Source organism: Pan troglodytes, chromosome 8, assembly GCF_028858775.2.
Source record: "Pan troglodytes isolate AG18354 chromosome 8, NHGRI_mPanTro3-v2.0_pri, whole genome shotgun sequence".
NCBI classification, from domain to species: Eukaryota; Metazoa; Chordata; class Mammalia; order Primates; family Hominidae; genus Pan; species Pan troglodytes.
In genome coordinates, this window is record NC_072406.2 from 125,918,172 (window position 1) to 126,044,089 (window position 125,918).

General features: G+C 37.1%; 2 protein-coding genes and 1 non-coding gene across 5 annotated transcripts; 2 read left to right on the top strand and 1 right to left on the bottom strand.

Moving 5' to 3' along the window:
* The first annotated feature begins 24,366 nt into the window (after positions 1-24,366).
* Positions 24,367-24,498, top strand: LOC112204680 (small nucleolar RNA SNORA17). Its single transcript, XR_002938349.1, has one exon. It is a non-coding gene; the product is annotated as a small nucleolar RNA SNORA17 (small nucleolar RNA).
* Positions 24,499-38,659: 14,161 nt separating this feature from the next.
* On the bottom strand, positions 38,660-59,004 carry DCLRE1A (DNA cross-link repair 1A). 2 transcript variants are annotated; one of them, XM_009459273.5, is made up of 10 exons: positions 58,320-59,004; positions 56,684-57,813; positions 52,944-54,608; positions 51,161-51,294; positions 49,641-49,759; positions 48,056-48,196; positions 46,262-46,407; positions 45,324-45,478; positions 40,990-41,131; positions 38,660-39,247 (listed from the first exon to the last, which is right to left on the bottom strand). In XM_009459273.5, exons 2-10 carry the CDS (start codon positions 57,141-57,143, stop codon positions 39,087-39,089), a joined length of 3,123 nt encoding a protein of 1,040 aa, XP_009457548.4. In that variant the 5' UTR covers positions 57,144-57,813; positions 58,320-59,004; the 3' UTR covers positions 38,660-39,086. The 2 variants fall into 2 exon arrangements, with proteins under 2 accessions (XP_009457548.4, XP_054515887.2); XM_054659912.2 differs by having other exon boundaries at positions 58,120-58,323.
* NHLRC2 (NHL repeat containing 2) lies at positions 58,576-121,087 on the top strand. 2 transcript variants are annotated; one of them, XM_063782113.1, is made up of 12 exons: positions 58,879-59,017; positions 62,483-62,635; positions 63,696-63,956; positions 80,478-80,933; positions 83,517-83,638; positions 88,205-88,334; positions 102,052-102,151; positions 105,611-105,842; positions 106,416-106,538; positions 107,409-107,618; positions 108,695-108,914; positions 112,162-116,382. In XM_063782113.1, exons 3-12 carry the CDS (start codon positions 63,917-63,919, stop codon positions 112,416-112,418), a joined length of 1,890 nt encoding a protein of 629 aa, XP_063638183.1. In that variant the 5' UTR covers positions 58,879-59,017; positions 62,483-62,635; positions 63,696-63,916; the 3' UTR covers positions 112,419-116,382. The 2 variants fall into 2 exon arrangements, with proteins under 2 accessions (XP_508046.4, XP_063638183.1); XM_508046.9 differs by lacking the exon at positions 63,696-63,956 and having other exon boundaries at positions 58,576-59,017; positions 112,162-121,087.
* Positions 121,088-125,918: the final 4,831 nt, after the last annotated feature.

The window sequence follows — 125,918 nt, forward strand, 5'->3', positions numbered from 1 at the left end:
CACATGGCTGCAAATACAGGGGCTGAAGATTTGGTAAAAACAAAATCAACGTCAAAACCAAATTCCCTTCCTTAATCCCAAATTGATGAAACCTGAAAATAGGAATAAGCTGTAAGTACTAAGTGCTCTTTAGCTTTGGTAAGTTGTCCACATTTTTAGTTTTGTCTACTTGCTAGCCAATTTGTATCAGTTTAAGAAAAGCCGTTCACTCAACAAATATTTCTAGGACCAATTACATTCCAAGTACTAATCAAGGCACCAGAACTATAAGAGTTCGAGACCATCCTGGCCAACATGGTGAAACCCCATCTCTACTAAAAATACAAAAATTAGCCAGGCGTGGTGGCGCGTGCCTGTAGTCCCAGGTACACAGGAGGCTGAGGCAGGAGAATCGCTTGAACCCGGGAGGTAGAGGCTGCAGTGAGCCGAGATCACACCGCTGCACTCTGGCCTGGCGACAGAGCAAGACTCCATCTAAAAAACAAACAAACAACAACAAAACAGACCAAAGAAGTAAAAAAATTGCTGATCTCATGGAGCTTACATTTTGGTAAAATCATCAATTCCAGCATAAAAATTATAATAATAGATCTGTTTTCCACACAAAGTTCTTAGAAGCTATATATTTCCTGCCAATTATTTTAGGGACTTTTTAATGACTGACATCTGAATTGAAAGTTAATAGTGAGGCCGCGTGCAGTGGCTCACGCCTATAATCCCAGCACTTTGGGAGGCCGAGGCAGGTGGATCACTTGAGCTTGAGACCAGCCTGGCCAACATGGCAAAACATCACCTCTACAAAAAATACAAAAATTAGCCAGGTGCGGTGGCATGCACCTATAGTCCTAGCTACCCTGGAGGCTGAGGCAGGAGACTTGCTTGAGCCCGGGAGGTGGAGGTTGCAATAAGCCAAGATTGTGCCATTGCACTCCAGCCTGAGCAATGGGAGGGAAACACTGTCTCAAAAAAAGAAGAAAGAAAGAAAGAAAAAGAAGAAAGAAAAGGAAGGGAGGGAGGGAGGGAAGAAGGAAGGAAGGAAAGAAAATTAATAGTGTACTTATGCTAAAATTAAGTATAATTATGCTATGGACTAAATACACATATTTTAAATTAATCATCTAAAAATTTTCAATAGATTTAACACACTGATAACATCGAAACCCTTTTGTGAATTTGCTGTTACTCCTAAAATCTTGGGTCTTGCTAGATTGCGTTTCTGCTGCCAGCATAATCTTGCCTTTCTCCTTTTTTGTCTGACAAATGTAATCTTTTGAATAACTTGTCTTTGTCCTGAGAAATAGCAGTCCCACGTAAGTACCCTTGTAAAGCCTCCAAATATTTTTTTGCTTCATAATTTTGCTGCATTTCTGCAAGGCGGTTGGAATGGATCAGACATTTCCTAGTGACATCTTTTGGAATAAAGAGCTCTGGAATTTAACAGTTGGAAAAAGGCAAGAAATTGGTTTAAAATCTGCAGAGGTTTGCATTTATCAAGAGAACTAAAATGAGAGTATTGTCACTAATGAGTTCAACAGCGGGGTTCCCAAGGCAATGGAATATTGGTGACCATCAAAACATCTGAATTTAGTCCCACCCTCCCCATTTACTCACTGTACAACGTTGAATATGTTTTAAGTTCTCTATGTCTCACCTTGATTTTAAACCTGTCTGCCCTCCAGATAACGAAACTTCCCTTCCAAACAATTTGGTGATGTTTAAATCCAGTAAACTGGATTTCCGTGAGTAATCCTGTTTAGTTTAAAATAGTTTAAATAGGTATGACAATTCATTTTAGTGATAATATTTTGGTTGAGATTGACACTAATCTCAGGAATTTAAAACTAGCTGTTTATATTTCAGTATCAAAGGGCGCTGAAATGGTTTCCTTCCATGTACAAAATAATTTTAACAGAAATTTTAAAAATCACATTATACCCCTAGGTCTATTGTAAATAATCAGAATTAGAATCTTAATCTAATCAAGTTTGGCTAAAAATACTCACCAAAGACATAGCCATTGTTCTAAGCCTCTAATTTTAATTAATATTGAGAAATTCACCAGGACAATCATTTAATCTTCTAGATAAAATAAGGGTGAGAGATTGGGCTAGTGGGTTGTTTTCAAATTATTTCAAGATCACATCTCTCTAGTTTTGTAACTCATTTCTTCAGCCATGGAAATAATTACACGATATTTTTAGAACTTAAGCCAAGTTGAAATCAGGCAATAAAATGGAAAACAACTGAATTTACTCTGCCTTTCTTTCATGTTGCCTTAATTTTTGTAAGGTTAGTATTTACTGGAAATCTTTTAAGTTCAGTGAAAATTTCAGATCCATCTTGTTCAAGAATTGCTTCTGTTCTATTATATTATTTCCCCAAAAAGTTACCATTGGGGCTAACAGTGACAAGTCTCTCTCATCAGACTGAAAAATCACTCCTTAACAAGATTGTGAATTTTGTGTGGTGTTCCTAAAAGTTTTAAAGCTCAAAGTCTAAAAGCCAAAAGCTACTAAGTGGGTTTTTTGTTGTTGTTTGGTTGGTTTGTTGGTTAGTTGGTTTTGAGTTTGGTTCTGTTTTTCCAGAAAGCTCACATAGTTAAGGAGAAAATGCCACAGCTTCGGTGTCCCTAGTTCCAGGTGGCTCAGCAAGTCAGAGGTACGGGCAATGATAAAAAAAAAAACTGACATTCTCTACTGACAACATGGAAAGCATTCCAACAATTATGAGAATCTATTAGAATATGCACATCACATTTCCATTTGGGCTACTTGAGACTGGGGTTAGCTGGGGTCTAGGGGTGCTTCCTGACCCTCAGACCTACAGAATATCTCCTGGGAAAACAGGACTGATGCTTGCTTATTTTATTAGATATTCTTTGGATCATTTGTTAAATTCACTTCCAAGAATAGCAAACCCTTATTCCCACTCATTTGAAATATGTAAAAATACATAGGATCTGTACATAATGTATTGTGTGTATATAAAGCTTATATTATTTTCTTCTGCAAATTTTCAGTTTTCCTCATGATTAGACAGAAATTCAATCTCAAATAAATTGCCTTTTCAATCTATCTGCTTACAAAGTAATCAAGCTTCTGATTTTTTAGCCTAACTTCAATGTGGAAAAGGGATGCAACATTTATAGGAACATTAATATAAAATACAAGCCTACTTCTTCCTGAATTATACCTTTTTCAGAACTCATTTTATTTTTAGTACTTGTTTATATCATAGCTTATAATATGAAATGTGGAAAAAATAATAAAGCTGATTTACTTTAGGCTGTATTCCTGTTTAATCATGAGGAAAATCCTGAAAGACTGCAAATAATTGATTTCAATTTTTTAATCCATAAAAAGCACATAGAGTTGAAGTGAGTTATATTAACAGTATAAAATGAGTTGGAGAACTCGTCTAGATATGACCAAATTGAATGCAGATTTTCCTTGGTTACATTAACTTTCCCATTATCTGTACTAGTTAGACTTGATTGTTTAGGCCAGTGGGTCTCACTGGCTACGTATTACGTATTAGCTCTCTGGTGAACTTTTCAGAAAATACTGGTGATCGTTTCCAAATTAAATGAATCTGAATCTCTAGGGGTGGGACTTGGGCATTAATACTTTTGAAAATGTCCCATATGATTCTAATATGCAGCTGGAATTGAGAATCACTTAAGTCTTACAGAGAGTCTGACCCAAGGAACACGAATGATCTTGTGGCTTATGTTCTGGAAGATGCCACTGCAGATGTACTACCAGCAGATGGCAGAAGAGGGAAATTAAAAACAGGCCGGACGCTAGCCCTGATTAAGAAGCACACCGGACACCAAAAGGAATCTTTAAGGACTGAAGAATTTCTTAAAATTATTCTCAAGGATTGGTGTGGAGTTTTCTGGCTTTTCCTGAAATTCATACTTGGGTCTGATATTTGGGAAGTTCAATGCATGCAACCAAGGCAAGGTATGTGAAAGCCTGGAAAAGTATGGGGAAGAAAAATGTCACTGAATAAAGGATTTCTTCTTTCTTGAGGACTTTTTTGTTTTGAGATGTAATTTTCACTCTTGTCACCCAGGCTGGAGTGCAGTGGCATGATCTCAGCTCACTGCAACCTCTGCCTCCTGGGTTCAAGTGATTCTCCTGTCTCAGCCTCCCAAGCAGCTGGGATTACAGGCACCTGCCATCACTCCCAGCTAATTTTTGTATTTTTAGTAGAGACGGGGTTTCACCATGTTGGCCAGGCTGGTCTTGAACTCCTGACCTCAGGTGATCCACCCATCTCAGCCTCCCAAAGTGCTGGGATTACAGGTGTAAGCCACTGTGCCCAGCCCTCTCGAGGACTTCTTTACCTCCAAAGAATGCAAAGTTATTAGGAGAAATATATCTATTTATCTGTTCTTATAGTATGCATAAAATATAGATATTTATATAGATATAGATATGGTGATATATATAGATATATATGATGTTTATGTAGAGATATATGGAGATTTTTTGATATATGTATATATTATAGAATTATTAAATCAAATAATTGATGTATCCATCACCTCACATACCTAGCATTTTTGTGATGAGAACATTTAAAGTCTACTCTCGTAGCAGTTTTCAAGTATACTATCTATATATTATTATTGATTATAGTCACCATGCTGTATAATGGATTTTCAGAACTTATTCCTCCTAACTGAAGCTTTGTACTCCTTAACCAGCATCTCTATCTGTGTTTATGTCTGCATTTATCTGTGTTTAAAATCATCAGCACTTTGGAAAGAATCACGGAATTTTAAGTTAAAGGTAGAGGACTCTTGATGCCATGAAAATGTCATCTTGAGCAGGTTAATCTCCATAAATCTCAGTTTTTTCCTTTGTAAACTAGGGTTTAGATGAGAAAATAATGGAAATGCAAACGACTTTTATAATGTTCAAGTGCACCAGTGTTAATTATTTTTTCTTTTTTCCTTTTTTTTTTTTTTTTTTGAGATGGAGTCTTGCTCTGTTGCCCAGGCTAGAGTGCAGTGGCGAGATCTCGGCTCACTACAACCTCCACCTCCTGGGTTCAGGTTCTGCCTTAGCCTCCCAAGTAGCTGGGATTATAGGCACCCGCCACCATGCCCGGCTAATTTTTGTATTTTTAGTAAAGACAGGGTTTCACCATTTTGGGCAGGCTGGTCTTGAACTCCTGACCTCATGATCCACCCGCCTTGGCCTCCCAAAGTGCTAAGATTACAGGCGAGAGCCACTGCGCCTGGCCTATTTTCTTTAATTCAAGTTGGCTTTCAGTTACACTGGAATTTCAGGGGAAATCCCCTAACAATAATTTTTTGAGGGTCTTCCATGTGGAGAGGCCTAAACTAAGGGCTGTTATTTAATGGGAACCCTGGTGCATTATCAAGTGTGGCTAAGAACACTCACCCAAAACGTAGCTATTGTTCCAAATACCTGTGCATGCCCTGACTTTTTCTTGGTGTTTCAAGAACTAGCTAATAGGAGTTAAGGTTCAATTAAAGTTACTTAACTGTGACTAAAATAGGACATTAACTTTTCAGCAACTGGAAAGAAGACTGCTGCATCTCCGAGTGCTGGCTTCTGGAGAGCAGCCGAGTTTTAAAATGTTTATATCCCCATGTCCGCCTGCCCCAAAGCCTTAATAAAGATTCTGGTTGGAATTAAATTTACAATATGGTGACTGGACATTTCATTCCAATAAAATCCCCTTAGAGTGTTGTATTTCATCCATGTAAATATCTACAATTTGCAAACATCTGTCCCTATGCTAACAAATTGCAAAAGACTTGATGATATTTGGCCTCCCAAGAGCTCACAGACTTGTTTACGAATTGCATTCAGTATTATTTTCCAGTGCTGCAGTCAAAATTGTGAGTCTCAGCCATCAACGGCCTGGGCATTCCATGACACATAGCCTCATACTGATAACACTGTGTGGTGCCTTCACTCCCCAACTGCACTCTAGTTACTGAGGAGCAGGTACCAAGACTCTGTCTCATTCATAACAGGCACTCAAAGCTTCTCTATAATACATGGCGTGCTGGGATTGGACGGAGTATGGGAGGCCATCCAATCTAACGTTCTCATCTACAGAATGAGGTTTAAGGACCCCAGGAAGTTGAAAGACTTGCCCAAGTTGACTCAGTTAGTAGCAAAATAAGAACTTGAACCTAGGACTCCTAACTTCTAGATCTGTTGTTTGAATCAACAGGGAGCACTGAGAAGCTCGAAGATGATCTGGTGATTTCAAAGGCTGCTGTTGAAAAGGAGTAAAGGATGTGGAGTCCTTCTTCTTCCCCTCCTGGTTCTCTGCAGGCCCCCTATGATGGAAGAACACTAAGCTACACGTCTGAGTAGAACAAACAAAAGCAGAGTAGCAGCATTTGGGAAGAGATAAGGATATGGGGAGAAAGTGGGAGAATTCTTCTAACCCAGCCTGCTTCTGGGAACTTTCTTAGCTGGTCCAAACCTGGTTCTGGAAAGAAAAGAACAAACTGGTTTACCAAAGCTCTGAGTAAGGGCTATCAGGACAGCTGCACAGGTTGGTCTGGGTTTGGCTAAGTGAGATGACTGGGGCAAGGCTTTGTAAGTAATAAAGCAGTAGATGAGCAAGAGGGAGATTAATGTCAGTCATTTATTTTAATCCAAAAAAGGCTTGGCTTTCATTGTACTGTTGGAATTTGGAGTCAGAACAGAACAGTACCAAGAATGTTACAGAATCCAATCAATCTTGGCTTTTAAAATGCAGAATGGCTTCACTGCTATTTTTCTTTTTCTCTTTCTCTGTCTCTCTTTCTCTTTCTTTTCTCTTTCTTTCTTTCTTTGAGACAGGGTCCCACTCTGTCATGAAGGCTGGAATGGAGTGGTGTGATCACAGCTCACCGCAGCCTTGATCTTCCCAGCTCAAGAGATCCTCCTGCCTTAGCTTCCCCAGTAGCTGGGACTACAGGCACATGCCACCACGCCCAGCTAATTTTTGTATTTTTTTTTTTTAGAAATGGGATCTTACTATGTTGCCCAGTTGGTCTCAAACTCCTGGGTTCAAGCAATCCTTCCACCTTGGCCTCCCAAAGTGTTAGGATTATAGGCATGAGCCACCACATGTGGCCTACACTGTTATTTCCATCACGAGAGACCCAGCTTGCTATCAGTGAAGTTCCCTTGCTACTTCCTCATTCCACGGTACATAGGAAGTATGTATCTCTTATTGGATTCACGTCCACACATGGTTAATCCTTCAAAGGCTGACAAAACACACAAACAAAAGAACAGCTTTGCAAGTAGTTCTTGTTTAATGTAATCATTTGGGGCATTCTGGCACTGGGAAGTTTACAAAGTTAAATATCAATTTCAGTTCTGTTGCTTGGTTCATGACAAGAAATCTCTGAGGTAGTAAAGACAGGAAAACAACACTGGGGCTGTAATTCATGTCTCCCTAGCACAAGACCTAGCGTGGATATGCTGGCACAACGCCTGGCAGAAAGACAATTCGAGGAACAGCTAACCTGAGTGTGTCACTGAGGGTCTAAACTGAAGGCTGTGCTTATCCCCAGTCATGGGGCTCAGGAGCCAGAATGTAATCATGCAAAAAGCCAAATATCAGATATGGATAGAGTGACCACGTCAAGTTAAAATGCAAGTTAGCTCAGGCACATGGATTTAGTGCCTAAAACAAAATAAATCCAGGCCTGAAGAACTGAGAACTCAGCCAAAGACTGGGGAAAGATGGATGATTCTTCTTTGAGTAGAAAAACTGCAAATACTAATGACCTCCCCCAGGCATTTGTGCTAGAATTAGTCTTAAATTTCTATAAGTAATTCAGAATTGAGAGCTCCAAGTTTGCACATCACGATACGTTTTCTAGAAGCAGAATGTCAAGCTACTAAGAATAAATGGCAAAACAGCTCACTAAGTTCTGAGAGCGGCCAGAATAGAAGTAGAAAATTTCAAGGTAAGCAAGAGAACAAGGAAATCACACTTAAATAATTATGGGATTCAGCAATCCCTGTGAGTTCTCCTTATGGAGTTTCCTGTGAGCTCAAAGTACTGGAACTAAAAACAAACGCCAACTAAATGTAAAGCATCCTCAGAAAGGGATATGCAAGCTAAACTCTCTGTAAATTACAGTGTATCTAGAATCTTTGAAACAATTTCAATTGCCACATTCCAAGGCTCATTGGAGAGGAGTCAGAATGCCTCTGAAGGGTCTGAATGGAATTGGGAGCGCGGGCTGCCATATCAAGATTCCACAGGATGAAAGCTTGGAGGGGCCTTCAACATGACATTCTGTAAAGTGAGAGCATGACTAGGGAAGGTCAGAGCAAACATTCCAGGGTGCTGATTGCACCTGCTCTGTGCTAAACACCTAGCACACATGAATCTTCTCACTTATAATGTAGTGGCTCCATGGAGTGAGGACTAATTAGTAGCTTATTTTATAGAAGGAACTAAGGTGTAGAGGAGTTAAATAACCTACTAAGGGGCAAGAATTCCAACCAAGGCTGTTTGACTCCCAAGCCACTGATGACACTAAACTGCTTTTCTTTAGTGTTCTTATAAAATGTTGATTTCCTTTCTCCCAGGAGTCCAAACCAGCCATTAGTAATCAGTGGCTCCTTTTTGATTTGTGCTTGGGTAATTGCACTCCTTCTGCATCCCCTCCTCCCATCCTCAACAATTTCTCTTCAAAAGGTACAAAAGGGGTTGCTCTCCCTTCTTCTTGCAATGCTCCCGAGAAAGAGAAGACACTGAGACACTGAGATTGGGTAGAGACACAGTAGAGCACTAGTGATATTTTGAAAGTGTAATTTGAAAGAAGTGAATTTAGGATAAACAAATTTCTGAATTTCTAAAAAAAAAAAAAAAATCGAGAAACTCCTCATCCCATGGGGAGGTGCAGGTTGAAAACATAGATGAGTTTAAGAAAGTTTTAAATAAGTTTTTGAGTCAATGATATATCCAAATGGCTTATTTGAGGACATGGGGAATGTCAGTGGGACATCTCTAATCCTTTGGAAATGTATAGTGTTGAAATTGAAATCACATCCCTCAGTGTTACCATCAAAGGTCATTTTTACACTGCACGAATTTAGAGGCTAGCCTAGTTGGAAAATTTTTACTTAGCTTTCTTTAGGATCCTGAGCATCAACAATTTTGGGCAGAGAGTATATTAAAAAAAAAAAATGTAGTTAACCACTCCGAAATTCTGTAGCTATTTTATGACAACATTTTCCGTTGTTTCCATTCATTGGAGTCATATTTTCCTCCTCATGCAATTCTTTTGATAATGTTTTACAGACATTGCTGATTGACATTTATTATCTGAATGTCTCCTTCCCAGACTGAAGTATGATCTTCGTTAGCCATAAGCAGTCAGCAAGCATCTCCTATGACTTGGGGTCCTGGGCTAGTTGCTGGCTACCTTTTCAGTTATTCCCAAAGTGTGGTCATTGCTTTAAGAATTCATTTATTTCAAAATAATACAAGGTCTACTCAATTAGTAGCAACAAAGAGTCAACCAACCCTAAAAATCAAGATAACAACAAAATAGGGACTATTACATTTTCCTCTTATTCTTTTTATTTTATTTTGAGACAGGGTCTTGCTCTGTCACCCAGGCTGGAGTGTGATGGCACAACCTAAGCTCACCGCAACCTCTGCCTCCCAGGTTCAAGCAATTCTCCCACCTCAACCTCCTGAGTAGCTGGGATTACAGGCATGTGCCACCATGCCCAGTTAATTTTTACATTTTTATAGAAACAGGTTTTCACCATGTTGGCCAGGCTGGACTTGAACTCCTGGGCTCAAGTGATCCACACATCTCGGCCTCCCAAAGTGCTGGGATTACAGGCGTGAGCCACTGCACTGGCCTTATTCTATTTTTCTTTATTGCAAATTTTGAGAAACAAGTTTGTATCTGGAATATGTGGATCAGGTTACTCCCAGTGTGTTCTGTTAGCACTCTATCACCCTTAGCATAAAACTCAACTTCTTTGCTATAGTCAGCCAGGTCCTGTACAATAACATCACTTCCAGCATCGTCACTGTCTCCAGAGCGCCCACACTCCACACATACTGGTTTCCGTTTGTACCTCAAATGCTTCAAGCTTTTCTCCCCACAGCAAGCTGTTTGTACATGCTGTTCCCTCTTCCTTTCCAGCTTTTTCTTCCTCTGCCTTTGCCAGCTAGATCTTTCTCGTTTACTGCCTCTTTAGAAAAACCAAAATGCAAAACAAAAATACATGTATGGGGCCAAGAGGGGAGCACGATTTCCCAAAACTTATTAGGATTGAGTAATAATGGAAAACAGTTTAGCAACATAAACCTTTATCAATAAAAAGCAGAGAGCTGTCTTAAATTTTTAATCATTCATCTCAATTATTTATTTAAAACAGCTTATTTTTGATAAACTGCAGTTTGGTTTAAGTTTAAATAAATACAAGTCTTCTACTCCCACCCATGAAAAATGAAGTCTAACAGGTGATTAAGGAGTGTAAAATAGGCTGGGTGCTGTAGCTCATGCCTGTCATCCCAGCACTTTGGGAAGCTGAAGCAGAAAGATCACTTGAGCTCAGAAGTTTGAGACAAGCCTGGGCAACATAGCAAGACCCCCATCTCTACAAAAAATACAAAAATTAGCTGAGCGTGGGGGTGCATGCCTGTGGTTCCAGCTACTCAAGAGGCTGAAGCAGGAAGACGGCTTGAGCCCATGAACTGGGGGCTGCAGTGAGCCATCATCGCACCACTGAACTTTAGCCTGGGCAACAGAGCAAGACCCCCAACCCATACCAAACAAAAAGGAATATAAAACAGAAAACACAGGAGCTTTTTTGTTTGTTTCTTTTTTGCCTTGGGTTATTCTCAGATGCCAGGTTTTCAGGTGTGTTTGGTGATATTTTATCTTTCACCACATTGTTAGCTGGGTGGTCCTCTCCCCTGATGCTTCCTTCCCTCCCCTCCCCTGTGTGGGTCATTTATGATCATCTTCTAGGAGCTCCTGCATATTAAGCCACAGGAGAGAAAACCCAGCAGCATGGGTTCCATGATGAGGCTATGCCAGCCACCTGGCTGGGCACTAAATCTCAATGTCTTTCCACCTCATAATACTATTAATACTATTAAAAGTTGGCTGTGGCCGGACACAGTGGCTCAGGCCTGTAATCCCAGCACTTTGGGAGGCAGAAGCGGGCAGATCACTTAAAGTCAGGAGTTCAAGACCAGCCTGGCCAACATGGTGAAACCTCATTTCTACTAAAAACACAAAAATTAGCTGGGCATGGTAGTGCGTGCCTGTAGTCCCAGCTACTCAGGAGGCTGAGGCACAAGAATCGCTTGACCTGGGAGGATGAGGTTGCAGTAAGCCGAGATCACGCCACTGCACTCCGATCTAGGTGGCAGAGCGAGACTTCATCTTAAAAATAAATAAATAGGCCAGGTGCGGTGGCTCACGCCTATAATGCCAGCACTTTGGGAGGCCAAGGCGGGTGGATCACAAGGTCAAGAGATTGAGACCATCCTGGTCAACATGGTGAAACCCCGTTTCTACTAAAAATACAAAAATTAGCTGGGTATGGTGGTGTGCACCTGTAGTCCCAGCTACTCGGGAGGCTGATGCAGGAGAATCACTTGAACCCAGGAGGCAGAGGTTACAGTGAGCCGAGATCGCACCACTGCACTCCAGTTTTAATTCCTTATTAAAACTTTGTTTCAGGTATATTATCTTATTTATACATGTTTATATTCTTAAGCTCCCAGCAGATGAGGCTCCCAAATCTTATTCTTTAGAGACCTGTTATGCTGGTATCTTTTATGCTGTCTGTGGCGTAGCAATGCAGAAGCTTTTTCCTCTTTCGGTATTTGCACATACATATTTCTTTAATATTTCAGGAGGCTTAGAGCTAAGCAACACCCACATTTCTTGCCTGATGATTCAAGTGCTAAAAAAAAAAACTGCTAAATTTTCTGTGTTTTTTTCTTTTTCTTTTCTTTTCTTTTTCTTTTTTTTTTTTTTTTAAGTCTTGCCGAATTAAGCAGAACTAAATTTTATCTTTTACAGGGAGAAAAACAGAGTTCTGGGACCTATGGATTAAAGCAGATTCTCGAATTTTTGTTGACATCAAGAACCATCTGAAGGCCTTGTCTCTTTCAAACAAAAGCAAAAAAGCCCTGCAGATCACAAATTCCCAGGTCCCACTCCTAGAGATGCTGATTTAGGCTCAGGAATTTGTCTATTTTTTTTTTAAAGCTAGGGCCCTAGGTAATTCTGAGAAAGACTCACAGACTATGCTCTGAGAAACCTTAGAATGAAGATGAGTGGTTTCAGGTATTCTCACCTAATTGTCCAGCTGCCATCAAGGGTAATTTCGGTCTGAGCTCAGAAAGAAACCCACACAAGTCCTTCTGTGAGTGAACTGAATATTCTACAATAAGTGGTTTTAGATGCCTTGGGAAGAGAGAAAGGCAAATGTTTTGTTTCAGAAAAGTAGCCTTATTTCACGCTCTACCGTCTTGTTCTTCTTGTCCTCTTCTTCTTCCTTTTCTTTTGCCTTCTCTTCCTCGTCTCCTTTATCCCCCTCTTCTTCCTCTTCTTCCCTTTCTTCTTCCTTTCTTCCTGCTTCTCCTCTTTTGGTTCATTTGGGCAAATGTTATTTTCTCCTCTCCTTTTCCAATCTCCTTTTTCAGAGGCTGAAGTGAAGTCTGCCACAAAACTCTTAAGAAGATGAGGTAGGTACGTCTCTACTGCTAGCAGAACTTAAAGGTAGGACTCAGAACTTAAGAGACCACTCTCTCCAGAGTCCTGGAATTGGCTGGGAATAAATCACCTTTCTTATTTTTCAAGATGAATTCTGATAGGCATGATGTAAAATAGTGGAGAAATTCAGGAATGCACCATTGCTTGGATCCTAGCAAAGGAGCATTGCTCCCTATTCCACTCCATACACCATAACAGGAACAGGCAAACAGGTGGCAGTCCGTGGAGTGCCACTACATTCAAACAAGTTCAAAGCCATCACACACAGGAGCTAAGGAAGAGGCTGCCACAAGATTCTCAGGCAGCCCCAGTAGTATCCTCCAGGAACTGATTATCAGGATTAGCACCCAGAGTATAACTCATAGCCTAGGAAGGGAGCAGTGCTTTTTAAGGAGCCACTGGGGAATGGGAGGGTAGCAAGACTAATTTAAGAGATTGTGCGCTGGGCACGGTGGCTCATGCCCGTAATCCCAGCACTTTGGGAGGCTGAGGCGGGTGGCTTGAGGTCAGGAGTTCGAGACCAGCCTGGCCAACATGGTGAAACCCTGTCTCTACTAAAAATTCAAAAAACTCTGGGAGTGGTGGTGGGTGCCTGTAATCCCAGCTACTCATGAAGCTGAGGCAGGAGAATCGTTTGAACCCGGGAGGTGGAGGTTGCAGTGAGCCAAGATGGTGCCACCGCACTCTAGCCTAGGCGACAAGAGGGAAACTCCATCTCAAAAAAAAAAAAAAAAGAGAGAGATTGTGAACACAGACAAAACTATTTACAAACAAGGTCCTTCATTCTTTTGTCGGTGAAGCAAATCTGCTGCCTGTTAGTCTTGACGCTGTCATCTGAGCGGACGGTTAGCAACATCTCTCTCACTGAACCAGGAAAGGGTGACAAAGTATCTCCATGGACCCCTTGAGGGATAAATGGGTGGGTTGAGGGAAGGAGTGCTCATTGTCTTTTGAACATTTAGCTGTTGGAAAGGGAAGAAAGGAGTTGCAAAAAATGGGTGAACAATGAACAGTGGGGTTTGAATCCCGGCAGTGTCTGTACTCACCTCCTTGCAGTCAGAGGTGCTGTCCTGGGAGAGAAAAGAGAACTTTTAACAACTACTCTTTTTTTTTTTTTTTCGAGAAGTGGAATAGCTCTGTCCTCTGTGCCCTGGATGGACTTGCCAGATAGGGAATTAACCCATTTTCCATCTGGGAACCTGGCTCTCCTACGACTAAAGAGGGTATCTGGAGTACATGGCAGGGAATGGCATGAAAGAGCGCTCTCCTGTGAGTAGGAGATGAGCAGTTCTTACTCAGGGTCACTCAGCTTCTATAGGTTTCAACTTCCGATTCTCCCTAAAGCCACACGAAACCTTCAAATGTATCCTTTCTGTTCATGTCTCTTGGGCCATCAATTTATTCTACGTGCAGGGGAGGAGCAGATACTGCAGTGTGTTTATTGTCCAACAGGAATCACCAAAGACATTCCATAGGCTGCTAAAAGGCTGTTCATGTGTTGCACCACTAACTCGAATCTGGAAACTGCAGTTCTGAACTGTAAGCCATTGTTTGGCAACTGATGTGAGATACATAGGTTTCACCAAGTATTTGTATCAACACATTGCTAGTCAGAATGAATAATCTGTATTGATGGATGTGCTCAGTGCCTGTGTGCTCACCCTGGGAGTGCTGAAGAGTTAGTGTGCTGTGCTCTCTAAACTCTTTCACTCACTTACTACTGGGCTGCTCTGTTGCTGTCAGCTCACTGCCTCATTTTATGGTTAATACAACCATTTTACACTTTACACCACCATGAGGGATTGATTCTTCCACTGTTGTACCTCCAGGCCCCAAACCCCAGCTGGAGGAAGTTCTGCTGTTTTATTTTTTATCTTTTTATTTTTGAGACAGAGTCTTGCTCTGTTGCCCAGGCTGGAGTGCAAAGGCGTGATTTCAGCTCACTGCAACCTCCGCCTCCCGGTTCAAGTGATCCTCCTGCCTCAGCCTCCCGAGTAGCTGGGACTACAGGTGTGCACCACCACGCCCAGCTAATTTGTGTATTTTTAGTAGAGACAGGGTTTCACCATGTTGGTCAGGCTTGTCTTGAACTCATAGCCACTACACCCAGCCAGTTCTGCAGTTTATATATCAAAAAGCATTAGATAAATACATAATAAGTAAAATAAACATATTAGCTCAAAACATTTTCTCACCTGACATATCTTAATATTATAGCATACATCCATTGTGATAATTAGCTTGAAAAATATGATCATGTCCAAGCCCTGGCAAACCATGCAATACTTTGAAAAAAAAATAAATAGCAATGAAGCTAACAGACTCATAGAATCTTCCAGGCAGGAACTAAGATCAATTACTTCTCATTCTAGTGGAGGAAACTGAGATGCAGGATAGTGAACTAAGTTGCCCAATGTCACAAAGTTAGTGGCAGAACCAGGCCTACCTAAATTATAGTCTCTGAACACTAAGTCAACAGCTTTCATTACTATACTGGCTGATTAAACAATCTCTTTTCAAAGAATCCTAAATAATTAGAAGTTGTGTGATCATATCTATGGCCCGGGGACGGGGCCAAGATGGCTGACTAGAAGCAGCAGCATTTGCAGGCTCCCATTGGGAAAAAACATAATAAGCGTGTGAATCCTTCACTGACAACCAAGATATCCAGGTTCTCTCATCAAAATTGACTAGAAGCTGGTGTGACCCACGGAGGGAAGGAAGAGCAGTGTGGTACAGCAGCCCACCTGAGAGCCACACAGGGAAGGGGAACCCCCTCCCCCCAGCCAAGGGAGGCAGTGAGTGAGCGTGCTACCCAGCAGGGAAAACTGTGCTTTTCTCACGGAACTGTGCAACCCACAGATCAGAAGAGCCCACTTGTGAACCCACACCACCGGATATTCAGGACTTTAACTCGGCTCTGGATCAAGTGGACCTAGTAGACATCTACAGAACTCTCTACCCCCAATCAACAGAATATACATTCTTCTAAGTGCCACATAGCACTTATTCTAAAACCAACCACATAATTGCAAGTAAAACACTCCTCAGCAAATGCAAAAGAACTGAAATCATAACAAACAGTCTCTCAGACCACAGTACAATCAAATTAGAACTCAAGATTAAGAAACTCACTCAAAACCACACAATTTCATGGAAATTGAACAACCGGCTCCTGAATGAATCCTGGGTAAATAATGAAATTAAGGCAGAAATCAAGAAGTTATTTGAAACCAATGAGAACAAAGAGACAACGTACCAGAATCTACGGGACACAGTTAAAGCAGTGTTAAGAGGGAAATTTATAGCACTAAATACCCACATCAGAAAGCTAGAAATATCTTAAATGGACACCCAACATCACAATTAAAAGACCTAGAAAGGCAAGAGCAAACTAATCCAAATGCTAGCAGAAGACAAGAAATAACTAAGATCAGAGAAGAATTGAAGGAGATAGAGACATGAAAATCCCTCCAAAAAATCAAATGAATCTAGGAGCTGTCTTTTGAAAAAATTAACAAAATAGATAGACCACCAGTAGACTAATAAAGAAGAGAGAGAAGAATCAGATAGACACAATGAAAAGTGATAAAGAGGATATCACTACTGACCCCACAGAAATACAAACTACCACCAGAGAAATAATGCAAATAAACTAGAAAATCTAGAAGAAATGGATAAATTCCTGTATATATACACCCTACCAAGACTAAACCAGGAAGAAGTCAAATCTCTGAATAGAGCAATAAGAAGCTCTGAAATTGAGGCAGCAATTAATAGCCTATCAACCAAAAAAGTCCAGGGCCAGACAGATTCACAGCTGAATTCTACCAGAAATACAAAGTGGAGCTGGTACCATTCCTTCTGAAACTATTTCAAACAATGAGAAAGAAAAGACTCCTCCCTAACTCATTTTATGAAGCCAGCATCATCCTGATACCAAAACCGGGAAGAGACACAACAAAGAAAGAAAACTTCAGGCCAATATCCCTGATGAACATCGAAGCGAAAATCCTCAATAAAATACTGGCAAACTGAATCCGGCAGCACATCAAAAAACGTATCCACCACAATCAAGTTGGCTTCATCCCTCGGATGCAAGTCTGGTTCAACATACACAAATCAATAAATGTAATCCATCACATGAACAGAACCAAAGACAAAAACTATATGATTATCTCAACAGATGCAGAAAAAGCCTTTGAAAAAATTCAACATCCCTTCATGTTAAAAACTCCCAATGAACTAGGTATTGATGGAACATATCTCAAAATCATAAGTTATTTATGACAAACCCACAACGAATATCATATTGAATGGGCGAAAGATGGAAGCATTCCCTTTGAAAAATGGTAAAGACAAGGATGACCTCTCTCACCACTCCTATTCAACATAGTATTGGAAGTTCTGGCCAAGGCAATCAGGCAAGAGAAAGAAATAAAGGTAATTGAATAGGAAGAGAGGAAGTCAAGTTGTCTCTGTTTGCAGACGACATAATTTTATATTTAGAAAACTCCATCGTCTCAGCGCCAAAACTTCTTGGAACTTATAAGCAACTTCAGCAAAGTCTCAGGATACAAAATCAATGTGCAAAAATCACAAGCATTCCTATACACCAATAATAGACAAACAGAAAGTCAAATCATGAATGAACTCCCATTCACAAATCTACAAAGAGAATAAAATACCTAGGAATACAGCTAACAAGGGATTTGAAGGACCTCTTCAAGGAGAACTGCAAACTACTGCTCAAGGAAATAAGAGAGGACACAAATGGAAAAACATTCCATCCTTATGGAATAGGAAAAATCAATATTGTGAAAATGGCCATGCTGTCCGAAAGTAATTTATAGATTCAATGCTGTTCCCATCAAACTACTATTGACATTCTTCGCAGAATTAGTAAAAACTACTTTACATTTCATTTGGAATCAAAGAAGAGCTCATATAGCCAAGACAATCCTCAGCAAAAAGAACAAAGCTGGAAGCATCACACTACCTGACTTCAAACTATACTACAAGGCTACAGTAACCAAAATAGCAAGGTACTGATAATAAAATAGACATATAGACCAATGGAGCGGAACAGAGACCTCAGAAATAACACCACACATCTACAACCATCTGATCTTCGACAAACCTGACAAAAACAAGCAATGGGGAAAGGATCTTATATTCAGTAAATGGTGCTGGGAAAACAAGCTAGCCATATGCAGAAAACTGACACTGGACCCCTTCCTTATACCTCATACAAAAACTAACTCAAGATGGATTAAAGATTTAAATGTAAAACCCAAACCCATAAAACCCCTAGAAGAAAACCTAGGCAATACCATTCTGGACATAGGCATGGGCAAAGACTTCATGACAAAAATGCCAAAAGCAATTGCAACAAAAGCCAGAATTGATACATGGGATCTATTTAAAGAACTTCTGCACAGCAAAATAAACTATCATCAGAGTGAACAGGCAACCTACAGAATGGGGGAAAATTTTTGCAATCTACCCATCTGACAAAGGTCTAATATCCAAAATTTACAAGGAACTTAAACATATTTACAAGAAAAAAAAACCATCAAAAAGTGAACAAAACATCAGAACAGACACTGCTCAAAAGAAGATATTTATGTGGCTAACAAACATATGAAAAAAAGCTCAACATCACTTATCAGAGAAATGCAAATCAAAACCACAATGAGATACCATCTCACACCAGTCAGAATGGCAATTATTAAAACGTCAGGAAACAATAGATGCTGGCGTGGCTGTGGAGAAATAGGAACACTTTTACACTGTTGATGGGAATGTAAATTAGTTCAACCATTGTGGAAGACAGTATGACAATTCCTCAAGGATCTAGAACCAGAAATACCATTTGATCCAGCAATCCCATTACTGGGTATATACCCAAAGGAATATAAATCATTCCATTATAAAGACACATGCACACGTATGTTTATTGCACCACTATTTACAATAGCAAAGACATGGAACCAACCCAAATGCCCATCAATGATAGGCTGGATAAAGAAAAAGTGGTACATATAGACCATGGAATACTATGCAGCCATAAAAAGGAATGAGATCATGTCCTTTGCAGGGACACAGATGAAGTTGGAAGCCATCAACCTCAGCAAACTAACACAGGAAGAGAAAACCAAACACCACATGTTCTCACTCATAAGTGGGAGATGAACATTGAGAACGCATGGACACAAAGAGGGGAACAACACACACCAGGGCCTGTTGGGGGAGTGGGGGTTGAGGGGAGGGAACTTAGAGGACGGGGCAATAGGTGCAGCAAACCACCATGGCACATGTATACCTATGGAACAAACCGGCATGTTCTGCACATGTACCCTTTTTTTGTTTGTTTGTTTTGTTGTTTTTTAGAATAAAGAAAAAATAAAAATAATAAAAAATAGAAAATAAATCATACTGATGGCCTTTTTGCAGAGCTAACCCCTGAACCCTCTGATCATCATGAAATGGTGCTAACATCCTGTTATGATTTGAATTTTTTAACTCCTCAAAACTTCATGTTGAAATGTAATCTCCAATGCAATAGTGTTAAGAAGTGGGGTCTTGAGGAGGTGATTCGGTCATGGGAGCTCCTTCCTAGTCAGTGGGATTAAGGCCCTAGGAAAGTGGCTTCTCACAGTATTTGGCTTTTTTGCCTTTCTATCCCTTCCACCATTTGAGGACACAGCCTTCCAGGTGCCATTGTGGACAAAAAGACAGGAACCTCATCAGACTCTGAACCTGCTGGCACCTTTATCCTGGACTTTCCAGCCTCCAGAACTGGAATTTCTATTATTTATAAATTTCTACTATTTCTATAAATTTCTATTACTTATAAATTACCCAGTCTCAGGTATTTTGTTATAGCAGCACAAACAGACTAAAGATATGTCCTCGGCTCATTTGGCTAATTTCACCTTGTTTAATTGGAGCCGGCAAAATCTTCCTCCTCTTTTGGTTGGTGGCCTTTTCAACCAAAAGTGTTTAGTCATCTAAAGAGCCAGGCAGGGCAGTGGGGGTGCTTTACCCATTCATGGACATCTTTAAAAGGTCCCCAGGACCTGCCATCTACCACTTTGTCTGCCCCTGTCTGAGTGTGTCTATTGGCAGAGACCACCATGTCCTTGAGGAAAGCTGTCATGGCTTTATCTCCAGGGCTTTCCAAGGGTGAGGGTCTAACCTCATCTCTTCCTCTCCCCCAAAACCTTCTGATGGTAATCATGGCTGCCTGAGGCTTCTCATTTATCACAGACTAATCAAACAGCTACTAGGTGCAAGGTACTGAGCTGAGACCTGTATCTGCTATTGATATCTACAGTACGTGCAGGGTACTTACTCACCACCCAGGTGGTGTCAATAAATCTACAGAATGTACAGGGTACTTACCACCCAGGTGGTGTCAATAAATCTACAGAATGTACAGGGTACTTACCACCCAGGTGGTGTCAATAAATCTACAGTACGTACAGGGTACTTACCACCCGGGTGGTGTCAATAAAGTGTTTTCGAATAAATTTCTGACAAAACAGGTAGTATACAATTAAAAACATTTTGTTTGAACATAGTACACTCTACCACAAAACAATCAAGCTCTTAATATTCCTATGCAATTTGCTAAATAATTTATTGCTTCCAAGAGTTATTTACAAAGGGGCCAGGCACCGTGGCTCACACCTGTAATCTCAGCAGTTTGGGAGGCCGAGGCAGGCAGATCACTTGAGGCCAGAAGTTTGAGACCAGCTGGCCAATATGGTGAAGCCCTGTTTCTACTAAAAATACAAAAATTAGCCAGGCATGGTGGTGCACACATGTAATCCCAGCTACTTGAGAGGCTGAGGCTTGAACCTGGGAGACAGAGGTTGCAGTGAGCTGAGATCACGCCACTGCACTCCAGCCGGGGCAACAGAGTGAGACTCTGCCCACCCCCACCAAAAAGAAGTTATTTACAAAGAAAAAATCATGAAACACAAGAGGGAAAGATGACAGACAGAATTCATGCTATTCAAGTGGAAGCAAGAAACAGGCTGGTTAATTGTAAGGGAAACAGCCCTGTTCTGGGGTGGTGATAAGAATAGAAATAATATATTGAAGGAAGAAAGAAGAGGGGAATAAAAGCTGTATTCAGGAAATAACTACGTGCTGAGAATATTCTTGGCCAAGAAAATTTGGAAAAATACACAATCCAAATGTCAATCAATAATCAAGAATATAATGGCAGCATAATTTTTCATGCCATAATTTTTCATGTCAGTCCTTTTCTGGAGTGTGTGTGTGTGTATCTTTGTTCTAGGAAAGATGAAAAAGATACACACGAACTGTAAATGCAGTCATAAAGCAAGAAAGCCAAGTATTTGGAGGCCTGGTTTTGTGGGACCCACGTTCTGAACCAGCACAAACAAGTCTCTGTCAGCTTACTGATAGTGACCTGATTAAAAATGTGACCAAGTGGAAAAACTTCCCTGCTGCCAAACTAGTCACTGGAACTTTGATAAGAAGGTGACAATCTAGTGGTGGGTATAAGTCCAGAGACTCATTAAAATTAAAGGAGAAAAAGTTAAAAAGGAGGAAAAAGTGGCAGATTAGTCATTCAGCCTTCTTAACAAAATGGTTCCCAGTCTCTAATTTTTTATATATATTCCAAAGCACCTCAAGTGATCATCACTAACAACTTATTTGTTCTAAATACAACGGACGATGTTTAGAGCCCACCTTCATGCTGTATCGGCAGCATTTCTTACTGCTGATCGTCCCTTCTTCTGTGACAGCAGATTGTCCCTCCTGCCTCTCTGCTGCTCCTTTGTCTTCTCCTCCATAGGCCCCTGTCCTTTAATTTTGGAATTGCTTGGAGGTTCTGTCCTATCGTCTCTCGTCTCTCAATGCTATATACTGTTTTTGTTTTGTTTTTTGAGACACAGTCTCACTCTGTCACCCAGGCTGGAGTGCAGTGGCACAATCTCAGCTCACTTGCAACCTCCACTTCATGGGCTCAAGCAATTCTCTTGCCTCAGCCTCCCAAGTGGCTGGGATTACAGTTGCCTGCCACCACACCTGGCTAATTTTTGTATTTTCAGTAGAGACAGGGTTTCGCCATGTTGGCCAAGCTGGTCTCGAACTCCTGGCCTCAAGTAATCCACCCACCTCAGCCTCTCAAAATGCTGGGATTACAGGCGTGAGCCACCATGCCTGGCCTATAGTGGCCTATTACTCTTCTAATAAAGTATTATTCACCCTCTGCCTAAAGGTACCATCTGTATGCTGAGGACCCTTAAGCCTATCCCTTGCCAAGATCTTCTAGACTTGGACAGCCAACTGCTCACTGATTACCTTCCCTGGAATGAACACCAGGCATCTACAACCCAGCAGGTCCAGAGTATCTCCTTCTACCCACACTGGTCCTCCTGTCATGCTCAGTGAACAACCTGTGGTTCACCAGGCAACCTGGCCAGACTTCCAAGCCGCATCCTTCATCATTTTTTCTTCTTAAGATCACAAATATTTCCTGAGTGTCAATATGCACCCGCATTGTGCTAGGCAGGCCCAGGACAGAGTACTAAACAAGGTCAAAGTGGTCCTTGCCCTCATGGAGCTTATAGCCTTGGAGCCTTCTTCACTTTCGCCAAGACTGCCAACCCTCTGCGCTGTTCTGCAGACAGTCCTCTTCTCTCTGACCTGACTGCTGCTTTCCTGTTTTAAGCATCCATCATTTCTTGCCTTGATTGACTTAAGAGCTTCCTAATTATTTTTCTGATTCCAAGCTCGCTTTTTAAAGCCATTTTCACACATCTGCCTAAAAACAATCTTATACCACTGCTGCTAAACATACTTCACTGGCTCCTTACTGTTCTTAGGATAAGGGCAAAACTCCTCACTAAGTGGCTAAAAAGAAGGATTGGACAAAGGCCCGTAGGAGTTCTGGGAAGGAAGACACTGTGTTGTCCCTTGAAACCTGAAGTCTTTTAGTATTCATTCAACATTGTTAACCAGGAAACACTGGTTCTATTAATAAAAATAGCATATTCATTTATATCTAAAGTTAGGCATTTGCTGTGTGCATGAACTATAAAAGCATCTTTTTAAAGCTGTGTGCTTCATACATGTATAAAAATTGAGTCTTGCTCTACATATGATATATTGTCATATTATAGATGTCGTTCCATGTCATTAAGCATTCTTCTACCATATCATTTTAATGACTACAGAGTATTTATTTATTATTTAGAGATGGAGTCTCACTCTGTCGCCCAGGCTGGAGTGCAACGGCACAATCTCAGCTCACTGCAACCACCGCGTCCCAGGTTCAAGCGATTCTTTGCCTCAGCCTCCCGAGTAGCTGGCATTAAAGGTATGCACCACCGTGCCTGGCTAATTTTTGTATTTTTAGTAGAGATGGGGTTTTGCCATGCTGGCCAGGCTGGTCTGGAATTCCTGACCTCAAGGGATGCGCCTGCCTTGGCCTCCCAAAGTGCTGGCATTACAGGCATGAAGCCACCGTGTGTGGCCTCTTAATTATTTCTTAAATTTGGTCTTTTCCAAAATAATATATGCACAAGTTTAAAAATCTAATAGTATCAAAAAGTTTAAAAAAAAAAAAAGCAGTCTGTCTCACCTGTTCTCACTTCAGCCCTGATCCCCAGAAGCAACCACTTAAGAATATTTTAGCTCTTGCTTTTCCTAATGTATGTCTGTATGTCCGAACAGGGTGCGTATGGCACTTTTTACTGATTTATTTACTTTATCTACTGACCTCCCATCTACTGAATTCCCATTTGATGCAGTCAATCGCGCAGCAAATATATATTGTGCACCCACTATGTGCCAGGCACTGTTCCACGCATTAGGAATCCAGCAATGAGCAAGACAACAAGGTTACTGCATTCATGAAACTTATAATCTAGGAGAAAGACAAGTAAAAAGCAAACAACGAAATAAAACGATTCCATATACTGCTATGTGCTATCAAGAAAATAAAAGAGTGACAGAGATTTAACCGCCTGACTTTCAGTAGAGTGGTCAGAAACATTTCTCTAAGGCGATGTCAGAGTTGAGCCCCTAAATGATAAGCAGGGCCTGCCATGTGAAGCTCTATGGGAAGTACCGTGATAGGCATCAGCACATGTAACAGAGACCCTCTTTAACAATGGCATAAGCAAGTAAGTCTATTGTTTGCCTCATGTAGTAGCCTGAGGATAGGCCATCCAGGGACCCAGGCTCCTTCAGTCCTTCATCTGTAAGGTCCCAGGTGGCTCCACCACCTCTGTGTTCCAAACAGCAAGACAGAGGAAGAAGGAGAAGGGCAGTTCTCTATAAGGACACAACTCAGCAATTTCCCATCTCTTCTGCTCACATCTTTTTGGCCAGACCTTAGTCACATAAGCACACCTAGCTGCAAGAGAAACTTGAAATGTAATTTCTATTCTGGGCAGCTACATGCTAAGCGAAAATTCTCTTACTGTGGAAGAGGAGGAGAACACTATCCGGAACCAACTGATTTTCTGCCAAAAGAACATTTTACACAGAGTTTCCGAAAGGCTGAAGGCAAAGGCCCCGAGGAAGGAAAGTACTTGACTTGTTAAAGAGAAAAAACTGCCCCTGGAGGCGTTGCAGATGTGGCTGCTGTGTCACATTTGTGTCATTAGGTGGCAGCGATTAGAGAGGCTATGTCTATGCTCAGCGTTCTGCCCCGTGAACGTTTGAATGTTTAATAGTCTGACGCTCCTGTTTTGTGGACTTGGCATCTGTTGTCCTTCACTGGTATCTGGGAGAGTGGGTGGGCCTTGTGAGTGGGCTTTCTGACCCTCACACTGGGCTGGGCTGGCCACTAGGGGTCTGAAGGGACAGTGGGAAGGTAGAGGGTGCCTTCACCAGGAGCAGCCTTCATTAGTGAGTTTTAAGAGCCTGTGAGAGGATGGATCAGGTCTGGCGTGTGCTGGTTCATGCTGCACACCGTGTCAGGATCACGAAGGAAAGGACTGGGGAAGGGTTTGCTGGTGTCTCAGTTAATAGCAATAACGGCAGCCACTTTATTGTGTTCTTGATTCTGTGCCAAGGATTCTTGTTATTTAAAAAAAGAGAGAGAGAGAAGTCCAGGTCACTGAACAGAGGTTAAAGAAGGGGAGAGTGGGAGGATCTTAAATCAGGTAGCAGATAGGACTGAACAATGTAGAGATTTTAAAACCAGGCTAAGGAATTTCCATGACAGAGTTTTCAGCGGCTAACTGATTCGACCATTCTCTCTCATATCTACCTCTTTCCCATTCCTTAATAGCATTACAGCCTTAATTTTGACTAAATTATTAATCACTATTTACATGGTGGATCCAGAACATCTGAGACAGGTCTCAGCTAATTCAGAAAGTTTTTTTTTTTTTTTTTTGCCACGATTGAGGACATGGGCCCATGACACAGCCTCAAGAAGTGCTGACGACGTGTGCCCAAGGTGGTCAGGGCACAGCTTGGTTTTACACATTTTAGGGAAGCAGGAGACATCAATCAATATACGTAAGAAGTACATTGGTTCAGTCTGGAAAGGCACGACAACTTGAAGCAAAGGCAGGAAGACTCAAAGCAGGGAGGGGCCTTCTAGGTCACAGATAGGTAGAGACAAATGATTGCATTCTTTTGAGTTTCTGATGAGCCTTTCCAAAGGAGGCAATCAGATATGCATCTATCTCAGTGAGCAGAGGAATGACTTTGAATAGAATGGGAGGCAGGTGTGCCCTAAGCAGTTCCCAGCTTGAGTTTTTCCTTTAGCTTAGTGATTTTGGGGGCCCAAGATATTTTCCTTTCACGACCTCATCATTAGTATATAAATATTGTTCACTGCAGAAAAAAGTAGCATGCTGAGATTACATTTCTTTTTCTACACAACTCTTAGCTTGCCTCAAGTTAATAATATCCTTTGTTTCTCACACACAGACAAAACTACAGAATAAGTGGCTTGATAGGTGATATGGTGGGGAATCGGGAATGAATTGAAGCTGTGATTTGTGTGCATATCAGCTTCAACTCACTCCAGATTGTCCATTATGTCACCTACCAAATAGCTTATTCTGTAGTTTTTTCTGTTTTCCAAAATCTAGTTGAAATCTCTCATCGATTGATGCCTCCTCTACTATCTTATCCTTGTGAACGTATTCCTTTTTAATATCTTCCCTGCCATGTTAATGAATCTTGGCATGAAGAGGAGGAAAATAAGCATTATCTATGTACCAATTTAATTGAAATTCTATTAACGTTTTAGCTTAAGAATTCTCCTATTTAACAGTGACTGTTAACCTTGTAATATACCTTATGAGACTCCCTTTTGACATTTTTTGAGGCTACAGAAAAGATTTAAATGGCTTTCCACATGTCTTTGTGAAATGGTGGTTTCTTTGAATATGACTGAATGACAGGAGGAGATGATGAGGTGGCTTGGTTTCAATGGGGCTGTCCTTCTCCTTATCATTCAACTCCCAGCTTTGACATCACCTCTGCCCACACCATTCTCCCTCCGCAGCAATGAATTATGATCTGCTCACTTCTTTGTATAGTCCACTAGCCCTTTAAAAGCTAGCATCTCTGTCTTTTTGGTTGTTTTTCTTTTTGAGATGGAGTCTCACTCTGTGGCCCAGGCTGGAGTACAGTGGCGCGATCTCGGCTCGCTGCAACCTCCACCTTCTGGGTTCAAGCAATTCTCCCGCCTCAGCCTCCTGAGTAGCTGGGACTGCAGACTGGTGCCACCACACCTGGCTAATTTTTGTATTTTTAGTAGAGACAGGGTTTCACCATGTTGACCAGGCTGGTCTCAAACTCCTGACCTCATGATCCGCCCATCTCAGCCTCCCAAAGTGCTGGGATTACAGGTGTTAGCCAACGCGCCTGGTCTTTTTGGTTGTTTTTCAGCTGCTCACCTTATTGTCCGAACTATTTCAGTGAACACTTAAATATTTCTTGCAAGTATGGATGCTGTCCAACTCTTCCCTGAGATGAAGGTTTTACTCACAACCATCTTTGATTTTTTTTTAAAGATATAATTGCCATTCTTAGCTTTTATCGCCCCTGTGAGTATCCCAGTTGTGCTTATGTTTAAAATTCCACCTCAGGGCTGGGCACGGTGGCTCATGCCTGTAATACCAGCACTTTGGAAGGCCAAGGCAGGTGGATCGCTTGAGGTCAGGAGTTCGAGACCAGCCTGGCCAACATGGTGAAACCTCATCTCCAGTAAAAATACAAAATTAGCCAGGCACGGTGGCGCATCTGCAGTCCTAGCCACTCGGGAGGCTGAGGCAGGAGAACTGCCTGAACCCCCCGGGAGGTGGAGGTTGCAGTGAGCAGAGATAGTGCCACTGTGCTCCAGCCTGGGCCACAGAGTCAGACTCCATCTCGAAAAATATATAAATAAATAAATAATAAAATAAAATTGCACCTCAAATGCTACCTTGTCCCTGAAGATTTCCCAAAGGAATGAATCTAAGTTCCCTGTCCTCTGTCCATCACAGTGTCTTACACATAACTACCATTCAGCAAATGTTTCCTGAATAAACTAAGTCACCTGATGAGGGTTCAAATAAACTTTGTTTTTTATGTTATATATTTTAAAACATTTTCAAGCTTCTATCACTAAATTAGATGAAAAGGCTACCACTGTTAACATCAAACACCAAGCTGATATGTAGCAAAAGGATATTTAATGTTTTCCCCAACTGTTTATTTGGCACAGCAACGATAATGTAACCAAATCCATCTGTTTCCTTTCGTCCAGGGATTTCAAACGCTGACCAAAAACACTTTGTGCTGAACTTCTAATGACTCCTGACTTATCTTACCTGTTCTTTGTCAAAAACTTGTTAAAAATTTTAATACATATGAATAAAGTACTAGGATACAACCTGGAATAAGAATAGAGTTCTTATATAAAAGTCAAGACCTTGGAAACAAAAAGATAAGTTTCTTGGCTGCTTATCTATTCTCATGACATGTGAATAGCTGGATTGTTTAAAACTCTATGCTTTTACTATGTATGTTTTAAAAAACTTGATCTTAACCAGGAATTATATAATTATAGACTCTGAGCTAAAAGTAACTCAAATAATTTATCAATTTCATTATCCAACTTTCAGAGAAGATCTATAAGAGCCTGCTGCAATTTTAAAGTTTAAAAACTAAAGATTTACATTTTATATATTCACATCAACACTTTTTAAAAATGACATTGCTTATTCGAGGTCAGCTGATGTTATCTACCTTGATATTTAAAACTCCCCTATCTCAAGTTTTCCATTCCAACTGACAATTATGAATTCATTTTCATTACTTTCTGCAATCTGGAGCAGTAACTGTCCTACCTGCACTGCATATAACCACTTCATGACACCTGCAATGCTGCTGTGCCTTTTAACTTTACCCTATTATTAATTCAAATAATTCTCATTGAAACAAAATTGTAGGCTTCCCATGATTAAACATCATAATCATATAGCAATTCAAGGCCAAAGTCTATAAAACTATTTTGCTTGGGTTTAAATAATACATTTTAGAACATCCATTTAATTGAGTTTTCTATACATTGTTCCCTTTCAAAACAGTTAGTGAAGAGATACTCAACATCAGTGGTCATTAGGGAAACGCAGATCAAAACTACAATGAGATACCACTTCACACTCACCAAGATGTCTACAAGCAAAAACAATAACAAGTGTTGGTGAGGATGTGGAGAAAATGGAACTCTCATACATTGCTGGTGGGAATGTAAAGTGATGCAACACTTTGAAAAACAATTTGGCAGTCCCACAAAAAGTTTAAAGTTACCATATGACCCAGCAATCCTACTCCTAGGTATATATCCAAGAGAAATGAAATGTATATCCACACAAAACCTTATACACCAATGTTCATAGCAGCATTATTCATAATAGCCAAAAAGTGGAAACAACCCACATATCCACCAACAGATGAACGGATAAACAAAATGTGGCATTTTCAAGCAATGGAATATAATTTGGCCATAAAAAAGAATGAAGTACTGACACATGCTACAACATGGACGAAACTTGAAAATATGCTAAGTGAAAAAAGCCATGTGTTATATAATTATATTTATAAGAAATGTCTGGAACAGTTAAATCCATACAGGCAGAAAATTAGTTGTTGCCTAGGACCAAAGAAGGCAGGTGGTAGGGAATTGGGGCATGACTGCTAATGGGTCCAGGGATTCTTCTTCTTTTTTTTTGAGATGGAGTCTTGCTCTGTCACCCAGGCTGGAGTGCAATGGCGTGATCTCGGCTCACTGCAACCTCCACCTCCCAGGTTCAAGCGATTCTCCTGCCTCGGCCTCCCAAGTAGCTGGGACTACAGGGGTGCAACACCACACCCAGCTAATTTTTGTATTTTTAGTAGAGACGGGGTCTCACCATGTTGGCCAGGATGGTATCAATCTCCTGACTTCGTGATCCACCCGCCTCGGCCTCCCAAAGTGCTGGGATTACAGGCATGAGCCACCGTGCCCAGTCTAGGGATTCTTTTTGGATGATAAAAGTGTTCTAAAACTGATTGTGGTGATGGTTGCTCAACTCTGTAAATATAATAACAACCAATGAGTCATACAGGTTAAATGTGTGAATCATATGGTATATGAATCATTTCTCAATAAAACTGTTTTAAAAAATTTTTTAAATAGAGTTTGGGGGCCGGGCACACGCCTGTAATCCCAGCACTTTGGGAGGCCGAGGTGGGCGGATCACCTTCGGGAGTTCAAGACCAGCCTGGCCAACATGGTGAAACCCCGTTTCTACTAAAAATACAAAAGTTAGCCAGGCATGGTGACGTGCGCCTGTAATCCCAGCTACTCAGGAGGCTGAGGCACGAGAATCGCTTGAACCCGGGAGACAGAGGTTGCAGTGAGCCGAGATCACGCCACTGCACTCCAGCCTGGGAGACAGAACAAGAATCCGTCTCAAAAAAAAAAAATAGAGTTCAGCACTCTCCACAGATAAAAGACACTAATAAAAAAAACTGGCTGACTTAGCAAACAAGGATATTTGGGCTTTATTCCCTGCTTCCAGATACTGTTGCTTTTAGTTTATTTTACAATTTTATCTGTTTATCCCATGTGATATGTAATCAGAGCTCAGGGCTTCAGCAGGAAATTTGTAACAGTCCTTTCAAACAAACTTAAAAAACAGTTTAGTAACATTATCTAATGGTGTATTAAAGCCCTGCTTTGATGCCATTTTATGATCTTAAGCACTTGCTTTCCATGTTGAAATAACAGAAGGGCTTATACAGATAATGAAATTTGACTTTGCTAAACTTCCTTTTCCTTTGAAAAAAAAAAAAAGCCTATCATATTTGGGACAAAGTGGTGTTTCTGAATCTCTACATAATCTACTATAGTTCTACCAGGATTTAAACCCCCCAAATTCAGTCTGAAACACAGAAGTAGCACTTATGTAAAACCAAGTTTGATTTAAATCAAATAAGTTGTTTAAAGATCAGTCCAATTCATCACTTACGACTTTACATACCGTTTTGTTTCTAAATTAGTTTCCTGTGTGTTCTATTTCACCAACTAGATCATACAATTTCAATCTACCCTAAATCTCAGGCTTCTCAAGATATGAAACCACACAGATTAATTTCTTAAGTATTTTATATATATTAGCTTTTGTCCAGCCTCCTAAGGAAACTCTAAATTCCTTAAAGGCAAGGACCTCGTCTTAAGCTTCAACACTTCACAGAGACCCCACAACTGAAATGTGTTTCTCAAGGTCTAAGGCGTGACCTTAGACCAGTCAAGCTACAACAATATACTGTATATATTATTAAGGTATGTATATATGTGTGTGTATCAAGTTTATATCTATATATCTTTATACCGCTACCATCTATTTTTCTTTTATACTTCATTTCCAACACATAATATATTGACTACCCCCAAATCTTTAAGAACTCCCAATTTTCTTCAGAATAACCCCCAAACACCTTCCTATGGATTTCAAAGCTCTTTGTCAACTTCCCCATCTACCCTTTCTAGCCTGAGCATCAGATGCCAACACACCAGTTACTTAAAGCTCCTCTTCCACCCCTGTGCTGTTGCACCTCCAGGCCTCTGCTGTCCCTTGGATTGCTATCCTGACTATGAAAAATCTGCTACACTTTTAAGTCCATGTCAAGAGCCATCTTCTGTATAGACCCTTCCTTTTCAGAATTTCTCCTTTTTAAATCCCTTCATAGCACTTTGTCTAATATATACCCCTTATCACGCTTGACTTATATGGTGCCTAAGACATGCCTTCTCTCCTCGTATTAATTCTCTGATGTTTGCAACTGTTTATGTGTGACTCACCTACCAAAGCACTGTGCTTGTATCCCCTTCACCCTTTACATAAAAACCACTCAATAAATGCTTGCTAGGGATGACACATTGACAGGTGTAGCAAACCACCATGGCACTTGTATACCTGTGTAACAAACCTGCACAATCAGCACATGTATCCCAGAACTTAAAGTAAAATTTAAGAAAAGTAAAATAAATGCTTGCTAGATTGAATTATTCTTATCTTGAATTCCCCAAAACACCAAAAATGGTATGGGGCATATAGCAGTTAATCAATAAATAATGTTACTTGATAGAATATACATTCCTGGGGCAACGATTCAGATGCTCAATGACTGATTTTAGTGGCAGCGAAGTGATAGATCATCACCAAAAAAAGTTTATTCTCTAAATTGTTCCTACACTGAATTGGGCTTAAGTAACAGATGCTTTAATGTACCAAAACAATTAGCTGAGTGTTTACTTTCAATATATTTTTATTTCCAGTGTTCCTTCTGGAATAAAACTATTTTCATGTGAGGAATACACATAAAATAATTTTGGAAGTCAATTCTTAGAATGTACATGGATTTTTGTCACTGTTTATTAAAGATTCATTCAAGTATTCATCACTTATGTGAACTGCCCCTGGGCAGACACTGGAAAAGGTACTGAATCATCAATAAGATACAGACTCTGACCTTAAGTGTTTACAGTATACTAGGGGAAGGATCTCAAAGGAATCTAGGTTTGATGCTTCAGAAAAACTGGTACTAATTATCTTGATATTGATGAATTTGGAAGTTCTTTAAAAAGTACTCTTTTAAATTCAGATTTAAATGTTTATGTTTCAATGTGTACTAAAAACAAAGGTATAACAATATTTAGAAAGCCATTTTTATTCATGCAAACAGCAAAAGAACATAACTAGATGCTATGAGTCAGGGCTGGGACTAGGGTGAGTAAAGAGAGGTTTTCTAGAGCAAAATTTCATGAGGCCACTCACTCTCAGGGTCCCGTAAATACAGGGTCAGCCTTAAAAAGGAGTGCCTCTTTAAATTCATCACCCTAGCGGCCTCCTCTGCCTTACCTGAGCTCTGGCCCAGCTATGAATGTTTAAGAAATTAGTAATTTTGTGTTATACTTGGTTGCGTATACTTGGTATACTCCACAACAAATGCTTTATAAATTATTTCTGATTTATAGAAAATGGAACTGTGAAATTATGGAGGGAATGCATTATGATGCAAAGGGAATATGTTTACTTTTGGGAGGAAAGAGTAGATACTTAGGGAAAAGGAGAAATGAAACAGAATTAGCACATTAAAATGATTGCCAAGTTAAAAGCTTTCAAGTGTTCAGATTGGAAGTAATTCTCGTGACCAAACTGTTCTACTGTTATTTATAACCATTAACTTATGCTTTTGTTAACTTCAAATAACTTGTATTGGCATCTGTAATTGCCCATTCTTACGCTGCTATGAAGAAATACCCGAGAATGGGTAATTTATAAAGAAAAGAGGTTTAATTGACTCACGGTTCCGCATGGCTAGGGAGGCCTCAGGAAACTTAAAATCACGGCTGAAAGCACTTCTTTACAGAGCGGCAAGGAAGAAGACGAGTGCCCGGCGAAGGGGGAAGCCCCATATAAAGGCACAGGATCTCGCGAGAACTAACTCACTATCATGAGAACAGGATGGGGGAAACCAGTCCCAGGATTCAATTATTTCCACCTGGTCCCTCCCAGGACACATGGGGATTATGGAAACTACAATTCAAGATGAGATTTGGGTGGGGACGCAACCAACCCTATCATTTTTCTAAGATCAATACCAAATGAACTAAATGAATAAAAAAACAGTAAGTTACAAGCTAATATCGACATTCTTTTAAGACAGATTGTTTTGGAGATTAGCACCTGAAGATTATTTTCTTAATTCCTTAGTGTAGTTATTGATGGTTATTCAAGACTGAATAAGGAAATTCTGGGTGCACTTGATCCATGGGAATACAACTCATTTAAATTTTAAATTTAAATGAAATTTAAAATTGAAATTAAAATTAAATTTGTTGTCCAAAGGAGAAATTTCATATTTAGGTACATTATTAAATATAGACTAAGTGATAATTTAAATGTAAAAGGCATTGACATTAAGTAAGAAAGGTTTTCCCATTAGATCAAAGTTAAAACAATTTGAAATCAGCCTTTCAAGTGTCACTACACCTGGTAATAAAATGTTCAATGTCAGATAAGCTTGTAAAAAAGCTTTCTGAAGGCCGGGCGCAGTGGCTTACGCCTGTAATCCTAGCACTTTGGGAAGCCGAGGCCTGCAGATTGCCTGAGCTCAGGAGTTCGCGACCAGCCTGGGCAACATGGTGAAACTCCGTCTCTACTAAAATACAAAAAATTAGCCGTGCACCTGTAGTCCCAGCTACTTGGGAGGCTGAGGCAGGAGAATTGCTTGAACCTGGAAGGCGGAGGTTGCAGAGCTGAAATCGCGCCACTGCACTCCAGCCTGGGTGACAGAGCAAGACTCCATCTAAAAAAAAAAAAAGCTTTCTGAAAAGTTCCAAGTAAATATAAAGCAAAACATTTCCCCCACCTTGGCTTGATTCTACTTCCCCTTCTCTCCACATATTTTAGGATGTTAAGAGCTGCCAGATATTTTGGGTTGGTGGTAGGTTTCTTTTTCTTTCATTTCGCTTAAAAATGGAAAATTTTTACCTACCAAAATGTTGTATCAGAACTAAGAATTTCATATATGCTGTCAATAGAACCTAGAAAAGTTTAGCTGTGGTTGTGACTTATTTATAACACTATTTGGTATGTCCCTTAAATGAGGTACTTAATTTGGTATGTCCAGCAATAGCGGGACATTATTCCAAGCTGCCACAAATGATGATTTTCATGTAGAAAGATGTTTTTGCATAGAATAATAAAAAGGCTGAGGCTGAGGCTGCTCTTAAAATAACACGCTTGGATTTTCAAAAACGTTCAAAATCATAAAAAATCTTCTTACCTATGAAAAATGACAATTCTAGTGGGAAAAATCATTCAATTAATAAATAAAAATAACCCCAGACGACTTGACTATCTCCCCTATGTTAAGAATATCTATAATTACAGAAATATAAAGTTTTTCTAATTATAACTCTTAATAGCTTACAAAAAGTTTAAAACATCAAGACAAGCTAAAATATTTTAAATTTGTAATTTAACTGAGAACATAAACACTACCACTGTGCCCCCCAAAAGCTTCTATTCTTCTAAATGTGATCCCCTATAATTCTTACCTCTACAAAGTAAAATCCAAACCCATGAAATAAAGTTCATGGAGAATACTATCCTTCTGATTGTTACTGAAAATGTTCCATGACTATTTCTATGAAAACGTTAAGAAATTCCTTAATTTCGTTGCTAGAGCTAATGCAAGAATACACAAATACACACATGCATACATTCATTGTACTAGCTATTGTCTTATTTAGACCATATAAAAAGATCTTTAATATGCATTGGCCGCAAATTTTCACTTTGGATCAACTATTCAGTCTATGTTGGAGAGATTAGGATCCATAAATAAATTATATAATCTCACTTTATATAAAACACTGCAACTTAAACTTTTAGTTATCTAATGTCTTGAGTTGAATAGTTCAGATAAACATGCAAACTTTTCTGCATCCTCTATTGGGTGATTATCTAAGCTTTTTGAATTGTCTTGTTCAAAGCCACAAGTTGAATTATTTTCACTGAGATTCTGTAAAATTTCATGAATGTCACAGCTATAAATCCTAAAATCCAAAAACAAAACACACGATAACCTCAAGGAAATGAGCCAATTCTTTAAAGACACAACCTGTCAAAACTCACACAAGAGGAAATAGACAATCTGAATAGGCCCATATCAATTAAAGAAATTCAATTAATAATGAACAACCTTCCAAAACATGAAGTACTAGGCTCAAATCAGTTCACTGGTGAGTTCTACTAAACATTTAAGGAAGAAATTACGCCAATTCTTTACAATCTCTTTCAGAAGATAGAAGCAGAGGAATATTCCCTAATTCATTCTAAAAGGCCAGCATTACCCTATTACCAAAATTGGACAAAGTGATTATAAGAAAACTCTAAACCAATATCTCTCATTAACATAGACACAAAAACCCTTAACAAAATATTACAGCAAATCCAACAATGTGTAAAGAGTTATAAATCATAATCAAGTGGGATTTATCCTAGGTATGCAAAGCTCGTTTGAAAATCAATTAACGTAATGTATCACAACAAAAGACTGAAGAAAAGCCACAAGATCATAGATACAAAAAAAAGCCTTTTACAAAATCCAGCACCCATTCATGATAAAAACTTTCAGTAAACTAGGAATAGAGAGTAACTTCCTCAACTTAAAGAATATCTAAAAAGAGCCCTACAGCTAACATCATATTTAATGGTGAGAAACTAGCAGCTTTCCCACTAATATTGCGAATAAGGCAAATATGTCCCCTCTCACCCCTCTTTTTCAATATTATACTGGAAGTCTTAGCTAATGCAATGTCAAGAAAAGGAAGTTAAATATATACAGATTGAGAATGAAGAAATAAAACCATCTTTGTTCACAAATGACATAACTGTCTATATAGGAAATCAAGATTATACAAAGGTTGAAGAATACAAGCTAGTATACAGAAGCCAGTTGCTTTCCTACATACCAGCAATGAACAAATGCAATTTGAAATTTAAAACATGTTACAATTTACGTTAGCAGAAAAGAAATGAAATAGTTAGGTATAAATCTAGCAAAATGTACACAAGATCTATATTAGGAAAACTATAAAACTGATGAAATAAATCGAAGAAGAACTAAATAAATGGAAATATTCCATGTTTACAGGTAGGAAGACTCAATATTGTTAAGATGACAGTTCTTCTCAACTTGATCTACAGATTCAGTACAATCTTAATGAAACTCCCGGCAAGTTATTTTGAGGATATCGACAAACTGATTCTAAAGTTTATATGGAGAGGCAAAAGGCCAAGAAAAGCGAATATAATACTGAAGGAGAAAAAAGTTAGAGAACTGACACTACCTGACTTAAGACTTAAAATAAAGGTATAGTAATCAAGAGAGTGTGGTATTGGTGAAAGAACAAATAAATCAGTGGAACAGACTAAAGAGTCCAGAAACAGATCCACATAAATATATTCGGTTGATCTTTGTCAAAGGAATGAAAGCAATGCAATGGAGAAAAGATAGTCTTTTCAACAAATGATGTTGGAACAACTGGACATCCACATGCCAAATAATAAATTTAGAAACAGACCTTACACTATAACTCAGAATGGATCACAGATCTAAGTGTACAACACAAAACAATAAAACTCCTAAGAGACATTATAAAAGAAAACCTAGATGACCTTGTGTATGAAGATGAATTTTTAAATACAACACCAAAGGCATGATCCATTAAAGGAATAATTGATAAGACAGACTTCATTAAAAACTTTGGCTCTCCAAAAGACATTGTACACTGTAGGCCAGGCACGGTGGCTCACGCCTGTAATCCTAGCACTTTGGGAGGCTGAGGCGGGTGGATCACCTGAGGTCAGGAGTTCGAGACAAGCCTGGCCTACATGGCGAAACCTCATCTCTACTAAAAATACAAAAATTAGCCAGGCGTGGTGGTGGGCACCTATAGATCCAGCTACTCGGGAGGCTGAGGCAGAAGAATCGCTTGAACCCGGGAGGCAGAGGTTGCAGTGAGCCAACGTTGTGCCACTTTACTCCAGCCTGGGTGAAAGACGGAAACTCCGTCTCAAAAAAAAAAAAAAAAAAAAAAAAAAAAAAAGACATTGTACACTGCCAAGAGAATAAATAGACAAGCCACAAACTGGGAGAAAATATTTGCAAAAGATATATCTGATAAAGGACTGTTACCCAAAATAAACAAATAACTCTTAAAACTCAACAATAACCAGGTGCAGTGGCATGCTCCAGTAGTCCTAGCTACTCCAGAGGCTGAGGCAAGAGGACAGCTTGAGGCCAGGAGTTTGAGGCTGTACTGTTGCTATAATCGCACCTGTGAATAGCCACTGCACTCCTGCATGGGCAACCTAGTGAGACCCCATCTCTTAAAAATAAAATAAAATAAAACAGCAACTCAAAGTACTGTATTTTTTTTAAAAAAATAAGAAAAAATAAAATACAAATTTAAAAACCCTCAACAATAAGAAAATGGACAACCCAATTAAAAAGTGAGCCAAAGATCTGAACAGACACTTCATCAGAGATATATAGACGGCAAATAAGCAGATGAAAAGATGTTCCATATCATATGTCATTAGGGAAATGCAAATAAAAACAAAAATGAGATATCACTATGCACCTAAGAGGATGACCAAAATCCAGGAAACTGACACCAAGTGCTAGTGAAGATGTGGAGCAACAGTAATGCTCATTAGTTGCTGGTGGGAATATAAAATTGTATAGCCACTTTGGAAGACAGTTTGGCACTTTCTTATAAAAGCAAACATACTCTTATCAAGGACTGAGGTTGCTGGGTAGTATATTTACCCAAAGGTGTTGAAAACTTAGCCCACAGAAAAGCCTGGATCAGGATGCTTATAGCAGCTTTATTCCTCATTGCCAAAACTTGGAAGCAATCAAGATGTCCTTCAGTAGATGATGGATAAACAAACTGCGATACATCCATACAAAGGAATAGTACTCAGTGCTAAAAAGAAATGAGCTATCAAGCCACAAAAAGATATGGAAGACCCTTAAATATTACAAAGTGAAAAAAACCAATCTGAAAAGGATACCTATTGTATGATTCCAACTACATGACATTTTAGAAAAAGCAAATATGGAGATAGCAAAATCACTGTTTGCCAGGGGTTTGGGGGGATGGAAAAATGAATAAGCAGAGAAAAAAGGATTTTGGGGACAGCAAAAATTTTGTAGGATATTACAATCATGGATATGTCATTATACATTATACAAACCAAGGAATGTACAACACCAAGAGTGACCTTAATGTAAATTGTGGACTTTGGGTGATTATGATGTGTCAACGTAGGTTCATCTCTTGTCACAAATGTACCATTCAGGTGAGCAATGTTGATCTCGGGGGAGCTAAGCATGTGGGGGTGGCAGGAAGTATATGGGGAATCTCCGTACCTTCTACTCAACTTTGCTGTGAACCTAAAACTGCTCTGAAAAATAAAGTCTTGGGCCGGGTGCGGTGGCTCACACCTGTAATCCCAGCACTTTGGGAGGCCAAGGCAGGCGGATCATGAAGTCGGGAGTTCGAGACCAGCCTGGCCAACATAGTGAAACCCCGTCTCTACTAAAAATGCAAAAAATTAGCTGGGCATGGTGGTGGGCGCCTGTAATCCCAGCTACTCGGGAGGCTGAGGCAGGAGAATCACTTGAACCCGGGAGGTGGAGGTTGCAGCGAGCCATCGCACTACAGCCCAGGTGACAGTGCGAGACTCCATCTCAAAAATAAATAAATAAATAAATAAATAAAATAAAATCTATTAAAAACAAACAAAAAAAAAACAAAAGACACCAGAGCAAATTTTATATTAATTTTATTTAAGTATACATGTCATATAAAAGTTTCATCTCATAATTTTAAAGACACATAATTACTCATATATATAATGCTTCAAACTACTTTATTAATTATCATTAATCCTTTTGGTCCCTGAATCTGCCTTTGCTTCCTCTTCTAAGGCTTGATGCAGAATATAACTGCCCATGGAGGGCAGGGGACAAGAAATTAAGGGTCCCAGGGAGACCCAGTTTCAGTTATCCTTGATGATGCTGAGAGGCATTCAGCACCACGAGCACGTTGTTCAAACATAAATGAGAAAATAAACTATCTGAACAATCTTCATGAGGTTTTTCCACACAAAGTGTATTTCACATTTCTATAGATTTAACTACTAACAAGCTACATCCAAGGAACTTAACTACTACTGAATCCTCGGAGGTATCATCAATATCCGGCTTCCAATTTCCACTCTCTAAAATATTTCTCCATTGTGCTCCTAGATTTCCAGGTGCCCACATTTACAGTAGGTATGATTTTCTGGGGCTTCAGCCACTGGACAAAGCGCTTCATTTCTAGGTAGCTGCTGTGTTCACTGTAAGGAATTCCTGTAACAAAAAAGAAACGAATTTGTACACTAAAATCAAACTAATTTAAACTTTCACAATCCTAAAATAAAATAGAATAAAACAAAAGAGAAAAGCAATCCACAGTATTTTTGTCAAAAACCCCTCAGTGCTTTAGTTCTGATAAGAAAACTTGATATCTTTTATGAATAATAAAGATTAAGACATTAAAATGATATCGATATGGTTTGGCTCTGTGTCTCCACCCAAATCTCATCTCAAATTGTAATCCCTATGTGCTGGGGGAGGGGCCTGGTGGGAGGCGATTGGATCATGGGGGCAGATCTGCCCCTTGTTGTTCTTCTGATAGTGAGTTCTTGGTCAGGCATGGTGGCTCACGCCTGTAATCCCAGCACTTTGGGAGGCCGAAGCGGGCAGATTACCTGAGGTCAGGAGTTCGAGGCCAGCCTGGCCAACAAGGTGAAACCCCGTCTCCACTAAAAATACAAAAATTAGCCAGGCGTGGTGGCACATGCCTGTAATCCCAGCTACTCGAGAGGCTGAGGCAGAAGAATTGCTTGAACCCAGTAGGTGGAGGTTGCAGTGAGCCGAGATCGTGCCACTGCACTCCAGCCTGGCGACACAGCAAGACTCTTGTCTCAAAAAATTAAAAAAAAAAATAAGATAGTGAGTTTTCAGGAGATCTGATGGTTTGAAAGTGCGTGGCACTTCCCCCTTTGTGCTCTCTCTCACTCTCCTACTCCGCTAGGATAAGATGTAAGATGTGCTTCCTTGCCCTTTGCCTTCTGTCATGATTGTAAGTTTCCTGAGCCCTCCCAGTCATGCTTCTTGTTAAGCCTGTGGAACTGAGTCTATTAAACCTCTATTCTTCATAAATTACCCAGTTTTAGATAGTTCTTTAAAGCAGTGGGAGAATGGACTAATACAGATATGAAACTTAGAACATTCAAAAATCGATTACGTTATTGCGTGTATACTTAATAACATGCATTTCCAGAGAGTCCTATTTAATTAGGTTTTTCTTATTAAACAATTCTTCCTTTAGACACTTTACTTAGCCACAGGTTTCAGGAAAATATGGAAGAAATATGAGTCAAATGTGAAGAATAACAAGCAGGAGACTCTCACTTCCAGAGAAGGTAAGCAGATTTGTCCCCAAGCTTTGCACACATAAAAAAATAGGAAAAAAAGAAAAAAAACACACACCCTTTATCTTCTTTGTTGAAAATCAAGTACCACAGAGAAAGGTGAAAAGGGTCCTATTTTCAGTATACTAGGGTCTTCAGAGGCTGAGGGTAAATCACTGGTCTGGTGACACCCCAAACATGTTTCCATCAGCTGTCACTGCAATAAGCCAACTCAGAAGGCAGTGGTAAACCTCCTTCGAGGATGAAAACAGGCAAGTCTGTATCTCCTGCTGTCACCACATCGAACCCATCATCTTCCTGCTCCCAATCTCACATTGTCATCTATACTTCCAGTATACAACCACAGTAGTCCTTTCAAGTTAATTCTGCAATTTCCTCTCAATATCACTGATCACAAAGTGAAATGATCTGTATTCATTAATGTCTATCTACTAGTCAAGCTCCTTTATATCAGTTTACAATGGACTAGATACAGGATTAGAGTTGTAGAGAGATGAAAACTCTTGAATTATTAAATTCTTTGGTGCCTGTTTTTGTTGGATTTGAACCTTACAACATTTTTTAAAATGTAAAGTAATTATAAACATTATAAGTGAGAAAATTTAATAACTATACCATATATTGAAATGTTTCCTTTGGTCTGGGGAATAACATCTGCTATTCTAGTGAACTTGTTAGAGTGTGTCCATCCTGTAGGTCGAAATGCCAAAATCTGATTGTATTTCCCACCACACTTCTTCAAATGACTCTGTAAGCCCTGTTAAATTAAAATAGCATATTGAGGTCAATGGAGACGAGTTATATGGAATAAAACAGACTGATTAAAGATGTTATACTGGCACAGGCATGGGGAGTTTTCATTTTTAAGCATTAGCTTCAACAACCTAGTGCTATGCTTCTAAAAAATAATCACTGAAAAAATATATAAAATGTTTTCTCCTTTACTTATCTGAAGTTAAACAAGTACAGTCTGGAAAAAAAAGTATAGTGAGACAACTTTAAACACAAGCAATTAGGTATAAACAAATTACAATTCTGATAGCTACCAAAAACAAAAACTACTCTCCAAATCTTACTCTACAGAGATAATAATATCAACAATGGTAAACACCAATGCAAACATATCTCCATGCATATACACCAAAAGGGGATAGCTAGGTGGATAGAAATAATTTTATGTGAATGGCATTATACTCAACACAGAGATACATTTTACAGCTGCTTAATAGCATTCTTTTCAGGTGTTTATGCCTTTTACCCTTTAAACATGAACTAGATTTATTTTAAAACTTTTCATACCACTATTTGGAAGTAATATGCTCCCCTTATAAGTCTTGAGTAGAACAGAACTTCCCCAAACTAATCATAAATGATGACATTTGATAAAACTCTTAGAAAATCAATGACTGAAGTTCAGTCTTCGAAAGATAACAGAAATCCAGTTATAAATAATAATGGCACAAGGAATACAAAAAAATCTAATACTTTTGGTCTGAGGACTAAAATCCATAGTTTCAAAGACTTAGAATGAATAATAAAATTCATTTTATTGATGAATTGGTAACAATCCTTTAATCTTTTGTATCAAATAAGAGCCTTTTATTAATTAGAAGTGAATATAAAAATAACTACCATAAGACAACCATATTTCTTACCAATTACTATGCACACCAAAAAAAGTTAAAGTTATTGATACATAACTAAATTTCCATTTCAATATTCTTGGCTCTGCAAATTTGCAAGTTTTTGCCTTGCTTAGTCTAGGACCTAGCTAATGTAATATTATTTGTTTAATCACTATTCCTTCTGCCCTTGTCCTCACAAAGAAAGAAAATAATAAGAAACTGAGGTTTAGAGTAATTATACATATAATACATAAACTGAGTCCAACTTTCAATACACATCATCAAACCTGTCCATTCCTATTTGTCTCTGCAAAACCATCCAGAAGAATTAAATGATAACTAATATTTGCTTTTTGTGGGACAAATTAGAGTTACCACAAAAACATCATTAGCTTGTACCATAAACAAAAACTTTGGATACTATCATATAAGCCAAATCTACAGAAAAAAAGACTACCAGCAGCTACAAATAGTCCATTAACCACAATCTGAGAACTATTCTCATGAGGAAATTTATTAAGAATACTTTAGTCAATATGAAATCTCTGATTTATGACTTGTCTCTCTCCGTTTATTGGTAACCAGTTTGGGAGAAAAACACTTTTAGCAATGTTACTAGAATTATTTTTTCAGCATGCAAATAATCATCTATAACATCATTGTTATAACATTTTACCACAATCAATCAATCAGGTTTAAATCAGGTGGTAGTCAACTACGTAGCACATACGTGAACTTGGGATGTTGAACTAGATAGCATGAATTGAATTTATAGCCTTTCAAAGGCTTTCAGGCACGCCCTGGGCACCTTGAAAACTGTATTAGGATTACCTTTTCACAAAAAGTAATTATCTCTCATGAAACACAACTTTTGGCTGGTAAAAAAAAAAAAAAAAAAAAAAAATGGCTCTAATTACAAACATCAGCTTCTGCTCCATCTGTGTTTTGGAGGTAAGAAATCTTCCGAGGCCGGGCGTGGTGGCTCACGCATGTATTCCCAGCACTTTGGGAGGCCAAGGCGGGCAGATCACGAGGTCAGGAGATTGAGACCATCCTGGCTAACACGGTGAAACCCCATCTCTACTAAAAATACAAAAAATTAGTCGGGCGTGGTGGCAGGTGCCTGTATTCCCAGCTACTCGGGAGGCTGAGGCAGGAGAATAGCATGAACCCGGGAGATGGAGGTTGCAGTGAGCCAAGACCAAGCCACTGCACTCCAGCCTGGGGGACAGAGCGAGACCCTGTCTCAAAAAAAAAAAAAAGAAAAAAAGAAATCTTCCGAAAATATTTGGGTAAATGAGGGACAGGGGAGGAAAAAAACTTTTCACAATATGCCATTTTCTAGTTTTGTTTTTAACGTTGTGAATGTATCATCTATTCAAAAATATTTTAAATACATATTTCCATTATCATTGCTAGAATGTTTAATAAACAAATATTAAAAGAAAAAAAAAGAAGTCTTCAGAAAATGTGATCAATACCCAGTCACTTTAATGGAGGAAGAGGAGGGACTACTGAAGGCAATACCGGTAAATATCCATTCTGGTATTACATAGTTGCTAGGGTCAGTGTGGAGGACAAGAAGATACAGACTTCACTTTCTGAGAGCTTACAGCCTAGTGGGCAGGAGGTCAGTAAACCCCACCTTCTAATGGAAACCACCTGCCCTTTCTCAGCTTTTTCTATCTCTCATCGTCTATTACACCATCAGCAGCTAGGAGCCTTACAGACTGACCTTTTCACAAAGAACTTGTGTTTTATTATAAAATCCTAGACGTGGAAACATACAGACTTGATGACTATCAAAAATATAGATTTAATGACTCCAGATCACTACTCCAAGGACACTAGCCTCAAAAAATCATTCAAAATCAACATTTCTGAGTTATTAAAACCAACTTGAATTCCTGTATTAAAAAGTTATGCTTAGGTCAGGCATGGTGGCTCACACCTGTAATATCAGCACTTTGGGAGGCTGAGGCGGGCAGACCACTTGAGCTCAGGAGTTTGAGATCAGCCTGGTCAACATGGCGAAACCCCATCTCTACTAAAAATACAAAAATTAACCGGACATAGTGGCACATGCCTGTAATTCCAGCCACTCAGGAGGCTGAGGCATGAGAATCGTTTGAACCTGGGAGGCAGAGGTTGCAGTGAGCCAAGGTTGCACCACTGCACTCCAGCCTGGGCAACAGGGCGAGACTCTGTCTCAAAACAACAACAACAACAACAACAAAATGTTTGAGTTTGTAGTAGTGAAAATCTAAACCTTGTTTAAGTTGGGATTTGTAAATATATGCTGTCTACAAGAAGGCCATATGCATCAGAACGCACAGTCTGTAGAGTGGTAGGTTGTGACGGAACTGTCAGAGAGGAAGAGGTGGCCCTCTTCCTGTTCAAAGTGGATGCACTTCATTACTTATTTTTCAGATCTTGCTCAGAAATCTTACTTCATCAATTATTCTCTTATCTTAGATTCTGCCTGTCCATTAAAACATAAAAATCCTCATCTCTGATGGCCAACAGACAAGCAACCCTCCTCCCTTTGGCCATCAAAGTATCCAGCTCCTCTTCACGCCATGCTCTAGTCTTCCTGTCTCCATTGCCTCACCTCTCATTCATTCTTTTTATTTCATAAACACAATAGCAAATGTGAAAATACATTGTTTCATGCATTATGTTCTGAATTTATTTTATTATACAGGTTTGATGTATTCAATTGCCAGGTGTCAAAATGTTAGTATATGGAATAAACGTTAGTTAGCATATGAATAAGTCTGACAAATAAGCCCCCAAATCCCAGCAAGGTCATATCATATGTCTTAACTTACACCTTGGAACTAATGCTCAAACTTCCTCTTAGGATACACTTCCACTATTTCATTTTATTGTCGCAACAAGTAAATTTTCAATATTTATCAATCTAGAAAGGCTTAATATTAATACAGAATAGAACAGACCTGAAATAAAGTAAGAACTTCTTAGATTCTTCACTCATTTCCCCACTCATCCAGAAAGAACTGGAAAATTATCTTAAAAATTGAAGGTTTGAATGACCAGATAGCTGCATACCTTTCCATTTTTGTTCCTTCCTATATATTAGTTCTCTAGCTCCTAAACTTCTGGTGGGCATGTGAATTACTCTACAGAGTTGCACATCTAGAAAAACTATGAACATTTAAAATTCCTCTTAAAAGATCGTCTAGGGCAAATTTTACTATGGGCGACTCTATTATAATTGAATTCCTCTAAGTTAAATGAAGCTTAAAATAATCAGATTACCTTTTTCGTTCATCCTAAAAGACATATCTCTTGAATGCTTACCTTAAAATTAATTTGCATCATTGGGAGAAGGTGAACCAATGAACTGCACATGTCGGTAGTGATGAGTGAATTAATTTCTGGTATATTGAGGCACTGTAGAGTTTTATATTTTTCCCGGGACATGCCCACTTTTGAACCTAAAACATCAGCAATGGCTATGGGCAAAAGAAAAGATTAAAAATAGTAAACTTACAGCTTGTGAAAAAAAAGTTACAGCTTAAGCAAATTTTAAGGTAAGAATTTACCAAATAAAAGGAAATTCAAAACATTCACACTTTTACCATGATATCTCAAAAAGGCTGAATCATTTTGTTAGTTTACTGTGTGGAATGAATTGTGAGAAAACCAAATAATTTATTTTTAAAGGCTTATTATTTACTATTTAAAAACTGCAAAAGTGTATAGAAAGTGGGTAGAGGAAAGGAAGGAACTAAATTTGAAGAAATTAAAAGCCCCAGCTTTATCATCTTTAATGTTTGATATAATGTGGCCATACGTAAGAAGAAATGGAAAGTATTTTGCAAATTAGTACAATACTACCTGGACAAACTAAGTTATACATCCAGAAATCATTTAGGAACAAAAATTAAAACTGATTGCCAATATAATTATTATCCTCAAAGAATGCAGCAATACAACTATGCATTAATCATCTTTCAAAGTTTACTAAATAACAATGTAGCATGGGCAGCTGCTCTATAAATTTCTTATATCTAGAAAGCCTAAATTAAACACAATTATCAAATGTTTCCCTAAAGTCAAACCTTTCAAAGATTAAATGTTTCAAACTGTCAAATTTTCCTTCAACTTCAAAGGTAATATTGAATCATTACAGGAAATAATTATCAAATACAAGAGTAGAAACTGAAAGGGCATTATGCAAAAAGAATCTGATCTTTATAATATATTAATGTAAATTAGATACACCTACCACTCACCTAGGAAGACTTTCTCTTTTCCAATAGAGTAAGTGCCACAGACAACAAGAGCATGTGGGTTTAGAGTTACAGCCTCAAAGGCAGTGTTGATGGCAAACCGGATAACCTCTTGCTGAGATGGAAAGGTGTATTCTGGGCTACAATATCTGTGATATGGAAACATGGTACTTACTAAAAGAACAATAAAAAAGCCATCACCTTAAGCTGGATGCTATTTTAGAAAACAAGCGTTAGCAACTTACATACAATGTAATATATTAACATTGTATGTAATATATTACATACAATATATTACAGCAGTGTAATATATTAACACCACAAGTTATCTCACTGCCTGTGGTTGGAATTATTTACCAGTTACTACTAACTTAAGATCAAATTGTAAGTTTTCAATATATCTTTTTCATTATATTTCTTTTATCACTCTCAAAAAATTGTCTTTTTGAAGACTTTTTTCCTCCAAGAATATTTCTAGCAAGCCAGCTATTTTAGTTATAAATTATAAACCTCACTGTCTTTTATTTAACTCCAAACACTATCAAAAAATCATATTGATAAGGATTATATTTGAACTAAAGACTGACAATAAAAAATGATTAAAGTAATGAAACTAAATATGAATTTAGTGAAACAGTTTTAAATCAGTTAATATTGACATGGTTGATATTAATATCATTTCTTACAGACACAAAATATATATACTATGTGTATATATATGTACATGTGTATACACACACACATGCACATACACACACACACACACATACAAATACAACAGATCCAGTTGGGTCTATCTCCATGCAATATAATCCAGTGAAAAATTAAGCTACTATCTATCTATCTATATTTGAGATGAAAAGTAAGCACTTTTTCACTAAAAATGTAATAAACTGCAAAAGCCAAAGAAACATATTTTTCCCAATTTTCAGAATTGTTTTTGCTAGTCAACCACTAGAGAAGAGGAAGAATAACCTTTCTCCTATAAAAACCCATGAGGAAATTCAGAATCATATCAGAATATAACTAGGTAACAAAAAAGGGTTTTTTAAAAAACTTATTTTCTTAATTTATCCAGTGCTTAAAACTCATATAGAACAATGGGAAAACCAGTTATAGTGTGAGAAAACTGGATGTGGAAAGACCATCTTTTACTAAAATATTGCATCCAAATGTACTTCTCCTTGAAACAGGTTGAAATGGTTAAGATAATTTCTAACAAGTTGATGAGATATTTTAATATATAAAATCACATCATATACCAGAAATATATACAATTTTTATTTACTTAATAAAGCTAGGGAGAAATACATACACAGTTAAAATGTAATGGCTTGTGCCATTATATTTATAGCACTCAGGAATTCAAAACTGTCACTTATAAATTATCTTTTTAAGAAAAGAACAACAGCAACTTCGGATACTCAAAAACAGAGTCACATTTTGACCTCTGTCTTCTCTTCACAATTAATAGCTACACAGTTACTCTGAAAGGACAACTTAAAAGGGTGTCTTCCTAAAGTTTGCTCCTAAGTTTTTCTTCCTTGTTTCAGTAACAGGATTCTCATGTAACATATTTTCAAAAATAAATCACACAAAAAAATGAGCTGTAGTCAGTTAACACATACAATCTCAAATTTGCCCTTAAGCAAGTATATATATATTTTTCAAACAGCATCCTTCTGATAAAGAGCCTTAAAATAATAATTGGCAATAAGCCATCATTTTGATAACCATAATACAGAGAGCAAAGGCTGTCAGTGGGAAAAGGAAACACACAAAAAAAGCCTGTCTTACGTGGTATCTAAGTACAGCATATGGACTTTCTGGTCCGCAAGAAGAGAACGTTCCATGCTGGGATCTGCTCTGAAGTCTCCCGTGTGTAATATGACAGTACCATTAGGAAGATAAAAGAGGATCATGACAGCACCTGGACAGCTGAACACAAATGTCAAAGGAATGTTCATAACACAGGCAAGCACCTAAAGGAACAGTATCTATTTCAATATCAACAAGTTAGCACGCTTTATTAGTTGACCACAATGACATAGCATTGCACTACAGGAAATGCGGCACTTCAACTCAAGGAAATTTACATCATAAAAAGAACTGGTGTGCAGGAAAGGCAGACCCAGGTTGCTCAAACTCCACACATTCCCAAGAAAAGCATGTCTTCAGGACTGGCCCTTGGCTGGCTCCTAGGAAATGAACTCTGAACCCTAGGAATATTATGCCTGGTAAGACTGTTTTGTATGCCTGAGACACTGAACTATGTGATACTAGCTTGACGCTAACTTTGTGATCTATGGTGAAAACCCCATAAAGTTGACTTTAAAAATCAGAACTCGGCCGGGCATGGTGGCTCACGCCTGTAATCCCAGCACTTTGGGAGGCCGAAGCGGGTGTATCACCTGAGGTCAGGAGTTCGAAACCAGCCTGGCCAACATAGCAAAATCCCGTCTCTGCTAAAAATACAAAAATTAGCCAGGCGTGGTGGTGTGCGCCTGTAATCCCAGCTACTTGGAAGGCTGAGGCAGGAGAATCACTTGAACCCGGGAGGCAGAGGTTGCGGTGAGCTGAGGCTGTGCCATTGCACTCCAACCTGGGCAAAAAAAGCGAAACTCTGTCTCAAAAAAAAAAAAAAATCAGAATTCAAACTGGCAATTAAAAAAAAAAAACAGCAGCAAAGTTAGCAGACAAAAACTTAAAGGCAACCTAATGTAATAGCTTGGCCTGGATTTTAGGTAACCTAGATTTAGTCTTCTTTCTCTTCATCTATGACCTCTATGTTACAGTGGGCTAACATTCTATGGAAAGTAGAAAGAAGCAGAGTTGACAGTTGTGTTTTGACAACATGAATGCTGATAGTACTTTATATTAAACGAAAAAAAGAGGGAAAAATGGAGGCCATTTCCAAGAAAAAAAAATCTTCCAAACCTTTAATATCTAAAGCCTGAATGATTTCTTAGTTTAAAGAGGGGTAGGGGGAGATAAAACCGACCTCTAGTATCTGAATGGAATACAAGCTGTTAATTTATGTAAATGATAAATGATACTAAAGAAAATGGCAAAATGTTATCTTGCAAAGAACAGCAACAACAATATGTTAAAGTATTTAAAAAAATAAGATGGAATCTCAGATGTCAAGTGCAGTAATTTAAACTGGATAAAAAATGGGTTAGATAACATTTAGAAGATCCCTTTAATTTTAATCTCTGATTCTATAATTGGGCACATTATTTTTCAAAAGGAGAAACATCTTACTCAACTTTTAAGAAATATCAAGCATATTAATTATAATGAAAAAAGTTATTAATCATGCCAATGTGTTGTCCTTTTGAACATTTAAAAAATGTGCTATTAAGATGACTTTAATACTTACTGATTGGCATCAAGCAAAACAACTTTGACACCATTCACAATACATTCAGTGTCCAGTGGCAATGGGTGAATATATTGTTCTTGCACATGAAGCTTGTTCTTCAACAAATTGCCAGTTATCTGCAAAACAGGACGTGCTTATTGCTGATGCAGTAAAACACTAAATATTTTATTTCATACCTAGTTTAGAACCATAGCATCTTAATAACATCCATTTTCCTACTTATATTTAAGTAAACACTCCACAATGCCAGGAAGAATTTCCTATAATGGCCGTGCCACTACTCTGCTTGAACATCGTCACTGACTTCACCTCATCTGTGAAGAGTCCATCCTTCCCACCATGACATACAAAAGCCTGAGTGATCTGGTTCCAGCCCGTTCCTGTGGATTTGTCTCCTGTTATTCCCTACCTTGTGTTCTAGCCATTTTGAATTATCTGAAGTGCCTGGAATGGGCATATTTCTCAGGTGCCTGTGCCTTTACATAAACTTTACTCTCTACCTAGAATGCTCTTTCCTCTGCCTGGTCCTGGAATCAGACAGATTTGCATACAAGTTCAGACTCTGCCATTGCTAGGTCTGTGACCTGGGGCACGTCACTTAACTTCTCCAAACCCCAGGTGTTTCATTAATAAAAAGAATTCCTGAAGCATGCTTCAAGAATGCTGTGAAGATTAAATCAAATTCTAGTTCAAGCCATTAGTAATGAGCATTAAAATGTTCACTTTTTAATAATTAGTTCGAGGTATCTTTTACCACAAAACTGTGTCTAACCTTAGCCCAGGACAGGATAAAGCACTCTCTTCTCCCTACTCCTAGGGAGTACTACTTCTATTATGATACCAATCCCAATATGGCATTATTTATGAATGTTTCCTCTGGAGGTTATAAGCTCCTTGAAGCTCGATACAGTCATGTCCCTCAGTATCTGCAGGGGACTGGTTCCAGGACCCCCTGAGGACACCAAAATCTCAGGATGCTCAAGTCCTTTATATAAAATGGCATAGTATTTGCATATAACCTACGCATATCCTCTTTAAATCATCTTTAGATTAATTATAACACCTAATACAATGTAAATTCTATGTAAATAGTTGTTATACTACATTTTTTAATTTGCATTATTTTTCATTGTTGTATTATTTTTTATTTTTGAATCTTTTCAGTTGCGGTTGGTTGAATCCATGGATAGGGCACTCACAGATACAGCAGGCTGACTGTATTTTGCCTTGAGAATCCATTTAGGCTTTCAGTGAATGTTAACTAAATGAAACTTCTTGTTTTTAGTACATCGTGAAATAGTTTATCTTTTGTTTCCATGTAATAAAACAGATGTTTTCTAAAAACTGAAACTTGACATTAACTCGTTTTAAGTTTAGAACTTTTATGTGGAATATGTTTTCTCATTTTTTTTCTAGTAGAATGAAAGATCTTACTGGTTTAATTATTATTTTTGAACCAAATTGCTTAGAAATTCACAGCATTCTACAAAGTCAAAAGTTAGAATACTAAAACTTACCTCACTACAATAAACTGGAAATGTGAAGTGTTTAGACAATCCAGCATAATGATCAGAATGAAAATGTGTGAGAAAATAGGCTGTGCAACCTTCAACCACGCCATACTGAAAAGCATCAACTGTAAAGCCGGTCCCTGCAATAAAAATACCGACACAGTACGATGAGCAAGAGCTAAGATACCCAATTTGATTATAAATACTGAATGAACCCTCTATCCTCTTTACCTCTTATTTCCAATTTAACTATATTTAAAAACTTATACCACATAAATTTAACAAAAGGTAACACTAAAGATGAGAATGTCTTAAAAGTTTCTACCAAGTATCTCAGTATAGAGACTTTTATTTGTGAATAATTGCACCAAAAATTTTTTTTTTAAATTCTAGGTTACAAACCAATTACTTCTTTGTTTTAACTAATACTTTCATAATACTTAGCACTTTACTTCTGCAAAACAGTAAAAGGAGAATGCTAACTTTCTTCTAAAACATGAATTCTCAATGGGGGCAGTATTGATCTAAGGAAGCCAAAATGGTTGAGGGCCAACATAATCTCACATATGAGACAAACAATGTATCTACCATCTTTGAATTTTGCTGCACAGTCGAACTAGAGGAGGGGGTGGGAAACAAGAAAAAAAATGCCTAAAAAGGCTGCTTAGAGGAGCAGTAATGAAGAAGAGGTTGAGAAATACTGTTCTAAAATGTGCTCATGCAAGAAATAATTAAGTGTACTGACTGGCGATGTGCAAATAAATAAGCATAACTTCCCAATTCTATTGAGGCTTATCAACACATGGTTTTTGGATCATTTAAAGTATAGAAAATTGGCCGGGCTTGGTGGCTCACGCCCGTAATCCCAGCACTTTGGGAGGCTGAGGCGGGCGGATCACGAAGTCAGGAGATCGAGACCATCCTGGCTAGCATGGTGAAACCCCGTCTCTACTGAAAATACGAAAAAAAAATTAGCCGGGCGTGGTGGCGGGTGCCTGTAGCCCCAGCTACTTGGGAGGCTGAGGCAGGAGAATGGCATGAACTCGGGAGGTGGAGCTTGCAGTGAGCTGAGATTGCACCACTGCACTCCAGCCTGGGCGACAGAGCGAGACTCTGTCTCTAAATAAATAAATAAATAAATGAAGTACAGAAAATTAATCAAAATAATTATTAAAAACACCACTGATGTTATGAAGTATATAAATGCTATTCTTTACATAAACATATTGAACAAATTATAGATCTAGAACATCAATAAAGCACTTTAAAAATCTTTCAGCAACCAAGTATATTTTGGCAGCAACCAAAGTATATGAAAGGGCAGAGAAACTAAGTTCTAATACGGTTTTAAAATTTTTGGCATTTACTATGATATGTAAAACCTGTGACATTTCCCATCTTTGAAACTATTTAGTACTTTGTATTTCTCACAAGCACTTAGAGGCTGCCTTTTATTATAGTTATTTACAGAGATGCCTTTCCTCCTTTTGTATTAAGCTGAATCCCTACTCCTCTCTTACTAATCTTTCTATAGCCCATAATATCTACCTAACTAGTATAGTCACTTACATAGAGGGCATGTTTAATAGAAACTTGATGAATTGAATGGAGCAAAAAAAATCAAATAGGCAAAAACCAAATCTACGTTAGAGGCTCATGAAGTATCATAAAAGCAAAGGAAACATATACAAAAAATTGTCTCATACACACACACACACAATGGGCAATAAACACAAAGTTCAAAAACGTTGTCTTTGTTGATATATCGAGTACTGACATTTCAACTTACCAGGTATTTTCTTATAGAATGGACATGTCTTTTTTCTTGATCCTCCTACATTAGATGACTCTGGGATTTTCTTGTTGCCCCTTTGCAGCCCACCATGAGCTGATTTTGTGAAGACTTTGACTTTACTTAAATTGACTGCTTCAGATTCTGTATTAATAAGGTGATCTGATCTCTTCTGACACGCTCCTTCCTGCAGTGAATTTGACTTTCTACATCTCTTTTTTTGACGCTGTGACCTCTCACTAGAAAGTTCCACAGAAAGCTGACTCTCATGTAAAGTACTTGCATCAAATTCTAAATCACTTAAAGATTTTTCTGCTTTCCTCTTGCACTGCGAGGACCTCTTTTGATTAGGACTTGGAACTGGATTTAAGTTTATCCCTTCTAATGCACTTTCCCCTAGCAATTTCTCTTCTTTTCCTTTGGGAGGTAGTCCAAAATACACACCTATATCCATTTGCTTCATTACCTTGGTAGAAGGATGTCTTGCATTATACTTAAGACCAGAAGGCAATATTTTCAAATACTTCGGAGCAGGTGTACTAGACAAGTTTTCTGTATTTAAAATTGTAGCTTTACCAACTGGCACACCCTCTAATGCCTTTCTGCAGAAACATGCTGAGTTAGTATTATTCTTAGCATTCAAGTTCTCACTTGATAATTTTCTAATTGTATTTTGGGTTGGTTGGGAAGAAAGATACCCTTCTACCTGACTTTCAAAAGGTTTCAACATTAAACTCTTAACTAACGGAAGAGAAACTTGATTGTAAACAGATGATTCTTCAATTACCTGTTTCTGTTTATTTGATTGAGCTGAGTGAAATTCTGGCTCATCAGGTTTTGTTTTAGCTGCCTGATGAACAGAAGCAGCAAGCTTCCCTGCCAATGCAGGTGGAAACAACACAAAATCACCACCAGTACATGCCAGATCATAAGGCAAAGTACTCTCATTATTTTGAGAAATAGGTTGAGACAAATCATTTAGACTATTGAATCTATACAATCCTTCATCATACTTATCCCGAGTTAAGAAGCTGTTCACTTCGGGGCAGCTCTCATCCTGGTCCTTCAGTAAGGGACCATGTCGTTTTTTAAAAAAACCACAGCTGTCATCAACTTCTTCGAGGCTGCCGTCTTTTGAGCTTTCGGTAAAAAATAGTTGTTCTTGTGAATCATCCGGTTTTTCATCGATATCATGAGTGTCTTCATCACTCTGAAGTGGAGAATAGGAGATTTCACAGTCACTGAAGTCATTTTCTGGCAATGGCAAATTTATGTGTTCTGAGTTGTGTGCAAGACGCAAAGCAACTCCCACCAGTTTGTCATTCTCAACAAATTCTGTAAATTGTAGAGCTTGTTGGGATGTTTGGATATGAGTAGAAATCTTTTCACTGGCTTCAGTCGGAGACGGAGACTTTTTAAAATACTGTGTCATTAATAAGGGATCATTTGAAACCGAGTTATCAGTTTGGTTCTGATACGAAGACCATCTTTCCTCAAGGCTACAAAGGACGCCTGACTTAGTCTCACTGAAACTGCCACCTGACGCAGGTGATGGGCTGCTAAAAGGATGATCACCAGCCCTGCTTTGAGCTAGCAGGAAGTGAGTGTATCTCTTGTAATGAAAAGGAATGGTTGAGGTACACAGAAGACCATCAGGACACTCTGAAATTTTAATAAAGAAAAAATATTACACGATCAAAGCATAGACTAAGCTTTGACAACATTAGCAGTATAAATTGGGTTCCATTATTTAATACCCACATTGCATATAATAAAAAGCAACAATTTTAATAAGATTAGTTATAATTGTTGATACACTGAACAAGTTTTAGATTCTATTCTAAGAATAGAATTTGAGAAATTGGTTCATTATAAGGCTTTACTAATTTGGAAACTATTCCCTATCATACTACCATGATTGAGAAACTTTCTATAAGCCATCTTGGTATATCCCTGTGTATGTTAATTTCCAGATTTATCAAAAAATGACACCTCCCTCCCCTCAAAAAAGATGTTATATTTGTTATATTAAATTAGAAAACTCCATGGCTTACAACCTAACTTAAAAATGCCTCTTAAAAGCATTTGTTATAGAATGGAATTTAATTCAAGAGCCATCTGAGAGTCTACTCAAAGGAGTTTAGTGAAAAACCAAAAGCAAAATTTTTTGAGGTGGCTTCATCTATATGACATTTTACCATGGTCTTCAACCATGGACTCCAATTTCCATTCTTGATTTTCAAGTTACATGAAAGCAAATCACTAGCAAATTTATGAGGTTTTCACTTGCTATCCTTTTCTGGGAAAGGCTAATGCCAAATTTAAAGAAGAGGTTTTTTTTTTGTATCTTCATGCAGTACTTTAAAATAACTACAGGTTAATAATAAAATGTATTCTGAATCATAGCTAACATGAAAGCCATATTGAGTATTTTTTTATTTTACTGAATTTTAACTTTTTCAGATTAAAAAAATCCATATATGGAATATAAATGATTTCAAAATATATAAATCATCACAACAACCTGTTCTCCATATATATTCCAAGTAGGATTTTCTACGTTAAATACTTATTACATATTTTAAAAGATAAAAAACATAGCATACTTTTATTATCATTTGACACGTTTTTTGTTAGAATCTTAATCACCTAGGACTCCTTCACAGTTCCTCTTCCTGTATACATAGCACGATGACTAAAACATAACCATATTTAGAAACCACACTATATCTATACTTTTTTTTTTTTTTTTTTCAGACAAGGTCTCCCTCTGTCGCCTCACCCAGGCTGGAGTGCCCTGGCATGATCACAGGGCCCTACAGCCTCGACCTCTTGGGCTCAGGTGATCCACCCACCTCAGCCTTCCAAGTAGCCCACCACACCTGGCTAATTTTTGGTAATTTTTTTTGTAAAGATGGGGTTTCACCATGTTGCACAGGCTGGTCTTGAATTCCTAGGCTCAAGTGATCCGCCTGCCTCGACCTCCCAAAGTACTGGGATTACTGGCATGAGCCACTGTGCCCAGCCTATTTATAATTTTCTATGGAGTTCCATAATAATAACCAACTGGGGCCGGGCGCGGTGGTTCATGCCTGTAATCCCAGCACTTTGGGAGGCCGAGGCGGGCAGATCACGAGGTCAGGAGATCGAGACCATCCTGGCTAACACGGCGAAACTCCGTCTCTAGTAAAAATACAAAAAATTAGCCGGGTGCGGTGGCGGGCGCCTGTAGTCCCGGCTACTGGGGAAGCTGAGGCAGGAGAATGGCGTGAACCCAGAAGCAGAGCTTGCAGTGAGCCAAGATAGCGCCACTGCACTCCAGTCTGGGCAACAGAGAGAGACTCCGTCTCAAAAAAATAAATAACCAATTGGACAAGTTATCTGACTTTTAAGAACTTTCATCTATAAAATGTCAATACTACCTACCTTATATGGTGATTGTGAAAGTTGGGTAAGTAGACAGTGTGAAAGTACCCAGCATAGTAAGGATTCAGTTAACATTTATGGAAAATAATCCAGATACTTCGGAACTTTTATGAAATAACACAACGTATTTAAACTGTTTTCTAGTCTGCCATTTGCTTTACAATTATACCGTTGACTGGTATGGTGTCTCCCAGTGTCTCATCTCTCTTTTAGGTTACTGCTTGCCTTCCTTGTTTCACTGAATTGGTATGTCTGACCTAATGAAGACTTTTTAGATTACTTAGAAACTACTACGTTTTCTGCAGTCTTACCTGTTTCAGAGCGTGGTGGAGAATCCAAACATTCAAAAACATGCCATCGAGGTGTCTGCCCTATCAATGAGGAAAAAGGCATCTGGCAATTTGGACAGTATCCATCATAAACTGGACGTATCTTTGGGGACACGTGTTGGCTTTTTTGAGTTCTACAGAGTTTTCCCGGAGTGGTTTCCTTGTCTTGGGTCTGCTGAATACCATCTCCACAACTTGAATTCTGACTAGAAGCTACAGAAGTCTGACAACCTGCATTTCCAAGGGGCATTTCATGGTCCTTCACCTCTTTAGCTTCTGTGGCTCTTTTTCTGTTTCTACTCCGTTTTGACTGGTATTTTCCATCTGTTGCTTTTTCAACAGATTTTAGAATATTTTTAGAGCCATTATTTGGATCAACTCGTTTTGGTTTTCTTTTCGATTTGTATTCCCAAATGTCTTCTTCGGAAATGTCTTCTAACATGGCAAAATGATTTTATCATTCAAGAAGTATTAATCTTAAGTAAATTGAAAGTCCATTTCTTGTCACAAACAGAAAGTTATAGAATTATTTTGCTGAGAAAAAAAAAAAAACAAAGGTAACAAAACCCCCACCAACTCAATGGGAATCTGCAGTGTTGGTAATGAACATATTGGCAAGCTACAAACCTTGTACCTGATAACACCTGCTATTCCATTTATACCACAATGAAACTAAGATAAACCTATCACAGGAGTAGCAACTGTGAAGTTCTCCATTATGGGTGCTATTTCATTCAAATATCTTGTCCTTTTCCAGGGCTTGATTCATAAAAATAATACTTCAAAAATTAAGCACTAATGGGAAATATAGGTTCAACAGCTTAATCTTAGAACGAGATTTGTAACATTGTTATGAAGCTACTGTCAGTTCTTTGAAGTGGACAACCGTCCAAATAATTCATAAATCCAACCACAGTCCCTGGACAAAGGGCTTAACAGGTATCCCAAACACTAAATGACTATCTAACAAAACTAGTCACAACATAATCAAAGAGATGTGTAATTCGCAAAAAACTGCGAAGTCACTGCCCTCATCCACGACTAGTGGATACTCAACCACTTCAGTTTCCCGGGACAGTCCATGATCTTCCTCCAGCAGCAATGAACAATCCCTGCACAGTGAACAAAAAAAGTTGATATGTGAAAAAAGTTCAAATATGTGAAAGGGTGGGCTTGTATTGAGGTCTGACTCCGTATTGCACCCATGGTTCCGAAGGTGGCCAGCCCTCTGTCCACCTGACTCAAAACGGGGTCACACGCCAGCCTCTCCCTTATCTTTTGGCATTAGAGGCTGGAAGGCCAGGAAGCGGGGCCTTAATCATCTCCAGGTTAAGCACAGCGAGCTCCAAAAAGCCCTCAGAGTCCTCCCCTTCTGAAGACTCTAAGGCCCGCCCTCAAGGACCCTCGCCGCCCCCCACCTGCCACTCGGCACCCCAAGGGAGCCGCTCCAGCTGCATCCGCTCCTCCCGGCACCCCCATCTAAAAATGTGTTCGCGCCCGCACTTTCAGCACTCCCAGATGACAAAACGCTGTGTTTGTGTATAAGTGAAAGCCACTCGCGCCAGTCACTTCCAGTTTACAAAGCCTTCTCTCTGGAGGTTATCCCTACCCCCTTTACCTTTAGGGTCTTGGCGGGAACAAGTTCCCGCTGCCAGTGCCGTGTCGAATCGGCGGATGCTGGTCAAAGAGAGAGACTTTAAAAATAATTTTTAAAAATACATTGCCCTTTTAAGTCCTACGGATTTATTGTATTTTATTTGTGTTCGAAAGTCCGCTAATTCCCAATGTGGAGGGTTGGGGATGTTTCCCTTAGCGCCTCTGGGACGCTGTCCCTGAGGCCTTATTCCATGTTGAATCTGACGCTCTCAATGTCCAGGCTCGGCTGCGGCGTGGGGACCGAAAAGGGGCGGGGTGGGTCGGGACGGCAGTTTAATTACGTCCCCGGGAACTGCGCCGATTTGGACTTTTGGCACTTGGACCTATGCTTTAAAAAGAAAAAAGTGTCATTGGCGTGGAGTGGGGCTAGTGGAGGGTGAGGTGAATGCGCCGTTTGGAAACCACAGGACAGTGAACGTTTCGTCTCTCCCAGCGAGACTCTCCCGCGGGCCCGGCGGCCGCATCGGGAGCCCGGCGGAAAGATGGCGGCGCCCGGAGCCCGGGGCCGCAGCCTCTCCGGCCTGCTCTCCGCGCAGACCTCGCTAGAGTACGCCCTGCTCGACGCCGTTACCCAGCAGGAGAAGGACAGCCTGGTCTACCAGTATCTGCAGAAGGTGGACGGCTGGGAGCAGGACTTGTCAGTACCCGAGTTTCCGGAAGGTGAGGGGCTGGCGTCGGGGTGGGGGCCCCTCCCGGCACCTCCCCTTCCTCGGGGACGGCGCCCTCCCGCGAAGCGGTGGGCTAGGCGGGTTTGTGTCGCTGGCGCCCCGGGGAGTGGCCCTTCGCCTAACTTGGGCCGCTGTTCGCGTGTTCTGCAATTCCCAGGGGTCCCCAAGCGTCCACCGACGGGGGTTTCCCTGGCACGGGGATCCACATACTCGTCTGTGTATCCTGAGTCCCGCCCGCGCCTGATATTAGCCAAGTGGACACTCCGTGAATATTTAGTGTCCCCGGTGGCAATGATTGCAACGTCCACACCATTCTGTCCATTCAATCTGGTTCCCCAGTGTCTTCTGGTCATCTTTCTGCATCATCTTGACATTTATTGATCACTTTTTCATGTATCACACACAGTTTGTTTTTTTTTTTTTTTTTTGATACGGAGTCTCGCTCTGTCTCCCAGGCTGGAGTACAGTGGCGTGATCTTGGCTCACTGCAACCTCCGCCTCCCAGGTTCAGGCGATTCACCTGCCTCAGCCTCCGGAGTAGCTGGGACTACAGGCCCGCGCCACCACGCCTGGCTAGTTGTTTTGTTTTGTTTGTATTTTTAGTAGAGACGGCGTTTCACTATGTTGGCCAGGCTGGTCTCGACCTCCTGATTTCAAGTGATCCTCCCGCCTCCGTTTCCCAAAGTGCTGGGATTACAGGCGTGAGCCACCGCGCCCGGCCTGCCACACACAGTCCTAAACACTTGAGGGGATACCTAAACACTTGAGGAGATATTACCTTATTCAATTACCTCTATATCCCAGTGAGGTGCTCCTATCATTCCCCTTTTACAGTTGAGGAAATGGAAGCACAGAGAGGTTAAGTAACATGCCCAGGGCCTCACAGCTGATAACTGCCCCAGTTGGATTATACAGACCCTAGATTTGCTGGTTTCTTAGCTGTACTGTGCTTCTCTGTTCAAAGTCGTGAAACTAATACTTTTAAAAATAGGAATCAATTATAGCCTATTTCCAGGGTTTAAATCCTGGCTGTGTGAGCTTTTGGAGCATGAAGGAACAGATATTCCCGGCAGGGATGTTTGTGAAGCATATCTTGCCATGATAAATGAAAACGTATTTTACCTTCTTTGGATGGGAGTAGCATTGCTTTGCCTGATGGTGCTGGCATGTGTCCTGGCGTGACACTGAAACCACATGTATAGTTAATTGGTTGGATGTGGCAGAATTCAGTTATCTCATGGGAGGTATATCGGAACCTGCCTCCGACAACAGAGTATTGGTGTCTTTCCAAGTCTTTTGCACTACCCACCTTGAGAAGTGCTTATTTTTCCTGCTATTAATCTTATACTGGATTTGAAATATTGTGGAATTCTTACAAAAGAATTGGGTACATGAATGCTTATCCCATCAAATAAACTTTAAAAGATTGTTTACATCTATACAAATATATGATTTAAAAAAGTTTTGGTGCAGAAGGTAGTTATATAGTAAGTACACTGTTATAAACAAGCAGGCCATCAACTGGGATTTGGGGAATGTTTTTTATTTTCTAGTCTTGTTTGTATTTACAGGGAGTGTATTTTATTCCCATGAGATTTGACCTCTGTGACTCATAACTAAAAAAACATATAATAAAATATTCAGGCTTTGTGTTTAACACAGTATGATTTTCTCCTGGACCCAATTATTGAGGACAGAATGCTAGAAATGACTGTTTTCTTGGTTTCTTTAGCAGTAAACTATAATCAGGAAGTCATAAACATAACTTTATCTGAAAAACTGTATGCTTTGTTCATTTCTTAGAAGACTTACATGTTTATAGGAGACAGTGCAGTGTAATGGATAGATTCACAGAGACCTGGAATTAGATCCTTGTTATTTCCATTTTGTTGGTTGTGTGATTTTGAGCAAGTTACTTGACCTCAAAGCCTTATATTTCTCACTTGCAAAACTGAACTATTATTTACCTTTCAGGATTATTATTTGTATTGAAAGTAATATATGTAAAATTCTTAATTCACAGAAAAGCTTACTAAATGTTAGCAGCTTTTTATTGTATTCATTGTAATTATTGTTATTGTAAAATACATTTTATTAAGCCTGGTAAGTATCTAGCACGGTGACTAAGATGTAGTCATTCTTTCTATACCCCCTGATCTAAGCCACTCTTGACTACTTACAGAAAAGTCACAGAAGACAGATTAATAAATATTTTGCAAGTAGGATATGAAATATACATTAATTAGTGTGAAGTTTTGTATGATCACTTGATCTGGTGTATAATTAATATTTTAACAAAATGGATAATTAAGAGGTCACTGTACCCTGAAACCTCATTCGTTTGGACTAATTGGCCCAAATACTAGTTTGATCTGCAGATTTTTTTTTCTAGAATTTTGTTACGATTGAGTAACTACAGTTATTGTTGTTAATCATTAGCTGTTACTGTTTACTTATTCCTCCCAAGTTTGGCTTTCAGTTGCTAAAAGCTATTCTAAATACCTGCTTCAAGGTATAATTAATAGTTGTAATAGCTGCATTGAGTTATTTATAAGCAGTAAACTTTGTTTTCTTAAATTGGTTAAATAGGGATGCTGTACTTTATTATTAGTTAACAAAATCTTTCTTCATATACAGAGCTTTCTTTTTTTGGAGGAAAGGGAACACGTTCTTCATTAATATTAATGTTACCTCAATGAAATCTGTGACAATAATAAGTATTTTGCTTAACTTTACATTTAGCATATTTTATTTTGTATTTACGGTCTCATCCAAATCCAGAATATTTCAGTTTCTTCTCCTTTAGGAAACTGTTTTAGGCATTTTGTATGTTTATCCTTACACACATTTCACTCCTTTTTGATGTTTAGTTATATCTTGCTATTCTTAAGCTTGACCTTTATTCTCAGTAGCCCATTTGTATCTAATTGTTTATGTAATTAGGTTCATTTACTATTTGATATTTCTTCCTTTTTTTTTTTTTTTTTTGCCTAAGTGTGTTGCCTTTACTCCTTTTCACAGACTGTTACCCTATTTCTGAAAGAATTTAGTAGCTTTTTCTTGCTTTATTTGCAGATGGCATCATAATAGCAGCTTTCCCATCCTCTACTCCTCCTGCTCCCCCACCCGTACCCCCATCCCTTCCTTTGCTTTCTTCCCTTTTTGGGCTTTTAATCTCTGCTAATTTGCCTTTTTGGTATGTTCTTCCAAACCCAAATACCTGTTTAGTCACAGTCATAAAGATATGTCTTTTATTTCTTTTGTTGATAGAAAATGATGGTTCATAGTAAACAACTATAAATACATGCAACTGCCACAGCCTTTATATGGTGCTACTCTCTCAAAGTGTTTATTTGCATTAGTCTTAAAAAAAAAAAAGGTCACATTTTAATGGAAAGTTTTAGGTAAATTTTATCTTTCTCTTTAATCATTGTAATTTATTTTATGTAAATTTCAGGATTAGAATGGCTGAACACAGAAGAACCTATTTCTGTCTACAAGGATCTATGTGGAAAAATAGTCGTCCTTGATTTCTTCACCTACTGCTGCATAAACTGTATTCACCTATTGCCTGATCTCCATGCATTAGAACACACATACTCTGATAAAGGTATCTGCTCTTTAATTAGTTTCTAACAGACTGTCCTGGCATAGTCACTGGAAGAGTGGCTGACTCATTAGCTCATAGGAGAATGAACATTTGGCAAGACTTCAGGGATTCTAAAAGTAATCTCTTATCTATGAATTAAAGACTTCATGTACCTTTTCATAAAGGATTAAGCTTAGTGATAGTGGTTTGCCTATCTAAAGAACCAGCATTTAGTATATGGTTTTTCTCTGAGGATAGGGGCATAATTTGCTATTTTTCATGATCAGATATTTTAAAAGGTCTTTTTGTATGTTGAGGCTGACTTAAATTTGTTCTATTAAAAAAATAAAATATCTGACCTTAATTTTACACTGTTTTCACTGTGATACAAAGGTTTAAAGTTCTTATTAGGAAATGTGACTAGGCTTTCATTAATATTGAATGACATGAACTGCAGTGGAATGCAAAATATAACAGATACTCTTTCTTTGACCCTGCTTCATTAAAAAATGATTTATTACAGCTAATGTTTTTCAAAGCACACTAGGAAATCCATTTTTATGGTATTACAAATTCTAAAGATGTAGGAGATTATACTTATTGGCTTTAGAAGTTTGAAAAATTAATCAGATTTTTTTTTGTCTACTTTCTAAAAAAAGAGCATGGGAGTAAATGAAATTAATTAAAAGTATCGTTTAATTAGGTTTAAGTGAATTGAAGCACTAATCTTGGAGTGGATTAAAAAAAAGAGATAAGGTCGATCCTGTGTTAGTAAAGATGAGAATAGACTATATACGTATGAAAGTAAAGGATATTCTGAAACTTAACTTTAAAGGGGAAGTGATAGAGAAATCTTCAGTGCAACTGAAACTTCAGATGCTTTTGAATTGTAATACATTGTATGTTAAAATTACCAGTCAAATGATTTATCAAGAACTCAAATATTTCTACTAGCTAAATCCTGTTATTAAAAATTTATCTGTATGGATTTAAGAAATATGGATATCTTATCTCCTAGGTTTTAGATGCCAGTGTTTCTTGTTCAAGACATCACATTTATTGAACATGTTGTTATGTGCAGGGTACTCTGCTAACTGCTGAGGAAATATGTAACAAAACTGAATAAAAAACATTATGGAACCTAAGGAAAGGAATAAGTCACTTTGCCTAGAAACATTGGAAAAGATTTCTCAGAGAAGGAGACAATTGGGCTAGAACTTGAAAAATGAGCAGGAGTGCAGCTGAAAATGAAAGTGGGGCAGAAGGGACACTCCTGGCTGAGGAAGCTTCAGGTAAACAAGCATGGAATCACAGAGGAGTAGGATTCTTGCTCCAAGAACAGGTAAATAATTTAGTGTGGCAAGATTGTAAGAGTTCATGGTAAAAGTAAAAGGAGACAAAGGTAGGTTAGGTTAGGACCACATTGTGAAATGCATTGTATAGCGTTCTTAATAGTTTAGACTTTTCCTTCTGTGAGGATACAGAGATTGAAGTTTGTTTTTGATTTGTTTTTTTAGTAGACGGATGACATTTGTGTTTTAGAATGGCATTACACATGGAGTTAAGAATCTCAAAGTTTACCAGTTCCATACCTAAGATCACCCCTGAAAGACTATTTGGTGAACTCATGGTTAACCCCATACCTTAAGCAGATTCAGTGACTTCCTAGAATGGATCCTTATAATCTCCTACTAGTTTACTGGAAACATTGTTCTTATAGCACACTGTGACAAAAAAATTAAAAATATTTTTATATACAAATATGCTTCTGAAAAGCTAAATACTTTGTAAGTGGAGCAAGAATTCACTGTCAGTTTCAACAAAGAATCACAAAGCATACACAAAGAACAGGGAAGTACAGCTCATTCAAGAACAGGGAAGTACAGCCCATTCAAAGGAAAAAAATAAACCGATAGAAATTGTCTCTAAAAAATACCTGATACATATCTATGAGACAAAGACTTTAAAACACTGTCTTAAAGATGCCCAAATAACTAAAGGGAAATATGGAAAAAGTTTTAAAAAAACAATGTATGAAGAAAATGGAAATACAATAAAGAGATAGAAAACCTAAATAGAAGCTAGAAAGAAATTCTGGAACTGAAAAGTGGACTAACGGAGAGGAGAAACTCACTACAGAGGCTCCTTGACTTATAGTGCAGCTGATAAACCCATGGTAAGTTGAAAATATCATGAAGTTGAGAAAGTGTGTTTAATGCTTGGTAGCACAGCAGATGGTCCCTGACTTAGGATGATTCGACTTAAACTATTTTGACTTGATGGTGGAAAGGTGATACTCAGTAGAAATCATAACTTCCTAAATCCTAAGGAGCTCTTTGACTTACAGTGGATTATGTCCAGATAAACTCATCGTAAAGTTGAAAAATTATAAGTCATACCCTCATAGGTCAGGGGCCATGTAGAGACTCGAAGACAGATTTGAGTAGGCAGAAAGAAGCATCAGTGAACCTGAAGATAAGGCAATGGAAATGATTAAGGAACAAACAGAACAGAGATTGAGGAAGAGAAAACAGAGCCTAAAGGACCTTGGAAAACCATCAATCAGACCAGCATGTGCATTTTGGCAGAGAATATTTGAAGAAATAATGGTTGAAAACATCCCAAATTTGATGAAAAACATGAACACAAACATCTAAGAAGTTTAGTGAACTCCAAGTAGGATGAACTCAAAGAGAATCATGCCAAGACACATTATTATCAAACTGCCTAAAACCAAAGAGAGAATTTTGAAAGCAAGAGAGAAGCAACTCATCACATACAAGGAATCTTCAATAATCAGCTGATTTCTCATCAGAAACTTTGGAGGCCAGAAGGCAGTGGGCCAATATATTCAAAGTACTAAAGGAACAAAACTGTCAACCAAGAATTCTATGACTGGCAAACTGTCCTTCAAAGTGAGAGAGAAAGTGAGACATTTCCAGATAAATAAAAGCTAAGGGAGTTCATTAATAGACCTGTCCTGAAAGAAATGCTAAAGGAGTCCTTCAGGTTGAAATGAAAGGACACTAGACAATAATTCAAAGCCAGTGAAGAAATAAAGATCTCAGTAAAAGTAAATAATAGGCAAGTATAAAAACTAGTGTTATTGTAACATTGGTATTTAACTCCACTTTTTGTTTTCTACATGATTTAAGAGACTACTATATTTTTAAAATTATTCTAAAAGCTAATGTTATTGTAACATCCCATTTTGTTTTCTATGTATTTTTTTTTTTTTTTGAGACAGAGTCTTGCTCTGTTCCCCAGGCTAGAGTGTAGTGGCGCATCTCGGCCTACTGCAACCTCTGCCTCCCAGGCTCAAGCAATTGTCCTGCCTCAGCCTCCCAAGTAGCTGGGATTACAGGTGCCTGTGACCACGCCCAGCTACTTTTTGTATTTTTTTTAGTAGAGACAGGGTTTACTATGTTGGCCAGGCTAGTCTTGAACTCCTGACCTCACGTGATTCGCCCATCTCAGCCTCTCAAACTGCTGTATGGGATTACAGCCATGAGCCACCGAGCCCAGCCTATTTTCTATGTAATTTAAGAAACTAATGCATTAAAGTAATTATTAGTTTATATATTTGGAGATATAATGTACAAAGATGTAATTTGGGGCCATCAACAACTGAAAGGGATGGGATGGAGGTGTTAAAGGAGCAGAGTTTTTGTGTGTTATTGAAGCTGGCATAAATTCAAATTAGAGCGTAATAACTTTAAGATGTTAAATGTAATTCCTCTGGTTACCACAAAAAAAAAGAAAGAAAGAATATACACAAAATGAAATAAGAAAAGAATTTAAATGTTTCACTACAAAATAAAAACTAAACAAAAAAAAAAAACAGTAATGTAGAAAATGAGGGACAAAAAAGCTCTAAGGCATGTAGAAAACAAATAGCCAAATGACAGATAAGTCCCTCTTTGTCAATAATTACTTTAAATGTAAATGGATTAAGTCCTCTAATTGAAAGGCAGAAATTGGCAGAATGAATAAATAACATATTCCAGCTATATGTTGTCTTCAAGAGACTCACTTTAGATCCAAAGATACAAACAGGTTAAAATTGAAAGGATGGAAAAGGATATTGTATGCAAATCGTAACTAAAAGAGAGCTGGGATGGCTATGCTAGTATCAGACAAAATGGACTTTAAATCTAAAAAGGTTACAAGAGACAAAGAAGGACATTATATACTAATAAAAAGCCCAAGCCGAGCACAGATTTCACCTGTAATCCCAGCTACTCAGGAGGCTGAGGCAGGAAGATCACTTGAGGCCAGGAGTTGGAGACCAGCCTGAGTAACATAGCAAGACCTCATTTATTAAAAAATAAAAAAAATTAATACATAGATGATATGATTATAATGATAAAATGATTATAAACAGGCACTTAATAACAGACAAAATATATGAACAAAAATTGACAGAATTGAGGGGAGAAATAGACAATTCTACAATAGTAGTTGGAGAATTATACCCAATATATACAGGACACTCTCCCCAACAAGATAACACTACCCAACAACAACAGGATTGCATATGGGACATTTTCCAGGATAGACCATTAGTTATGCCACAAGTTAATTTCAATAGATTTTTTTTTAAAGATAAATATTAAAGTATCTTTTCTGATCACAGATGAAGTTAGAAAACAATAACCAAAGGAAAATTGGAAAATTCACAAATTTGTGGAAATCAAACAGCACACTCTTAAATAACCAGTGGACCAAAGAAGAAAACACATAGGTAATTATTAGAAAGTACTTAGAGATGAATGAGAACACAATGTAACAAAACTTATGGCACATGGTGAAAACAGGGCTAAGGAAGAAATTTATGGTTATAAATGCTTATATTAAAAAACAAGAAATATCTTAAATCTAAGGTGTAATATCTTAGAATTTTACACCTTAAGAATCTAGAAAAAGAAAAACACAGTAAACCCAAAGCTAACCGAAGGAAGGAAATAAAGATTCAAGCAGGGAGAAACAAAATAGATAATAGAAAAGATCAATTTGGGTACAACCAACCAAAAGTTGGTTCTCTAAAAGTACCAGAAAAATTCCTAGACCTTTAGCTAGCTACACTAAGAAAAAAGAAGACTCAAATTATTAAAATCAGGAATGAAAATGGGAACATTACTACTGATTCTACAGAAATAAAAAGGATTGTAAGAGTACTATGAGCAATTGTACATTAACAAATTGGATAACCTAGATGAAGTAGACAAATTTCTGAAAACAAAACCTACTAAGACTAAACTATGAAGAAATAGAAAACCTGAATAGACCTATATCTGGTAGCATTATTCTCAATAGCCAAGATTTAGAAACAACCTAAGTGTCCATTGATGGATCATGGGTGAGGAAAATGTGTGTGCATACAGTGGAATGTTATTCAACCTTGGAAGGAAATTCTAACATGGATGAACTTTGAGGACATTATGTTAGGTGAAAAAAAATTCACAATTTATGCCACTTATAAAAATTCAAATACTACATAATTTCACTTACACAGGGTACTTAGAGTAATCTGAATCATAGAGACAGAAAGTAAAATGGTGGTTGCTAGTGACTAGCAAGAGGGGAGAATGCAGAGCTATTGTTTAATGGGTACATTTTCAGTTTTGCGAGATGAAATGAGTTCCGGAGATGGAGGATGGCAATGGTCGCACAGCAATAGGAATGTACTAAATACCCTGAACTGTACACTTAACAAACGGTTAAAATAGTAAATTTTATGGAAGAAACTATAAGAACACAAAAATGAGCCAGGCGTGGTGTCTCACGCCTATAATCCCAGCACTTCGGGAGGCCAAGGCAGGCAGATCATGAGGTCAAGAGATGGAGACCATCCTGGCCAACATGGTGAAACCCTGTCTCTATTAGAAATACAAAAATTGCTGGGTGTGGTGGCACGCCCCTGTAATCCCAACTACTAGGGAGGCTGAGGCAAGAGAATTGCTTGAACCCACGAGGCAGAGATTGCAGTGAGCTGAGATTGCGCCACTGAACTCTAGCCTTGCGACAGAGCAAGACTCCGTCTAAAAAAAAAAACCACACACACACACACAAATGGGTTTTTAACAACTATTTTAAAAATGAACCTTACAAGGTCAGAATTGTGCACCACTGGGAGGGGTACAGTCAGTGGTGTGTTGGAGCTGGCTCCTGTAGGCTGGTGAGAGCCATTTGTTAAATATGTAAGAAATTTTATGAGCCAGTGGTAATCTTGAAATCAGCCATAGTGGGAGTATTTAGACCATGGAAATCAACAAATGCTACAAATCAGAGGTTTTTTGGTTTTTTTTTTTGAGACAGAGTCTTGCTCTGTCGCCCAGGCTGGAGTGCAATGGCGCCATCTCAGCTCACTGCAAGCTCCGCCTCCCGGGTTCAAGTGATTCTCCTACCTCAGCCTCCCGAGTAGCTGGGACTACAGGCGCTCCTCACCACGCCCAGCTAATTTTTTGTATTTTTAGTAGAGACAGGGTTTCACCGTGTTAGCCAGGATGGTCTCGATCTTCTGACCTCGTGATACGCCTGCCTCGGCCTCACAAAGTGCTGGGATTACAGGTGTGAGCCACGGCGCCCGGCCACAAATGAGAGGTTTTTAAAAATCGCTTTTCATCCTCCCCTCCCCCGTTCCTCTCACCATATAATAGAGCTGGTTTATTAGCATATTACTGGGTATGATTTGCTGGCCCAATAACTCACTTGTTAATGTGGTAGAGAATACTGACTAGTGTTTTTCTGTATTTGGCTTAGAATATTGTTTGTGGAATATATTTCTTTTTTAGATTACCGTAGAACTTTTTCTTTAATTTGCCACAGGTTTGTGAAGAATATTGGAAAAAAGGAAAAGCACGAGAAATAGTTGAGAATGCCATTGTGATAAGTGTTCACAGAGGCTTTCTTTTCTTTTTTTTTTTTAAATATAACTTCGACTTTTTTTTTTTTTTTTTAGTTTAAGTTCTGGGCTACATGTGCTGAACATGCAGGTTTGTTACATAGTGGAATAAACTTTTAACCATTAAAAAATATTTTGTAAGTAGTCTCAACATTGTATTTCAAAGAAACATTGCTTCTGTAATATGCTACTATGTGAAAATCCTGATAACTTAAAAGATTTTTATATTGATTAGAAGATAAGTTCAGTTCATATTCATAAAAGCAGACATAACCAGAAATGATCACATGGCAGCTCAATAAGCTGTCACTAAGTCACTAAATTGAATTTGCTTTTTTGTAGTTAAATATCTTCTCCCATTACTATTTGATGTACTTCTGAATGTATCTGCAGCAGTGCTATTTATGTTCTCGAAGTGACATTTGGCAGTATATTTAAAATTCCATGAAATGTTCTGCTCATTTTACCATAAAGCCAAAAATGCTCCACTGAATAAGGAAGTGTTTATTAATTCAAAACTTTCAAAGAGGCCCAATTTCATAATCAACTTGCTTCCTCTAAATCAGCTTTTAAACGCAGGTTTGTAATAGGGGCCAGTGCCACTTTCACAGTCGCAAATGAGAAATCGCAAATGCCAAGAAGTTTGAAAGCAAAAAGCAAAACGTACTTAATAGGAATGAATTGTTCTGATGTTTAAACATTTTTAAAGAAGCAACTATGCCCTAAGATTGTTATTAATTAATAATAACAGTACATATTTATGTTAAACTGCAAGTGATATTTTACCATTTTCTACTTGAGAACTTCTAAGTTTTTTATTTATGGTGTATACATTAATGGTATGTTATTATATAGTACTGAAATTGAACATAATGGCTATTATCTAAGGAAAAGCACTTTTGTTTTATAAGAAAACTTCTATTAGGAAAGCCTTGTGTATTTTAATGTGATTGCTAGGTGTATGTTAATGTATAACTAAGTCAGACTTCTAAAAATCTGAATTTCATATTACTATTGAGTAAATGCTAGTATTATCATATAGTATATGCTTTTTTCTGTTTTATACTTTATTAAAAATTAGAAGAATGCACTTTTAATTTTATAGTAAAACTAAGCCTTTAAATAAGTCTATATATAATTTCACTTTGTGTCATTGTTCTCAAACCTCGCCTGCCCCCCTCCCCGCCTCCACCCCCGGCTCCTTCACCAGGTTTGATAGTTTTCATTAGGAGTACTCACAAGATTCAGCATATAATTGTACTCATGACTATATTATAGCAAAAAGATACCAAGCAGAATCAGGAAAGGGAAAAGATGCATGGGGCTGAGTTGAAGGGAGACCAGGTACAAGATTCTAGAGTCTTCTTTCAGTGGAGTCAACCCAAGGTGCTCTTAATTTCCTCAGCAATGTGTTGTAACAGCACATTTGGGATGTTGCCAACCAGAGAAGCTTAGAAATAACCAAGGCTTTTATTGGGGGCTGGTCATCTAGGCAGCTTCTGCCTGCTGTCATGTTTCAAAATTCAGATTCTCAGAAGGAAAGCAGGTATTCAGTATAAGCTGTATTGTTTGTACAAACATTTTAGGCAAAGTGAGCCACTCATCAGTTGTAGGAATGGTGAAAACCCTCCCGAAATCTAAGCTCCCAGAAGCCAGGCAAGAGCCAATCTTGTTTGCACACCTTTTAAAGGATAGCAGTCAGGGCTACTATGTTAACTCTTTCTGCACACACTTTATATTTTCTTTATTCAGTAGTTTGTCTATTTATTCTATGTTCTTAAATAAAGTACTATGAAAACATTGCCAATTTATGGCACATTTTCAGATGTTTAGTGTGGACAACAGTCTGATATCAGTGTTTGATTGGCTTTCAAATTTGCTTCTCATTTATTTCCCAATTTAGTGTTCAGCGATTTTGATCCTTTCATTTTTATGTTTCCATTGTTCTTAGTATAAAAACGAAAATTTTCCCTCTCCAGCATCTTTTCCACACCCTTCTCATCCTTCCTCAAGGCTGTTCTAGCCTCCCTGGCTTTCCTTCAGTTCCTAAGTATCATTGTTCCTCTTGCTTTAACACCTTGACACAGTGTTCCCTCTGCCTGGAATCATCTTCTCATCCTTTTTGTCTAGTGAAGCCATGGTTGTCTTCTGGATCTCAGAATGTCTCCATTACAGGTTTTTGTTTTTGTTTTTGTTTTTAGCATCTTTCGAAATGCCTCAAATAGTCTCAATCCTTGCATTTAACTAGGTTTTTACATTGCCTGTGATTAAACTACACGTTCTACTATAGTATATACAATTGTAATTGAGTGCATTTAGAAGTATACGTCTCTCAGTAAGACTTTTGAAGCTTTAAAATTATGTATTTTAAAAAGTGGTTTTATTACTAATATTTTAGAAGCAGTTATATATTTATCATGTTTTTGGTTTGTTAGTCAGAGACAAGGTCTCACTCTGTTGCCTGGGCTGGATTTCACTGGTGCGATCACAGCTCACGGCAGCCACGACCTCCTGGGCTCAAGTGATCTGCCCGCCTCAGCCTCTCAAAGTGCTGGTATTACAAATAGCCTGAGCCACCATGTATGTGTGGTTTTTTTATTGGTGGTGATGGTGGTGTTTTACTTCACTGAGAAGAAGGAAGTTACAATTTTTGATATAGTTTCTCCTTCCGTCATTCCCTTCTTCCTTGCCCTCTTCTCTCCCTCTTTCCTGTCTCCCTCTCTTCTTTCCTTTCTTCTGTATTTTCTCTTAAATGGAGTAATTTTGATCCCTATGTTGGCAAAGGATTCATAAAGGGAAGAATCTTTTACATCCACTTTTCAGTATGCATGATTAACAGAAAAAGCTAAATAATTTAAGAAAAATCTGCATATTGAGGTTCTTACGGAAAAAAATGGGAGTGGATATTTGGCAATTGTGTTTGTACGTAGATCAATATAGATCTCCTATTTGGACAATATGATATGGTTTATTATACAGATTTATAAATTCCTTCAGTATTTATGTCCTGTTAAATCATTTGTTTCCTACTTACGTACTAGGCACTGGAAAATAATAAAACATGCGTGGGACCTATGTAATTAGTAGGCATTATAGTCTAACAAAAGAAGGCATATAATTAAATAATCATACATATTTTTATAATTTCTGATTAGTGATCTATAGGAAAAATTATAGGCTGCTATGATGACATTATACAGTTTAATCTGGAAGAAATCTTTCTTATGAAAGTAAAAATTGAACTTCTGTTCTAAAAGACAAGCGTGGCTTTAGTAGGTGAGAACAGATGAGAACATTCCAGTCAGAGGGAACACTGTATGCCAACCCTATAAAGCAAAAGGAATAATATTATTGAGGAACCAAAGGAAGTCCTAGAATATACTGCAGGAGGAAAAGAGTGTGGAGAAGATACTGGAGAGATGAGATTTGTTATACTAGGAACAATTGAAAGCCAATGAAGGATTTTCTGCAACAAGGTGACATGATCAGATTTGTGTTTTTAAAAGATCAGTGACTTCAGGATGGATAACTACTTGGTGGGCAAGAATGGATATGGGAAATCTGTGACAAGGCTGTTGTGCTCTCTGTGAATAGGATAACAACTTGAAACTAGTCATAGCTGATAAGAGCAATAGGACTTGATTGTGGATTAAGTATGGATGATGAGAGTGGGCTGATTGATTACTATAGAGATGTCCTAGACTGGTTTTTTGCTTCTATAATTGGATGGATGATGGTGCCATTCAGTGACAGGAAACACTGAAAAGGTCATATTTGGAGGAGAGGGTTATGAGTTTAGTTTGAAATATCTTTGAGACTTGCCCTTCATTCTCCATATAACTTCCCATTTTTCTTAGGATAAAGATATAAATCTTTACCATGACTTACAAGACTGATCCCATCTGTATGTTTGTTCTCATTTTGTCCCACGTTCTCCATTGTTCTCTGTGCCTAGTCACTTACCTTCTTCAGTTTCTTCTATCCTTCCTGCTTCCTCTTTGTAGGTGCTGTTGTCTCTCTCTGGAATCTCCTTCAGCATTCTCTGCACCTAACACCTCATCATTCACATCTCACTTCAGTCATCACTTCTTCAAGGAAATGTTGGGATATATTTATCAGTAGGAAAATGTGTGATACATGATAACATACTTTATGATAAATATTACATATATATAATGTACATAAAATGTATACAGATTTAACTCATGGATTCTTATTTAAAATTCATTGGGTTATAAATCATTACTGTGATAATTTATTTTGGTATTCAAATGGTCCAAGATTTGACTAATAGGATCCCCTTCAGGCTGTCTTCTGTGATCTTTTGGTATTTCTTTGTCGTTTTTTGAGCCCTTCCTTACTAAACACACCAAAATATTTCCATATGTATCTTGTGTTTTTCCAGCCCAACCCTGAGTCAGCTATTTCTTTAAGGAGCTTTGATCCCTTTTAGTAGGGAATGGTATTGAGAAACCAAGGTCTGGGAACTAGATGTGCTCATTGCTACTATGGTGTTTTTGCTTCTAGTTTCTCAAATAATTCAGAAATTACTTAGGCTATTCCTTCCCACTTCTCAGCTTCCCCCATTAAATTATGTTATTCATCTGAAGTATCGTTAGATTTATTTTTTTCTATTTGTATTTCATTTTAAGTCCCCCCCATCTTTGTTGACTTAGTTTTTGAGTGTGTAAGACAACATGGTCTTCAAAGTGAGGATGAAACAGATATTCATTCTATCCACCCATCCCTTCTAACTGTTCTTGCCTTCCCATTTCTGTCCCATATTTTTTAAAATTTCCTTTTTTTTTAAACAAAAGGTGACATACTGTAGACATTTTTATACACTTGCTTTTTTCATGTAAAAATTTATCCCAGGAGTCACTTCATAACAGTTCATAGAGAACTTCTTGACTTTTAAAAATAACTGCATAGTACTCCGCTGTATGTGTGCCATAACTCATTCAGCCACTCTCCTATCCTGTGTGTTGGCTCTTAGATCATTCCATATTTAGCAATTATAAGCAATAAATAATCTTGTAGATATGCTTTTGTCTTGCTGGTGGAATCACTTAAGGATAAATTCCTAAAAGTGGCATTGCTGGGTCAAAGTTAAGTACATATGTAGTTTCGTTAGGTATTGCCTAGTTCTTCATCAGGAAAGTTGTACCAGTTTGTATTTCTGCTAGCAGTGTGTGAGTGTACCTCTTTCTCAGATGCTGCTTCAATAAACTGTCTTGACATACTTTTTAATTTTTACCAATCTAATAGATAGGAAGTGGTATCTTGGTGTAATTTTAAGATGTATTTTTGAGTTGGGTTAATCTTATGTTTATATGGCTATTTATTGTATATGAAGTTTTGTCTGCCATTATATCCCCTAACTGGTTATTGTTTGAGTATATAAAGGCTATTTATTTCCATGTGTTAATTATTCTTGCTTCCTGCATCTTTTTTTTTTTTTTTTTTTTTTTGAGACAGAGTTTTGTTCTTATTGCCCAGGCTGGAGTACAGTGGCGTGATCTCGGTTCACCGCAACGTTTGCCTCTCAGGTTCAAGCAATTCTCCTGCCTCAGCCTCCTGAGTAGCTGGGATTACATGGATGTGCCACCACGCCCAGCTAATTTTGTATTTTTAGTAGAGACAGAGTTTCTCCATGTTGGACAGGCTGGTCTTGGCCTCCCGACCTCAGGTGATCAGCCAGCCTCGGCCTCCCAAAGTGTTGGGATTACAGGCGTGAGCCACTGCACCTGGCCCTGAATCTTTTATTATTTGACTTAGTTTTATAATTGAGTCTCTGGACTTTTCTTGATATACTGTTATAGCTCCATATAGAAATTTTTCAGTCTTATGCCTCTAATTGATTTCACTTGTCTAATTATGTTGGCTAATCCCCCATGCCCCACCTCAATTTATTGTTAAACAATAGTAGAGATGGTAGGCATTTTTTTCCTTATTCTTTATCGTATTGGAAGTACTTCTGTTTTTATACTACTGGAAATACTTCTATTTTATACTGTACTTCTGTTTTTATACCAGTTTCTGGTTTTATACTTAGTTAAGTTTATTTAATCAACCAACAAAGTATGAAAGATTAGTGTAAGTAATTATATGTCAATAAACCTAATGATTAAAAAGAATCTATCTCTGCTACTTCTGGGTTTGGAGGAGGATGGTGGCCACCTGATCTTGAATCTCCCCACTGTCCCTCCCCTCTGTTCCAAACAATAAAAAAGGGGAGAACAAGTAAAATCTCACTTGGCCCTGCATTTCACAATACTAGGAGACAGAGAATATCATGGCCTTGACATTAGATGTAAGTTCAGAAATAAACTAAATTCCCATAAAGGTTCTATTGCTGTAAGTCTGTGGATGCCAAGAACAAGTGTAGGGGAGACTTAAAAGACTCCATGAGAACAAGTAGAGTGGTTCAGAGTATTTAGACAACGCACAAACAGAATAGTCTCCTTACCCCCAGAAAGAGAAGCTCCAACACAAAGTATAAAATACTGAACACAGGTTTGGACATACTAGACCATATCACCAGCACTTACAAGAGCACAGGACTAGGAATCGAAGCCTCAGAGAAGCATTGCTCCTGGGAGATAATCAGCTATATAAGAAAGATGTGGTTTCCCTTGGAGATAGGCCACTGAAGGGAAAAAAGCGTATATGAGGGAAAAGGTAAGGTTCTAATGGAAACAAAAGAGAAAGAAGATATATCAACCCCTCCTTACACCAATGCTATTCATAAATGAAACTGCCCAGAAAAAGGGAACTGTCAAAAGAGGGCACTCTCAAACTAGGAACCCTATTCGCAAAATGAACAGGAATAGAAAAAAGCAGATCACACCTATATAAAAACTACTGCAAAAGAAGCTGAAAATGCAATTCAGAGTTAAAATGCTGATACAAAATTGACAAAATTGTAACACCTTGCTTCATACTGGATTAAATATCCTTAGTCAGCATTTAGGAATAATGAAAAAAAACAGCTTGAATCAGAAATTTCAAAATAAGAAATGGACAAAAAAGAAACAGGGAAATGAGTGTTAATTGAATCCAGAAAAGAGAAGACAAATTCAAAATTGTATTACAAATGAAAACTAAATTTGACCAAGGGACAATAAATTTGTATAAAAATTTATTAAGGGGCGTTAAAAGCAGGGAGGGAAACCCCAGAGAATGAAAATGAGCTAAAAAAAAAAAAAAAAAAAAAAGTTTAAAAGGTTTAGAGAAAAAAATGATTGAATTGGAAAACAGGCAGAGGAGGTCCAACATAAGACTACTTGGAGACCTTCAAGAAAATCAGAACAGCTGACTGGAACAAATATCTAAAATTAGAATCCAAGAAAACTTTCTGGAAAGAAAAGAAACCTTGAATCTACATATTGAAAGGGCCTACCAGGTACCAGGGGTGATTGACCCAGAACAGGCCAAGAAGTATCCTAGTAAAATTATTATACTTTAAACATTGAAAAACAAAGAACGTAACTTACAAAGACATGTAAGTTAGACTGGCCATGCTTTTCACAAATAATGTACAAAGCAAGGCAACAGTAGAGTGACATTTCAGGAATCTTAATGAGTGTAAACCATAAACCAAAGAGATTATATCCAACCATTTGTCCTTCAAGAATCAATCAAGGTTAAAGAAAAACAGTTTGAATGTCCCAAAACTCAGAGAATACTGTGCACATGTGCCCTTTCTGGTGAATCTACTATAGGGAGAGCTAGAGAACCATGGGTGAGTAGGGAAACTGCTAATGGATGGATGGAGATTTTATACATGTAGAGCTAACACCAAAACTAAGATGTAGAGTTTTGGTATATTAGTCATAGTTTGATCAGAGAAGCACAACTGGGTATAATAATGAGAGAACTAATAGAGAATTCATTATAGGTAGTTGACCTTATGTTATTGTGGAGCTACATGGCTAACTAGTATATGTGAGGCTGTTGCTTCTGTGTGCTCCTGCAACCTACCTAAGTTTACTAACTTTTCACAGTCTTCAAGCAGAGGTGTGTGTGCGTATGTTCCTGTGCTTTGGTTTGGAATTAAAGTTGTAATTACTGGCAAATTATATCTCCTGATGGCAGGTCAGGCAGTTGAGAAGGAAAGATGGATATAAAGTAGCAGAGAACAAGGGCAAACCAGAAGGAACGTGCAAACATGAACTAGAACTTGCAAGGATAAACTGAAACCCATGTAAGCTTTAGTTTAGATGATGAAGTGGAGCAAAACACTCATCTGGCCCAGAAATTAGAGACACGGAAGGAGGAGATCTACAACCCTTATATTCTTATTGCTTTCATTTGCCTTGCATATCTTTTTCTACCCCTTTACTTTTAGTCTTTCTGATTCACATTTTCTTAGATGTATCTTTTATGTAAAGAACTTATCCAAATCTTTTTCTTTTAATAATGAGTTAAGCCCATTGGTATTTATTCATATGACTGGTAATGTACAAGTATTATGTGTATTTGGTTATATTTGTTGTGTTTATCAACATGATGCACTTTCTTTGCTGTTTTATTTTCCTAATCTCTTCTGATATTTATAAATGTTTACATTTATCTTTTATTAATCTTTGTACTTACAACTTTAAAAAATAATTATAGCAAAATTTGTTGAAATTTTACTCTACACTAGGTACTATGCTAAATGCCTTACACAGATGATCTCTTTTAATCCATCTGACTTATAAGGCATTTACTGTTATTTTCCTTGTTTTGCAAATGAGAAAACAGATGAACAGGTTAAGTAACTTGCCCAAGGTAACAGGTGTGCAGTCCTTCCCACTCCTCCCCACCACCTTTACCCACATCCCCCAGGCAACCATTCCTCATTGCATCTTTTTTCCCAGCTGCTTTCAAGGCATGTGTTTGTGTGTGTGTGTGTGTGTGTGTGTGTGTGTGTGTGTGTGTGTGTGTGTTTAGCCTTTGGTTTTCAGCAGTTTGTTTATGATGTGTCTAGACATGGTTTTAATGTATTTTATTTTGTGTGTGTTGAGCTTGAATTCTCTAAATTTGTATATTTAATCAAATTTTGAAAGTTGGGGCGTTACTCAGTTATTTTTTTCTGCCCCAATCTTATTTATTCACTTTTTCTGGGATTCCAGTATACTTATTTAGATATTTTGAAACTGTTCCACACGTCCCTGAGGTTCTGTTTATTTTTTTTCAATCTTCTTTCTCTTTTTATGTTCTTTAGATTGGATTAATTTCTGTTGAGCTGTCTTCAGGTTCATTAACCTTTTCTTTGTCATGTCCTTTTTGCCAATGAGATCATCCAGTGAACTTGTGGTATTTTTCAGTTCTAACATTTTTAGTTATTTTTTATAATTTCCATTTCTCTGTTTATATTTCCTGTCTTTTTACTTCATTTGTGTTTTTCTTTACCTCATGGAGCATAGTTATCTAGTTGCTTGAAAGTCTTTGGTAAGTCGAACATCTGCTTTATCTTGGCATCGATATCTGTTGCTTGTTTTTTTTGCCCCCCACCTTGATAACTGACCATATTTCCTTGTTCTTTTCTTTGAATGTCAGGTAATTTTTGATTGTATCCTGGACATTGGAATGTGATGGATATGTGAACTCTGGGTTCTGTTATAGTCCTGTAGGGAACATTGGTAGCCTTATTTTAGTAGGCATCAACCCTCTTAATTCAAATTATAACTTCTGTCTTATCTTCCATCAGCTCTCGCTCCTTCTGTAAACCCAGTTATTCAGTTCTCAGCTCCCCAAGCATTTGCTACACTTTTTAAAATCTGTTCCATGTACTGTAGTTTAGGGGTTAAACAAAGACTTCTGAGTGTTCATACTCAGAAATAAGGAGCCGCCTTCCCCAGCTGTTCTCCTCAGGGTTTCTCCCACACTGTCCAGGTTATGTGGTTTCTTGGGCTAGAGTTGCAGTGGGATTTCTGTTGGAGTTTTGGCTCTCCATACAGCTCCAAAACTGGAACCCACTCTCAGGACAAAGCTAGGAAAAGGATTGGAAAAGAAAATAAAATTGGCAGCTCACTCTTCTGTCATTTGATCTTCTGTCATTTGCTTTTCTGAGATTTGGCCCTCCTGTACAATCTGTCTGGTCGGGTTTACTTTTCTCCATCTTCAAGCAGGGTGTGTCTTCAAGCATGCATGTCTGTGTTTTGATTCGGAATTGATAGTTATAATAGAAGCATGAGCTGCTGGGAAATTATACCTCCTGATTTGTGTGGTTTTATTTGTTCATCTTGCAGGTTTGAGTAGTTTTTGGTGGATGTGTTGGGAGATTTGAATGTTACTTAGCTGTTATTATCTCTACTACTTTGGTAGTCAATATTGAATTTTTTCACTGAATCCAGCCAAACACTTTTTTTTTTTTTGGTACTAATTTCTTGAAATAATGTATTGATTAGATAAGAGAAGTATGTTTTCAGCAGTTCTGTCTACAGAAAGGCTTGTTCTAAGAACCATACAATAGGAATTTTAAATAAATCAAAAGCCTTATATTATGGAAACATCTTGCTTATATTTATTCTGTTAATCTGTAATGTAAAGTTAGATTAAAAAAAAAAAAAGACAGTGATACAACAATAAATACCTCCCAAAAGCAGGCATAGTCAACTCTGAATTTCAAAGGGGCTTATTATAGGTAGAAAAAATTTCAACATTTATTAAAAAAATAAAGATAATTTTTATAGCATTATCTAAATAAAAGAAAAAAGTTTTAATCCTGCAATAGCCGTATGAATTTGATCATGTGTGTTTTTATGTAGTAATCAAGATTGTTATGAGATTTAAATTTGTTAGTTTTTTATGTGTGTTAAAATGCAGTTGAAGATCCCAGCTTAGTTCTACTTTTTGTTTTTTTTTTAATCTATGGACTTTTAATATTTGTGATCCAAAACCTAATGTGTAGATGATGATATTCAAACTTAAATATTTAATAATGTTTAACATATAATTTTTTCCTTTCAGATGGTCTTCTCATTATTGGTGTTCACTCGGCTAAGTTTCCAAATGAAAAAGTCCTGGATAACATTAAGAGTGCTGTTCTTCGATACAACATCACCCACCCTATGGTTAATGATGCAGATGCCAGCCTTTGGCAAGAACTAGAAGTTTCCTGCTGGCCAACTCTAGTCATACTTGGACCTCGTGGAAACATGTTGTTTTCTTTGATTGGAGAGGGACACAAAGATAAATTATTTTTATATACTTCAATTGCTTTAAAGTATTACAAAGACAGGGGGCAGATCAGAGATAATAAAATTGGAATAAAACTCTATAAAGATTCCTTGCCACCTTCACCATTGCTATTTCCTGGCAAAGTAACAGTAGACCAAGTTACTAATAGATTGGTAATAGCAGACACTGGACATCATAGAATTTTGGTCGTTTGGAAGAATGGACAAATTCAATATAGCATTGGAGGTAAAACTTGCTTCTGATTATGATATATAATGTGTTTTACAGTAAAAAAAAAGTTCAAGGTAAATATAAAATTTGAAATGTCTAAATGAAAACTAATTATAGAAAAGTGATATACATTGACTTAATTTCCTAATAAAAATTTTTTGTTAATTAATATGATGTCTGAATTAACCTCTTCTCACTCCCTCATAAAACAAACAAAAACACTGAAAAAGCTCCAGGTCAAAAAGAGGAAATAATTCAGCTTTTAGGTATATTTGTATATTCTATCTTTTTTTTTTTTTTTAAACTGCTGTACTTACTGTTTCTTATGAAAACATACGTTTTGGATTTCAGATGTTTTAAGTAGAAGTATTATGTTTCACTTTCCAACAAAATATAGCCGTATCTTTTTAAAGATCATGTCAGTGCCCCATGAACTTGAGATGTAGTTTATAAAATAAATAAGCTAGAATTTCTGCATAGTTTTACTTTTCTCTCCTTTCTTCCATAAGAACTTGAACATGTTTCTGGATCTATTTCCAGAATAGAAATAGGTGTAGCAGAGTATGAGTATCATGCAAGTATAGATCATTTTGTTCTATATCTCCCTGGTCTTAGATCTAAAACTACCTCTTGGTTACATCTACATAATAAACTCTACTGAGTACATTCTTATTAATCTTTCTTATCTAAACTGAGCTGACATCTGACAGCATGTTAGTCAAAGACAAAAGTAATTCATTTCTTTGCAATCCTGCTTTAGTAATATATGCAGCATTAGTACATAAAGTAGAAATGTCTGAGTTCCTAATATAAAAAAGCTAGTTGTGGTCCTATGCCCTGATGTTATTCTTAATATACCAAGATACAGTATGTATTGTGTTTTGTGGTGTTTGTTTTGGCTACTTGGTATTTTGATTTATGACAGGCAGTTATGAGAATTGAATTGTTACTCAAAAAGTGTCTTTTGTAGCACTTTGAATTTAAGTGGTTTTAAAAGTTAATAGATTCTGTGATTTTCAGAATAGTGTAAGTGAATATTCTTTGTTAAAAGAGAAACCAGCAGCAAGCTACACTACCCAAACATAGTTCTAGAAATACTGTTATCTTTTGATACAGTTATTCTTTAATTTTTAAAAAAGAATTCTTTGGTCAGATACACTCAGGAAACACTTTTAATGTTATCAGATTTTTATTGGTGATGGTATCATAATATTTCCCAAATTTTTTACTCTCCTAATTTTCCTTATGGGGGGGTATAGTACACAATATTTTCCAATCTCATGTAACCACAGAACTCTCCCTTTTTTTTCAGGGAACTCTTATCAATATCAACACAATAATAGTATTATTAACAATTGTAGGTACAGTAGACACTATATGTCTGGCATTATTCAAAACATTTTACTTGTATGAACTCATTTTTGCCTGCACAATGCTATGAGTTAGGTAATTAGTTCCATTTTACAGAAGTAAAACTGAGACACAAAGAACTTTCCCAAATCACCAGCTAGAAAGAGACAGACTTGGGATTTAGACAAGGTCTATTGGGCTCTTGAGTTCGTTTTCTTTTTTTTTAAGATGGAGTCTCACTCTGTTGCCCAGGCTGGAGTGCAGTGGCATGATCTCAGCTCACTGCAGCCTCCACCTCCTGGGTTCAAGCATTTCTCCTGCCTCAGCCTTCCAAGTAGCTGGGATTACAGGTGCCTGCCACCATGCCTGGCTAATTTTTTGTATTTTTAATAGAGATGGGGTTTCATTGTTTTGGCTAGGCTGGTCTTGAACCCTTGACCTCAAGTGCTCTGCCTGCCTCGGCCTCCCAAAGTGCTGAGATTACAGACGTGAGCCACTGTGCCAGGCCTTGGGTTTGTTTTCTAGCCACTCTGTTACACTACCTTTTTATGGTTGCCTAGGACAATGGAGTTCCACAAAGCAGTTTGAACTGCTGATTTAGAGGCCTTGAATGGCTTGTCTGCTGGCCATGGAAATAATAGTTACATTTTATTGTGTTATATTCTCCACCCTTGAAACTCTACATGAATTGTAAAAACTGAGAAGTGGACTAGAATCACTCTCTCTTACAGTGTGTATGATATATCGTAGGACTTTCTGACAAAGTGAAATAGTAGATAAGAAGGATTCTTAATCTGGGGTCCTTGGACTCCTGAGAGTCTTCAGTGGTCCTCAGGATCTGGGATTGTTTACAACAATTTGGCCATGTGTATTTTTCTAGGGAAAGGGCTCATAATTTTCATTGTATTATCCAAGGAGCATATCTTTCAAAATTGTTAAAAATTGTTCATCTGTTGAACAATTGGAGTTATTTTTAAATCTTTGTAGTCTAGGTAATGGATAATTAGAATGCTTTTAAAATTATTTTCTTCGCTATATGCTACTATGCTTAAGTGCACTAGTAATTATACTATGAGCCCTGTCATTAGCAAAACTCACTCTTAAGAAAAATGTTCCTTGGGGAACATTTTAGTTTTTAGATGGACATACCATGTTTTTATATTAAAATCCCAGCATTAAATACAAGTTTGTTTTGTTTTGTTTTACCTTGAGATCACTTCTTAAGTGGCAAATTTTATCTTATTTTAGGACCCAACCCTGGAAGAAAAGATGGAATATTTTCAGAATCAACTTTTAATTCTCCACAGGGTGTAGCCATAATGAATAATATCATATATGTGGCAGACACTGAAAACCACCTTATAAGAAAGGTAATTTTCATTTTAAATTTGTTTTAATACTTACAATCAGAAAAAGGAAATGTATTTGCTACATTAAATATTTGAAGTTAAAGCGTGATGCTTATGTATGTCAGTGTCCTTGTTCTGCTTTTCTTGAGGTACGTACTTTAGTTTTATTCTCAAGTATCCTGTTTCTATTTGTGTCAGTATGTATTTGTCACAAAAGAAAACCCCATTCAGTTCTTTTTTTAACCCTTGTTTCAAAGCTGTGTCCCTAATCACTCAAAAGCTCCTCATTTTGAAGTGTCTTCCTAACCACTAGTTTACAATGATCCTTTGTCCTTTTTCAGTTGAATTTTCTCAAACTAGAAAAAAAATCCTGCCACTCCTGCTTCTCTTCAACTCTTATGCTTTGGCTGGAAATACTGATTGGCCAATTCGTCTTAAAACTTGTTTGATTTTATTATGTGTTCTTATTTCTAAAAAGTCAGCTAATACATAAAGGTAAAAAAAAGTCCCCTGACCATCAATTCCAGTTTCCCAGAGGTAACCATCCACTGTTAAAGTGTGTGTCTTTTTGGAAATTTTCTACTCTTATAAAAATAAATTGATATTAAAAAGCCTTTTGTAGAGAATTTTTTAAACAAATGTAATGATGCTATGCATACATAATGTTTTGCAGGTTTTTCTAACTTTTTGTTTTTGCATGCTAGTCACCTGAATGATATGACTGTATCACATTCCATTGTAGATGTACTCAGTTATTTCAAACATTTCCTCCTGATGGTTGTTTTGGCTAAACCATTGGTCTTTAAGTTGCCATGTGTTTGGAAAATAAGTAACCAAGTTCATCATACTCATCCTGTCTAAATACATTGTTTCAGATACTGCCTTGTTTTTCTCACTGTTTCTTTCAGTATTGACATTTATCCTCATTTATTTGACAATATTTTCACTTATATACACATAGTAGAAAAAATACATATAATATATAATAATATCCACTGTACTGTAAGTCTTCCTGAGGGCTAGAAATATGTTTTGTCTACTACTGAATCCTAGCACCTAGAAAAGACCTGGCCTATGGTAGGTGTTCAACAGGTATTTGTTGGATGAATTTATGAGCAAATAATACTGTTTCAGGAAGCACTTTTGAAAGTGTGTGTTCCTCAATATAAAAGTGTTACATGAAAAACAGATTTTGTGGGTTAATACATTAAAGCAGATGTGTTTTTTAAAGTCTTGCAGACTTTCTTCCAGACTTAAATATGCTAATATATTGTTGAGTGCATTAATGGGGGGATATCTGTGCAGCATTTCTAAACTTATTTGACCAGAGAGCCCTTTATAGGCAGAGCTGCTTATACGACTGTTTCCATGGTGTATATTTTAGGGAAAAGTGGTTTTTTAAATTACTAAATTCTTAATGATTAATATTTCTTTATCATTATCTTTTTGGGGTTGTATGTCTCTATAATTCATCAGAGGGGCTAGACCTCTAATGGTGTATTGAATTAGTAAAATAGCCAGCCTGCAACATTCAGGGAGTACTTGTCCTTCTTTTTTAATTGTATGTCATTTCTCTTGCTTTACAACTTAATGGGTTTTGGAGTATTGACCATGTGCTCCATTTCAAATATTTATGCATTTAAGTAGCATAATCACAACAAATTTAGGTTACCTGAAATTGTTTTATATTCTGTGACTTAATATGGTGTCTGCAGAAATGGAAAGTGGAATTTTTTCCTTTTAAAAATACAAGAAAATTTATTGTGTTTTATTTTTGTTTAAGACCTCATTTGCAGAGGATTGAATTGATTATATTCTCATTCATGGCTCACAAACATTGTTTCATGCAGACCCTTCTCATTTAGAATAATTTATTTAAATTATAAATTCTCCTACTTCCCCATACCCCCAACTCTCACTCCCCTTACATTAGCATACCTATAAGCAGCCATCGTGATACGTTTAATGCATGTTTTTATTTGTATGTGATCTTGTAAAACAGTGTTTTGTGTATATTTTTAATTACTTTATTGTGCTATATTTTATGTATCATAAAGTTAACCCATTGCAAATCTATAATTCATTAGTTTTTAGTAAATTTAACAGGTTTTGCAACTGTAACCATACGTTGTTTTTAAAACATTTCATCCCCCAAGTAAGAACCCACATGACCACTTACAGATAGTCCCTGTCCCCTCCCATCCCTAGGCAACTGTTAATTTACTTTGTCTCTATAAATTTGCCTTTTCCAAACATTTTATTAAATAGAATTTTATACATTTTCTTGTATTTGGCTTCTTTCATTTCACATAATGAAAAGTTCATGTGTGAAGTAGCATTTCAGTAGTTCATTCCTTTGTATTGCTGGATAGTATTCTGTTGTGTGAATATATGACATTTTATCTACCAATTCACCATTGGTATTTAGATTGTGTTTTGGCTATTTTGTATATTTTGTTATTTTGGGCTGTTATGAATAATCTTGCTGTGAGCATTGATACACAGGTTTTACATGGACATACATTTTTATTTGTCATGGGTAGATACCTAGAACTGGTTTTGTAGAGTTATATGTTTTATGTTTAATTTTTTGAGAGCTGCTGAATTATTTTCCATAGCAATTGCACCATCTTACCTTCCCACTCGAAATATATGTGGGTTCCAATTTTCTACATGTTCACCGTCACTTGTTATTTTTCATTTTTTAAAAATTCTAGCCATCCTACTGGATATGAAGTGGCATCTCATTGTGGTTTTGATATGCATTTCCCTTATGACTAATGATGTCAAGCACCTTTTCCTGTGCTTATGGGCCATTTTTATATCTTTGAGAAGTGTCAATATTCTTTGCCAAATTTTTAATTGGGTTGTCTTTTCTATAATAGAGTTGTAAGAATCCTTTGTATATTCTAGGTACAAGTTCTTTATCAGATATATGATTTACAAATGATTTTTCACATTTTTCTGCTTGCCTTTATACTTAGTTAATCATGTTCTTTGATACATTGAAGTTTTAAATTTTGATGATGACTGATTTGTCCATTTTTTCCTTTTGTTGCTTATGTTTTTGTTGTTGTAAGAATCCATTGCTAAATCCAAGGTCACAATTATTTACCCCTGTGTTTTATTCTAAAAGTCTTTTAGTTATGGCTCTTATAATTAGGTCTTTGATCCATTTTGAGTCGATTTTTGTATATGGTGTGAAGTAGGGGTTCAACTTCATTCTTTTACATGTGGATATACAGTTACCCCAGAAACATTTGTCCAAAAGACTGTTCTTTCTCCCTTGAATAGCTGTAGCAGCCTTGTTAAAAATTAGTTGATCATAGATGTATGGACAGGTCTATTCCATTGATCTCTCTGTCTGTCTTTATGCCAGTACCTTACTGTTTTGATTGCTGTAGCTTTTAATAATGTTTGAAATTGGGAAGTATAAGTCCTCCCACTTTCTTCTTTTTCAAGATTATTTTGGCTATCCTAGTTCCCTTGCAATTTGATAAGAATTTTAGGACCAGCTTGTCCATTTCTGCCAAAATCTTTTGATTGTTTCTTATGTAAACATATTGTCTCCAAAAACAAATTCCCTTTTGATTTTTAAACTTCCTGTTTCCTTTTATTATATTGCTGGCTAGTACCTCTCTTGCTTTTAAGCATTAGCAATGATGGTGGGTATCTTGTCATGCTTATAATCTTAAAGGGAATACATGTATATTTTCTCCAGAAGTTTAATATTTGCTGTAGCTTTGAGGAATAAGATATCTATGAAGTAAGGAAAATTTCTGTCTATTGATAGCTGGATAAAATGTGCAATAAAGCAATTAAGTGAAATATTGAATATCATCTAAGTGGTAGGTATATGGATGTTTGTTACAAAAATCTTTTAACTTTCCTGTGTGTTTGAAAATTTTCCCAATACATTGTTGGGGAGAGGGTCTCAGGAGATGAAAGCAGAACATATTTTCCCAGTAGAATACATTAGTGTTTCAGTTTATAAAGTAAAGTCCGTAAAGTGTCATGGAACTGCCTGGGTTCAGGTCCCAGATTCTTGACTTACTAACTGTGGGACATTGAAAAAGTTACTTAACGATCAGTGTTTTAGTTTTCTCTAAAATATTAAAATCGTCACACAGTTATGAGCATGGCTGGATGGCTGGTTGGCTTGCTCACTATTGGATCAGTGCTTGGCACATGTAAGTTTTAATGTGTGTCAATTACTAGCTGAGCACAACTGAAATATGTGCATTTAATTTTTAGAAACATGTATTTTGCTACATTGTGTTTTAAAATTTCATTTTAAAATTTTTGTTTAGTTAAGATGAGGTCAATGCCAGATCTGCTGGAGGCATGATGGGAGATGGGGATAAGAGGGGAAAAGTAGAGGAATGGACAAGTGGGATATGAAAGGGACTGATTATGTGCATTTGAATAAGAAGTTCATTCTATAATTGATTGGCCTTTTTTCAAAATAAAACTTTGTACTGCACATACACTCTAAATGTTCTATTGACTATTGAAAATCTTTACACAGCAAAAGACAAAAGCAAAAGTAACATTCATTGCATAAAACCATCCTTTGAATTTCTGTAGATTGACCTAGAAGCTGAGAAGGTGAGCACTGTAGCTGGTATTGGAATTCAAGGTACAGATAAAGAAGGTGGAGCAAAAGGAGAACAACAACCCATTAGTTCCCCTTGGGATGTAGTTTTTGGAACATCAGGTATGTGAACTTTTGATATTAAATGTAAAGGTAAATTTTACTTCATGTAAGATTTAAAAATATTCTTGAGGTGGTCATTTGGATTCCATTACTAGTTATTTTATTTTATACTTTTATACCTATGCCTCGGAGTTTGTTAATTGTGTAAAAACAAAGCTAGCAGTAATATAGATATATATATACTAGAGTATGTATTATATATATTACATATTTTATCTATAAGATAGACTATGTGTTACTCTAAAGAATTATATATTAGATGCACCCTTCAATTAATGTAGTTCTGAATTTCTTATACTGAAAGGATTATAGTATCAGAACTTCAAAAGGTTATTCATGAACAGTAATCAGTAATAATAAAAATAAATTTATTCATAAATAAGGAACTTATAGTGTCATTATATACTCTAGTTTGAAAAAGAAATCAAAGAGGCAGCTGCTTTTGCTTTAGATTTAAAAAATTTATATTAAAGTATGATAACTTCTTTAAACTTTTACCCTACTGAATTGTGTAGACATTGATAATGAATGAAACTTAATGTTATCTTTATTATCTATATTAATTGACTAAAAGAAGTCCAGGAGTACTCTTATTAGTATTTTTATTTTTTATTGGCTCTCAGTGATACTGAGATGGTCGTCTACATGTCTAAAATTGGATTGATGAGTAAACAAAGTTAGAATATGTCGAAAATGGAATTTTGGACTAAATGGTTGGTGTTGTCTTCATATATTTAAAGAGTATATAAGTACCAGCTTAGTTGAAAAGCTTTACATTTGAGGTAATTTTCTTTTATGATGCCAATTTAATTATGATTCAAACACCCTACTTTTTGGTTGTTATTAACTTTTATGAAGCACTTAATATTCATAAAATAAATGAGTGAACTTCTAGTACTACCTGCACTTAACACTTAAGTATTTTGTGTAGGTTATTTTTGAGAATTCTACTTATGGAATTGTATGTTGTAAACATAATTTGTTTCATAGCTCACCGAGGGGGATAGTATAGTAGGAGCAGTGCATCCGACTAAAGGGATACTTCATATGTAGAGAATTTTGAAATATTAATACAGTGAACTAAAACTCAGTCTCCATTTTATTACCATGCATTAGCAATTCTAAATAATTTCAAGGCTAAATCTTCACCAGTACTTTTCACTTTTACCTCCCTGCCTTATTTGCTCTACTTTTGATTATTTTTGCTAAATCGTATTTTAGTATGATGTTATTTATTACATGAGTTGTTCTATAGTGCAAGTAAACAAACTACAGCTACATCTAGCAGCATGGACAAATATAGCAAGGGATATTTTGAGTGATAAAAGAAAGTTACAGAATATGTACAATATAATTTCTTTGTATGTAGAAATCTACAATATGATTTCTTTTATAGCAAGTACAATAGCATTTAATACAAGCATTGGGAGATCCATTCAGACATAATAAAGTTAAAAAGTAAGAAGAATGATAAATGTGCATTTTTATACTAGTGGTTCCTTATGGGAAGAGGAGCAATTAGGTAAGAAAAAGAAATAAAAGGCATCCATATGGGAAAAGAAAGTGAAATTGTCTCTATTTGCTGATGACATGATTTTATATGTAGAAAATCCTTATGACTCTACCAAAAGACTATTAGAGCTGATAAATTTTGTAAAGTTGAAGATTACAAAATCAACATACAAAAATTAATAGTGTTTCTATATACTAACAGTGAACTATCCAAAAAGGAAATTATGGAAACAATTTCATTGACAGCAGCATTTAACAAAGTAAATATTTAAGAGTAAATTTAACCAAGGAGGTGGAAAGATCTGTACACAGAAAACTATAAAACATTGATGAAATAATTTGAAGAAGACAAATAAATGGAGAGATATTCCATGTTCATGGATGGGAAGAATTAATATTGTTAAAATGTTCATACTACCCAAACCATTATACAGATTCAGTGTAATTTCTATCAAAACTGTGTTGTGATTTTTCTTAGAAATAGAAAAAAACTATCTTAAAATGTGTATGGAACTAGAAAAGATCCTGAATAGCCAAAACAGTCTTGAGCAGAAAGAACAAAGCTGGAAGCATCTCACACTTCCTGATTTCAAGCTATGAAGCTATTGTAATCAAAATGGCATGGTACTGTTATAAAAACACACGTATCAACCAATATAACAGGATAGAAAACCCAGAAATAAACCCAAGTATTTACAGTCAAATGATTTTCAACAAAAGTGCCAAGAACACACAATGAGGAAAGGACAATTCGTTCCATAAATGGTGTTGGGAAAACTGGATATCCACATGCAGATGAATGAAACTGGACCATATCATATACAAAAACCAACTCAAAATAGATTAAAGACTCACAAGGCCTGAAACGGTAAAGCTACAAGAAGAAAACAGGAAAAGCATTGATCTGGGCAATGAATGATTTCTTGGATAGGACTCCAAAAACACAGGCAACAAAAGCAAAAATAGACCAGTGGGATTGCATCAAACTAAAAAGCTCTATACAGCAAAGAAAACAGTTAACAGAATGAAGAGACAACCTATGGGTTGGGAGAAAATATCTGCAAACCATATAACCAATAAGGGGCTAATATCCAAAATATGTAAGGAACTCAACTCAATATCAAGAAAACAACCTGACTAAAATATAGGGAAAGGGTATCACAAACATTTCTCAAAAGAGATATGAATGGTAAGCAGATATATGAGAAAATATTCATCATCTCTAATCATCAAGGAAATGAGAATTAAAGCAATGATGTGATATTACCTCACACCTGTTAGAATGACTTTATCAAAAAGACAAATGATAAATGTTGATGAGGATGCGGAAAAAAGAGAACCTTTGTACACTGTTGGGATTGTAAATTAATACAGACATTTTGGAAAATAGTATGGAGGTGGCTGAAAAAACTAAAAATAGAATATTTATATGATCCAGCAGTCTGACTTAACAAAGGCATTTAAATTGCTGTGTCATAGAGATATTTGCACTCCCATATTTATTTCAGCAGTATTCACAATTGCTAAGATATGGAGGCAACCCAAGTGTCCATCAGTGGATGAATGGTTAAAGAAAATGTATATCTAAGGCTGGGCATGGTGGCTCATGCCTGTAATCCCAGCACTTTGGGAGGCTGAGGCGGCCAGATCACCTGAGGTCAGGAGTTCAAGACCTGCCTGGCCAACGTGGTGAAGCCCCGTCTATACAAGAATACAAAAATTAGCTGGGCGTGTTAGTAGATGCCTGTAAAAATCCTAGCTACTTGGGAGGCTGAGGTGGGAGAATCACTTGAACCCGGGAGGCGGAGGTTGCAGTGAGCCAAGATCATGCCACTGCACTGCAGCCTGGGCAACAGAGCAAGACTCTGTCTCTAAAAAAACAAAAAGAAAGTGTATATCTATACACTGGAATAGTATACAGCTTTAAATACTGTCATTCATGACAACATGGATGGAAGCAGAGGACATTATGCTAAGTGAAATAAGCCAAACACAGACAGACAGATACTGTATGATCTTACTTCTGGAATCTAAAAATGTCAATCTTAGGCCGGGCATGATGGCTCATGCCTATAATCCCAGCACTTTGGGAGGCTAAGGTGAGAGGATTTCTTAAGGCCAGGAGTTTGAGACCAGTCTGGTCAACATAGCAAGACACTATTTCTACAAAAGAAATTTTAAAATAAAAAGTAAATTTAAAAAAATTGTAAGAAAATCTCAGAAAAAGAACGTAGGAAGGTGGTTGCTAGAGGCTAGGAATAAGGGAAGGTATGGGGAAAGGGAAGAGGTTGATCAAAGGGTACAAAGTTTCAGTTGGAGGAATAAGTTTTAGAGATAATTGTGCACTGCATGGTGACTGACTTGTAGTTATTAATGTGTATTTCACAGCTGCTAAAAGAATAGATATTTAACATTCGCACCACACAGAAAAAAATGTTGGTAAGTTCATAGATATATTATTTAGCTTGATTGAATCTTTCTACAGTGTACACATAGATCAAAACATGACATTGTACCCCACGAATGTACACAATTATTATTGGTCAATTAAAAATTTGAAAAAAGAGATGTAGGAAAGGGACTAGAAATATCTCATTATTTTAAATCTACATGTAGTATGTAAATGCATGTGTTTATGTATTTCAAATGGTATCTGAATATTTAACCTAACTATGCCGTATAGTTATAAAAATAATTAATATAAAGTGACTTTTACAAAATTACATTTTATCTGTGTTCATTTTTTAATTGTCATTCTTAATGTGGTCAGAACATCATGCACCAAAAATAATTACTACAGTAAGTTCATTTTTTCAGCAGATACATTGTAATGTTTCTAAAATGTGTATCAGGTCTGTGTTAACTCCATTTGTACCAGACAACAACCTGAAAGACGTTTAGCATAAAGGTTGAAACTCCTATCAGTATCTTTTTTTTTTTTTTTTTTTTGAGACTGAGGCTCGCCATATCACCTAGGCTGGAGTGCAGTGGCGTGATCTCGGCTCACTGCAACCTCTGCCTGTCGGGTTCAAGCAATTCTCCTGCCTCAGCCTCCCAAGTAGCTGAGATTACAGGTGTGCACCACCATGCCTGGCTAATTTTTGTATTTTTAGTAGAGATGGGGTTTCACCATGTTGGCCAGGCTGTTCTCTAACTCCTGACCTCTAGTGATCTGCCCGCCTTGGCCTCCCAAAGTGCTGGGATTACAGCCAAAACCCCTATCAGTATCTAAGTACTTTAAGACTTTACCTGATTTTGAGTCATTTATAGAAAGGATAACGTGCCAGAATCCCATTAACCTTTCTTGGCCCTTTAATCAACATTTTCCCTAGATAGAAGTTTAGCCATTCTTCTACAACCTTTAATGGTTGAAATCCAACTATTTAGTATGCTAGTCTGATAATCTACAGTGTTCGTATTTATGTGCTTCAATAAATGCTTCTCTGACTCGCATTATTAATATGATATAAAATACCATGAAAATATTTTTGCTTTAAAAAAATCAGATGACACGGAGTTTCGAAGGAATAAATTTGATGCAGTGTGACTAGTACATTTTTATTTTGTTAAAATAAGTTATATCTTTATGTCTAAAATTTGAGAGAAGATTCTTATACTGCCTTATCACATAGACTTGGTGTTGATTTTTTTTAGGTTAATTAGGTATAATTTGTATACAGTAAAATTTACCCTTATTAGGTATATAATTCTATGAAATTTGACAAAGATGTGCAGTCTTGTAACTTTTACCACAGTCGAGATACAGAATATTTTCATCCCAAAAAGTTATTTCATAGCCTGTTGTTGAGTCTCCCCCCACCATCACCACACTCACTGCAGCAGCTGGCAGCAGTGATCTCTTTCCTGTTCTCTGTCATCTTTCATGTCTGGCTTCTTCCATTTAGTATAATGTTTTTGAGATTCATCCCTGTGGTTCCATGTATCAGTAATTTGTTCTCTTTTATCACCGAGTAGTAGTTCGTTGTATGGCTCTACCACAGTTTGTTTATTCATTCACCAGTTAATAGACATTTGAAGGTATTTCTAGTTTTCAGTGGCTATAGAAAACCTCCATAAACGTTTGTGCACAGTTTTTGTTTTGTGGTAATATGCATTCACTTCTCTTGGGCAAATGCCTAAGAATGAGATTACTGGGTCATATGGTAAGTGAATGTGTACAAGAAACTGCCAGACTGTTTTCCACAGTGGCTGTTTTCTTAAAGTCCCAAATGTCTGTTGGGAGTCATTGCTTCTGCCTGAAGAACTTCTTATGACACAGGTCTGCTGGCAGTGATTTTTCTTGCCTTTATTCTGGTCTGAAAAAGTATCTAGCTTTCATTTTTGAAAGTTATTTTTATTGCGTATGTGAATCTGGATTAACATTTTTTTCTTTTACTATTTTAAAGATATTACTCCATTGTCTTTTGACTTACATAGTTTTCCACAAGACATCTGTTTTAATATTATCTCTTGTTCTTTATATGTAAAGTGTATTTTTTTCTCTGGTTGCTTTCAAGATTTTATCTTTGGTTTTCAGCAGTTTGATATATCTAAGAATTATCCTGCTTGGAGTTCTTGAATCTGTGGTTTGATGTTCATCATTTTCAAGAAATTCTCACTCATTATCTCTTCAGATATTTTTTTCTGCCCCTTTCTGTCTTTCTCTTTCTGGGACTTCAGTTACTCATGTTAGATTTCTTCTTAATATTATATTCAATAACTCTTGCATATTGTGTTCTTTTTATTCATTCTTCTTTTTTTTTCTTTTTGTACTAGTAATTTCTACCAATTTATCTTCAGTCATTAATTCTTTCTTCAGCTGTGTCTAGTCAACTGATGAGCCTGTTGTATTAGTCCATTCTCATACTGCTATAAAGATACTACCTGAGACTAGGTAGTTTATAAAGAAAGGAGGTTTAATTAACTCACAGTTCCACATGGCTGGGGAGGCCTCAGGAAACTTGAAATCACAGCAGAAGGTGAGGAGGAAACAAGGCACATCTTACTTAGCAGGCAGCCAAGAGAGAGTACCAAGGGGGAAGTGCCAGACAGTTACTAAGCAACCAGATCTCGTAAGAACTCATTCACTATCATGAGAACAGCAAGAGGGAAACTACCCCCATGATCCAATCACTTTCCACCAGGTCCCTCCCTCGACTTGTGGGGATTACAATTCAGATTACAATTCGAGATGAGATTTGGGTGGGAACACGGCCAAACCATATCATTTGTAGAAGGAATTTTTCATCTCTAATATTATGCCTTTTTAATATAGCATTTGCATTTCTTACAGATTCATCTCTGCTGAAATTCCTTATCTATTTAGGTGTGTTGACCACCTTTTTCTCTAGGTTCTTTAACATACTATGCATAGTTATTTCAAAGTCTGTATTAGATAGTTCCAAATCTGGGGACTGTCCTCGAGTCTATTTCTGATCATTCCTTTGTTACTCGGAAGTGGGTAATGTTTTTGCTTTTATGTGTGTCTTCTCATTATTTATTATATGTCAGTCATCTTGTATAAAACAATAGAGGCTGAGATAAATAGTACTTATGTTATAATTATGAAAGATTGAGTCAATTTGGTCAGGAGCTGAGCTGGGCCTTGGTTTTATTATTGCTATGTCAATGCACCACATGTTTTAAATTCCTCTAGCTGGGCAGTTGTTGCCTTCTGATTTTGCCTCAGTACATGGGCCTAGATTAGCTGGAGGGTTTTCTTAGTGTTAGTGCTCTACCCTCAGCTTTCAGTCGTCCCTGTACAATGAAGCCACATGGTGGTTCCCTCTCTCCACTCTTGCAGCCGTCCCAGGGATAGACTGCTACTCGTTGTTATTCTGCCCCAGGCTTGTGTTGTGGATGGGGGTGTTCTCTGTTGTTCAGCCTCAGCCTTGGGAAGGCCCTGAGTGCCTAGGCCTTGAGGAAAGGATGTGGGGAGCTTTTTCATTGTTGCTGTTCCTCTCTCTGGCAGCCAGACTCTGTCTTGTGTCTGTGATTGGTTTGGGGAGCCTCCTGTTTCTCCCCTAGCAGAATGAGAACTCTGCTTGGTGTCAGTAGAGCATTTTTTCATCTACCTTTTCCACAGCTGTAAATGGTATTTTCCTGTGCTCTGTGGAAAGTGACAGGCTTTGCTGCCCTTCCCTAGTGGCTTAAGACTTTGATTCATAAGAGGTTTAGAGACTTTGTAGAAACAAATCTGTGTAGAAGCACTGATGGAGAATTTCACGGATGCTGTTAGGAGGGTTCTAGTCATAGGTACTTAAAATGACAGAATTTTTTTAAAACTGGATTTCAGGTAATTTTCATGTTGATATTTCTTTTGTTGATTTTATTTCTGTTTTCTAAAAATATGTCTAATCTCTACTGATAATTATGAGTGAGTTTTGCCTTTAAAAATATTTTCAGAACCTTTTCAGCCTCTGTCATTGTTGTTTTAAAAAATTTTTAATTTGTGATTGTTGAAAGTCAGTAATATTAAGTGCACTCTTTTTTGTAATTTTACCTTCTATTTGAGATTGGGAGGTATGTGTGCAGGTTTGTTATGTAGGTATAAGTATACTCTTAATTTAAAATGGAAATGTTCATGATTACCACATTCTTTTTAGAGGGAACAAATCTAATACCCATACTCAGTGATGGAACTGTGTGCTTTGGAGGCCACACTCCAGGATGAACAGTTGTAAATTGTTAATATGACTCTTGTTACTTTGATAGACATTATAAATGCCAGCCCTCTTTTTTTTTTAACTTTCATTTTGTTTACAAAAACAAACTCTTCAGTGCTCAGGGTAAAAATTTCTGGAGAAGTGGTCTAGCACGGTGGCTGTGAGCAAGGACTCTGGAGCCAGACCAGCTAGGTTTGCAGCTCCACATCTTAGTAGTTGTGTGACTTTGGACAAGTTTCATAGCCTCTTTATACCTCAACTTCCCCATCTAAATTGATGATACAAATAGTGCCTACCTGAAAGGCTTACCATGAGGATAAGAATTAATATATGTAAAGCACTTAGAACAGTGTCTGGTGCATAGAAAGCATAATATAATATATGTGTTTGCTATTATCACTGTTTTCTATAAGATACGAATTTTGTCATAAAGTGTCATGAACAGATGCTGATGATCTGAACCAAACCAAAAATGGGAAGGCAAGGGACTAGAAAATAACTTTAAAGACATTATCCAACCATAGACCATTCCCAGGGGTACAGGGAGAGAAAGGCAGAGGGGTAAACCTCACTATGCATCCCGGATTAGGAGGCTGTGGGTAAATTTAATCAGATCCCTGTTTCTGATCACAGACAGAAATGCACTTGAGTACTTGTTACCAGAGCTAAGTCTGCATGGGTCAGAGGCAGAAGGAGGGTGAAAAACGGGCAAGCAGAGAACTAAACCAAATAGTTCCTTCATTCTCATCACAACACTCATAATCTAGAGTCAGATTCACTAATGAAGTCGTTTTCCAAGTTTAGCTGGGTGAATTTCAGCAAATTATTTAGCCTCTTTGAAGCTGGCTTTTTATAAAATGAAGATGATGATAATAAGACTTGTTAAGGTTGTTAAATTGAAGGAAATAATCCATGTAAAATTATTAGCTCGGTGCCATCAACACAGAAAGTGACCTGGGTGATGATTATCATTATCCTCATAAGTTGGTATGTAGAATTCCAAACACCTGAACCCTGACCTGACACTGCTGCTGCTTCTCTCCTTTTTCTCTTTCCTCGGGCATCTGAAGGAAATAAGTACACAGAGACCAAAACTAAACCAATGCCCATACTTTATCTATCACTGGGAAGCTTTTGCCTTATTATAGTAAGCCCCAGCTGAGCTAGACCGACCTGTTTGGAGAACTAGATAACAAAGTTAAATTTGATCTTTCACTCAGCTATGCACCAACATAGCTCTCCTTTGCCAAGACAGAGGCTCTAAAAGCAAGCTAAGAAAAGCAAATGTTTTTGTTCCTAAAGCCTTAGAGCTAAATTTGCCCAACTCACCCTTATGAGATTTTCTTAGAGTGGGACATTGATGTGAAAGAGAAAGAAAAATGCAGTTTTCAAGGTGGGAACAGGATGACAAACCAGTTCAGAAGGAATTCTTGCAGTAATCCCTGATAGTGGCTTAGGTCAAGGTGGAGGTGGTGAGAAGTGGTCAGATTTTGAATATATTTTGAATAAGGAGCCTACATAATTTGCTGATGGATCATGTGTGACATGTGAGAAAAAGGAGGAATTAAAGATGACTCCAAGGCTTATGACCTGAGAAGCTAAAAGGATGGAGTCCTTTTATTTTCATTTACTTGGTCAACCTTCCAGTCTTGTTACCCATAAAGTCCTAACATTGGCTGGAGCTGACTTTTCAATCAAGATAAGTTGTATAAAAATATCTGTCTATATTTCTCTCAATAATGATTCTTAGTGTAGAAGGCTTATAAATCTTTTTTACCCTTAGGTGTTTGATGTTTTTGAATGTCGTTATAAATTTTCTTGTATATTTGCTGCTGTAAACCGATAAAAGAATTTATCCTTGCGTATTGACCCTGTACCCAACAACATTGCTAAATTCCTGTATAAAATTGTGAAGATTTTGTGTGCATAATTATGTCATCTGCTAATAACTACAGTTTTATTTCTAATCTTTTTGTGCTTTGCTTCTTTTTCCTTCTTTGTTGCACAAACTAGGACCTCCATAGGTGTTAAATAGAAGTGTTGATAGTAGGTATCTTTGTCTCATTTTTATTCTCGGGGATGTTTGTAGGATTTTGTTCTTAAGTAGGATGTTTGCTGTGACTTTCTTAAAAATGTTCTTTATAAGATTAAATAAATTGCGTTCTGATCCTAGTTTGCTGAGTTTTTATCATGAATGGAAGCTTGTTGGAGATGTTGAAAGGCTTTATTGTTATGTGTGGCTTTGGAGTTCTCAGCCCTATCAGATCCCAGATCCCCTTCCTATAATACATTTTATGAAAAGCCTCCTTTACCATACCTAAAGTGAAATTCATAGGTAGTATAATCCACCTGTGCTATATATTGATATATACATAATATAAATATAGAGAAGAAATAAGCATAATTTATAATAAAATAGTGTAGTCATTATGTAAGTGATCTGGCATGACTATATTATCATATGATATATTACCCATCAAATATCCACAGCATTTTTTAGGGTGGGCTGCCACTCCCATTCAGCGTCATTGTTTGAGAGGATAATAGTACAGGTTCACATCTATAGCAGACTTCTGGGATTAGAGATGAATCATTAGTACTATTAGGAAATACCAACCATCATTAGGATAGCTTTAGGGCTTTTTTTCTTTTTTTGTGGTTTCTAGGGGAAAGTTTACTCATTCAACAAATACCTACTGAGCATTTGGCATGTGCCAGGCACTATTCTATGTGCTGCTAATAAAACTGTGAATAAAACAAAGCTGCTGGCTTCTTAGACCTTATGCTCAGTAGAGGAGAAAGGCAGTAAATTAATAAATATGTAACATGTAAGATAGTGATAAATTCTACAGTGAAAAATAGGCAAGGTAAGGAGCTAAGAATGATGGGTGTGTGGTATTAGATAAGGGGAGTAGGGAAGAAGCTTGAGCAGAGATCTGAATGTTCATATCTGGATGTAAGCTTTCTAGGATGAGAAAGGAGGGAGCACACTAGGTATAGAAGTTGAAAGACAGCAAATTATTTAGCACCTAACATGATGCCTGGCACCATGTTAGGTGCTTTGCTTACACTGTTTTATTCCTTCCAGTAATCTTATGTAGAGAGTGATGATGTGCTCATTTTACAGATGAGGAAATGGAGGCACACACATTAGAAAGTGATGTAGCTACTACAATTCAAATCCAGACCCACCTGGTTCCAAAGCTAAGGAATTGGTGAAGGAATGCTGTCAGGAGCCCTCTTCTTTTAGTGGTCTATCACATTACCATAGGAGTAATTACATTTCATTGAGAAAAATGGGAGAACTGGGTAGAGGACTTGAAAACATAATCATTTACATTTTTTCATGTAGCATTTTAAAAATATTTGAACCTCCACAATGAGATACCATCTCACACCAGTTAGAATGGCGATCATTAAAAAGTCAGGAAACAACAGGTGCTGGAGAGGATGTGGAGAAATAGGAACACTTTTACACTGTTGGTGGGACTGTAAACTAGCTCAACCATTGTGGAAGTCAGTGTGGCGATTCCTCAGGGATCTAGAACTAGAAATACCATTTGACCCAGCAATCCTATTACTGGGTATATACCCAAAGGACTATAAATCATGCTACTATAAAGACACATGCACGTGTATGTTTATTGCGGCATTATTCACAATAGCAAAGACTTGGAACCAAGCCAAATGTCCAACAATGATAGACTGGATTAAGAAAATGTGGCACATATATACCATGGAATACTATGCAGCCATAAAAAAGGATGAGTTCATGTCCTTTGTAGGGACATGGATGAAATTGGAAATCATCATTCTCAGTAAACTATGGCAAGAACAAAAAACCAAACACCGCATATTCTCACTCATAGGTGGGAATTGAACAATGAGAACACGTGGACACAGGAAGGGGAACATCACACTCTGGGGACTGTTGTGGGGTGGGGGGAGGGGGGAGGGATAGCATTGGGAGATATACCAAATGCTAGATGATGAGTTAGTGGGTGCAGCGCACCAGCATGGCACATGTATACAAATGTAACTAACCTGCACGTTGTGCACATGTACCCTAAAACTTAAAGTGTAATAATAATAAATAAATAAATAAATAAATAAAAGAAAAAAAAGTATTTGAACTGGCTGGGCATGGTGGCTCATGAGCGCCTGTAATCCTAGCACTTTGGGAGGCCGAGGTGGGCAGATCACGAGGTTAGGAGATCGAGACCATCCTGGCTAACACAGTGAAACCCCGTCTCTACTAAAAATACAAAAAATTAGCCAGGCATGATGGCGGGTGCCTGTAGTCCCAGCTACTTGGGAGGCTGAGGCAGGAGAATGGCATGAACCTGGGAGGCGGAGCTTGCAGTGAGCCGAGATTGCTCCACTGCACTCCAGCCTGGGGGACGGAGTGAGACTCCGCCTCAAAAAAAAAAAAAATTTTTTTTTGAACCAATAAATGCTTTGAAATATTGTGAATGGAAAACATTCCAAATTAAGTTAGAATGAATAAGATTATTCATTTTTGTGGGCTTTCCATGTTTTTATTTCTCTTACCTACTGAAGTTTTTGTTTTGCTTGGTCATTTCCATAGTTGATAATATCATTGACTATGCAGGAACATAAAAGTCATTTTCATTGTTTAATACTAAAAAGTTTATTATCTTAGATTTATGGTAGATTTAACAGAAATAAGCAATTCTAAACTGAGTGCTTTCTTAGGTACCAAATATGATCTGTTGGTAATACATGCATTATTAATACTCACTGTAAAATTAATGAACTTCTTAAGTGGAAGAGGTTGTATTATACACTTTACCCTCTATGGTGTCTATTGAAGGGCTGTTCAGTTTGTAAATGTATTTATGTTTTCCTAGTACAAATATGTAAAATTAAGGTCCAGATTCACTAAATGATCATGGCTAACATTTGAGTGATATTGCCTCCAAGCATTACTCTAAGTGCATCGTGTGCTTTGAGCCTTTTATGTGAATGCCAGTATATCTAACATAACAGAATATTTTATTAGCTTAGGTTTCCTCTTCATTTTAGTAGTCCCGGGTTGTGGCTCTAGAATAACTGAAACATTGTGGTATGCTAAAAATTAATTGTGGAAAGCTTTTGATGTAGTTTTAAGGTGATTAAGCGGAGATAGTCCCCAGAATATATGTGTGCCAGTGTCACTTTTAATAGTTTATGTCATGTAAAATAAGAAATCAGATGTTTAAAAACATTGTTAATGCTCATTGTAAAATTAACAAACTGCTGAGGCAGAGTTCAGATGCAGAGATGCAGAGGACTTATTGCTAGTAAGAATACTTTGGATTCCTGTGAAATTGTTGTGGGTAAAATTACAAGTCTAAAAAAGTAAACCTTTCACAAGAAAACAAAATTTTCAAAGATAACTTGAAACATTGCAGATATTTTTATTTATCAGATGATTCACAAACATATTGTTATCCTCCATAAATTTAACATTTTAAAACCATTGGAGTGTTTGTATTAACCAGATATGTATATAATAATAATGATTTATTTTTATAAAGGTTCAGAGGCCCAAAGAGGTGACATTTTATGGATAGCCATGGCAGGGACTCATCAGATATGGGCACTCCTGCTGGACTCTGGCAAACTGCCAAAGAAAAAGTAAGTGACAGCCTCTCTCTTTGAGTAGACTGTACTACTTGGTGTTCATATAATTTCTTTTTTCAAAATCACCATCCTCACTGTACCAGTCAGGATGTGCTAGGTTGTACTGCCATAGCACACAACGCAGATTCTCAGTGACTTAAAACAAGGCGTGTTTATTGCTCACTCACATGGGTTCACTGGGGAGCACTACTCTGTTGCCCAGGCTGATGAAACAGCCTGGAGCTTTCGGGAGCTTCGCCAGTCATCCTGGCACAGTGAGAGAGAAAGAGGTAGTAAGTCATTCACTGACTGTTAAAATTTCTACTCAGAAGTGACACACGTCACTTCTACTTACATTTTATCAGCCAGAGTAAGTCTTAGGGCCACACTTCACTTCACGGAACCTGCAAAGAATCATTCTCCTTACTGTCTAGAAAGAGAACTAAGAATATTCAGTGGACCCTTATCTTTTAAGACATAGTTGAACTATCTCTAATCATTCATTCAAACAGTTGAATACCACATAGCAGAGTGCTTAATAACTCAGTTTTTGTAGTCAGGCCTGAGGTTGAATCCTGGCTCTGCCATTTACTATCTGTGTGAGTTTAGGAGAGCCACTTTAACTTTCAAAGCCTCAGTTTCCTTATTTATATTACCTCATAGGCTTGCTTTGAGAATTAATAATATATGTGGAGAGCTTGGCATAGTGCCTAACATGTACAGTAAGCATAGGTAGCTTTGCTGTCCCAAGGATATAAGGATGAAAGGGTAGTGTCTGCAAAGTTTCTCATGTTTTTTTCCTTAGACCCTTTCCTCTTCCCCCAATACCCCAGGCAGAACTGGCCATACTCTTCTCTGTGACCTCACTGTACCTGGTGTGTAGTTACATCACTGCACTAAGTTTTCCTTCCCCAGCCCGCTGCCCCTTCCTCTTTCTCTCTCTTCTCTCCTTTTGATTGTTTTTATTTTTAGCCATTTCCTCCTACTAGTCTCTTAAAGGAAAGGATCCTCTCCCATTCATTTTTCTGTCCCTTGTACCTAGCACAGTATTTGGTACCTAAGAGGAGCTCAGTAAGGGTTTGAGAATAAATGAATAAAAGCCATTAACCAGAAAGGCTGTCAAATGGCCATGGAAAATGATCATCTCAAGTTACCGTTATTAATAGAAAGCCACATTTATATAGATCCTTCAAAATAGCAGATATTCCAAATAGTGTGTATGTTTGTGCATGTTACTTTGGACACACTTATGTAATGTTTTAAGACATTTAATCGTTTAGCAAATATTTATGCTAGGCAATAGGGATGAAATATGCTCACTATGTTAAGGATACAATGAAAAGATGTGGTTGTCATCAGTGAACTTACAGAGGAAGAATCAGATCAGCAAACAATTAAAAGTTAGTGTGCGCAAAAGGAATCGCTGCAAATTGAAATTGTTCGGCTGGGTGCGGTGGGTCACGCCTGTAATCCCAGCGCTTTGGGAGGCCGAGGCAGGCAGATCACAAGGTCAGTAGTTCGAGACCAGAATGACAATATGGTGAAACCCCATCTCTACTAAAAATACAAAAAGTTAGCTGGGCGTGGTGGCGCTTGCCTGTAATCCCAGCTACTCAGGAGGCTGTGGCAGGAGAATCGCTTGAACCCAGGAGGCGGAAGGTTGCAGTGAGCTGAGATTGTGCCACTGCACTCCAGCCAGGACGACAGAGTGAGACTCCGTTTAAAAAAAAAAAAAATTGAAATTGTTCCTTATATAAGTAAGAGGAAGACACAACATCAGTAAGATTTGAGTTGTCAAGGAGGGCTTCTTGGAAGAGGCAACTAAACAGTGACCTGATAAGAGTAGTAGGAGTTAGGGAGAGTGGAAAGTTTTCCAGGCAAGAATTGGCACTAGTGATGTCAGTAGAAGCCAGATCACACTGTGCCTTGTGAGTACTTTTAGGGATTTGAATATTCTACAAGCCTTTCTAGAAAGGTTTAAGCTGGGAAGTGACATGATTAGATTTGTGTTTTTGAAAGAACATTGGCAGCACTCAGAGTGGAACAAGACTAGAGACAGAGATAAGAGATACCACTGAGGAGCCTATTGCTGTTATCCAGGCAAGAGATGATAGTAGCCTGAACAGTGAGATTACCAATAAGATTTTACATGAGGCATAATTATAAACAGCAAAGAGAAGTAACAGAAGTTGCCAGAATATGCTGTTCTGGGTGATGGCTGTTTTAGGCATAGATGGTTCAGAGCTGCCTGAATTTCCTCATAAGTAGAGTTGTCACTCTCCTTCTTAATAGGAAATTGGCACTAGGACCACACTGACCTGTGTTTTAATTTTAAGGATGTATTATCTTTATTACCGATCTTCAGGTAGTAATGACCCTTAGCATTTTAAAAGTTATTGTTTCTCCCTACTCTTTTCTTTATTTAATTAAGGAAACTCCTTTTGAAAGTATTAAGACTCCTTGTAGACTCCTTTCAATTAATTTGTTCAGCATATTAGTTATTACATATATTGTACTTGCTATGTTTATACGTTTCTTGAATAAGTGGCCATATTTTATGCGTGCTAAATCCCTTTGCCTCTGTCCCCTGCTCCCTACCTAACTTATTATGGGAACATATTAGCCAGTAAGTGATGGTGAGTTCAGACTTTTGCATGTTGTACCATATTCAGAAATGATTTACACAGACTCTCATTTTGTGTCCCGAGTCAGCTGCTTCCCTTCCCTCAACACAACACACTACCATGTCTTCTTTACAGTCTCTCTGGAATAAACTTAGAAACCAGGATCTAAAGCTTTCTCTGCATTACAAAAGGAATCATTGCAATAGTTCTTTAAATAGAAATTTCCCTAATGTATATAAGAAATTGATTTGTACAATCGATATAATTGTACATAATTATCCCATGTAATTTTAAGATAATTATGTACAATTATATTATTTTTCATATAATAGTAATGTCTGACCTGGCCAACTTTCAAAAACTATTCTTTAATTCCTTTTGCTAGTCTCTGTTTATATATAAGAACACAAAACATTTTTAATGAAAATTGAAGCTTTAAACTATCAAGAGCTAGATAATCTTTTTAGTTCCCTTTCCGAACCTCATATTGCATGAAACTAAGAAGTTAAGAATTTAAGGTAGTAAAAACAACCTATCTCATCAATAATCTGATCATTATTTTTATCTTATAATTCTATCAGGGATTTGTCGTTTAACATTTGAAAGTGATTTCAGTTTTGTGTGTATCAAAGTAAAGTAAGAAGTTCCCTACACAGTGGGTAAATAAGTTAATGGTTGGAAAAATGATAATGAAAGCTGACTTGAACAATTTAACTAGGCCAAGATCACTAGTTTGTTTTTTTACGAGGCTTATCACTATTGATTTGATTATTCACATTCATTTATTTAAGAACTGAATTGCACACAATATACCACATGTTGACTCCACCTATGAACTTGTCTTTTTCAGTGAGTTAACAAAAGGAACCTGCCTTAGGTTTGCTGGAAGTGGAAATGAAGAGAATCGAAACAATGCCTATCCTCACAAGGCAGGTTTTGCCCAACCTTCAGGCCTTTCCTTGGCCTCTGAAGATCCCTGGAGCTGCTTGTTTGTAGCAGATAGTGAGAGCAGTACAGTGAGAACCGTTTCACTGAAAGATGGAGCAGTGAAGCACCTCGTAGGAGGAGAAAGAGACCCCATGGTAATGACAGTCACTCTTGCACAGTGCGCTCGGACACTGAGCAAGCTGTCGATTTTGTGAATTATGGAAAGTTAATAAGATTTAAGAGAGACCATCCTTGGCCTATCTGCGAATCAAATTGAAAGTCAGACCAAAGGAAATGTGAATGTAAAGCAACGTGAGGAACACACCATCTAAGAAAAGTGAACTGACTCTACTTTATTATGTATAAATGTTAAGGTTTCAGGGAGAAAGAAAGGATGAAGCATTGATTATTGGAGAAAAGAAAAAAATGTAAATTAGATATTGGGCAGTGGGTTGGAAAGAGCACCAGACTAGTGGACTTGACCTATTCCTGACCAGATGTAGTATTGTGAGTAAAACTACTAAGCACCACCGATTAATACAGGTTCAAAATACTGTCATTTTTTTTCTAATCTGAATGAAGTGTCCAACCCTATTTACATGAAAATCAGCATTTTCCCTTTTAACTTAAATACCATTTATAACTGTTTGAATTTTCCTTCATATTCTAACAAAACACTGTAAAAATTATAATAACTGCTGTTTCTTTTCTTTTAAAAAAAATTAAAGAATCTATTTGCTTTTGGTGATGTTGATGGAGTAGGAATCAATGCAAAGCTTCAACACCCCCTTGGAGTAACATGGGACAAAAAAAGGAATTTACTTTATGTGGCAGACTCCTACAATCACAAGGTGAGTCGTGACAGAATTATGTAATATCTTGCTTTTTGTGTGTGGCATTTAAAATGCTGAAAGATCTGTGAGCCTCCTACAACTGCCACTCTAAAATATAGAAAGGAGTAACAGTCTTTGACAACTATAACCCAGCCTGTTCTGCTCTTTTCTTGGTCCTTTCTTTGCCAAGAGGTTATGATGGTATTCTGAACTAGGGAAAGCACAGAACCAGTTCCAATGGCAATAGCCAACAGTTGTGAATTGCAACCCATCAAAGCTGCTTAGTAACATATTCAGTATATCAAGAGAAGGCAAGTAGCAGGGAAATTTATATGTCATCTAACAAATGAATGTTTTTGAGCTGTTGCATAGTTACAATGCTTGTTAGTAAATAATTTTGTTTTCAGCATTTCCATTTTTGTCTATTAAATTGTCTTAAGTTTTATTGCATTTTTACTTTTTACAAAAATCAGTGGATAATAAATGTTCATACAGTACTTCATGATGTGAGACCATAAATTTAATATAATTGAGACATAACTGTCAATCATTAAGTTTAACAAAGGTAGCAAATTCTCAGGCAATGCTAGATGCTCAGGAAGACAGTCAGTTCAGTTGTGAAAGTGTGTCCCATTGTGAAGAAAAACAATTCAATCAAAAAAAATTTTTTTTACATAGTCTTTAGTTCTTAGAATAGAATATCTCCCCTTAGACTGCAATTTGAATGTTTGGCTTTTCAAGAAAATATGGAAATAACTATTCCTTTTGTGAGACTTATTGAGAATATTAATGGCAATCAGAAATTAGCTTGCTTGATACCATACTCTTCCATACAACAAACATGAGATTGATCTTCAGTTATATAAGTTTTTGTTCTTTCTTTTTTAGATTAAAGTTGTGGATCCAAAAACAAAAAACTGTACAACATTAGCAGGAACTGGAGACACAAATAATGTTACCAGTTCCAGTTTTACAGAGTCAACTTTTAATGAACCAGGAGGCTTGTGTATTGGAGAGAATGGACAATTATTATATGTAGCAGACACCAATAATCATCAAATTAAAGTGATGGATTTAGAAACTAAAATGGTATCTGTGGTAAGTAATTTTAAAATATAAGTTAAAGAATGTGGTTTTAAGAATGATACTAAGATCCTCACAGCACTGACAGAGGCATTTTTGGTTAGACCATCTCCAGGAGAGTATTAAGTGGATGCTTCTGTTGTATTCTTTGACAAAGAGACCAGCAGGACTGCTTTAAGGATATCCTTTTATTCTTAAAATAAAAGTTCCATCTGTGCTGAGAGTTTGAGAAAAATACTGGAAATTGGAGATAATCTAATGAACCTTCAAGAAAAAAAAAAGGAGAGGACTCAGATCTGTTTTTAAGTGTACAGACATACTGACATACACTACATACACCTGCTCTGTGGGTTGGGTTATTTAGCTTATTGTTTTTGTGTTTTTTTTTCAGTGATCTTTAGATTAACATGTAACCTTTGTTTGCCTGTGATGAATCCATTACCAAATAATCTAACAAAAGCTTTAGAAGCCACTTTCTCAAGACGTCGAAAATAAGATTGTAGAAGAAACTTAAATGAGTTATAGTCAGTTTTTAAAGATATGGACGTGGTTTCTTATAGAATTTTCAAGGGGAAATGTCTATTATAAACTAACTCTTGATGTATGACATTTACCTGAAAAAAATGCAACAGTTTTTTTCTGAAAGACTGGTAATTTTCATGGTATATTTTTAAAATAAACATAGATTACTATTGCAACATAAATGTCATTTCTCTTCACGTAGATCTCTGATATAAGATGAATAACATCTTCTTATAGTTGACAATGAAAATTATAAGAAAATGGATATCTAGTGTGTTTAAATTTATAAACTTTTGCTTTAATTTCCTGCCGTCTATATACATTGGACAGTTACTTTAATTCTGCCTCATTCATAAGTGTTGGGTTTTGTTGTTGTCGCTAAGATAAACTTTCTCTGTGTCTATGAAAATAATCTTGAGGGCATCTAACACATTCTAATTCAAACTAGAATGGTGATTAGTTTCATTGACATAGAACTTCATTATTCTACTAAAGTCTAAAAATATGCTCTCATTCTATAATTAATATAAAGTTCTTATGTTTTAATAACAGATTTTCTTATTTCCTAGCTCCCCATCTTCAGATCTGAAAATGCTGTGGTAGATGGCCCGTTCCTAGTAGAAAAACAGAAGACATTACCCAAACTACCTAAATCTGCTCCAAGCATTAGGCTTTCCCCCGTGACTGCGTGTGCTGGCCAGACTCTTCAGTTCAAACTCAGATTAGACCTCCCATCAGGATCAAAGCTAACTGAAGGAGTATCCAGTTGCTGGTTTCTAACAGCTGAAGGTATGAGTATAAGCTTGCAAATACTAATACATCATATATTCTTGATGTTTAATCTAGTTATTTTTTATTTGTTAGGTGATATTTTTACTCTGTATAGGCAAGATTTGAAGATCATATGAACAAATGAATCCAGATCCAACCCCACATTGGCCATTTGCTTTACTCATCAAGAGTCTTTCTTCCCTTTTATTAAAGAACAGTGTAACTCACCAAAAGTTACAAGTCAGTTGTTAGCATGATTTCTTGGAATGTGGGTTTTCCTATACCTCATCCCTTATTCTGATCCTGTTCTTCATTCTATTCTTGTTCCAAAAAGAATCTTAGAGTTAAAAAGTCTGAAATAGAGAAATAAAGTGGAGCCCTCGTATTTAACATCTTTTTCTGTGACTCTTCCTTTCAGTCACTCTTAGGCATTCCTCCCTTTCTTCTATTTGTGAATCACAGTATGAGCTAGCTCCTTATTTCATTAATCTGTGGTAAGGAATCAGTATACTGCTTGCCTTGCAGTATGCATTCCAACATCTGTAACCTGGTGGACAAAAATTTTAAAGTGAAATTTTAGTGGTTCAGAACTTCTAAATTACAACTTGTCTCTAATGATATTCCTCTGTCCTGGGCTCCCACGCTCTTTCACACTTTCTCACTCAATTTTCCATTTCCTTCCCAACTCCTCCTCCTTCATACCCTCTCACACACTTTTCTTTTGTACATTACCCAAATCCTGGGTAATTCATTCCTTCTTACCTTCAACTTTCTCAGGGCAGCAGCCACTGGCCTGCAATTATAATATCAACTTAGTGTCTAAACCAAGAGGGTAACGGTATCTTGGTAGACTGGCTGGGAGGAACTGCTGGTTAGTGTTTGGGAGGCTGGTTCTAGGGTGATTGAGTCTGTAGGGAAACCACCCCTTGTCACTTCCCACAAGGGAGAAGGCTAACCATGTACTAGGACCTTTGGAGCTTGCTTTGTAGACAGAAGAATACTCAAACCCTGGCCACTCCATAGCCTTTTGTAGGTTCAGAGCAAGTTCTAGACTGCCAATTTAAGTCTGGAAGTATTACATCAGTTGGAGAACATGAATTTTTCTCAGTGTAACTGTAAGAGCAGTCACTGTTAGAGCAGTGTATTAAATGGTGTCACTGTAGGAGCAGTGTACTAATTTTTAAAATAGGATATTGACAGATTAACATTGGTCTGCATTGTCAGACACACTAATTAATATTGAGTCATTGGGATATAAAATACAGATAGTATTCAAATAAAGTAGTCTATAGAGACTTTATCTAGTTTGTCCAAGATATGGGCCCCATTTTTATTATATAGTAGCAGATAATTTTCAGGCAATAATCCTAATAATTTAAGGTTTTTGAATATTATAGAGTACATTTGTACACTTATGTTTAAAGGACATTTTCTCTTTTGGCTTGTTATTTAGAAACACTTATTTTTAGCCAAATTTTCGTCTGTATAATCTTAAAGAAGTTAGAATATATGCAAGTTTTAAGCCAAAAAAAAAGGCAGCATAAAAGCACCGCATGTGTTGTAACTTCACAAATTGTGTGTGTGATACATATGACAAATATCTAAAGAAACATTTTGTTTTATTTCTAGATTTGGACATTAAAATAGCTCAGTATTATTTTCTTTGTTTGATTTAAAATATAAGAAATTGGCCAGGCGTGGTGGCTCACGCCTGTAATCCCAGCACTTTGGGAGACAGAGGCAGGCGGATCATGAGGTCAGGAGATCGAGACCATCCTGGCTAACACGGTGAAACCCATCTCTACTAAAAATACAAAAAATTAGCCGAGTGTGGTGGTGGGGTAGTCCCAGCTACTCAGGAGGCTGAGGCAGGAGAATGGCGTGAACCCGGGAGGGAGGCAGAGCTCGCAGTGAGCCAAGCTCGCGCCACTGCACTCTAGCCTGGGTGACAGAGCGAGACTCCGTCTCAAAAAATAATAAATAAAATATAAGAAGTTCTCTACTAATCTCTCTAGCAAAATCATGCATTAGATAAAAGATACTCTCTAACCCAGGAATAAACAAAGAAAGCCAAAGAGTTTTAAAGAGAATTTAAAAAGAATTCTTTAAAAGCTTCAGCATAGAAGTTTTGTACTTATCTCTCTAGATTCTTATCTTTCACCTTCTTACTCTTATTTGACATATTTTTCTCAAATTTGATTTTTCAGTAAACTAAAGCAATAAACTAAAAGAGACATCAAGAGGACTGATAAAGGCAGGCACTCTGAGTCGGTTTACTTATCCTGAGAACAAAAGAAAGAGACAGAAAAGCTAAAAAGTAGACAGCATTTCATCACACTCAGTAGGTGGTCCAGTTTTTGTACAGATGAGTCATTAGAAAATGTTCAGTGTTCTCCATTTACATGGTGGGAAAGCATTTCATATATTTCCCAAATGCTGGCTCTTGAGGGCTGCCACCTTTTTAGGCTGAATGTCTGTATGTGTCTGTGCTTCCCCAGTATGACATGTGTGTTCCTTCTAAGAGAAAGTCGAGATGAATAAAGACATTTAAAGATGATTTTAATTCTTGAGGGCTTAAAATTTGTTAGTGGTTTATTCGATTTTTGTTATAGATAGTCTGTTTATTTCTAGGAAGAGTTTTACGTATTATAATGAGATATACAAAATCTCTTGGTTTTTACATTACTTAAGCCCACAGAGAATAGATATGCAATGGTACCTGTTTCTAAATAAAGTGTGTGTGTATTTTTAAATTATTTTTAGATATTCAATAATTCATTATTAACCAGAAAGTCACTACAGAGTTGCACATACATTTGTATTCCCTAGATAAAATTTTATTTTGTAGTTTTTATATCCCTAAAGACTTTCATCTCTTTGGTAAAAATGATCCATTTTCTCAAGTGTCGTATGTTTATTTCTAAAATTTAATAGGTTTTATTTTTAACTTTAGAGATTAAGGCTTTATAGCCATATTTGCAATATTCAGCTTGATTTTAATAAGAGTAAATGTGTAATTTATTTTATAGTATCCAAACAAAGGAAGAACTATAATAATTAGATGTAATAATCATCAGACTGGGAACTTCTAATGAGTGGTCAGTATATGTTATGTATATTTATGTCCTTCCCACAGACCGCAATGCCTGGCACTTAGAGATTTTTTAATAAATATTTGTCGATTGAGTTTATCTAGTCTTCATAAGATGTTCCCAGTTTTCTACTTGTCTTATACAGTCTTAATAATTTCGTTTTTGACTTTTAGGCAATGAATGGCTACTTCAAGGACAGATAGCAACTGGAGATATAGAGAACATTTCCAGTCAACCAACAATTTCACTACAAATTCCTGATGATTGCTTATCACTTGAAGCCATTGTATCTATCAGCGTGTTTCTTTATTACTGTAGTGCAGACAGCAGTGCTTGCATGATGAAGGCAATTTTGTTCAGTCAGCCTTTACAAATAACGGATACACAGCAAGGTTGCATAGCTCCAGTAGAGCTCAGGTATGTATTTTAGTCAGCCAGCTAGCTAGCAACCCATTGCCACCACCTACTGTCTCCCATCCTGACTATCACTGTAATTTAAGGAAAGAAAACTTCAGTTCTGCCTCTGGATACCAAGATGCCCATTGCTCAGTTCAGACAACTGATATTAAAATAAAGCTATGCTCCTTACTTACTTCTTTTATTATAAACAAATTCCTTTGCTTTGGCTGATACTAGCTGAGTCATTGATCATCATTGGTACCATGATATTGTAATCTATGCTGCTATTTGGCACAAGACTGAAGTTCACACTACAGTAGAGAATACTATAAGATAATTTGCAATAAATACTGATAATAATAATACCAGATATTTTAACTAACTTTTTCTACCTTTATTAATAGCAATCAGCACACTTGAATGTGTAAATTTCACAGTAACTTTAGGCAGAACTTAAGCTCCAGTCCACATTTGTATAAGAACACCAAGTATTCAAGGCATAAAGTCTGTTGTAAGCCAAAAAAATGTCTTTTCATCACTGTAGAAGCTTAAGGAGTACATCAGTGGTAAATACGATCTTTATTCTCTTCTGTGGTTTTCTCAGTTGAGATATTTTTAAAAGAGAGTTTTGATCTATTTTTATTATAAATTATTTGTTATTTAACATACCATTATGAATGCCTTAAAACTTTGTACAGATAAAGTTGGACATAGAATCTCTAAGGACTGACTCCTTTAACTGTTTTTGAGTGACTACATTACCAGATAATGAATGAGTCCCCAGAAATATTATGACTTTCAAGGAAAAAGGGACTTTAGGACACATTACTTAGTGTCTGTGATAAATAATTTATTGTGACAGCTAAATCTGATGGTTACATATCTTGTTTTGGAAATGTACATTTCACTTGTAAGCATTAAATGCAGATTTGTTGAGTTGAGGTTTTGAGGTTTTTTTCGTTCCCATATTCAGAATTTAAATTATGATCATTTATTGTGATGTTTTTAAAAATCACTTTAAAGCCTTAAAAGTGAAATTTTCAGTGTGAGGTGCTTTCATGCTATTAATAGATACAGTATATCCTAATATATTAGTCTTCAAAATATTAAGGCCGAAACAGTGATTTAATGATACTATTTTTAAATTTTTGTTGTTTTTTATCCCTAAAAAAGATATTGGAAAGGTTTTTTTTCTATTGTCATAATTTATAACTACTTAAAAGCCTAATCTTGTTTTCCTTAAGACCTATTCAACATGTTTGTGATTTAATCAGCTTACAAGGTTTTAAAAACATCAGGTGAACCATGTTTATTTATTCAGTAAATATTTATAGACAATATGGCATAATATGCTTCCTTTCCCTGTGAAAACAGTGCTAAATTTGAAGTATAATCTTTTTTAAACATCATTGTCTATTTTTAATTTTGTTTGAAATGTAGTATTAGTTTGTTTTATTCATAAGGTTAGCTGAATCTCTGAAGTAAGGATGTATAAATCATGACATTGATTTAATTAGTCATCTACTGAAGCTACTTTTAAAGAGAAATATAGATATAAAATTAAAAGGAATCCTGTTTAAAATTATATGTAATTACCTCATAAACCTTTTCTCTCCACAAGCAATCAAAAAACTGAAATGTTCTGTAATAAAAGGGTGTATAACATACTCTCTTTTATGAGAATAGGCCTTAGTTATTTTATTTTATTTTTGAGACGTAGTCTGGCTCTGTAGCCCAGGCTGGGAGGGCAGTGGCACGATCTTGGCTCACTGCAACCTCTACCTCCTGGGTTCAAGAGATTTTCCTGCCTCAGCCTCCCAAGTAGCTGGGATTACAGGCGTACACCACCATGCCCAGCTAATTTTTTTGTGTTTTTAGTAGAGACAGGGTTTCACCATGTCAGTCAGGCTGGTCCCAAACTCCTGGCCTCAGGTGATCCGCCTGCCTCTGTCTCCCAAAGTGCTGGGATTACAGGTGTGAGCCACCTTGCCCTACTGGCCTTAGTTATTTTTTAATCTCATTTGACTTATTATGTTTCTCATTTCTAGATGGACAGGATGAGAATATTTTGGCCCAATCATTTTCTGTTTAAGGACTTAAACAATTTCACACTCTAAAAGAAGTATATACAATTTTAATTTGCTAATTTAGAAATATCTGACAGTTTATTTTTCAATATAATATACAAACACAGTGTTTGTTATACATGTTCATGTACAGTGAAAATGCAAAGGCATTTTTTAGACTCTATTCCCCTTCATTTGTCTAGACAGTTTTAGGTTAGCCTTAGCTTATACTTTTCTTGACTTTCAAAATACAGTTTTATTGAACATTCTTATTCTTACCCACTGCCAGTCTGCATTGTTTTTTACATTAAAAGTATTATTTATAGTAGACTAATATGATTTTGAATAAATCACACTTAAGCAATATAGATAGGTTCCTAGAATTTATGACGAGGATAAACCTCTCACATAAGAGGAAGCACTAGAAAGTTTATTTTTAAAACTTGTTGATCCATATTCTATGAGGACTAATGCATATTTTTTATCTTTTGCTTTTCTTGTTGGATAAATTATTATGTCCAGTGATAGTTTAAAAAGAACAAGATTTTAGTATAAGTCACCTCACTTGAAATGCCAGTAATGTGGTATTACACACATTTTATATAATACCTGGAATCTTTGCCCTAAATTATTCTGCTGGTTTGTCGCTATTTTTTTCCTCTTCTCTTTATTATTTCACAAATGGTAGAATTTCTTGATATGATTCTTGTAAAGAGTTTAGCTTATCTTGAACATTCTGTCTTAAGCAATTATTTAACAAGAGAAAACTTTGTAGTTTAGTCACCCATAAGTGTAACTTTAGCAAAATTCAATGACTATGAAAAATAATTTTTTTCTTAACTGTTCTAATAATATTTAGTTATAATATTATCAAACCTTCAGAAAGTTATAAATCCTAACAGCCAGAAAAAAAAAATTTACTATGTGTATATTTATATAGGTGTGTGTATACACAAAGATTAAGAATTATTCATGATTCTTTTATGGCCAATATACTTTTGAGCTTATATAACTGAGATAAGTTACTCTTTGCTTGTTTTTCTGTAGTTGGAAAATTTAGGAAGATATTAAAAATACATATCTCTATAATGTAATAATTTTCTGCCTGCACAAAGTTTACTATTAATTTATGTCTACCGGTTAAAAATACGATAGTTAGATTTGGCATCACGTTTAACCACAATCATCAAAATCTACTTAAATTCTATAGTTAACAGTTACATAAGAATATATGCAGAGGGAAAATGTCAATGGTTCTTGTGAATGAAGGAATTATGGATGTTTTTATTTTAATTCTACTTTGCTGTTTTTTTTTTTTCTTTTCAGTGAGCAATCTGTTATTTTTAAAATCACGGTGGGGGGAAACCCATAAAGTTTAAAGAGTTAAAGTTAACTGAATCGTAAGCACTTATATAATACTTTTTAAAAGTCATTTTTATTACCAGAGCTCAGAACATTGTTTGGAGTCCTTTGATCTACCGGTTCTCTTAAGTACGTGATTTCATGAAGATAGTAATGGTTATGGCTTTTTTGTTCTGTTATTTTTATTGTGTAACGTAGCATAGTGGTTAAGAGCTTGGATTTTGCAGTAACTTGGATTCTAATCCTTTAAAATGGGGCTGATATACCTGCCTCATATTCAATGAAATATTGTGTGTACAGCACTTAGTAATTAATGAAACTGGTAATTATTGACTTAGTTACTGTAATGATAATTTGGGACCATAAACACATATCACCCTACATTTTCTTTGCAACTACAATTTGTGAAGGAAAATCTCCCACTAACTATTGGTTATGTTAATATTCTTTATAGAGTTGGGTTCAAGAAGAGAAATGTTTTATAATGAAGCATATAACTATTTTATAAACAACATTGTAGTTATAAAGAAGCATGCCTATAGTGTTATTAAAAATTTTTTGTAAGACTTTCTGGAGCTACAAGTAATGAACTTGCTTTGAGAGGGTCCAGACATACTCATCCTGAACCACATTCCTACAACATATGCCCAACAACCTGCACCAGAGTACTTACATCTTAACCAAAAAGTTTCACTCCAATGGTGGTGCTTCACAAAATCTTCAAAGTGCTTTCATGTATATTGCCTCATTTGAGCTTCAAATAACCTTATAAATCGGGCAGGTAGATGTTAGTTTACAGAGGAGGAGACAGCTTTGGAATAGTGGTGACGTATCTGAAGAATAGAAAACTCCCGGAATAGTGCTCAATGCCTGAAGTGGTGCCTGGCGCCAGCAGATGTTCACTTCTGTCAAACAAGGGGAAGTAGTGGTGGAGCCTTTATTCAGGCACGGGTCTCCTCGTTCCTAACTCCAAGATGCAGAGGGAAAACAAACTGCTCAATTAAGAGTTCTTCCATGGACACTTTCTTAAGCCTTCACATAAAGTAACAAGAATAATAGATATTTATTGAGTAGATATTTATTGAGTTCTTACTATTTGCCAGCACTCATCTATTAGGTGCTTTTATGTATTAACTCATTTAATCCTCACAACAACCTTATGTGAGAAATACCATTTTTCCTTATTTGATTGGTGAAGAAACACACAGAGAGGGTAAGCATGATCAAATACACCAGCATAACCAAAATCACACATTTAGCGAGTGGCAGGGCCTGGATGGGAGTCTGTTCAACTCTCTGCTGTATTGCCTCTTAAAGTAGGTTTTCTTAAAACATAAATCTTTCATAACTTTATATATTTATAGTAACTTAATCCAAAGAACCCCAAAAGTACTAGCAATGATTGTTTCTGCAATTTAAATAAATCCATTTAATTATACAACTTTGCATTATATACTGTTATTCAGACCTTGGAACAGTCTATAATTGTTTGTCAAAAGATTTTATGTACTACTTTTTCTTAATTTCAGATATCATCCAGAGTTTTTCTTGGCAGATGGATGTATTAAAAAAATAGCTTTCCAATGTTATTTCTAACAGTGCTGTTTCAAAAGTTGTTTTAAAAGTTCTAACAGTTGGTCTTCAAAACGTAATTAAGACCTTATCATAAAGAGCCTTTTGCACAGGACTATCTCAAACCCTAAGAAGCTGTTCATATTTAAGAAAATTTTGTTGTATTAAATATTAGTCCAAGTGAGCTCTAGAAATATAGTCTTCTGCTTTCTTGTTTCATACATAACACTGGTATGCAGACCCCTCCCCATGACTCAAATATTAATATATGCAATTCTATTACAGTAAAGTTTTCACCATGGTCAACCTGTTCCAGCATTAGGTACTTTTTGTTGTTGTTTTGTGTTTTTTTTTTGAGATGGAGTCTCACTCTGTCACCCAGGCTGGAGTGCAAGGGTACAATCTCAGCTCACTGCAGGCTCCACCTACCGGGTTCAAGTGATCCTCCTGCCTCAGCCTCCCAAGTAGCTGGCGCTCACCACTACTGGTGCCCACCACAATGCCCGGCTAATTTTTGTAATTTTAGTAGAAACAGGGTTTCTGTTGGCCAGGTTGGTCTCGAACTCCTGACCTCATGTGATGCGCCTGCCTTGGCCTCCCAAAGTGCTGGGATTACAGGCGTGAGCCACCGTACCCAGCCTAGCATTAGGTACTTTGTTTTGTTTTGTTTTGTTTTGTTTTGTTTTTGTTTTTGTTTTGAGATGGAGTTTTGCTCTTGTTGCCCAGGCTGGAGTGCCATGGCAACACAGCCTCTGCTTCCTGTGTTCAAGCAATTCTCCTGCCTCAGCCTCCTGAGTAGCTGGGATTACAGGCGTCTGCCACCACGCTTAGCTGATTTTTTGTATTTTTAGTGGAGATGGGGTTTCGCCATGCTTGCCAGGCTGGTCTCGAACTCCTGACCTCAGGTGATCTGCCTGCCTTGGCCTTCCAAAGTGCTGGGATTACAGGCGTGAGCCGCTGCGCCCAGCGCACTAAATACTATTAAAAGGAATTAAGCAAAATGCTACGTACCAATGATTATGATTCATGATCACCTAAACACAGAATGCAGACTTAACTTTTCATTCTTAGTGTGCTAATTAAGTAGTATTATGGTGCAGTAAGGAATTTTGTTAATTTTGTTATAAACTCCCTCTCCTGAAATCCGTAAGGAAATGTGATAAGAAAGTGATAATAGTGTCATATTTTAAAAGTAGAATCCACTGTTAAGCACCAAGATTACCTTTTCTTCCCCCTGTGGCACAGTTTATTTAAATGAAGTATTAGCAATAATCATGTCACTATTTTGTCCTGAATAATTAAGAGTTTGCTTTTTTCCCATGTCTTTGCAATAGGATAATATAAAGAATAGTATTAAAAGTCAGAGGCTTTACTAATCTACCTATATGAATTCCATGGCTAACAAACCCTGGCCCCTTTACATATGAGCTCTGGAGGTTCGCCTGGCTGCCTCAGGCTTGCAGAAGGCTGCCCCAATCACAGAGCCTGGGTAAGGTGGAACAGGAGGCAGCCCCACTCGGCTTTTCTGATTGCATCCCACCTGTTTCTGAGTGTGTTGGTTTGGTTTAATTATTTTCAAGGGTTGGAGTTGGAAAGTGAAAACCCTAGACACTTGCTGTGGAATGTTTGCCTGGTTGTTTTGGTGTGTCCCTCTTCTTCACTGGCATGTCGCTTTCAAGTGTACCAAAGGACATTTTGTTCTGTTGAAAGCCACAGGACCAAAAGGAAAGTATTGCAACTATTTGCAAACATACTTCCCTACCTATACAAGCAGCCATATACTAAAAAGCACTAAACAAGCACAAATGAACACTAAATAGCCTTATACCAAAAAGCATTCTTGTAACTGTCAGGGCATGGTATGAATTCCTTCCTCTTTAAGCAGCAACTTACCACAGGCTTGGTGGCTTTAAGTAATATAGAATTAAGCAAATGGTCAGTTATTTTTTAATGTTGAAAACTTCCAAGTGTGAATAATACGGACATAGTTTACTACCTTTTGCTTTTAATATACCTGGTTATCTATTTCCATTTGAAATAAAATGAAAGGAGACCTCAAACTGCTGCTGAGAAGTAGACAAAATCAGCTCTCAGATTTAAATCTGCCCAATTTAAATAGTTTTTTTTTTCCCTTCCCATTTTTTTGTTTTTAAGAGATAGGGTCTTGCTGTGTTGCCCAGGCTAGAGTGCAGCAGTGACATGATCATAGCTCACTGCAGCCTGGAACTCCTGGGCTCAGGATCCTTCTGCTTCGGCCTCCTGAGTAGCTAAGACCACAGGTGTGTGCCACCACACCTGGCTAATTTTTTTTAAATTTTTTGTAGAGATGGGGTCTTGCTATGTTGCCCAGACTGGTCTCAAGCTCCTGGCCTCAAGCCACCAGCCTCTCAGTGCTAGGATTACAAGCATGAGCCACCACACCTGGCCTGTTATTCCTTCTTTATCTAATGTGTGCTAAGCTTGTGAAAAATATATGTTGAGGTAAATAGGGCAAAACATTAGTTGATAAATTATGCTAATTAATGGGAAAAATAGACATGTTCCTCTCTGAACATTTAGAAGGACTCTGCCCTACAACTATCTTCTGTTTTTAGAATTTGTAGTCACTGTTCTTAGTGCCACTGGAAATATATTCATTCTTTGAGCATGTACAGGATGGGCTCCCTGTTGTATTTATTACACTTTTCAAAATGCCAGCAAGTTTTTGTTTGTATAGAGTTGGAATGTATTGTTCATGCATGCCTGTGATATTCATCATCAAAATATACCTGTAAAAAATAAACTACTGCTTCCTCTCCACACCTTAGGCCTCCCTCTTACTAAAAACAATAGTAGTTTCTGTAGAAGTTTCAGTGAGAAATTATGGTTATATAAATAACAGATATGGCAGAACAATTTTGTTGTAGTATTTTTTTCTGTAGCATTTCTTAATAATAGCTCAGTTTTTAAAGGAGGGGAACAATACCCCATGTGAGTTCAAATTAATTTTCTCTACTTTGAGGTATACCTTCCTAATTATATTTTACATAGGCTAATTTTTTTTTAAGTTTAAATTCTCACTGTTAAGTTGCATTGAGAGACAATTAGAAATGTTGTAATTGTCATCTCTTTACATGTGGATTATGAACAAATGAAAGTTTGCTGTGTGATTGCAGTTTTAAATTATAACATTTCATAAATATGTCAATTTTAGAAACTCAAACTCTTTCCCATCTTTTGTATGGATAAAGTTTATGGTTTCATTTCTGAGAACAGAGTTGGTCTGCTGTGCTAACTTCATGTTTCTCATTCCAAAGGCTTGATTATATTTTTTTCTCCAGTGATTAAAAATGCAGCGAAAATCCAATTTACAAGTTCATATATTGATATTTCTAGACATAGTCTAGTTCTAAAAGAATGTACTTGGTGTGCATTTTTAAGTGTTTCATGTAGACAGATTAATAAATTTTTTGTACAACATTGTATTTCTACATTTATTTCAAGACTGTACTTTTCAGTGACTTTTTCAAGTGCATGTGTTAACAGAAGATTGTTTGGAACGAGAGTGCAGTGGCTTCTTTACTAGCAAAGAGAAGTGTAATACAAGTGATCATAGAAGGTGAGAATATGTTTATACTGTACATGGAAACCTAATGCCTCTTTTCTAAAGCTTTGTACATTTTTTTCATGAAATAGATTAAATATTTTCTCTCTAAAACCATGTTTCTGTTTTAATGTGCTTTCTAAGTATATCATGAGGTAACTCTACTACTTAGAAACCTGTAAGCTGTGATTTACTTGAGCTTTTGGGGAAATGGAAAGCAGAATACTTAGTTAAAAAAAAATTTTTTTTTAAGTGCAAGCAGATACCTCAAGATCAAATCATGCAATCATAATTACTATAGAGATTTTTAATATATATATTGGGAAAGGGTAATCTATTCAATAAACAATACTGGCAACATTTGAAAAGAACAACAACAGAAATTAGATCTCTACCTAACACTGCACACTGAATTTGAAAGGAATTAATGACATAACATAAAAAATAAAATTACAGAAACGCCAGAAGAAGATAAAGGAGATGACCTATAGTGTTGAGGGTGAGGATGGCATTCCTGAGAGTGACCTGAAGCCCAAAAGCATGATTGGAAAAGTTGACATGTGTGACCCCATAAAAATTTTAACCGTCTGTATAATGAAAGAACGGAAATGAAAAGAGGAAATGCAAACTGTGAAAATATTTTCAAGACACAGAAGGGACATGGGATTACTATGTGTAGTATCTGAAGAGCTCTTATAAACTAATCAGAGGAAGACATCCCAATTGGAAAATTGCCAAAGAATATGAGCATGCAATTCACAAAAGAGATAAAATAATGAAACATGTTCAGTCTCACCAAACCAAGAAATGCAAATGCATTCATTCAGCTATCTATTGAGCACGTGTTTTATGCCATATTCCAGGCCCAGAGATGAACAAATTAGACAAGATCTCTGCTCTAGAACTTGTGTTGTAGTTGGGAGGAGAGACAAGAAAATGAATAAAACAAAAAGGATAAATGCCATAACAAGGTAAATAGGGGAGTCCAGGCCTCACAAATGAATTTGAATGATGAGAGAAGCCCAAGTCATGCACACCCACCTGTGGGAAGTGCGGAGGTGACGTAGGCGTCTGTTTTCCAAAGGGATTCCACCAGTTAAACTCACACTGGCAAAGTACGTGACAGCCAGTGGATCCACGTATTCACCATTATATTGTCAGACTTGAATTTTTGCCCTTTAGTTATAAGATGGTATGTCATTGTGTTGATTTGCATTGCCATGACCACCAGTGAAGCTGAACATTTTCTCACTGATCCAGTAGTTGCACTTGTAGAAATTGATTTAGTAGAATACTTGCCTATGTGCACAAAAGCGTATCAACATTGTAATAGTGAAAAACTGAAAATAACCTAAATGTCTCAATAGGAACATATTAAGTAAACAATGGTCTGTCCATACCATGGAATATAATGCAGCCATTAAAAATAGTCAGACATCTACTTGTACTCACATGTTGTGAAAAACAAGTTTCTGAATAAATGTAAATCTTATTTTTAAAAGCTCTATACACGTCCACATATGTACATCTATAAACCATCCTTGCTTTGCACAGTAATGCATGACCATAAAAATGACCTTGCAAGCTGAAGCTGTGCAAAGCAATCTTAACAGTCAATGAAGGAAAAGATGATTGTCTCATGACCTTTAAAAACATTAGTGAAAATATTAAAAGCTCTCTGCCAATTATAAATGGGGAAATGAAGAACATAGTAAAGCTAGTATTTATTTAGTAGACCATAATTTAAAGCATTGCAAATATTAAGAATCTAAGTTTTTGTCAAACTTACCAAGAGCATTTGAACAGTGCTTGCTTGCATCTCATAATTTGAAATACAGAGCAAGGACCTTTTCTATGCCTTGGCAAATTGTTACACTCCTTTCAGTTGTAAAATATCTCTAAGAGTTATATGATGTATTTAGGCCAGCATCACTTCCTTTGGGACATCGTCTCTTCATTATAACCAATATCTTCACTTATGTTGATAAATGTTAAGTTCCCTTTCACTAAGTGTCTCTGGCTTCTTACCTAGAGTCTCTATCAAAGAGCACTGTATCAGCATTCCCCCAGTCAGCCCAAATTTTATTTCCAGTGTTAACCGCTTTTCATTTCTTTGCTGTGTTTTTTGTCTTTTTTGGCCAGTCCCTGTTTTAACTCTCCAGTTTTGTAAAATGTCATGTGCCTCTATCACCAGGACACAAAAAGGCAATACAACTACACACGTTGCTGTCTGTGCATAACAGATGCATAGTGACCAGTCACTGACGGATTTTGAGATAAGTGACATTGTTGGTTACTGATCATGGGACACACCTGTTATTAGTGAGTTGTGGGTTGAAGAGCTAACAGTGAAGTTTGTACTTAGTAATTACAGCTAATATGCCATGGGAATGAAATTTGAACTGTGTTGTTTGGGGACTGGTGTTATTTAAACCATGTAACTGAAATTGTGCCTGTCAGAATTGTTCAAAGCAAAGACTGCCTGCATATATATATATATGCAGGATATATGTATATATGTGCATCTACACACATATCTTATGGAAATATATAAAGGAATAGAAAAAAGAAATATAGTAGGACACAACAAATTCCTAATTAACAATATAGAGTTGAATTTGGGGAAGGGGATAGGGAGGAACTAGTATTTATTGATCCTACAATATTTTTGTATTGTTTGAATTTTCATAGATTAATAATTTTTTTAGAACAAAATTGAGTAGAAGGGCTGGGTGTGGTGGTGCACACCTGTAATCCTAGTACTTTAGGTGGCTGAGGTGGGAGGATCATGAGGCCAGGAGTTCAAGACCAGCCTGGGCAACATAAGGAGACCCTGTCTCCACAAAAAATCAGTGGGAAAAAGATTGCTTCCGTTTCCCACAGTCACAAGGCTTGCTTTGTGTACATTCTGGAAAAGGTAACCAGAATTGTAATGAGAATATAAGAATGCTGAATACATAAATGTTTGGGGAAAAAAACCCTATGATGTTTATCTTAGAATATAGGGAGAGAAATATAAAATGAGAGTAAGCGTGCCACAGCTTAGTGCAGTGTCTAAGATACCAACTCTGTGCCAGCTGACCCGACACTGTCACTTAACAGAATTGCTTCATCTCCATCGACATTCAGTTTCCTATCTGTATCTGGATATTAATACCCCAGAATTATTTTATGATAAAGTTAGAAAAGCACTTAACACAGTGACTAACAACTACTAAATGCTCAAATCATTGCATTATTCATGCCATGGAGAGGAGTGAGTTTTCTGCCAGTGAATGTCTTCAAATAGAGTCTGGGAGGTGGCTGATCGGAGTATTTATCACATTGGGAGAAATGGAACCAGATGACCTGAAGTTCTGAGCCATTCTCAGAGACCGTGATGTGAGATATTTATGGAAAAATCTGTTTCGTTTTATTTCAGAACAATAATTTGTTATTTATGCCTACGGATTTTATAATACTTTTTGGAATGAGACATACGCTACAAACCAATTCAAGTAATAGTGCATTTTACAGATACACAGAGTTTTAATAGGGCTCAGAAAATTATTTAAAATGCTTTTAATCAAATGCAACTTTATTAATGGATACAATTTTGTATAACTCTAATCTTGCTAATTCGACTTATATTTTAAACTCTTAACTAGGTAAGAAACTTAAGACTTAAAAGGATTTTGAGGGAAAAAAGTGAAATTCACCCCTCCCTTTTTTCTGTATAAGTAGTTGATGAAAAATATTTGCAAAACTCTTTATATACATAAAACTTAAGCTATTTTAAAACTCCATTAAAATGAAGGGTTTTTTTTAAATCATGGGCTATTCAACATACAATAATCAAGCTATTTTACAAATCTGTGACCTCAGTCTTAACAGTTTTCCAAGGAATATGCTGTTCTTTATTGAGTTTTTTTTTCATGACATCTGGAATACATCTAGATCTTTATGATATTTTGTGCTCATTTCTTATCTTGCCAGCTGCTAAGGAGCAGAAATTATCAAAGAAGATCACCGAACTGACAACTGTATTTCCACACTCCTGCCCTTTGAAATCTGCCTTCTAGTATGTGAGGCAACCTTCATCAGCATGTAGTAGCATGTTGGTGCTGGCTACTTTCCAAGAGGGAGATAAACACCTCAAAATAAGCAATGAAATTGCTTCAAGTCAGTTTTAAAAACGTTAGTTTTAATAAAACTAAAATGAGAAAGTGTTTTCACATTAACTGCTGTGGGCTATTTTGTTGTTCCTCAAACCACTTTAAGTTTACTTTCTTTTAGTTCAGATAATTTAGCTTTTTATTTAAAAACATCTCCACAACTTTTAAACCATGCTTATATCTCTCTTGTGAGATATACAATACACAAATTGTATATACTAAATTATGTATGCCAACATTTTATATGTGTGTGTGTATATATATATATCTTGTGAATTTGACCAGTTGCAGTTTCTAGTTTCTGCTTTGTGATGCTAGAGTCACAATTCTAGTCAATCTTAGGGTATCATTTTAGTAAGTAGTAACTTTCATCAAACTTTGAAAATTGGGATTGCATATGTTAAGCATATTTTAATTTCAGTTGCTCAGAGAAGCTAACAGATTATCACTGTATAATGTGTCTGCTGTTACTTCCGCTTATTGAAGAAATCACTGAACTGCCACTGAAGAGTGGGAGACGCCTAAGAAAGGCTGAGTTCTGGAATGCTGCCAACACATGAGAAGCATACATTTCTCCTAAGATGTTTAGGGTTTTCATTTGAAAGGAGTCATCTCATTCAGTAGTATCTATTTAAATTGACATGGTTCTATATTTGGCATTTCATTGGAAATGACATCACAATCAAGTTCCTTATTAGAGTAGGCAAGATAAGGAGGATAGGATAAATATTTGAAGTATAGTTTATCTGCCCATCCTGGAAAGGAAAGAACAATAGCTTGTCCATGTTCAGGAA

Bases quoted from the DNA above. Each gene is read 5' to 3' on its own strand.
- DCLRE1A (XM_009459273.5), bottom strand. From the start codon at position 57,143: ATGTTAGAAGACATTTCCGAAGAAGACATTTGGGAATACAAATCGAAA. The intron at 49,760-51,160 runs GTAAGTTTTAGT...CCTGTTTTGCAG, and splicing joins TTCCAGTTTATTGTAGTGAG to ATAACTGGCAATTTGTTGAA. The intron at 41,132-45,323 runs GTAAGCATTCAA...TTAATTTAACAG, and splicing joins TGATGCAAATTAATTTTAAG to GGCTTACAGAGTCATTTGAA.
- NHLRC2 (XM_508046.9), top strand. From the start codon at position 58,840: ATGGCGGCGCCCGGAGCCCGGGGCCGCAGCCTCTCCGGCCTGCTCTCC. The intron at 80,934-83,516 runs GTAAAACTTGCT...ATCTTATTTTAG, and splicing joins AATTCAATATAGCATTGGAG to GACCCAACCCTGGAAGAAAA. The intron at 105,843-106,415 runs GTAATGACAGTC...AAAAAATTAAAG, and splicing joins GAGGAGAAAGAGACCCCATG to AATCTATTTGCTTTTGGTGA.